The sequence below is a fragment of the Amaranthus tricolor genome, chromosome 4, assembly GCF_026212465.1.
Source record: "Amaranthus tricolor cultivar Red isolate AtriRed21 chromosome 4, ASM2621246v1, whole genome shotgun sequence".
NCBI classification, from domain to species: Eukaryota; Viridiplantae; Streptophyta; class Magnoliopsida; order Caryophyllales; family Amaranthaceae; genus Amaranthus; species Amaranthus tricolor.
Window position 1 is genome coordinate 9,483,520 of NC_080050.1, and position 137,336 is coordinate 9,620,855.

The following is a 137,336-nucleotide window of genomic DNA, read 5'->3' on the forward strand; positions in this document are numbered from 1 at the left end:
AATTGTTCTGCCTTAACTTCAGAAGACATCAATGCTGTAGCCCTGATCTCGGTTACATGTTTATATGCCTTCCATAAGAGGAAATATGTTACCAAAGAAACCCAATATAGAGCTCCCAAAAACGCCCACAACCTAGGACTTCTCTCCTGCAAATTCAAATCAGCTAGTTTAGAATTCAAAACCAAAAACAACATACCCAAGGCTACGCCTGAAAGGCGGAATCTAGAGGCAGAGAAGGTTTTGAGCATGTTTAACATATTTGACCGCACAGGGCCCTGAAAAATTTGCGGCCTTAATATTAAATTAAATTTTGTGGTATATGATATGTGTTTAAAGATACAAAGTTGTTAGAAAATATCATAATTTTTGAAATTGCACCGGACCTTCAAAGATTTATTGCTCTGCCCCTGCCTAGAGGTCACCAAGGAAATAGCACGGCTACAGGCCAGCCATAACGCTCATAAAGGCACCCGAAAGGCCAAAAAAAACCTACAACAAAAGGCCTAACACGATAAAGAAAAGGGCGAGCTAACACCTAAAGGAATTCTTAGACATAATAGTAGTTGTGAAATGCAAGACTTACTTCAATGTGTCCCATGGAGTATTTATCAAGCTCACTGAAAGTTCCGTTGCTTGTGGTGTTAGTTGAATGGACACTGTGATCAGTGACTGCAACAGGTAAAAGAGTTGGAAGAAGCACAATGCCAGAACAGACCAACATTGTCAAAGCTGGAAAAGAAATCATCATTAGTATGAACTCAAAAAGTTTTTAGCAATGTCACATAAAAGTATATAAACCAAGGAACTAAGGACACCCTTACGATGTCTCTTTGGGGCGAATCCAAAACATATGTATAAAGAGAGCCTAACACATGTCTCTACATGCGTATAAAACCAAACTCGACTATTATTTTATAGTGTTTTACATTTCACAACTCAGTATCAAAAGATTTTTGTGTGGACCAAGTCTATACAAAACTTTTTCACCTAATTTAGGTCAATGAATCTAAATTAAAGTTAAATCACAATCCCCCATGTGCTCCATAAATTTTGCCTATTTATTGTACACTTTTCTTTTATTTTGCTACCTTTTTAAATTTGACAAGGACATTCTCCAATCTTATCCACAAAATTAATATTTCACTTATCCTGTCGAGCCCTTTACTTTTTTAAAATCTTTTTTATTTAACATTACGTTTAGCCAAAAAATTTTAAAAAATAACTTACATGCCTTTTATTAGCAAATTCATACCTTCGTCCATATAGTACCACAAGTGCATAACAATAATCTTACCATTAAACCAATTACTACTTTGTTGTCAATCTTTTCAATAGTCAGCACTCTCTTTATTTTATCCACAAATTTATACTCTTTCTACATCTTAACCACTTATTTTTATCTTTTACTTATTTGTTGTCTTATTTTCCAACTCAATTTCCTTTTCACTAAGTTTCATCCAATTTACAATGGTCTAAAATGATAGAAATGGAGAAAATACTAATGAATAATACTCCTTTCGCTCCTTAAAAAAGTTCTTATTTGTCATTTTGGATGTTCCATTTATTGTTGCTATAAAAAATCATCATCATCATCATCTTACCCAATATATCCCGCTCATAGAAAAATTATGGACAGGGTCTGGGAAGAGAAGAACAGCGGCAACTCATACCCATAAAGGAGAGCACGGCCAAAGGCGTCCCCCAACTCAAGAAAGATAAAGAGATGTAACTACATAGGAAAGATAAATTAAATACCTATAAATAAAATAAATAAGTGGAACCAACTACAAAATAAAGAAAACAAAAAAACTAATAATAAAATAAAACGAGGGAAGCAAGAGGCAAGAACACCAAAAGGTAATCTAAGAGTACATCAGTAGTTTAAAACATAGATATGGCGCCTCCAACTACCCTTATCCCTAATCAGGTCCTCAGAGAGGTTGAACTCATGCAAGTCAACTTTTATTTGCTCATCCCAAGTTCTCCTGGGTCTTCCTCGACTCCACTTACCCTCTACTATAACGTTTTCTACCAAAGTCTTTCTCTGCACATGCCCAAACAACCTCAATTTATTTTCGTGTATTTTTCTAGAAATACCCCTAGTTTGTCCCAAATCTCTTGGATCCTAATTTGATTCATCAATGTGTGCCCACACATCCACCTCAACATACGCATTTCTGTAACTTCCATCTTATGTTCAAAAATCTTTTTTACAGGCCAACATTCGGTCCCATATAACAAAGCAGGTCTGATTGTTGCCCGGTAGAATTTTCCTTTTAACTTGCTTGGGAATTTCCTATCACATAGCACTGCGGTGGCTGCTCGCCACTTGAGCCAACCCGCATGTATACGATGATTTACATCTCCGTCAATCTCCCCATCCCTTTGAATGATCGATCCCAAATACTTGTATCTGGTCGTACTTTTCACAACTACTTCATTAATAGACAGTTTTTGTTCACCTACCGATGATGTCCCACTAAAAACACAGTACAAATACTCGGTTTTCGTACGATTAATGCGCAACCCTTTACATCTAAACCTTCCCTCCACTCATCCAATTTATTACTAACCTCCTCTCTAGCTTCTGCTACCAGCACTATGTTGTCAACGAATAGCATGCACCACGGTACCGTCTCCCAAAAAAATTTAGAAATCTCTTCCATAATAACAGTAAAACTGAAAGGGCTTAGAGCTGATCCCTGATGTAATCCAACTTTAACCGGAAAAGGCTCTGTTATCCCCACCGGTATTTGAAACTTAGTCGAAACTCTATCATACATATCCCGTATAGCCTCAATGTACACTGAAAAAATACCTCTAGCCTTGAGGCTATCCCAGATGACACATTGTAGTATGCTATCATACGCTTTCTCCAAGTCAATGAACACCATATGCAGATCCTTCTTTCGCGCCCTATATTTCTCCATTAATCTCCTCAAAAAATGAATTGCCTCCATGGTTGACCTTCTTAACATAAAATCGAATTGGTTCTCTCTGATCACCGTTTCCTGTCTAATTCTCCTCTCTATCACTCTTTCCCACAATTTCATTGTGTGGCTTAGAAGTTTGATACCTCTATAGTTCCCGCATACTTGCGCATCGCTTTTGTTTTTAAATAGAGGTATTAGTGTGCTATTCCTCCATTCTTTCTGGCATCTTATGTGTCCTCAAAATAATATTAAAGAGGTTAGTCAGCCAATGAATGCCCTCTTCTCCTAAACCTCTCCACACCTCAATCGAGATGTTATCTGGCCCGAATGCCTTTGTTCTCCCCATCTTATTGAGAGCTTCCTCTACTTCTTTTGTGGTAATATCACTCGTTGACTCATATTCCAGTGAATCTTTGGACGTCGAAAATTTGATTATTCGTCTCCTTTGGCTCCCTAAACTCATTGAGTAGCTGAGAGAAATACTAGAGCTATCTGGTTTTGATATCCTATTGTCTCAGGAGAACTCGTCCTCCCTCATCCTTGATGTATTTCACTGTCTCTAAGTCTTCTCGCTGCCTGGACCTAGTCCTTGCCAACTTAAAAATTTGCTTTTCCCCTCTTTAGTATCAAGCTTGATAGGGTTGTGACCATATCCTCTTTGAATCTTCCCCCACATGATCTTTCCCCTGAACTCAACCTTCTTCTCTACGATTTTCTTCTTCATCCTGCAAACCAATACTAAAAGTCTGTGTTGGGTGGGTATCTCTGTACCAACCACTTTACAATCCAAGCATGAGGCTCGATCTCCCTTGGGCATCTCTATTTTTATAAAGAATCTTTCTATTTATATCACTAACTATGGACAAAAATAACCTTGTGCATCCTCATTTTAATAATCTTTATGATTCCTTCATATTACCCACTAACTTTATTTTTAGTAATGTTTTTCGTTTCCATATTTCTTCCACTAACTTCATTTTAATATTTTTATAATCTTTGTGATTCCCACATATTGACCACTAACTTTATTTGTTGTGGTCCACGTAATTTTTGTCACTAACTTTCTTTTAATATTTTTCTTAATAGTTATGATCGTTACTTTTCATACATAAAATTTATTATTCGATAATTCACAACTTAAAAGATTCTATTTTTCTTTAATTCCCGTAAACATTTCTTTTGGGAACTTGATGGAGTACCGTAGTCCCTATTAGGGATGGCAATGGGTCAAACTCGACTCGGATTATACATACTCCGACTTTGCTCCGGATTTCAGTCGAATTTTTTTTATTTCACCTCCACTCGGAGTCGGATCATGCATACTCCAAGTTTGCCCCGACTCGGACTCTCGGACCTCCAACGGAGTCGGATTATTATCAAACTTTATCGTTGTGATATTGTAATAATGATTTAAAGCATACGAAGTTAACAAAATACACAATTTAACAAAAAAATATGTACTTTGAATTCAAGTAACATGAGAAATTTCCTAATACTACAATTTAACAAAATTTTCTCGCATTTTGATTTGGCGTATTTTATTTCTCTTAATCTGATTTGTCGTATTTTGATTGATTGATCTAAATAAAAATACCAAGTAGTTTTTCAAAATCAAAAATTACAATTAGTATGAGAAAGAGTTTGAATTAGTCACGTCTAGAATTTTATATTGGGTTAAAAGTCAATTTCAAAGTCAGATATCCTTCGGGATCGGAGTCGGGTCGGAGTGTCGGATTTTTAATAAGGTCCAACTCGGATTTGGATCGTGAAGTCGGAGTTGGAGTCGGATAACCTTTTCCTCGGACTCGAAACGGATTATTTTCTTCGGATCGAGTAGGACTAGGGTCGAATTCGGACTGAATTGTCATCCCTAGTCCCTATATTTGCCACATCCATTTTAGCTCTCAAACTCAACCTCCAAGAAGTTGGGAGGAACTCTAATGGGAAATAAAACGGAGGGAATAGCCTGTAAATTACCATCCATACAAAAGAAGTAATAGAAAAAGAAGAAAAAGAAAAATACCAGTGGAAAGAAAGACAAAATAAGCAGCAGAATCAACACCAGAAAGAGAGATAACATCATCTTCAGTAGAAGAAACAGCTTCCTTAATCCATGAAACCGGGTTACGGGTAGTCCTAGTATACGGATCCAGACCCTTAACAATCCTATTTGGGTAGTAAATGAATTCATTTCCTGGTTTCCTAGAAAGCCATGTGAATAACAGCATAAGAAGCACAAATATGATGAATGAAGTGCCTAAAGATGTTAAAAATGAACTGAAATCCATTCTTTCACTCTCCTTTTCTCACTACACTATAACTCCACAAGACTACAATTATACGGTTTTGTGTAGAAGGGGCTATGACCACTCTTTTAATGGGTAGTTACCAATTGTGGAAAGGAAAGGGATGCATTTATTATGTATATGTGTGTGCTCTCCTACGTGTTATTCTTTTATTGCATTACTCACTTATCTCTCTTAATTTATGATTAATTTGTAATCTATAAGATAAAACATAGTCAAGTGGGATCTTGTTTGATTCGTCTCGATACAAAGATTTTTAATATCAAATTTTGTGTAATTTTTTATTATACATAATTATAGATGTTAAGGATTGAATTAGTGCATTGGACCGCGTGAAAAAGTAAACGTAGCAAGTATTTTAGAATGGAAGAAGTATGTCATCTAATTTAGCACTAATTTTTTTAAAAAAATTAACATTCATAAATCAAAATAAATATTTTGCTCATCTGTTGTGAATAATTTTACTTTTGGATTATGTTCTAATAATTCAATTTTCTATTAGTTTGCTGACAGCAATACTTTATTATTATATAATATTAATATGTTGTGCGTAAAATATATGACAAATGTTAGATAATTAGAAATTAATCTAGAGATTATTTACAGTAGATCGCTAAAAGGTTAATTTCCTTTTAAAATATATTAGGTACTGATAAGAAAATAAGTGTTGATTTAATAGTAATTATGTAGATACTTGAATTTAATAAGAGTAATAGTAAGAAAATAAGTATTTGATTTGAATATAAAAAAATATTTAACTTTAATAAATAGATAAGGAAATTGTGTACAATTCCACTATTCGGATATTGGGACCCTTAGTGTCGGCAATGAACTAATTTTGAATTGCCACGTAGACGAATGTCTAATGTCAGTTTATACTTTCTCATATTTAACATATATATACTCATTTATAATTATAGTTTAGTCATTTAAAATGTTCTAATTTTAATTTTGACTGTTAATGTTATCAATTTATCATTAAAAGACTTATTTTATATTATACTTTTATTCATAATAACTTCACTTTATCCCTTAAAAATTTGTTTCCTCTTACCCGGTTTCATTTGGCTTCCTAAAATTTGTGTAAAGTTATATGACACATAATGATGAATACAATGAAGTATTATAATATATTGTTCGACTAAAATTGAATTAAAAAGAAATAGTGATTTTTTAAAAATATAATAACTTGTAATATTATATATTAAATGAAAAAAGAGAATAAATTATATAAATAATATTAATAGAAGTTTTAAATATGTAATTAAGATTAAAAAAATGATAAAGTCTATTTTTTAAATAAAATAAATAAAACAATCTAAAATAAAAATTGATAATTGAGTAAATGGGGGGAGTAGTCGATTGCTTTTTAGACTTGAAATATGAACTCCTAGATTTGAAATATGAACTCCTAGATTTTTTGAAGAACTGGGTGAACCCTCTGGATTTTGCTACGTTGAGTATTTTGTGGCCATATATCTCTCCACGTGCTTTTATTTTATTCGCCTAACTTTTAGTACTACTATTTACAAATAAATAAATAAATAAATAAATAAATATATATATATATATATATATATATATATATATATATATATATATATATATATATATATATATATATATATATATCCACCACCATCTAATTTAATTTTTAATACTTTTTAATGCTTATGGTCCGTACTTATTCTCTATTAAATTTAGGAAAAATTATCCTGAATAATCTCACATATTGCCTATTTGTTGTGAATAATCCTTACTATTGACTAGTAAACCGTTATATTTGACAGTCAATTGAAGGAAAACGTTAATTGGTACTCTTTGGAAAAGAAAAAATTGTGTTAGGTATTTTTTGACAAAATTTTTTTATTAGGTATTTTTTGGAAAAAAAATTGTTAGGTATTTCTTTACCCCTTTCCCTTTAATTTATGTAAATATTTCTTATGGAAACAACTTTAAGAAAAAAAATATTAATCATGGCTCAAAGTCGAGCTTATTCCCAGAATATTGCGTAAAAAAAAAATTCCCACTTTACATAATTTGGGAAAGTATTTCCCACAATACCGTCCACGTGGAAAAGTGTTTTTTTTTTTTTAATTTGTTCAGACAAAACCGCCACTTAAGATGGCGGTTTGCCTTAAGCAGAAAAACGCCACATGAAGTGGCGGTTTGGTCAAGGCAAACCGCCATCTCATGTGGCGGTTTGGTCCCTGGTAAACCGCCACTTCATGTGGCGGTTTACTTATGGCATTTTATTTTATTTTTTTTTCTTTCATTTTAAAATAGTGAACGTAACATGCATTAAAGTAGTTCAATACCATCTATTCCATAATAATCAATTACGAACCGGCTTGTTTTGGAAAAAATAATTATGAAAATAATACAAAGATATATTACAATTATGGAAACTCATACAAGAAGTTCAAGTCATATAAGAATATACAAAGTTTGTTAAACTACAACCCCCGGCCCCTTTTGTTTTGCGCACCGGTGGATGATGATGGTGTGAACTCGTCAACCTCCGCAATGACATTAAGAGCAGGAGCTCGTCGTTGACTAGCACGCTGATATGTGATAATCCTTTGCGGAGGCGATGGATGTGGCGGAGGAGTGTTGATGGAAGACGGGGGAACGAACGGCGACATAGTAGCGGATGTCGATGGCGATTTGGAAGACCGACCTCGAGTAGATGAACGCTGGCGGCCTCTTGTAGACCGAAAACTGGATCCTCCGGAAGAGCTACCTCGATGGGCTGAACTCCTTGGAGAAGGAGTGTGGAATGTGTCATCTACCTCGCCAATGACGGGTGGAGTCGGTATGAGGTACTCATAACCCGCCTGACTCAATGCATCGGTCAACGACGCGTTAATGGAGCCTAAGGTCTGAGAACATAGCCGATACCCCACGTCAACTGGCGATGTAGCGGCCCCTTGAATCGTGTCATTACATTGTATGAGTACCGATCGGATGCGCTCAGCCTGTTTGTTATCATTATATTGTTAAAAGAGTTACTTAAAACTATTACTATTTGTTATGAGTGTTGAAAGAAAACGTACCAGTAACGTAGATGTCGGATGGTAATGTGAACCTGGCTGCGCAAATGCGGTGTTCGTTAGGCGTAATATGGAGATGCGCCTGTACCAACTCATGTACATAGCATAGCTATGACCTGTGAAGTTATCTCCTCCAACCAATGTAGATGCTCGGTCGTTCCATGCATCTACATGCGATCTATGTCGTACGAGGTAGTTCTTGTCCCCAGTCCTCCGATCGATCGCATGTAGTTGAGGTTGGGTGTCACAGGCTTGCGGAATTACCTACTCCAAACCGAATTGACGCATGACACGATCCGAGAGATGTAGCTCGACGATGTCAAAGCAAATAAGAGGACAACGCGATCTCCAAATCTCGTGGCCCGATGTACATATGTGCGGTAGAGCTTCCATCTTAGCCGCTGTGTAAGGCTGCCATGTCATCTGTAATAGAAATCAATATGCTTAGTAATGTATACAGTTTATTCATAACTAATACAAATAGTAAATGTTACTAACCTGCTCGTCCCGTTGTCGATCTAGTGCGTCCCTATAGTAGACGAGAGTATGTGGGGAGTGGGATCTCGAAAGATATACGCGAAGCCAGCTGCAAACAAATAAACATTGATTAACATTTTCATCTATCATAAAATAGTGAAATTATGAATTTGAATAGTGAATTGAGTGTTGCTACCTTACTGTCAAAGGATCCATCCCGCGCCGATGCTGTGACCCTAATATCGGTTCAAAATCATCCGCGTCATCTTCCTGATCATGTTGCCCATCCGGTCGAACCGTCCGAATAATGGGCCTCCCTATATGAATGTGCTCCCATGACCATATCTGTAACAACATCAAGCATCCACCCATGTCCTTGGCACCCTTACGAGACGCTCGACATAAGTTACGATACAAATACGCTAGGGTAGCACTTCCCCAACTGTACTCATCTACGCGCTCCAAGTCTCCCAGTAGAGGGAGATAGATCAACTGTACCGAGTCGCCGCTCTTGTCCAGAAACAAGATGCATCCAAACAGGTACAAGATATAAGCTCGGGCATGTCTGTCAACCGTCACATCATCTGCATCATCCTCAAGCGCGCTAAAATGCTGTCGAAGCCAAGTCAGCTTCAATGACGATCCAATGATGATCTTCGGCTGTGAGGGGTCTTGAGGGTTTTTCGGCCAAACCCCTAGCAGCTCATGTACTAATGCTGGCCAATTTCCCTCCCCATGACCAATGACTGCTTGTCCTTCAACCGGCAGTCCCATGATAACTGCCACATCTTGCAACGTGATCGTTGCCTCGCCAACTGTGAGGTGGAAGGTATGTGTCTCCGGCCTCCACCTCTCCATCAATGCAGTGATAAGAGCTCGATCGGGCTCTAAGCCCCCGCCCAACAACCGGTGAATGTATCTGAAACCAGCTAGCTCGACTACGTCTAATACCCTGTCATCCACCTCCCACCGTAACGTACTCGCCTGGTAGTGCTGACGAGTAACCAATTGGGCAGTGGAGCCCTCCCACGCAGCTACGCTCCTGTGTGTCGTCTGAAGCGTAAGCACTGATGGATCAACTAGGCCCGGCATCGCCATGATCGCTGTTACGTGTTTTTCATCGCCATAAGTGTTATAAAAATCATAAAAATATCATGACTTCCCTCGCATTATCCAAATTTGCAACCAATTCAACATGTTTTTCAATGGGATAATGATCTTTCATGTGATATCTCCACCAATTTGCTACCAATTTGCAACCAATATCATGACTTCCTCACCCCAATACACTATAACGGGAAGTGTAAATTTGAATACAAGAATTTGTGATACTAAGGTATTAGAACACTTATTATAAGGTTCATTTCAAATATAAAAGCTAAAAATACCATGAATATATACTAAAACCATTAAACTAACCCTACAAAGTAATAAACTTTCATAGAAGCATTTCATCAAACACTTTATATGCATACAAAACAAATCCTAAAATTCAACTACAAATGTGTAAAACGTAAGCTTAAATCATGAAAACAATAGAATGTAACAAACAATTAACGTTTTTATAACTTCAATTCAAAACAATAATGAACAAAAAAAACAATTTGCATATTGAACAAAAATTAGGGTTTTATTCATACCTTCAATGTGGATGAAAATGAACTAGTACACAAGGAGAAGATGAGAATGTAGATGAATAGCTTAGTTGAATGAGAGCAATTGTAAATTTGAAGTAAATAAGAGTGAAGAATTTTTTTTTTTTTAGGAAAACCGGCAGCAAGGAGAATGAAGAGCAAAATGCAATGCAGTGAACACAACTCACGACATTCTGGTGTTTTGTACTACTACCAAACCGCCACTTCAAGTGGCGGTTTACTCCACTTTAATTTTTTTTTTAAAAAAAAAAAAAGAAAAAAAACACAAAACGCCATTTCAAGTAGCGGTTTAGTTAAGATCCCTAAACAAAACCGCCATTTCATGTAGCGGTTACATTAAAAAAAAAAAGAAATTTCTCAAAGCAATCCTACGTGGACGGTAAACTTGGAAATACTTTCCCATTTTAAGAAAAGTGAGAATTATTTTTAATTTTGGCTATATAATGGGAATAGACTCCTCAAAGTCATACATACCCAATAAATTTGGCAAATGACAAGAATATGGAAATAAAAGACAAACAATATACTCATTCCCTTCTAAAAATTACGAAAATAATTATTAATGTATAGAAAAAAAACAAAATGAAGTATTCTACAGTTCATCTCACGTGTCTCATTTATATAGGCATTGTATGTACTGTATCTAATTCACTTATTCAATCTTTAATATATCTAAGGAAAAATTATAAGAAACTACCTATTTTATAGGTCTATTTGCAAAAAACTATCTTATGTATTTTATTTATTTTTTTAGCAAAAAACTACCTAATGTGATATATTTCTTTGCAAATCACTACTACTTAACGAAAAATGTTAATTGACCGTCAAGTTTGAGGGTTTGACGAATTTGAGAGGTTAAGTTGTCTATGTGGCAGTATCTCATCGGTCCTCGTATTTTTAAATAATTTAAAATTAAAACACATAAATTAACAAAATAAATATAAAAAATATTTGACATCACTTTTACCTATCATAATGATTTTTTTTCAAAAAAAAGACGTCGCGATAATCCTTGTGGGGTAACTCTTTCAGAAATTCGGTCGAACAAGTACTTATGCGCCTATTTCCAGACGCGTTAACTGAAAATGATATATAACGTTTTTTTACCCATTATAATGATGATTTTTCAAAAAATGATTGTCGCAATTACCCTTATGGGAAAACTCTTTCGAAAATCCAGTCAGAACAAGTACTTATTAGCCTATTTTTCGATACGTAAACCGAAAAAGATATCCAGCGTCATTTTTACCCATCATTTTTCAAAAAACGGACGTCGCAATTATATGATAACTCTTTCAAAAATAAGTACTTGTTCCGACCGGATTTTCAAAAGAGACCTCATAAGAGTAATTGCGACGTTCTTTTTCAAAAATCATCGTTATAATGGGTAAAAATGACATTAAATATCTTTTTTGGTTTAAGTGTCGGAAAATAGGTGAATAAATACTTACTTCAACCGGATTTCTAAAAGAGTTACCCAATAAAGGTAATTGTGACGTTATTTTTTTAAAAATCATTATAATGGGTAAAAATGACGTCAAATATCTTTTATTTTTATTTTGTTAATTTATATTTTAATTTTAATTATTTTAAAATTAAAATACGAGTACCAATGAGATATTGCCACATAGATAACTTAACCTCTCAAATTGGTCAAACCCTTAAACTTAACGATCAAATTACGTTTCCCGCTAAATGGTAGTCATTTGCAGAGAAATATATCACATTAGGTAGGTTTTTGCAAAAAAAATACATAAGGTAGTTTTTCACAAATAAACCAGTAGATTAGGTAGTTTGTTATAATTTATTCTATATCTAATTATATATGATTAAAAATTATAAAAAGTTGATATTAATAACCTTTACATTAAAACGAATCAAATAAGATCTCAAATGACCATATTTTAACTTAGATAAATATTATCAAGTAAATAAGATTCTAGGATCTGTGTGATATCATAACCTCTATTTTTTTTTTATAGATATACTTCTCTTTTTATATGAAAGCTTTAAAGTGTAACTAATAAATTATTAAATAACATTTTTGTAATTTTTATTTTGGTTTATAACAAAAATTGAGAGTTGAAAAGTAAAAAGTCAAAATAATCTTTGTCTCACTAAAAATACACAATAATATTGAAAAAGTTGTCATGTAATTTTAATTTTACAAATTTAATGAGACACAAAACTATTGAGATGCACAATGCTACACCCTTAAGCAAGTCTCTAACCAGTCAAAAAAATTTTACCCACTTAATTTTTATTGTTTGCTAAACTAAAATACATGATTGAAAACATATCAATACTCTGCTTCTGCTTATATGCAAGAGATGCCATGAGTTACAGAGCAACCCCAGACTTGAGTTCAATTTGAATGTACATGTAAGTGATATAAGCCAATGTTAGAAAGTAAAGATTTAGACTGAATGGGACTCTGTATCAGCACTAGGGCCTAGCGAAATAGTACAAGTTGAGAATTGAATTGCTGTAGGTCTCTTGAGAGACGTCTCTTAATGTGGCTACTTACTGCATCCTTAATATAAACTTACTTCATCTTTAATGCCTACTTACTGCATCCTTAATGCCTACTTATTGTATTCTTAATACTTACAATATTCTTAATACCTATAAATAGTATTCTTAAATGCCTACTTATTTCATCCTTAATGTCTATTTATTTCATCCTTAATGTCTACTTAGTACTTTCCATATCCTTAATGCCAACTTATAATATTGTTAATTTCCACCGATTAAGCGTACAGTACTTTTGATATCTTACATGTCTACTTACAATAATCTTAATGTCCACCGAGACCCGAGTAACTTACTCTACATTTTCTTTTATGGGTCTGCCCAATTAAAGATGGTCTCTCAAAGAGACCATCTCTCACAAGAATTTGTGAATTTTAATACAACAATGAAAATATTGAATCGACTACATGAACTAATATATCAATTTTAATGGTCGTTCACATGGATTCTTCTTCTCCATTCATTTAAGCTTTTATCATCGTAATCTGTAAGCCTAAAACCTTCATATCATTTTACATTGTTTACTCTTTATTCATCTCCATGAGTCAGTTGAAACAATTTATTATAACTAGTTTTTGAACAAGGTATTCATAACACCAGGTTCAAAATCAAACCCATCTGATAAAATCAGCGGGTCATATCACTTACTTCAATCAGCTACCAACTACTAGCCAACCACCCCTAATCTGTATTATCAAATAAAATTGATGGTAGGATATGGAAATAGAATCGAATCAATGCTTGATTAAACTTTTAAAGGTAGTAAGGAGCCTTCCTAGAGAAGCTCATCTTTTGGACAGGTTTTCACAAGATTGAAGGCGATTAAAGTTTCAATGATAAACACTTTCACTAATAAAAACAAAGATTGCGCTACAAATCAATTGTGTGGATCATATCCCTTTCGTGTTCAAGGAATCAATTCTTAGTTTCTCACTCAAACCCTAAACTGTGTCGAACGATTCTACTGGAGATTGGAGCATAATATATACGTTCCATGATTAAGAGGTGGCCATTAACCTTCATTGTTTGTTGAGCTTTTGCAGCTTACTCTTAGCCAAATCAAGTTTTCCTGCAATATTTTCACAAAAGGCTTTACTGAAGGTAAAAATGAGAAAACCTAAAATCACGGGATTCAGCATGCCATGAAAACAAAAGCAATGCTCTTTTTCTTACTCTGTTCAGATGAGATTGCTTTTTGGGTAGTAGTGCGGAAGAATATGTTTCCATTCTTTACATAGACGGGCTGAAAAATAAAACAGGGTGGATTTAGAAGCTGAATAAATTCTGTTGTTGACGAATTGTAAATAAAATGTGTTGTTTGAAATCCTGAGAGAAAGAAACCTCAAAATCCGTACTTTGTGGGAAAATCATACCAGCCTATATAATCTCATATTCAGATCTCATAGCCTACATAATTGCATAAATTTACACGAAGCCGACGTAGCCTTCTAACAGAACTAGTTTTATAATTTTTCAAAAGACTAGCACCAAAAAGTATTCATTGCATACATGGAATGCAATAAAAGGTAGCAAGCTAGCAAACTGTCTAAAGCCCGTATGAGCATATCCAAATAAGAAGCGCACAAAGCTCAAATTATTGGGAATTCTTGATCTTACGTCACCATTTACGATCATCTCCAATATGTCATCATATTTAGTTAATCTAGAATCATATCCAATCAGAAACATTAAGTACGAAGTTCAAAGCTCCACTTGTTTCTTCTACTAGACACAATGAACAGCTAAAAACTATAAGTGAGCAACACCGGTGAGGGGAATGATTGGAAGGTAAAAAAAATTTTATTTAAAAAAATTTTATTAAGGTAAAAAGCATTGATACAAAGCAGGGGATGAGGAATCCCACTGCAACATCTAATTACAATAAAATCTTCCTATAGCCTTTACATAAATGAGTTATAGAAAAGTTCCCAAAGAAACTATTGGCCTTAACCCATACGGTTGCTAAGTAATTAGCCTTATCCCAAAAAACATTTCATCCAAGGAAATGATCCTTAAAAATGCGCTGATTCTTTGTCTTCAGTTCCCTCTTCTTTCCAAAGCCACAAAAACATCTACCAATGAAAACTGAATTGCCAAGAAGCACTATTTCACACTCCAGTTATTGCTTGCTATTTATTAAAGGTTTTACTTATACACCCTAAAATAGACTTAGTAAGAATGTAACAGAAACCTCAAATGCACAAAAGTTTCCTAAAACAGAAACACTCGCCTAAGATTTATACATACTGCTTGCTTTTTCTAATTGCTAAAAACCTAAACCAAGGACAGAAAACAAAACCCGGTATTGTCATCCATCACCCAATCATTCCACTACCATTCCAACCGATAACTAAGACTTTCTAAAACTAAACCCAGACACACAGTAAGCCCATAAACATAGCCAATTCCAACCATTTGGAAACTTGGGTGTGTGTATTTTCAACAAACATTCTAATAGACACAAATTTTCTGGGCAATAAGGTCATCAATCATCATTCATACGCAAAACTCGACTTTTGTAACATTAGACCAAAAACACAACAAGCCCACAAAGATAGTCTATTCCAACAATTCAGGCGATCGAATATGTGTATTTCCAATAAAAACAATGTACTAAACACAAATTTGATGGGCATTATAGTAATGAATCATACACAAACTCGGCATTCTAACCGTAGACTTAAAAATACAAGAAAATCCTAAAATAATGATTCCAACATGGGCATTTGGGTATTTCCAACAAAAACATTCTTATAAACACAAACTTGCAGGGAAGTTTGGCCATGATTTTAGTCATTCCAATACAACTTTTAACATATTAGGGCAATTCTTCAATAGTAAATTCAACAAAAAAATACAGCACTGATCCTAGTCAAAAAAATTCAATTGCTGGACGAAATAACTATCTAATCTAGAATTTTCGACATTCGTCATAATAAAAAAAAAAATAGGGTTTAGATAAAATGAAATGAATAAGCATGAAAATAAGTATCTAATGAGTAATGTCGAAATATGATTTTCGTCACAATTCAAAACTATTAACATTTTAGGGTTCAGATGGAATAAAATCATAAGCATGAAAATCAATGAAGAAACAAAATAGGAACCAAACTAACCCTGGACGAAGGTAGACTATCAAGCTCGGCAATTGCAACCTCGAGACGTCTAATCTACACAATTTAACGGATAATCAAAGAAATTAATCAGGATAGTTAACTGAGGTGAGAAGAGAAAAGTAGTTTACCTCTCTAGAAAGATCAAATTTGGGGTCTGGAGAAGGGGACGTTTGAGAAGATGATGTCGCAGCAGCTGCCATTGCCGTCTGTTAAGTGTTGCTTTCGCCTTCGTTATCTTTATATGGCAAAATTGTGAATATTTGAGTTTACCACCTTGCCCCATGTATACGATGATACTACGATTGTGTTCGTATGAAGTGTCCTATTTATTTTTGAAATACTATTTATCTATCAGTCTAATGTATTTTATTATTAATTCATAAGTTAAAATATAATCATGTGGGATTTTATTTGATTCGTTTTTATGTAAAGTTTATTAATATTAACTTTATATAACTTTTAATTAGATTGAATAAGTGCATTGGATAAAGTGCATAAAGTAAATATACACCTAAGATGAATAAGAGGGAGGATAATATAATATTAATATGATATTTGAATTTCAAAGTTAAACATTGATGAAATTTTGATAGATTTGTATTTTTAAAATATTAGTTTTTTATAATTTGTAAATTAATAAATAAATTTGTTTGTCTATTAAGTTTGAATTAAATTTGCATAAAAAAATAAATGGAAAAAACAAAAGAAAAAATTGAGTAATACTCATTTGTTCAAAAATTATAAACATTTTAAAAGCTAAAGGAATTAAAAAAAAAATCTACCAAAAGCATTTTATTAATTTTTTTTTTGATATGCAAAAACTTGGACGAGACGATCTCATTATGAAATCATTAATTTGGGTCGGCCCACTTCGCGCGTGTAATAACATTTTAAATTTTCGGACATTTATCAATTTTAACCTATACCTTTAAGATCAAAAAATTGATATCTTTAAGATTAAAATTGAAAATTGCCCAAAAAAACAAAAAAATGCCCAGGTTTTTACGCGTGTGAATTGGATAGGCCTAAATTGATAAGATCACCTCGTCCAAGACCAGCTGTTTATTTTAATATTTAAATTATTAATTTAATAGTCTAATAAACATACTATATTGTTGAAAAAGAGTGACTCGAACAAGTTGCCAAGCAGAGAGACCTCCGCGGGGCGCGGAGTTGCTTTTGATCTCAATCTGCGGCTCCCGTAGTTTTACACGGGTCGCGTAATTGAAGTTTCTTTTCACGGGAAACGTCTTTTGGGACGGTTACCTTTATTTGTGGTCGATTATTTGTGGTTACTTAGAGCACAAACCGTCTTTCAAGTTGGTTTAATCATAAATACCTCGCTTGTTAGCACTAGAGATGCGATGCAAAACACAAAGTGAGGAAAACTAAGAGAGAAAAGCTTGGAGAGCCATTGTTGTGGTTTCTCGTGTTCATCTTGTAATCTCCCGGTTTATAGTGAAAAGTTTATTCTCGGTGCCGGTGGATGTAGCTATCACGTTGATAGTGAACCACGTTAATTTCTCGGTGTGATTTTCTTTATTGTTTGTTTGAATCTTTATTGTTTCATTATTGTTTTTCGATCTTTGCTTCCGTTGTCGCACAACATAAATACTTATATTTATATCCGTCTTATACTCGTTATTGTCATCGCCTCATCCCCGCGTTCCCATACCCATAAAATTTTATCAAAAAAAAATTAACAATAACTATTACCATTGATCGACATAAATGTCTTTGAGAAATATTTGGGATTTGAGAGAGTTAAATCCCACCATAAATTATACAACTAAATTATAAAGAAATTGTAAATAAGAATCTAATACTTCCTTCATTTTCAAATGTTTTTTCCATTTACTTTTTGCACGATTTTCAAAGTAACTTTTGAGCCTTAATATCTATAAATACGCATCATAAAAAATATATAATAAAAAGGTATACATTAAGACGAATCTAACGAGATCTAATATGGATATATTTTATCATCTATATATGTCTTAAAAATCTTAATCAAACTTCTGTCTCTAAAATAAAACATTTTAAATGAGAAAAACATTATAAAACAAAAGAAGTATTTAAACTCTTGACCTTCTAATTATATAAAGGTTAACTTTGTCGCTAACCAACCTTTAGTATATATTGTTTTAAAGTGTTATCATGCATATAAAGCATTATATTAAGTTACTAAATAGATTTCCCATGTAAAATTCGGATACTATAAATATTTATCGATATGTATAGTGATATTATTTTATAAAATTAATTCATTTACAACATAACTTAATTATTAAATCTTTATATTTGTTATGATATTATCATTATCAAAGTGAATAAATAATTTATTATAGTACAGTAATATTAAAACATATGCTCATAGTAATTATTGATAATTAAGACAGATAAAATTTAAAAGTTTTCAACCATGATAATAGGAGGGAGGATTTAGTTGAAAAAATGGCCAAATTAGTTCGCTTATTTATGTAGGTTAAAATAAAGATTTTCATGTATATTCATTTTTTAGTTTATATAAGGAAATATAGTATTTCAATAGATCATCACATATAGTAATAGTCAATCAACAAATATTACATACATGTTTGTTTCCTTAAATATTAAGTCAAATGTCAAAAGTTTCCCTATTAATGATATAAAAAAGGCGGGAAAATCTTTAATGACAGTGTGACACGTGACTCAAGTCGTTTTTTCATTAGTACATATTATTGATTATTGATAATTGATTATTGATGTCAAAAGTTTCCCTATTAATGATAAAAAAGAGGCGGGAAAACCTTTAATGACAATGTGACACGTGATTCAAGTCGTTTTTTCATTAGTATATTTTATTGATGATTATTGAGTATTAATCGATTGATTGATTAAGGAAAAAAAAAATTTCCAGCCCTAATTATATTTTCCTCTGATTATTATTATAATTAATTTTGAACACCCATAGTCAAAATCCAAGATCCGCCACTGACCGAGCTACCACTTCGAAAAAATTGCACTTGTACACATTATCGTGAATCATTCGTACAAACCGCCACTGACCGAGCTACCACTTCGAAAAAATTACACTTGTACACATTATCGTGAATCATATGTACAAACCGCCACTGACCGAGCTACCACTTCGAAAAAATTGCACTTGTACACATTATCGTGAATCATTCGTACAAACCACCACTGACCGAGCTACCACTTCGAAAAAATTACACTTGTACACATTATCGTGAATCGTTCGTACAAACCTTATTTGTACGCCAACGAACTCATTACTTGCAATTGCACCATAAACACTTCAATAAAAGCACAGAATCCTATGATAGAGAGCAGAAACCGAAGGCCAAAGACTTGTGTACTATTCATGTCCACGATAGGTAGGCGTGATGAGTTAAACTATAAACAACGAGAAAGCATAATCGCATCGCTCTTTCATATTAATATGCAAACAATACGCGGTAATTTCTGTATATATCAGTTGAAAGGAAAACACTAAACAATCCAATCTGCAGTTTAAGGTTGAACATCAATTAATTATAGTTATGATCTATAGTTTCTGTATAACATGAAGTAACACGAGGATGAATTAAACGAAAACCTTTGATCATCAATATCCCAGGCTAGCGCTTTGGGCTGCAACAACGATAAGAGTAACGAGGGAAGCATATACCGAACTAGGCAACTTCTGCACCACTTTGCCCACGCCAGGAACGCCTTCTGTTGCTCTCTTTGTTGCTAAAGCAACTGATGGGGCTACCACTAGACTGATGATAAGTCCCTGACTAACTGTGCTAAATGTATCCTTAGTCAATTCCGTCATCAATTTCACAAATTCTTCGCGGTCGATTGCTCCATCGAGATTTACATCACATTGCTGCAAGGATAGCAAGAAACTCAATAATCCGAAATTGTAAGATCCTTTGATTTCTAAAAGATTGATAAGTAGTGAGAAGAGATACATAGACTTTAACTCAGCGGAAAAAATGAGCATATATAATATACGATTTACGAGATTCGATTCGATCAAAACCATATGTTGGTTTAATTCTCATTGTAATCTAAGTTATAAAGTTCAAGTTTAGCATGGTCTTGGTTTTCAGCTCATTGGAAAAAATAATAATAAAAATGAAAAAAAATAAATTAAATTACCTCTTATTTTGCACCATTCTCTTTTTTTACAATGGTTCCACTTTTTTTTTAATCTTATTCACAAACTTATAATCTCTCTTCATCTTAACCACACATTTCTACCTTCCACTTGTTTTTTATCTCATTCTCCAATTCAATTTCTCTTTCTACTAAATATCACCCAATTTTCACCCAATTTGCAACTGGTACAAAATGAGAGGGACGGAGGGAGTAGTAATCAACTTTCCCTGATTTGGTTTGGTAGGAAGTGACAAATAATATGTATTGATTGTAGAGCTCTTCATGGACAGGCTACCCGCCAGGCTTAATCCACCCAACTCGAAAAACAAGCGGACTTGGATAACAATTTTTTTAAAAAAAGTAATATTTGGGCGAGTACTACCCGCCCGCTAAGTTAAATGGCGGGTAGCAACACAAAAATAATCCCCACGTGTAAACCCGTCTGCTTGCTTATTTTTTTATAAATATATAATTTTTCCAAAATAATTATTTCTATGCTTTTGCTTCAGACTACAAGTAAGCATCTTTATTTTCATGTTTAGCACTACTTTTCTCTTAGGCGTGGCAAATGTTTAATCTTATCAATTGGCTATTCTTGATATAGCATAGAAGACAAAAGTCGTAATTTATGAACAAACAATATATCAGAACATAAAAATATGAAGTAGCTATTTACTTAATTATAAAATTCAAAAATCTTTTCTTCGCGGGTCCCGCCCGCTAAGAAAAGGGTGGGTAGCGGCAAATAAAGTACGCTCTCTAAAGCAGGTGGACTTTTGAAATTTTAGGCCCGCGGGTAGGCTTTTAGGGGCAAGTTCAGTCTGCTATCCGTCCAAACCCACACATGAACATCTCCATTTGATAGTCCTCTCTAGGAGTGAAAAGGTTTTCCTTACGCCCCATCCCTTTCGTCTTTATTATCACTAACAAGGATAAGATACATCGACCCCCTCAACCCCAACCTAGGTGAGAGCACTTTAATAAGATTGAGGTAATGAAATATTGTATACGATTTCCAAAGAAAGGAAAATGAAGTTTGATAACTGTTTCCCTCTGATAATAGACTTTCAATCAAAAATATAATTTAGTACGAGATGTTTTTCTCCAAACTACAAGCAGCTAAAAAGAAATATATGTTATAAATACTTCACATGTGAGGAATATCACACATCACTCTAATAGTGGGTTATGGACTTGTATATAATGCTTGGTGGTTAATTTTCCTATCACCATATGGTTTTAGGAAAGAGTAAACCTCATCAAGTGTGCAAGCAAGTCAACGCTCATTAATCGTGTGTTAGTGGGTCTAAGCCCACTGGTGCCCGATAGGTGTGTCTACACAAAGTGAGCCCATATGAAATATGATGAATTGTCACGGCCTAACAATATACACAGATACGCAAAAAAATAACAGTTTTACAAAAAAAGTACCTGCATCAAGGTTTTGACTTTGTCTTTTGACGGAGGATCGAAGTGTGGCCCAGGTAAATACTTATTGATATCACTGCAATAGCAAGCCAAATGTATCATATTACTAGAATGAGGTTCATAATCGATACCTATAACGGAAAGCACCACCTACTTGTAAACAATCAGGACCGCAATGTACAGTTCTTCAAATGACAGCGTAACATGTGTGGTATGACTTTGTATACGATCAAACACTTTGTCTGTTATCTTCCTAATCTGCTTCTTCCTCCATTCCTTACCTATGAAGGATGGAAAATATGATCCCATAGTCAAAGTTACATTGTAGTAATCAAGTAAATCGCCAAGATAAATCAATTTCAAGCAAGGACTGATTCGTTTGAGGGCATATGAATCAGTTATACTTCTATTAACTAAAATAGTATTTTAAACGATCCTTTGCTTTACTAAAGAGTAGAATCTATATCCTTTCGTACACCAAGTATTCTTGATATGTAAAATACATTAACTACTGCATATTTAACAAGATTTTCCAATCTTGCCTATCTTTTTCTTTTGTATTGCTACTTGAAAAGTTAATTTATCTAAAGAAATAGATCTATGTTGTGCCAAATAAGGAGGGAGCTTCGATTGTCGATTAGGTCAAGCAGTTTTGAGTGCAAAACCGAACGATAATGGGTGTGCACGGTGCTGTTTTAGAATGTTGATAGAAGGTTTTACCTTTCTGGACACAAAAATGGTTTAAGAGTAGTTTTCTCAATGGATTCATATACCCATTGGCCATTACCAATTACCAGTTACCATATCCCAAACGGCCCGTTTGATAGGTGGTAATAAATAGTGGTAATTGTAATGAAAAACTAGTATAGTTTTGGTTGAAAAATCTCTTGGTTACCATGATAGCCAAAATTTAGGCTGCATTGACGGTAAAATCATCTGAATTGGCTGGAAAAGCCGTTTCACGACCCTTACCGAAACCGTATTTTTGCACTATGATGTGCATAGCGTGTTGGAGAGCCTATGAGAGATTTAGCTCGATAGAGGCGTCCAATCATCCATGTTACCCTCAAAATACATAGAAGAGTAATTACTTCATATAATACACACTCCAACTATGATCATTGTTTGTTCTTTGAAATCACTCAAACAGTCCCCTAAAAACTTTTATTTCCATTAATGGGTGATAATAATTGTATATAAATGCAATTTTTGAACAAAAAATCTTTCTAAATATCCATGATAATGCATGCCACCAACACTAAACAACACTTTTTCTTTGTACAAATATTCACTACTAAATTTATAGTAATGCTCAACTACACATATCTAAAATTTCCAAATAAATCACTTCATATTTCCAAATAAAATTCATTTTACTCCATGGATACAAATTAACAGCATATAGCAAGCTTTTATCAATTATCAATCATGGGTCACAATATTAAATTAAAAAATGCTTAATAATTGCACATTCAACAGTGAAACCTGTGTGATTTATTTTTTTTGGGCTCAAAATATTCGGACCTGGGCGATAGCGTGATCTGCTCTTGCTAATCCAATGAAATATAAATAATCAATATGCAGGCAAAAAAAACTCAAAATTGAATACATAAATCCGAATAAAATCTAAAAAAAACATGATTAAAGAGAATAATAAGATCATTACCTTGAAGTTTATCAAGAATCTGACCCATAATTGATGGCAAAAATGTATGAATCTTTGAACTTCCAAGATCAGGGGGAGATACAGAGCAACCTACAAAATGATGATGGATTTAATGAATATTGAGGATTATGATATGTCAAATCTTTTTTGAATTTATTTTTCTGGGTGACATTTATTTTGATATTTTAATCAATATTGAAAGTGATTGTTTGGGTTTTTCAGATGTTGTAAGGTCCACTGTCTTCACAGATGGCATTTTTTTAGTAAGTTGTGGAGTATTATTTTATTTATAGAAACTTGGCCACCTTTGAATATATTACAGGATTATTCATTACAAATTCCACGATTTGATATTTATTTGTTTTATCTTGTAATTAATTTTAATTTTAATTCAACTTTAGAAATAGATATTTAATCATGTAAAACTAAAATGACACGAAATTCAAATTTAAATTAATCTGAAATAATAAATCTGAAATCAATCTAATAATTTGAATGAATAAATACCAATTATAGGATACAGTGAATATGGGACAATTAAAAAAAAATTGTGGGAGTAAATAGGACGTCATTGATTGAGAATGGATCCAAGAAAAACTTGTTCCATTAGAATACTCCATAGTAAGTACTACCATCAACTTTCAACACTAATTATAAAAGAGACAAAATTGAAAATTCAATCTTAGTAGACTCATAGTGTAAGTTTAGTATCACTAAATTTCTTTACTTGTAATATGATCAAATGAATCCATCTTTTTTATATAAAACGAATGAAAATGATATTCTCAAGTTTCAAGTGATAATCTTATCTCACCCAAGAGTTGAAGTCTATGATTTAAATTGAAAAAATTTATTAATTCTATCAATTAGAATATTATTATGCTGATATTGCAATTCAGATTTTGAGAATGTAAATTTTTTTTTTTTTTGATTTTGCTATTAAATTAAATTTATCTCCTAATATGATTCAGATATATATCATCTTTTTTGAAATACTATATAGTGATATTCTATTATATTGCATGTCTAATGTAATAGAAGTATATTCTATTTTTATTTGATAGCTAAACTTATGTTCAAAAGGACTCGCTAAAAGAGAGAAATACATATTATTTTGAACGAATATGCATGTTAGTTGAAATAATCAAAATCCATATATCCTCTGTTTTTCTCATTTATCATCATTTTTCATTTTAAATTGTCTCTCTTATTTTTGTATCATTTCTATTTTTAAACAATGAATTATTATATTTTTAATTTCATCTATATATTTTTTTTAACCCACTTTTTAATTTACCCTTTCAATTAAATTTCTCTCTTTATTTATTATTAAATATCCATTTTCTTTCTTAAAAAATACCATTTTTTTTTTTGCTACCAGATGAATGTGTTTTAAGATTTTATCCCTGCTGACTACGAGTACTCCTATTGAATGCAGTATGCAATTTGCAGTTGATTCAAGATTTTCCCTTTTTTACTACATATATTTAACATTTTTTTACGCTTTTTCTTAAGAAAAATTGTATAATTTAGAGATTATGATGAGGTTTGAGAACTCCTCGTGCTGTTATTTAGTTTAATTTTTCTAAAGATTAAATCTTTATTATGTAAGATTAAATTTGTGAATAAGAGATGGGTCATATATATGTAGGAAAATCTGGCACTCTGTTGCATACTTGCATTCATCATATTCATATCCTACCGTCTTTTCTGTGAATGACATTCTGTTGAGGTCATCAACAAGCCCCGATTTGTTCCAATGATCAACACGACTTTCGGTTTCTTAGAGAATTTTCTATAGAGACGTGAAGCATCCTAATAATAGTCTTGAAGAAGGTGTTCATAGCTTATGGCTGGGTATAATTCGTTTATCCTAATGATACGAAGAAATCTCACATCATTAGACATACCGATGCAAATGTAAGGTTGAGAGTAATTGGTTTTAGTCGCCATGTTATTGCTTTTGCTAAACTATCGTCTTATGCACTCGCCAAGTTCACCGATTCTATTCACATATGCAAGGTAAAGCGGTAAAACCAACGTGGTTAATGCTGAAATTAACTTGCTGATGCTTGTAAAGATTTTCGAAGACTTCTAGGTGGATAGTTCGGTTGTAACAATTAGAAAGCTTTCGGGATGAGGGAAGGGGTTCATAAAGCATGTGAGACTTATTTTCTTACCTTAGGAGTTAGTCTTGAGCCTTTCGAATGATCAGTATTCTGTTAGCTCATAACATACCAATTTCTTTCTTGAAACTAGCCAAAGGGGGCGTTTCGAAGGTAATCTAGATCCAACTTTTGATTCACTCGTGGGATCAGGGCGGTCCGGGGGGACCACTACGGCTTCTCTCTTCTCGAGAATCCATACATCCCAGTGTACGGACAGGTATCTCTTGAGCACAGGTTTAGGTTCGGCCTCAACGGATATGAAGCATCTAACAACGCATCTTCGCAGACCAAGAACCATGAGATCAATCTTTTCCTTTATTTTGGGGTTGACGTTTTTGTCGCCACAGATGTTTATAACAGTCAGATATGCATGAATGCAAAGCATCAACAGTCTGTAGATTGTAGACCCTCAATTTAGCTGCAATTCTAAATGATGGCATTAGGGAAATGCAATGGAGATTAGGACCAAGAGAAAGAGGACATAATTTCATCTGCTGAAGCGGGTTTATATGCTTGTGCTCAATTGCTATAATCAGCAAAGCTTCCTATAAGCTAATATCCTTAGAAAACAGCTAATTTTGGCCTAGAAGTTTAGAATGGAAATCTACCCTAGAAGTTCTTGTTATTTTAAGTTGTTATTCAAACTTTATAGGCTTTCCCTTAACACTAATTTCTCGCTGAGGTTGTCTTACCGTAAGACGGCCTCAATTGGATCAGCCAAAACTCTTTAGAAAAGAAAGTTGTTTCCTGTACAAATGTGAATTTAGATTTTATTACTTTTATTTATGTTTTTTTACCAATTGGCTGCTTGTATGAGCTCGTCTCACGGTAAGACGGACGGTCTCATACAAGACTTGATATTCCCTTAATCATCCTAGAGTATAAAGTTAATCTTGTGCTTTAAATAATTTCAATAGTATCTACTGTGGCAGGCAGCACCGCACATACAGCCCGGATGCTCATATAATGTCACGAGCCATTAACTCTTACAGCTACTCTTATGAGAGATCGTTATTTAAAGAAACGACCTCAAAGCAAAAAAATATTTTCTTATTTTCTCTTTAATTTACATTAATTAGGCTATTTAGCCCATATATGTAATACGTCTCTCGGAAAGACCGTCTCTCACAATATTTTGTGCAACTCTTATTGTTTTAAGTCCACCAAGCATGGCACGTCATGAAGTCAACCATGTGGCCACAAGGCCCACATCAGCACAACACGACACGAATTCCATGTTTAGTCCACATTGAACTTATGCACTCTTAAAAGGCTATGTATGACTAAAATCAGTCACCCAAGATCCCAACATCCAAAGAAATTCTATCTAAGTTATTATAGTCACCAAGACTAAAAATCTTGCACCAAGCAAAGCATCTAAGTATTTAAAAAAAATAAGCACCTACTTATACACTTATTGCATGTCCTAGCAGCACAAATAATCTAAGGATAAACACAATGTTCTAAAACAAATCATGAAGAACAATACAAGTCTAATATTGGTGGCCTAGAGTTAGTAGTTTGCTACAAACTATCAAGGCAACAAAATGCAAACAATGTTACAACAAGAGAAGCAAAAATTGATGTCAAAAAACAAAACTAACTCTTTTTTTAGCTACTCTTCTCACCTTCAACCTTCTTCTTGGCTTTCTGAGCAGCATTTGCCTGAGAATACAAGAAAGTTCCAAAAATGGCGATGGCAGAGCCTAAAGCATTGAGAGGTCTAACTGGGTTCCTAAAAACCAAAACTGTAGCCACAATAACCACAACTCTCTTCATAGTATTACCTACAGAAAATGTAAGTGGACTTATTTCATCCAATGCCTGGTAAGATGACTGATTATAGAGGTGATAAAACACCCCAGATAACATAACCCATATGTAAAATGTCATTGGTTTTCCAATTGATTCAATTGCTTTATGATACCCATGGATCCATTGAGACCCTTCAACAAAAACAGCAACTGGGAAAAGGTAAAACAATGAGATTATACTAATCCAACCATATAAATTCAATCCATTAACTTCTGTGAAGCTTTGTAAACTCTTTTTTGAGTAAATGTTTCTAAGAACAAAACCCACATTGCTGATCAAAGCCCCCCATAAACCCTGTAAATTGAATGAAACCTCAGTGACAGCAGCAAGTGAACACCCAAAAACAATGGGGAGGATTGAAAGCCATATCGAAATCGGGTATGATTCACCTAAGAATGTGGAGAAAAGGACAGAGAAAACAGGCTCAGATGACTTGATTACATGAGTGAATGAAACAGCTACCTTAGAGAAGGACACACAAGCAGAGATATGACCTATAGTATGAAACAATGCAGGACCAAGCAAAGCAATTATAAAGGGTTTGGTGACTTTAGGGGCAGGTTGAAGTTTAAATGACCAAAGAAATAACATCCAAATTGAACCAGCAAATAATTGGAAAGAAGCCAATAACCATGGAAATGGGAAAATGTTCAAAACTTTTTTGTTATAAATGTTAAAGACAATATTTTGGAAGTACCAAAGAGCAAAAACTAGAGCAAGTTTTAAACTTTTGGAGTTGGGGTTTAAAGGGGAAGATGTAGGTGAAGATTCAGAGTTCGTAGAAGATGAATTTGGGGTTGGAAAATGGGATCTGGGTTTGAAAAGTAATGGGGATTGATTGGATTTGGTAAAAGGGATTGGATGATTTGTTGGGTTAGATTGAAACCCATTTGGGGTTGAATTTGAAGAAGATGATCTAAGTTTAAGGGTTGAAATGGGGGGTAATAAAAATGGGTTTTTGAAGGGCTTTTTCGAGGTTAAAGGAGTGATTGAAGAAGGGGAAAGGAGATTTAAAGCAAGCATTTTGTGGGGTTCACTGTGAGAAGAAAGAAGAAGTGCTGTCTGAAAGAGAGAGATGATAAAAGTGAATGGTGGAAAGTGCAGATATTTAAAGTCAAGAAGGTTTATTAGGTTAAGAGCTAATGGGATGTTACTACTTTGGCTTATGTGGGCTGTTTATAAGAATTAAGACCATTTTTGTTCATGGACTAGTTTAGATTAAAAATTGATAGTTTTTCTCATAGTTGAAGCTTTTGATGTCTTTTTTTTTTAATAAACTTTAATTAAACAACTTTGAAAATCACTCTATCTCCTCTAAACAAAAAGTGTTTTTATCGGGAGAGGTTCTGATCATGTTTAATATGTTCGACTATACAGCCCACAGGATTTCGAAAATTAGGGGCATCAATATTAAATTACATAGTATATACTTAGTGTCTAATGATACAAAACCATCAATAAGTTTTCCCATTTTTGCTCCGCCCTTGATTTACATTCCCTAAACTATTTATTACTCCTAACTAATTTTGTCGTATTTATTTCTAAAAAAAAAAATAACTAATTTTTCATATTTTGATTCTTTTCTCTTTTATTCTTGTAATCAAAAATATCGAAGTTATAATCAACGCTAACAATGGTCTTAGGCCAGGCCTATAAAAATAAAGGATGAGTCTAATAGGTGACTTTCTTTTACATTTTCCTTTTATAACACAACATAACCATGAAAGGTAAAAGTGTACGATGGTGAAAAATTACAACACAACTACAATTTTACTATTTGTGAGGAGGGTCGCAATAGAGCGAATAAAATTCTAGCTAACAGTTGAGATCATATCAGCTCAATGCGACTAGTATGCATCTTTCTGACTTTAATTTTTTAATAGTTATTTTTTCGAATAATATTTTGGCTGGTTATAGAGTGACTTGCATGTAACAATCTTTTGATGTTTGGGGTCAAAGTACCCAAGTATTTTGATATAGCATTGTTATAAATAATATTTTCATAACAATGGTTGGATGCAAATTTTAATAGTAATGTGCTTTATGAACGTGTAATAAATAAATGAACAAGTTATATTTCCTCACGTGGAAGTAGGGCTGCACACGGTCCGGTCTGGTCTGGTTTGACAGAAAAATCAGACCAGATCAGAAATTCCGGTCTAGAAATTTTTCAGACCAGACCGGACCTGGTCTAGTCTACGGTTTTTTTATGTATTTTTTAATTGAGAATTTTAAGATAAATGATAATCTATAAAAAAATACATCACCAAATCCGAAACATTACAAATTTTCAATAATTAAGTGCATCACCAATTTTATAAATATAGAACATAAAGTAAATTCATAGTAGTCATTAGTCAACATTCAGCAATAGCAACTTCATCCATGAATAAGCATCATGCATTAAGGAACGTCGATAACTGAAGGAGCCAAATTGATCTTCGATAATTCTATACAATAAAAACAAACATCAAAAAATATTATTTTATAAAATAAACATAATACTAATCATGATATGAAAGATCACATACCGTTCTCTAGTTGTGCTATATCCTCCAAGCACTCCTCAACTTTTGGAGAAGAAGCACGAAGCCAATCTTGACAAGAAATAAGAGCTTCCGCCATCTTTGGACTTAATGAACTTCGAAATGAATCTAGAACTCGACCTCCAGTGCTAAATGCACTTTTCGATGCAAACTGTGGATATAGAAATGGCTAGCACATCACGAGTTACAAGAGAAAGGATGGGAAACCTTGAACTATTGTGTTTTCCACCAGGTCAAAATATCAAAGTCATCTCCATCTTCTTCCGTAACATCATCTAAATACTTTTTCACCTCTGTTTTAGTCAATTCCCTATCCTCACGAGACTCTTTGAGTTTTTTGAACTTAGATCTCATAAGTCTTTTTTTCGGAAGACCAGGTTCTACATCTTTGCTAGAACTTGAAACACCATCACTTTGGTTCATTGCTGCGTGTGTGGAATGAAAGTCTTTGTATTCATCATATAAATCATAAAAGGGCATTCTTTACCTGCATACAAACAACATAAGCATCATTATCTTTTTGTGTACATTTTTCTTATCCCAAATTTCACAGTTTCCCATTTATATCTAGGATCAAGTACAGCAGCAACATATAGCATAACATTAGTTTTTTAGGATCCCCCCAATACTTATCACACTTCTCTTTCATTCTCTTTGCTATTTCCTTAAACTCATAATCAGGGCTTTCACACCATTCTTTTAGCAAACAATCAATATCAGTTATATCATCAAAACAACCATCACAAGTAACATATTGTGAACCAGGCACACACAAAGTTAAATTATAAAACACTTCTAATAATTGAACTAAGTTCTTCACTTGGTCCCAATCATTAGTAGTAGGCTTTCCTAAACCATTCCCATAACCATGAGATCTAGAAGATGCTCATCAAAATTTAAATCTTCTCCATTGTACCTCTCAAATGCCAATATAAACTTCAAAGTAATGCTTAACATCAAATAAGTTGAGTTCCATTGTGTGACCACATCAAGAGCCAACATGTTTTTTAATGGAATCTTCTCATCCGAAACACAGTTATAAAACTTTACAATTCTAGATAGAGAAGATAAAATAAATCTAACAGCACCTCAAACTCGACAAACAACATCAGTAACTAATTTAAGACCATCATTAACCACTAAGTTCATGATATGAGAAATACATCTTACATGCAAATATTCTCCATTCAACACACTAGTTCCCCACGTTTTGACTCTTGTTTTTAAATAAGAAATTGCAGTGTCATTAGAACTAGCATTGTCAATATTAATGGTCATCACATTTTCAAGACCTCAAGCAAGCAAACATTTCTCAATTGCCTTTCTAATGGCCTGACCTTTATGACTTCATATTGGACAAAAGTTTAAGATTCTTTTATTTAACTTCCAATCATTATCAATAAAATGAGCAGTTAAATACATATAATTAATTTTTTGGATTGAAGTCCATGTGTCAGTAGTAAGACATACTCTCCTACAATTAGTTTTTAAAAAAGATTTTAGTTTCAACCTTTCATCCAAAAACATCTTGTAATCTCTAGCAACAGTCATTCTAGAAGGAACCACTTAATTTGCATCTGTGAGCAAAAGTACCTAAACCCCTGGGCTTCAACAAATCTAAAGGGAAGTTCATCAAAAATTATCATGAACGCTAAGTCTTTCCTACAAGCCTGATAGTTAAACATCCAACTCTTTATGTGAGCTTCTTGTTCCTCTTGTTCATTAACACTTGATTGAAAACTCAATTGTGTTTGAGTAGCATTTGATTTGTTATTGAGTGAAAATCTAGGACACTTACTTAAATGTGCTATATAAGTACTAGTCTCATTTACACTAGGATTGCACTTATATTCATGACCACAATAGTTGCACATACATTTGTTTTTCATATTTTTGTTTGTAAATTTGGTGAAGTGATCCCATATGTCGGATCTTGGTTTCACAAGCTTCCTCCTTTGTTTGCTCATAGCTTCCTCCTTTTTGGTTTCATTACCATCCTGATCATCCACTTTATTTTTATCCGAAATTATAAAAGGTTCATCCATCGACATCTACAATTGAATCACCAATACTTACAAGTTACAACTTGTCATTTCAAAGACTATTTCACATATATTCCAAATATTCTGTTTTCAATCAATATCAACAATCTATTTAGTCTATAATATCAACCAATATCAACAATATCAACAACATATCAACCAAACCTTAATTACTAAGAGGAAGCCAGTAAGTCAGTAACTATTTAGCCTACATAATACCAACCAAACAATATCAACAATCGACATAATTAAAGGAGTACTTTCTTGCATTTCAAAGACTATTTCTACCCAAAAATATCAACATTCAACATAATATCAAGTATCAACCAAATAATTTGTAAGCTATTTCATATATATTCCACCAAAAAATATCAAGTTTATCAACATAATATCAACCAAAAATCAAAAAAATCAAAACTTCAACTTATAAATATTCGAATTTATTCAAAAACTAAACAAAAAAACCCAAGAAAATAAAAAAATCAACCAACATACTTACATTACGAGATTCTACACTTGATTCCGTGGTGAAAATTAGCACTTGAGATTGGAGATTGGAGATTGGAGATTGGAGAATGGAGACTATAAATTAGAAAACAAGAAAGAAGTATGAAAGAAGCAAGTTGAGATGGAGAAGATTGATAGCTGAAGGAATGAAGGTAGCGCTGAAGATTTGGAAATTTCAGGCTGAAGGTTGAAGATTTGAAGCACAACTGTCGAAGGAGGGAGGAGGCGAGGAGCTGTTGGAGCCTGGAGCACAGAAGGTCGAAAATTCGAAATGTCGAGTGTGGAAGGAGGGAGGAGCTGCTGCCTGCTGGAGCGCGATTTTAACTTTTAAGCATAACATTTTAACTTGGGCTGTCAGACACAACCACACAATATTTAACTTGGGCCTTCTTATATATTAAAGCGGGTTCCGGTCTACGGTTTACGGTTTTCACCAGACCGGAATTTATTATGGTTTTCCGGTCCGGCCTAGTCTGAAAATTTTAAAACCTAGACCAGATTGGAAACCATTTTTTTAAAAAAGCAACTGGACCAGACCATTTAGACCGTAGACTGGACCAAATACTTTACGGTTTGGTCCGGTTTGATTTACGGTTTAGACCAAACTCTATTCAGCCCTACGTGGAACATTATAAAACGTTTGCTTGAATTAGCTAGGAAAAGGCTAGGAAAATTGGGGTAATAAAGAGGAAAGAACCTATGCATCAGCATGTCACCCACAACTGCAAAAACCCTCACATTCTCTACAAATTTTAAAAAACCAAAACCTTTGGGGGATATTAGGGAAGCCATGGAAATTAAATTAACCCAAGCAGAGGTATCGGGGGATAATGGTCTGAGAACATGAGCCACATGCCTTTATTTGACCGAGATGGTAAGGAACGTTTGTATAACTGCAAGAAATGCATAAGAAACCATCCAAGGAAGGATTGTAGGGGAAATTTGGTAGACTGCACTCTTTGGGGAAAAATGGGACATCGCATATATGAATGTTATGCCAACCTTGGCTGATTTTACACCTTTTTTTTTTACAATAATTATATTTTCAGCTGGTTTTGGACGAGACCGTCTCAATATGAGACAAATAGTCCAATCAGCCCAATTATAATTTTTCTCAGTATGTGTTTAATACTTGATTTATTTAATGTCATAATTGATACATTTAAGGTTAAAATTAAAATTTTTATAAGTTATAACTGATTATAATTAATCACTTTAAGGTCTGAATTGATCATTTTTAGATCAAAATTGAAAATTTTTTATAACAAAGAAGCCTTGAACTCTTGGTCATTTCCAAGAGCATTTATTGAATTAATTGGCAAACATAATTCGAAATTGAAACTTCCTCCACCTTCACATCCAGTGTAAGCAAACATTAGAGAAACTTTATTTCCAAGTTCATTATGAACATAAATTGTTAAGGAAAGAGTAATATCACTATTATTGATCGATGATTAAAGAGTACAAGTACTCTTATGTTTCATTAAAACCATCATCTATGCATCGAATAAGAGTGTTTGTATTGTGTAATGTTTTAACACTATTATTGATAGTTTTATTGACCATTAATTTGTTGTTTGAAATTCATCCATAGAATGATAGAGCAATACCATTTTATTAAACTTCGTTCTGAAATTGTGAAAATAGAACCATATTTAGGTAAAAATTGATCAGTTTAACGTCAAAATTGATCACTTACAGGTCCAAATTGAAGGTTTTTATTTAAATTGATCTATTTAAGTTTTATTTTACGTTGAAATTTATACCTTTAAGGTTAAAATTAATACATGCCCAGAAACTGGAAAAAAACGAGAGAAAGCGTGTGATGCTGTTACATGCGCGAATTGGGCCAACCCAAATTGACGGTCTCATAATAAGACTGTCTTGTCCAAGTTTTCGTGTTACATTTTTTTAATCTCGTTTAAAAATTCATACACTCTATATTTTATTTCATTCAATTCTGTCATTCACTTACTTTTTATTCTATTTAACATTAATTTTTCTATCATTAAATTTCACTTATATTTAAATCTGTGAAGTAGTTTGTTACAATTTTTTCCAAAATTTTCAATACCTTAAAATTTAGATAATGTGCTGCACTTTCAAAATTCACCATTTATATTTTTCCAAATTTAAAAAAGGAGTTTTTGTTTTTGGAAAAATTGACTTAATAACCCCCAAAAAAACCCGAAAAAAGAAAAAAAAAAATCAGTTCTCAGTTCTCAGTTCTTGTGCCTTCTTAGCAGAAAAGGGGAATAAAACGGCGAAGTCTCGCAGAGAGAGATAATGGATATGGAGTTGGAAGGAGGAAAAGTGAAGCCATTAACGTACAAAATCAAAGCTATGTCTCGAGAAACTTCTGCTCAGAAAGCCATCCATGTCCTTGACGCTGACCTTCGTAATTATTGGTCTACTGGTACTAATACTAAAGAGTGGATCTTACTTGAACTCAATGTATACTTATTACTCTATCCTTTTCTTCATCTTCTTTTTTTTCCTGTCAATTTTGCTTCAATTCTACTAGTTTTTTTGTTTGTATATATCTGAATTATGTTGCTACCTTTTAGTTGCGATAGTTGTTGATTAAGTGATAATTGTATTTGTACTTGTTAGGGTTTGTAGATGTTTCTGACTATAGTAATGATTTTTATGATTGAATTTGGTGTATTAAGATTAGTGTTAATGTATAATATTAGTTTTAATGTATTCAATTTATTGTTTTTCCTGTATTTTTTTAAAGAAAGATGAGTAACAGAGCGATAATGCCAGTTCGTTTTACCAGTGTACTGTAAGGTTGAATTTTAGAGGGAAGTGAAAGACTTCCTTGCTGAAAGTGAAAATCTTAATGTAAAATTATATGCTTGGATGTTTGTAGACATTTCACGGTAGAAAGACGTAGGTTGAACCCGCTGAAGGAGTTAAGTTCTAAATAGAGATGAAATTTATCATATTAGCTTTGATGAAATTGAGCTTGACATGACACATATCCATGACGCGCTACAACATTTATGGAATTTTCGTTGTGGAAGTGAGTTGAGGGATTTTATTGCCTATTGAAGATGGAGATAATCTAAAACCTAGCACTAGGAATATAAATTTGAAATTTTGAGTATAAATTCGAGGAAATCAGAAATTTTGTGAAAGGATCAACGTAAGCTATTGGTTTTTGATTTTTTTTTGGTTGAGTGACTAGTTGAAGATCTTTTACCTACCTTTGATTTTGTTTTGTACGATATTTCTCATGAATGAAAATGTTCCATCTTTTCGGAAGTTATTGTTTCAATTTCACCTGTTAAAAGGAGTTCATGGCCTAATGGAGATACTGATAACCTTTTCATGACATTTATTATGCACTAGGATTCATATGGAATTTTTATTGGGGGGAGGGAGGTAAGGCGAGTTTAATGCCAGTTAAAGAGAATAACTTTAAGTCCTAACATGCTAGAAAATTTATGGAATTTTCATATATGATGACAATTGGTGACAATTGAAGGACTGCATATTTGTTTATATACCCGACCTGATTATTTGGGATTAAGGCCCATTGTTGTTGTTGATGACAATCGAAGGAGTTTATCGTCAATTCGAGAAGACATGACACAAATGTTTTAACATGCTAGGAAATTTGGAATTTTCGTGGAGGAGGAATGAGGTAAGTCAAAAGATTTTATTTCCTAAAGAAGATGCTGAAGTCCTAAGACGAAATATATTATGTTCATGCTTTAGGAATATATATGCAAATTGGAAGAATGTGATGCAAAATTTTGCAACTTTATAAAGGGATAGTCAAAGGCTCAAAACTATTGGGTTTCAATTGCGTAGTGAGCTTTTGTGTTTGATTAATCATTTGAGGACAACTAAACATCATAATACCTCCATCTTTTCATCATGCAATCCACTTATGAAAAACCATATAAGCATCTAATTGCCAGTACTATTGTTAAATGTCAGACTCTCCAATTAATCACACTCAATATGAGACAAAGGGAGAAATTTGGAAGACAATGTAGTGTGTGGAATATGGTGAAACTATTAGGTTGCAGTTCAATTCTGGCTTTTAGCCACACAAGATTCTTTGCTTCAGGGAGGAGGTGCCAAGGAAGATAAAGCAATATGCATCTTTAGTGATTTTCTATTAATGTGATGTTAGGCTGGTACTATATACAATGTACTATAATTTTCCACATAATACAAACATGCTTTTCTATTCCTTTGTTTTAAACTAACCCCATTTATGGGAAAATAATTGGTCCATGGTGGTGTTTGTTTTGTCCCCTTTTTTTGTTTACAATTTGAATGACCTCTTGATTTAGTGTTTATTATTGTTTTTAAATTTAAAACCATTTGCATTTTGCGTGTTCACTGACCGACATGCAGTTTATTTATTTTTTTTTTGGTTTTTTATGTGCCTTAGTGTAAATAATTTTTCTGTACTACGAGCATGAATATTTCCATGCTTGTGTCTAGGTGGTGTAAGCTGCCTAGGTTCAAATCTCTTTATCAGGTTGTTATTCTATCAAGTTCATATCACCTATCCTTAACATTATTTTTAGGTGTTTAAAAATGTGTTGCTTTTCTTTTTGCAGGAACCATGCTTGTTATCTCATTTACGGATACACAATAAATCTGTTTTGGAGTGGGAAGTTTCTGCAGGCTTGCGTTATAAGGTTAACAACTTGAAGTAATTGATTATATTGTCTGAATAATATATATTTTTTTGACGCCATTGTAGACTTGGTGTTAAATGCCATATATACTTCGCTACTTATATACAAAGGTCAAAGAGTGCTAATCTAAATGATGCATGAAATGCATGAGGCAGTGAAGCAATCCATTGGAATGGACATGAGTCATGTTATGAAGACTACCCTGTAACTTGTGAGTCACCCATTTATGGGCCCTCTTATTTATTTTTGTGGAGGATGGAGTGAATTATAGAATCTTTTGTGCAAAGTGAAAGTATTAAAGGTGATTGACTAGCTGGGGAAAGATAAACTATTTGGTTTCTGCATTGACTTTTACACTTTGTTGGCATAATGTAAAGGACTATGAAAGCTATTTCTATAATTTTGTTGCCAAAAATGGCTAGGGCATTTTAAAGATAGAAATAAAGAACTTGTTGGCCCATCAACTTAATTTGTGGTTCTTAAAATCATTGTTATAAAGCCATTGCAAAAAACTGCTTCTAGGTTGAGTCAGGTAATAAGGATATTAATAGGCCATATTACGGAGTTAGGTTTTCAAATTGGACTTGGAAATTCACAACCAAATGTTGAGGACCTAATACAAGTACTTGTGTGATAATTTAGAGTTTGAGATGCATTGTTATCAACAAATTAGTTTGCAACTGAAATTGTCATCTTCAAAATTCAATAACACAACTCAACGTAGGATCAAGGGTAATCTTGATGTTGGTGTAGAATGTATCATTATTTTTTATGTTTTAGAAATTTAGTGAAAAGTTTGTTAACCAACCTTCTTGTTAGTTGATAAAGAGTGGCCATGTTCTTTACATTGCTTGCTTAAATATGATTGGGGCATCCTTGCTTAGTTTACTCTTGTTATTATGGAAAAACAATCTCAAGATTGGCCCGGACAGATGCTATTGTGGAGTTTGTATGATTATTTTTAACACTTGTTGAAGGTTTCTTTGTTCACTTTTTTTTATCTGGTGATGTTCAACTAGTCTACACCTTAGGGTAAAGCAGAGCTGATTATTAAAGTTTTCTTCCTACTTATGTTAAAGCTTATGCCTTTTAGGATTGATGAGTCTTACATTATGTATTTAGCTGTTGTCGACTTATCAAGTATGGGATGCATATGAAGACCATTTCGTTGAAATATGCTATTGTGGCAGAGTTTTTTGTAATGTAGTGTGATTTTAGATGACGAACTAATCTTTTTTACTTGCTTATTTGCAGCCAGAGACTTTTGTGAAAGTTCGTCCACGATGTGAAGCGCCTAGACGAGACATGATTTATCCCATGAATTATACTCCGTGTCGTTACGTTCGATTGTCTTGTCTAAGAGGAAGCCCAATTGCCATCTTCTTCATCCAGGTAGCCCTGTAACGCAGTGGGATGCCTAAAAAGCTCTTTTTCTTAAATGTAGCACCCCTACTTGAATTTATATGTTTTATTTTCAGTTGATGGGGATTTCAGTGCCTGGTCTTGAACCGGAGTTTCAAATTGCGGTTGATTATCTTCTACCCCAAATCGTGACCCATGAGCAAGATTCTAATGGCTTTCATCTTCAGGTAACATTGATTTCTCTTGTTCTCTGCCTTTTCCTTTTCTATAATGCACTTCTAACATCTGGTTGCTGATAGTTGCTTCAAGAGATAACTGATCGTTTGCGTTTATTCCTGCCTCAACTTGAGGTATGGTTTCAACCTTTGCATGGTTTCACACTTTGGTCTTATGATGGCAACATGTAATTCTGATGTTCATCCAATCTACTATTATGCAGTCAGAGCTTACAAAATTTTCTGATGATTCAGAGAGTAGCACACGTTTTCTTGCTATGCTTGCGGGCCCATTTTATCCAATTCTTCAAATTGTCGCCGAAAGGTTGGTTCTTTTTGTCATAGTTCTTATATAATAAGAGATACAATGGAGACTTTCTTGGTGAAAACAAGAATTCGTGAATCCTACTTTTAAACAGGGGCGGAGCAAATAATTTATGTGACTTACTTTTTATGCGACTCACTTTTTATGGAGTCACAGCTTACAAAATTTTCTGATGATTCAGAGAGTAACTCATGAAACTTATGCGACTCACTTTTTAAGTTATACCTAATGGCTAAGTAGATTTCAATGTCTTAACAGATTACTTAAGATTAGAATAGTTTTTATACGTATTCTTGGGATTTGTGTTGCATCAGAGAAGTTTCTCAAATTTGATCCAAGTGAATGTGTCGTATCAATAACTCATTAATTTTATGTGAAAAACTTTGTAAGCTATACCTAAAGGCTGAATAAATTTCAGTGTCAAACAGATTGCTTGAGATCACCATGTACCAGTAATTACACTTCTTTACTATGAGAAGGCCATTCTAAGAACATATTTCTCCATTCCAAATTATTTTTGATCACTTTGGAATTTAGGGATTAAGATGTTGGGTAATTAATTGTTAGTTTAATAGAATAATAAATGTGATCACAAATAGTAGGTTACTTTTTGTTTAATGAGAGAAAAAGTAGAGAGAATTGTTGGATTTAAAAGCTGGAGAAGGTATAGATGAATGGTGGGACATTGCTAAAATGCAAGTTTTCATAAAGGAAAAATTTTTGGACTGATATAGGACAAAGGGATTAGTGTATATGATGGTTTAGACTATTAATCTAGTTAAGTTAGTCGATTTAGTCCATCGTATTTCAAAATGTTGGATGGTGATTGGATCTTAGAATTTCGGGGAGATCATTTTCCATTTGCAAAATTTAAAATCTTTAGAGAGCTTTGAGTTATGCTTTTCGGATTCTTCTGATTAATCGAAGGGATGTATGATGCTGTATTTTTCCAGTCTTCGCTACACATTGACCTTGCAAGAGGCACAACTTTATGGAAACAAGTGGCTAAAGGGGAATTAATCAACCATATAGGGACATAATGGATATATCATTAAAGTTTTTTAGAGAATCAACTTTGAAAGCAAGGCATAGTGTTAGCTAGAGGAACAGAGTTCAACATTACAAGTATGGGGATAGTGAGGGAAGATAGGCATTAGATTAATTGTGTGCTTTGTATTGAGCTTTCTAAATCATTTTTGAAAGAACAAGCCTCCAGAAGCTTATACTTGTCATTACATTTTCTGTATTCCTCTGTGAAACTTCATTAATACATTCTTTACTTCATTTTATTAACAAATTACCATGTTAGATTGTAAAATTTCTCTCCTTGCGTCTTTTGTCTTTATCTCACCTTTCCTCTTTCAGTTCTACAATCTCTCGTGATTTGAGTTTGTGACCACTTGCTAGTTATGGTTGGATGAGGTATAAAGAAAACTGGTTTAGAGCAACCATCATGAAGTAGTTTGATGACTAATGAATTTTTTGAAGATCTCATTCAGGTAGTTTAATCTGAATTGGATATCCAATATTTGAAAACATCTATATTTGATATCATGAATCCATATATATAATTTTATAGTTTTTTTTTATATCTGATATACAATACCCCAATACCATTAAATGGCTTCCACCTAGGGTGGAGCTTGGGAGGGTCAGATGTACACAATCTTACTTTTGTTAATGTTAAAACTAACAAAAATGTTGTTTTTGACCATTGGTAGGAAACATCTTGTGCATCTTCACAAATAAAAAGTGCACATGACTTACAATATTTGAAAAAAAATGTAGCTAAGACTGGATACATGGTAATTAGCATCTGATATATAATATCTGATATACAATATCTTTCCCATTATTTGGTTCAAATAATGATTGGAAATTGATTTTAGATGATTAAATATGTCAAAGTTGTACTATATTCAGATTCTTTTTTGCATATTGGGAAAGTTATGCTCCACCCTAGAATCTAAATCTGGAAGCTCCAGTGATTATCATTTGGGACACCTCATAATTTTCTTTCATCTTCTCCATTGTCTATTGTTCATCTAATTCATTCATGCCTGATTATCATTATCAGACACACTATCTTGTTGCCTTAATGGAAAATCAAAAAATAGGAAGAAAATGAAAATTCAGGTTTAGATTCTGTAACTTGAGAGAGCATCAATTGATCAATTATGGGGGCTTAAGACATGTTCTCCTGGAATTAATTAAAGTTTAATATGCTCTAATAACAACAACAACAACAACAACAACAACAATGAGTGTGATGAAGTGGGTGAAAAAGAGAGCAGGTGCTTGGATGTGTTGTAGGAGCCCCTTTTCTGATGAAGTGGTAGGTGAAAAAGAGGTAGTTGGGCAAACTGAGGCTATGGTTACAGGAGAGGTAGTTGGAACACTTTTGATCCGTCTACAATGAGTCTGAAGTAGCTAAGTTGGTTAATGTGGAGCCTTAAGTTTGCTGTTGGGTGATGCTGAGGATCGGAAGCCAGACTACAGTCAAAAATCTGCCTTGCCAATCCTGGTTTACAATCACTTTAACTAATGGAACTTTGAAGTTTCACCTTAGATGCAGAATCGGGTAATTTAGTTGACCTTTTGGTTTCTTGGCACTTAACAAGGCTTGTAGACGTGAGAAATAAATGTTACGGAATTTTGAAGCAAATTCAAATTTTTATTCATCAATTACTTTTTCTCACATTTCCTTAAAGAAGTTATGGAACAATTAACATGAGCATGAGCTCTAAAAATTTATTTATACTTGTCTTGGATCCCTGGTTCTCAACTCTTCATGCTTTGTATTTGCTAAATGGAGAGGAATGAAACTCATGGAGCTACTGCTTGTTGTTCATATTAACATTTGATTGTGGGCTCTCCTTTTGGTAAATGTTTTTCATTTTATTATTATTATTATTATTATTATTATTATTATTATTATTCTTCTTCTTCTTCTTCTTCTTCTTCTTCTTCTTATTATTATTATTATTATTATTATTATTATTATTATTATTATTATTATTATTATTATTATTTGCTCACTGTTGCATTGGTTTTTCAGAGAAGCCGCAAAATGCTCAACAAACGGTGTGGACTCTGAGGTGTCTAGAACTAGTCAACCAGCACCAACTATAACAGTTTCCTCTAATTTTGAGGTAATTCAATATCTTTTTATCCTTTTCCTCTTATTAGTTCTTTGCTCGTTGTTTTCTTCTCTTTTGTTGTAAATTGGTCTTTCTGGTTGTTTGGATTTCCGATCCCTGGCCATGCAAATGAGGAAGCAAGAACAAAAATTTAGCTTCTAACATTGTTCAATATGCCTTTTGCAGTTCTCTGTCTTCAATTCATTAATTGTTGCTGTAACCCATTCATGTTTTTTTCTTTAAATACATTTTACTTTTCTTTCAATCTTTTAAACTAATATGTTGCTATTTCTAAAGCCAAGGAAATTACGCAGCATGCAACCTTTTCCTTTGCCAGCATCTCGATCAATTGTATTTCGGTCAGATGCAATCTTCATGTTGCTGAGGAAAGCTTTTGGAGATAATGATTTAGGAGCTGTATGCAAAGTGGTAATACATTTTGTCTTTTGTGTACTTGTTGCATTGCTGTCATTTATGGTGTCGGGAAGTGCTAGATTACTAGCATTCTAACCTCCCATCTTCTGTTTTTTCCTTTAATCTTTCGCGTCATCTTAATTACAGGTTTTGCGGAATCATGAGTTTAAAGCATATTGTTTCAGCCTCTTTAACTTATTTATTTACAGGCTTCAAAGATTCTACATTATCTTGGAGAGTCAACCTCAGTGCAAGAAACTTCTTTTTTCACCAAGGAGACATCATCTCTGCTCGAAGAAGCACCAGCGTCAAAATTGTGTGATCATGTTGCTTTATCAGATTATTCAGAGTTGTTTGGGGATCAGTTTGTGATTCCTGATGTTGACTGGATTCCTAGCTTTATAAATGTCCTTGATATTGGGGCAGTAGAGGAAGGAATTTTGCATGTTTTGTATGCTTGTGCATCGCAGGTGATTTGACTTCTAAAACACACCTACTCTTTATTCTTTTCTCGTGTATTTTGACTAAGTATATCAACAGACGATGCTTTGCAGCGAGCTGGCAAAGAGTGCTTCTTCCTTTTGGCTGGCATTACCTCTTATACAAGCTCTATTACCAGGTTAGATATCTTGTCACCTGTAGTCATTTTCTTGAAATCGTGCTCATGATGATGTCAGTCGACAATTATATGCTTTCTTTTTAAAGGATATCTTATTGGCAGTAGCAGACAAGATTTTTTAGGATACATACTGAGTTGCCTTATTGGGAAAATGCATTTTTTTTCCCTGGATAAAGAGATGCCTCTGTTTTTGTGCCTTCTCTTTTGGGTTCTAGGGTTGGTTGGTTTTTTTTTTTTTTTTTTTTTTTTTTTTTTTTTTTTTTTTTTTTTTTTAGGGTGGGGGGGGGGGGGGGGGGGGGTGGGGTTTATCTTGTTTCAATCTGTTTATCTAAATCTTGTTGGACCAGTGTTGGCCATGGTAATTTATATTAGATCATATAAGACTACAAATTATAACATGAGACCAGACTGAGCTAAGTTAGATTTACTTATATTCCAAAATTTATTGTTAGTTCTCAATTTCATAGGACGTTGCATCAGACTAAATCAGTCCAGATTAGAGAGTACCTACAGAAAAGAGAAAAACTAAATCAGATTAGAATATAATAGACGCGATTATGTCATAATTGTTTTTAGTTTACCGCTACCGAATCATCTGTTTTGCGACTGTTATCAAGACTTCTTCTAAAATCGTATTTTTACACTATGATGTAAACTAGGGCAAACTTTCAAAAATTTGACTAGATGGCTTAATTTAAGCAAATCATATATTGTATAAGTTGTACCTAAAACTTTTGATAGAAATGAGAACAATAATGCCCAAAACCTGAGGTGCATGAACCAATATATTAACTTGTATATTCTTCTCTTACATTTATTTCTATTGTATACCATATGAAGTGCCCCACATCTTTGTTTCCCTCTTCTTTTTTTTGATAAAGAAAATCATAAAATTTAATAAAAGGCTTGAAAAATGACAAATGTCACATTTCAAGATCGATTGCTAAATGGCTTATTTTTTTGAATAAATATTACAAACATGTCTTATCAATCAACAAAAGATTTGAATTGTTTGAAATTGATTTATTAAAAAACGAATTCAATAGATATAAAGTTATAAATATAAGTCCATGCGATTATTTTTCTTATAATTTTGATTCTCCTTATATCAATTTTTGTTATTTATTTCATATTTTCCATTAATTACTCTCAGATTTCTTTGTAAATAAGGAAAAAAACAATACAAAGTATATTAAATTAAATGTATTGATTTGTTTGTAGTAAATTAAATTATGTCAGAAATCATTTGTTTCAATAAAATCTAATATTGTTAATATGAATTTGATTAGATAAAATTTACGACTTTTAGATAAAAGTTGTTCATATTGTTAAGATTATGATATTTATTAAAATATAATGTCCTATTACATACCTTGTTAAACGATTTTCTACTGTTTACAAAAATAAATATTGTTATTATAAGATTTTTTGATCAAATGATGTTTAATCTTGGCACAATTGAATAGAAAATCTTTTGGGGTGGAAATTAATTTTTAGTTTGTTTAATTCATTTCAAATGAAATGGAGCCCAATTGCTAATTTCTCTTTGGTTACCAACTTTTGGATTGTTTTTGATTCTCGTTTTTTATGGAATAACACAAATCTGATTATTTCTCTTTAGTTTCCAATTAGGATTTTTTATGAATACCTATAAATACTTTTTACTCCAAATTGAATAAATAAATAATGCAATCTTTAATTAATCAATGATAATTTTTTAAAACGACTAAACTCATAAGCCCGATTAGATTTGTCGTACAAGTGGTTTTTGGCTCATGTCATTTTTGGTTTTGTCTCATTTCGAGATTGGTGCTGTCCGTTTATGGTTAATCTATCGAGTTAAACTTTTTAAAAACTTATACTCCCTCCTATTCACCACAAGTGTCCCATTTGCTTTTTGCACTCTATCAAATGCACTAATCTTTAATATCTTTAATTGTGTATAATTAAAAATTATGAAAAGTTGATGTGAATAATCCTTGCATTAAAACGAATCAAACAAGATCCCACTTGACTATGTTTTAACTTATAGATTAATAATAAAATACAAACTAAGAGTAAGAGATGAATAGTGTCCAAACAGTAAATGAGACACTTGTGATAAATAGGAGGGAGTATTATTAAATTTATGTAAAATAATATATCATATTTTTTGTTTTTTAGAAAATATTTGTAATTAAAAAGTACAAATATAGCAATTTAAAGGTTTGAACGAAGAAATGTTGACTCAAAATACAAAAATAGAAATGTTTGCAGGCTCCAATTAAAAATGATAAGATGTAATTGAAAAAGTTGACAAAAGTAGAAAAATGGTTCAAAATGATCAAGTTTAGATTATAGTTGAGTTTTATTTGATTTTTTTGTTATTTTGGGTCAAAAATTAATTCATTGTTGGACCCGTGTAAAACTAATCTCTTTTGAATTTCATGAAAAAAACTAATTATTTTTCAATTGCATGAAAAAATAAGTGAAAGCTCAATCTCCATCTAGGCTAATGGATTACCGCCATTTTTTGAATTCCATCAAACTAATTCCAACAAAATCCGAGTAATTGATGATGGGCTATTATGGTTGTTTGTATAATTTAATTTCTCTTTCTAGAAATCGGTTTTTATATAAACTTGGTTAAGTGGAATAATGTGTTTTGTAATGATGAAATAAGACTTAAGGACATTCACTATTCCATGTTGTGTTGTTCCTACGGTAACTTATTTTTAGTCATAGACGTTATCTCGCAATTTCTAGAGTGTGACTAACAGGGAAGGTTTGTGGAGTAGTCCAAGATTCTTTTTTGATGTGAAAGAGTTTACCCACAATCTTCTAGCATAATCACATTGAAGAAATAAATGATCATTGAATTTATGACTTTAACGACTCATGATACACTGATTTAGGTTGAGAGCCAATATGGGACGAGTCTGAAGATTTTGAAGGCTGAAATTCAATTTACACCATACCAAATATCATTAGAGTAATTATTTAGGTTATTAATAAGTGTTCTTTCAATCTTCTTGGTGTTCTAAACTTCCAATTATGAGCCTTCAGATCCTTGTCGATGACTCTAGTAGGTGTTGCTGCACAAATGCATGTGCACACTTTCAAATCATCCTAATTTGTTTTTCATCATCTTGTCCTCAATGTGTGCTCTCTCATTTCTCTTGTCGCTCGAGGTATGACTATATCTAGTTTAGCATTTAGCACACATTTTGGGCTTTCAATTATATTCATTGTGTGAGTATAATCCTTCTTACATGCCCAAAATTTGATTAGGCTAGTCTAATGGATGTATTGTTGAATTTTCCCTTTAATCTTAGGGCGACACCATGATTCGACAATATATAAGATGAAATGTTGCCTTTAAGAATCCCTAGATTACATATTGCTCTTGTTGATTCCCAAGTTCATTAAGGACATAAAGCGATAGCTCTACTTGGTTATGTAACTAGATTTAACATTGCGGCAACTCTCAAAAATGTTGCATTATGGACATTATATAACGTAAGTGAATGTGAGTCCATTAATTTATATTCCGATCAAGACTTTCGGCATAAAAGTATCGCAAGGGAAGGGAGATTGCGAAAATAAGTAGATAGTTGTGATTAAAGAGGGAGAACATTTACTTTTCTGAATTGTCTGGGGTATGACCTTTGTTTTCTATGAATAATATGGATATTACACCGGCCTACTTGACTTACCAAGCTACCATTACTTTTTCATTTTTAGTTTTCTTGTGTTTGTTACTCCATTCTCAAGCTTGATTAACCACCCTTGAATTCTACGCTTCACTTTTTAAATGACTTACCCTCCTTGTAATTTTAGTTGGTTTCGAGCAATTATAATAACAAGATTTTTGTTTTTTGTACTAGATTGGTAGTGTTTGGTACATTTATAACTATTCCCCGTATTGAATTAAATTCCAATCTATGTATCAGGGGTCCTTGCAAGACCCAAATTCTTTAGATATGGTCTTTGCAAGACGCCAAGCTATTTAAAGATTTATACATGAAAGATTTTGTTTTTTCTTTCATATTTGTTCATGTTCTCTTATATTTTAAAATGTTTTCTCAAACTTTCCCTCTAATGTTAATCAAATGTCCCATTTGTTTTTTTAGCACTATTCACCAATCAATCGTAGTTTGTTTTTTATTCTCAATCTATAAGTTTAAATATAGTCAAGTGAGATCTTTTTTTGATTCGTCTCAATATAAATTTTATTAAGATCTACTTCTTTTTTTATTTTCTAATTAAGAATACATTTAAGATATTTAGGATTAAAATTGTGCATCATCAAGTGTGTATAACCAAATGAGACATTTGATTAGAATAGTAGGGAATATTAATTTCTATTAAGTGCATGAAAATGTGTTTGTTTCATGGAATTTATGGAATGAAAGAGTGGATTTTTTTCTCATAGTTATATGCCTTTGAAATCTTGTAGCTCTTCGTCCAGTTAGTTCACTTAGCGTTGATGATACTTTCTCACAGTGGAGGCAACCTGTTGTACAACAAGCCTTATCCAAGGTTACATATTAATGTTTACTTATGTGGCTATAAATGTATGTGTGTTTTCCATCTTACCCTCTTCCTATTGGTTGAGGATAGAGGGGAGACTAGGGTCATTTCTCCCACTTACAAATGCTGTTGTTTTGCAGATTGTATCAACATTGTCATCACCGGCATATCATCCTCTTATCCATGGTTGTGCCGGATATTTGTCATCTTTTTCATCTACTCATGTGTGTATTCCTTGTTTCTACTTAATCTATCATCGTATAATTGTACTATATCTTGATTGTTTCAACATTTCTTTATGTCATGCAAAATAATGAATTCACCAATTAGACATGAAATAAACAATATTGCCCTTTGTTGGTTGATTTGAGTGTTTCCACTTTTTACTACAATACAAAACAAGTTAACGGTTCAGTGAATACTATTAAAGGACTATAAGGGAATTTTGCACAAAAACAAGTTACCAGTTTAGTAAATATTGCAATTTTTAAGCAATTGACCAAAAGGTAATATGTCGCAACGTTTAAATTGTTGAGGGAAATATGGAAAGGTAGTATGGTACTAGTTCCATTTCCATGTTCTTGATAATTCTAGGGAAGTGCTCAGGTTTTCCTTAACATTTGAGTTGTTTCGGTTCAGTAGCTCAGTTGATAACCTTTATTCTTTTTTTGGATAAGAATGAAGTATATTGGAAATTCATTATAAATTGAGCAAGGCGCACTTAAGTGCAAGGGGATGCACCTCTTCATGGTGTGTTTTTTGAGAAAAAGTGCATGACCAAACGCAATGTAATTGTTTGGACTTTTTTTTGCACTATTTTAATTTAAAGCCTTGTCCAAGTGTGCGTAATGTGCCCTCAGCCTGTTGCACCTCTTATTGCGCACTATGTGCCTTTTTGTGTTGTGCGTCGCTTGGACTTGGAATAAGTGCCTTTTTCTAAACCCCCGCTCTTGTTAAAACTATGAGTGAAAACACAGAGGTAATTGTTGCATAAAGGGCAAGGGACACCATAACCTTGCGCTATTGTGTTTAAATTTATCTATGAATTGAGAAACTTCAAGTATCATTGAAAGATTGAAGATTGGCTCAAGCTAGAAAGAAGCTTCAAGCAGAATAGGTTAACTTCTTGTCCCCCATATATATAAATGAAGGTGATGTATGAAAGTGGTTTAATAGTGTTTCTTCTTTTAGAGGGTGTTGGATTTACCTTATTTTTGGCGGATTCGTTGGTGGATGATCTTAAAAAAATGTATTTTGAAATTTATTGGTTCAGATTGTTTCTATTCAGGATTATATACTTTTTCTTGGGGTTAGACGTTAGAAGCCCATAAGAAGTGTATTCTCATTCAATCATGCTATGAAAATCCTTTTAGTTAGTCTAGAGTTTGGAGGGTGTTAATCAACTTAGGTTTAGAATAAACCTGGGTAGGTTTGGAGAGATAGGGTCATATTACTAGCTGAGAGTCAGATTTGTTTCGTATTTCTTTGGTGGAGGAAAAGAAAAAGGAAAGGGAAGAGGGAAAGGAGAGAGAGAGAAGTGAAATCATGTTTTTTCTTCAAATCGTCCTTGATCTAGAAAGCTTTGGTTCACCAAAACTGAGAGAAATTATTTTTAGAATCATTTATAAATTCTAGCCACGTGGTTAGCTTATTTATTAATTATAGCCGAAAAGTTTATTTTTTACAAGTTATAGCCACTATAAATCAAAAAGTGCATCTATTGTAACCATGTCACTGGAATCCGATGGCCGGACTTTATGAACGTTGATTCAACATAATTACTTTTGAGCTTACTTAAGTCACCCAAACTACCCTCCCACACCTTTCTTCTTCATCTCTGCTTAGCCACCATTCCTATTGCTCTCTTTGTTTCTTCTTTCTTTTCTCTTTCGCTCCATATCTGATGCATGACATATACAAATACATTGTCCGTCTAATATCCATTGTTGTTTCTTCCTTTATCCATGACTTGGTGGCTTACATTTTCTCTTTTTTCTTTCTCTGTCTTCAAAATTAGGGATTTCTGAGTTGGGTTTGGTTGAATTACAACCTGACCTCCGTACATTACATATTTGGTCAGAAACTTTCACATAAATGTTTTGACACTTCCATATTATTGCAGAGCTAACATATAAGCTGAATGTTCCCTTTGAAGACAAGATTCTGTGATAACTCGGGTCAAAGGGTCCAAGGGCATTATTGTCTTTTCACTATTATTAGTCTTTGTATTGTGTAAATAGATTAGTTATTTTTTTAGTTGTCTTTGGGGTTTAGGTGTTATATAGAGCCACCCTTGTAATAATTCATTTGCTTTTGGGACAATAATAATAAGGATTGGTCTTTGGACAGATTCGAAGTGTCCATACTATCTAGTTTCGGTGACAGGTCCGACTGATCTGTTACAAATTCACATAGTGTTTCACGTTTCACAATTAAAACCATTGAGCATAAATATTTTGGACATTTCCAAATCATTGCAGATGAATCTTCCTTCTGAAGTCAAGATTCACCCAATGTTTCATGTTTCATAACTAAAACTATTTGATGGGAAACTTTCCTACACGATCCAACTTCCTCCTTAGTTACAAGGCTCTTTGAACCCTCTCGGTCCTTTCATTCTAGATGGTAAATTGTAAAGGATGGTGTTCAACATCATAAGCAGGATCTTGTTCAGTACGTGGTAAAATGGCAACAAACATTCGTTGAGGATTCTACTTGGATTAATGTTGAGGAGTTTGATGTGTAGAGATGAAGAAGAGAGAAGGAGAGAGAGGTAAGGGAGGGTAGTTTGGATAACTTGGGTAAGCTCTAAGGTAATTAGTTTGAGTCAATGGTCATTAAATAAGTACAGTCATTGGACTTTGGTGATATGGTTAGATCACTTTTCAATTTTTAGTGGCTAAAATTTTTTGTCATTAATTAATAAATAATCTAAACTTTGTGGCTTAATTTAGAAATAGTGGATTTTTTTAGTTTTCTAGATTCATCTCGTTTTTTCCTCCCATCAGTTTGCTTTAATTTATAAATGAAGGCCAAAATACCTTTTAAAAAAGGTCTTCTACATCAGGATGTCACCTTGAGCAATTTGGGTCGCGTTTCATGGTGATTGGTGATGAACGTTCTAGGATCACAGACCGTGGCTATGTTGCACGTTCCATGTAACGTTAGTAATGAGGCTCTAGGGGTTGGTTGGAGTTAAAGTCATTCAGTATGAGAATCTATCGAAAAAACATCGTAACCATAAAACAATTGGATTCAACTATATTCCATCCATTTCAATACCCCAGTCAACTAATTAATAAAGGGGTTGTCTTCATAGTTCTTAGTGATATTGTGGTGCTTTGTGTGGGGATCTAGGTCGCTGAACACTATTGTTTAATTGATTCAATGTTCTTAATCTGGTTATCCTCTTCCTTTCTTTGATTAATATAGTGTGTAGTGGGATTTGTTTAGCTTCTTGTAAAAAGCCTGACATGGGGGAAACCATCTCAATTCTATTTCTTTGAGTTCAATGTCTCGTTTACTATATCCTGTCCCAAATTCTGTCTTTAGTTTAGCTTGTAAGAGAGATTGCTGTATATTTATGATGCTTTAATATCTGGAATATCCTCTTGACTGAGAAATGCTGCATCTTAGGCCTTAGGATGACCCTCGGATGCTGGGATTTCTGTTCTATTGTTCTGTTTCACATACTCCAGTATTATAGGGAAGGTGGGGGATTCTTCTGGTATCTTTTCTTGTGAGTTGTTGCTCTAGCATTTGCAGGTTTACCAAAATGACATTCTTTTCTCAAATTGGTTTGGTTTAATTCAAGTGTCTTTTTGTGTTCCACGGTTTATTAGGCCTGACATGCAGAAAATGATTTAGTTACTGGCTTATACAGGCAAAAACTGCTTGTGTCTTGATTGACTTGTGCAGCAGTTCACTTGTGCCATGGATGCCTCGTGTAATTGCCAAGGTTAGTTTCTGCTTTCTGTGGCTTCTCATTGTATGCCATCTACATATTTAATGACTTGGTATGGAGGAAAATTCTTAATTTTTTTGGCTCTATTTGTGCAGATAGACTTGGCTGTTGAGCTTCTTGAAGATCTTTTATGTGTTATTCAGGTACATTTATTGATTCCCTTCAACCGTGTTATTTTTTTTACAGAAAGCCATTTATTCTTGGATGAATTCTCCATTGATCTGGTGGAAGTTTGCATACTGTCCTGCTGGATGAATATACCACCAAAGTGTTACCTTTTATGTACTTGAGTTTGAAACTTGATGTTACGACAGGATGAACATTCTTTAGCTCAAGCTCGTGCTGCCCTTAAATACCTTTTGCTGGCTTTATCTGGTTACATGGATAATGTACTGGCTGAATTCAAGGTAACTAAAACCTTTAAAAATGCTTTTTATCTTACTTTCTTTTTGTGTCTGCACCCATCAGTCTGTATTCATGGCCTCTAATAGTTTTCTGCCGTCACTATTCTCTTTTTATCACTTCGACTTCTACCTTATGTTGCTTGGACATGAAAACTTGCGGCTAAGTCTGACATGACATGAGTATATGTCCAAGTTTCGAATCACTTATATGAAAATCCAATAATTTGGTGCTTAATAGTATTAAAATTACGCATGCCATAGTGTTGAGGATCCGACATGGTTACTAAGACCTTAAGAATAATGTAAGTATCAGCATGCATGTGCCTGAACTGTTTCATGTAGAGAGTGCCCTTGATGTGTTGCAGCCGTCTAATTTGGAGATGTTATGAGAAATTTTAAAATTCTTCACACCTTGACCTGAAAATACATTTTGGTGCTGGTTGCTGACACCCAACTCCCTAGTGATGATCACTTATTGAGTTTTATTATTTGAAATTGAAGTTTTACCATCATTTTTTCCTTCAACTTCATATATAGTGTAAGCTTTAAACCTATAGAACTTTTGGTGATAAAATTATAAGAGAAAAGTAATCTAATTTCAGTCTTATCTTTTGTTAGGAAGCAAAGCTTAAAGTCCTATTTCTTGTGGAGATGTTGGAGACTTCTCTAGAGCCTGCGTTTTTGGCCTCACAGAGCATGATAGTCTCTGCTGATGTTTCCTATACTTTCCAAAATGTTCACGAAGATACTTGTGCTATTGCTCTGGAAGTTATTCGTGCTGCTGTGAGGAAGCCTTCTGTTCTTCCCTCATTGGAGCAGGAATGGCGTCTTGGATCAGTACCTCCTAGGTAATTATCATTATATGATGCTGTAATGAACTGAAAGTTTCTTGGAGCAGTACCTCCTAGCTCATTATTGTTTATGATGTTGCACTGCGTAAAATCTTTAGTGTGATCTTTGCTTATAAACTATAATACCTTTGGCATCATTTTCCTAAAAAGTTCTCATCTTTGTGAGAAAAAATGCACTTTAAAAACTTCGGAAGCATATTGTTCTAGATATGGAGAGTTGGAGGAGTTCAACATGGGTAGGGTTTCTACGACAGAAACTTTTTTAACTTACTGCACTTTGAATAGAGATTTGTCTAAAATTTCTTTCCTGTTGGAATTGGTTATTTTTTGATTTATTTTGAATTTGGATCTGTATATGTCTTCTGTATCATATTTCTTGGAAACAAAGGAACTTCCACAATGTATTCTTGCAATTTCAGTGGACAAACAATGAACGTATTTTAGGTTGATCGGCGTAAGAAAGTGAAAAGTTCAAACCAACACCCAAAAAAGGCGAAAATGAAAGAAAGAAGGGTGATAGACCGATCAAGAAAAGAGAGTTGACCAGAAATGAGAAGGAAGTTTCCCTAGAAGGGCGCAATGTCATAAAGACAATGCAGTTGTGATAAATAATTGATGAAAAATGTAGGAAGAAAGAAGGTGAGATTCGTGGATAAAAGAAAGGCAACAAATGGAAAAATATGGAGCGAGTGCCACACTTGGGGATAGGAGTAAAAAAGGTAGGGGAAAATGAGTCAAATCACCTGATAAATTAGATTTCTTGAAACAAATTTTGTTAGTTGTCTTTTTTTCTAACAAAAAGGCCCATCAGAAAAAAATCTGTATGAGATGTATCAGAAATGCTATAGAAGTAATAGAGCAGAACAGTTATTGACATTTCAACTCATCAAAATATCTAAAAAGGGTACACATGCATCTGTAGAGCCGTTCAATTTGACATGAATCCAAAAATGACCTTCGCATAAAAGTCGAATTGAATTGACATGTTTCCTAGGCACTCACAAACCCAAAAATAATCCGTTTCAGAACAACATATCGTACATTATCATGCAAATATACATCTCTCCTAGTACAGTTCTGTTTACCGTTGCACTCCCCTTGCAGGGATGCCAAACTACTTGTGCCTTAACAGAAGACACTTGCATTGCATCTGAACCTGATCTTGCTTCTTGACCTTGTAATGCAGCAATTATGTTTGAACATCAACAAAATTCCATTACCCCAATGCTGTAGTGTCTGTGGCAGGGCTTTAAGGGTCGGATGTACGCAACCTTATCCCTTGTTAGTGATAACCAAGAGGTTTCTGATGGACTCTTGGTAGCAAACATCAATTTGCAACATTACATAAATATAAAGTGCATTATGGTTCATACGATAATTTAGTTTAAAGGAATTTCATTTTTGAATCATTTGGAATTAGTTGAAGCATATACCATTTATTGTTGTTGTATACCATTTATGTCAATCTCTCTCTCTCTCTCTCTCTCTCTCTTTTTCTCTCTCTCTTCTGCACACGTGCTCCATATTCTACTATTCTCTCTCTCTGTCCCTTTAACACGCAGGGCCCATTTTCTACTATTCTTTATTTCTGTCACAATGTGTTTCTTAATTCCACAACGTTTCTCAGCTATACATCTTACTCATCCTTAAATGACTTTTAAGTTTTAAATTGTCAGAAGCAAGAGTTTCTCAATGTTTTTGACTATGCAGAGCTGCAATACATTAACTGAAGCTAATTTTTGTGATTTTCTTCACCAAGTTAAACTCATAGAATTTTAGGTTTATAGTAGTGTATGATGCTATTCAAGATGAGAAATTGAAGCAAGGCTAACTAGTAACTGCTATTATCACGTAACTTTCTTTGAATTCAAATGGGATTTATTAATGATAAAATATTTTGTATGCCTGTGTTATTTTGGGCTGCCCAAGAAAATTTTTGATTTAGGCTTTATTCTTTCTTGATTGACCACGTAAACTATTGGTGCGATTTTTCAGAACCTGGCCTGCTTTTAATGTGCAAAGATCATATATACAACTTGCCAACCTGCCTGCAAAAGTTTTGAATACTATACTGGTCGAGATATATTTTATTCTCTGCATCATACCTGCTTTGATTTTCTGAAGACCACTTTTTGTTTAAAAAATGCAGTGTTCTCCTGTCTATTTTGGATCCGCACCTGGAATTGTTATCCGAGATCGACTTTTGCAAGCCTTCTTTCTCAAAGTCAGACAAAAAGATTTTGAACTGCTCCTCATCATCCGATGCACCCAGTGAAGCAAATTTTTTAAAGGCGACTAGTCCAGATGATTTGGTTGGAGTAGTCGATGTTCCCAGCAAAGATGTTTCAGAAGAATCCAGCCTTTATTTTGCTCCAGAGGGGTTAAGAAATCTAACACTTCTGAACTCTTTTGGGAATGCTACCTGTGGTGTGCAGTCTAGTAAGTTGAATCCCAACAATGATACGCAAGTTACACGAGAAGACTCAAGTATTGGAGTTCGCAAGTGTTTTTCATCAGATTCTGGATTGTCCATGAAGTATTTCAATCTGCATCTTGATCATACACAACTTCTAGACTACGAGACTTGCCAATCTCGGGCATCTGAGTTTCATCGTTTGGCTTTGGACTTGCATTCTCAGAAAAATATCAACCTTGAGGGTCACAATGCTGCTGTAGATGCCTTAATCTTGTCTGCAGAGTGCTATATCAATCCCTTCATGATTCCTGCTAAAGAGCGTTCTGTGGTTAATAATCAAGTGAAATTTCACGGGCAAAAATATCCTCGAGAGCAAGAGATTTTAGAGCTGAGGAAAGCCCTTGGAAAAGGTAATTGCAATCTACAAACAATAAATCATCTTGAGAGGAAGAGAGACAAAGTGTTTGTCCAGATCTTGCTTGAGGCAGGTGAGATGGACATGATGTATTACCAGAAAGTATCGGATGGAGTTCAATGCCCATATGGTGCTGGAAGTGATGAACGTGGAGGTGTATCTGAGATTGACATTACATCTGTTGATGCAATAACATTGGTTAGAAGAAACCAAGATTTATTGTGCAATTTCATAATCCTTCAACTTCAAAGAGAGCATCAGTCATTACATGAACCTCTCATGCAGTCTCTTGTGTTTCTGTTAAACTCTGCCACTGAGCTTGTCTGCTCCCCTGAAACTGTGATTGACATCATATTAGATTCTGCAGAGCACCTTAACAAGTTCTTGATATCCACTCTTCACCAGTATAAAGAAGGTACTTTACTTAGCTCAGAAAGAATATACAGAGTGCAAAGGCACTGGATGATTCTTCAAAGCTTGGTCGTTGCTTCAAGTGGAGGAATCGAAGGATCAAGCAATGTAGTTAATACGAGTAGTTTCCAGTATAGCAATTTGATTCCTCCATCCTCCTGGATATGCAGGATACCAACATTCTCTTCGTGTGCTTTTCCACTGGTTAGATATTTTGGTTGGATGGCGGTTTCAAGGATCTCTAAAATATACCTGACTCAGCGTCTTTTTCTTACATCAAATTTGTCTCAACTGTCAAATTTATTATTTATTTTTGCTGATGATCTGGCGGTGGTGGATCTTCGCGAGGACTGCAAGAAAGAGGTCCAGAATTCAGAAAAGTTGTCGGGGAAACAACGCGCCTATATGTCAGAAAAATTCTCTCAGCAGCAATACCAATATCTATCGTTTTCTGTGATGTACCCAGACCTGAGTATCCTCTTTCCTGACATGCAAAAAGAATTTATAACATTCGGAGAAACAATTTTGGAGGCTGTGGCTTTGCAGTTGAAATCGCTTGCGTCAACTGCAGTTCCAGATATATTGTGTTGGTTTTCTGATCTGTGTTTGTCTCCTTTCCTCGAAAAGACAGACAAGACTCGGAGTTTTCCTCCAGTCAAGGGCCATCATGCAAAAAACGCCAAGGCAATTATTCTGTATGTTCTTGAAACTATTATAAGTGAGCACATGGAAGCTATAATTCCGGAGATGCCAAGACTGGTACACATTATTGGGTCTTTGTGCCGGAGTTCGTATTGTGATACGCCATTTCTTCAGTCTGTGTTGCGTTTAGTGAAACCCATTATTTCATATTCTTTGAAGAAGAACTTCAATGAAGAAAAGCACCTAACTGGTGACTCATGTGTTGATTTTGAGAGTCTATGCTTTGATGAACTTTTTACATGCATTAGACAGGAACAGGGGAATCTTGATTCTTCTTCCGAAAGGGCTAAAGTGGCTCTTGTTATATTCGTTTTAGCTTATGTCTTCCATGATTTGTCGTTTGATCGTAAAAGAGAGGTTATACAATCATCTATCCAGTGTGTGGGATTTCCAATGTTAGAGCCAACAAGTATGCTCTATGACTACCTTTGCTCATTTCAACAACTTCTACAAAGTTGCAAAGATTTTTTAGTGGACAGCTTGAGAGCAAAGGGTCTTATACCTATGCCCAATCTGAATCTACAGTCAATTAGACTTAATGCTCCAAAAGCTGATGCATGGTTTCCTGATGATTTCTGTTATATCTGTGCAACAGAGGAGACTGACAAGTCCGAAAGCAATTACAACACCACTTCCGTTTGTAATGATTATCATTGTCTGTCTTTAGAAGAAATAGAAGGGTTCTCTGAGGACATAAATTGTCTCATTTCCATGCTTAGTACAACTATTGAGTCATCTTGGAATCTTCATCCTCAACTCTCCAGGAGTCTCTCTATCTGTTCTGCCCAATGCTTTATGTATTCCAGATGCTTATGTTCTCTTGTGCATAGGTCTTCTGCTCTGGATGCTTGTGAAAATGACGATGCAACAATATGTAGAACATTTGATGAGTTTTTTTCTCATTGGAAGCTTGGCTTGGAAGGACTTGCAGATAAGCTTACTCTGTTTCAAGAGAAGAGTTGCTGGGAAGTCTTGTCTACAATGGTTGATTGTCTACTCAAAGTGCCACCATTTTGTAGCCTGGATAATGTGGCTGCTACACTTTGCATTGTAATTGAAAATATCATGTTTAGTGCCCCAAGGATTTTTTGGCGCTTGCAAACTGATAGGTGGCTGTCTAATTTATTTTCACGAGGAATCCTTATGCATGAGAGTGGGACATGTCTTATTGGCTTACTTTCTAAAATGTTGAGCCATTCTGAACCAGAGCAGCGCTTTACTGCACTTCTGCATTTAGGTAGACTCTTTGGCTTAGATGTGAATGGAAGATGGATTGTGCTTACTTCTCCTTCTTTCGACAAATTAGTGTCCCAAGATGGTATTTGCATATCAGAATCTGTCTTTTCCCAGCTCGTTTTTAGCACTTGGGATCAAGTCACACTTACGGCTTCTGTAGATGTGTCACTGCACTTGAGAACTATTGCTAAGGCTCTTCTGGTTCACTATATTCCATTTGCTGATCATGCCAAATTGCAGTCTTTTCTTGGAACTGTTGACAGTATGTTCCTGGCAATGGGTAATTCTGCATATCCAATGGGTGAGGGCTTGTTTGCTCAACTTTCCTTGGCGCTATTGGCTGGCGCTTGCCTCTACTGTCCGGCTGAAGATATTCCGTTGGTTCCCCAAAGTGTTTGGAATTATGTAGAGGCTGTGGGTTGTTCAAAAACTGGTAAGTTATCTTTTATAATGGTTCATATTTATATTCCATCAATAGTTCATCGTTTTTAATTTTTTGATGCTTTGTGCTGGTGTAACTATTAATGCTGCCCTGCATTTACTTATGCATGAGCCTAGCTAGGTCGTTTTTCAAAGAGCTTATTGTGATGCTCTTGTTTCTTAGAAGATATATCCAAGATATTAAGTAGGTCAAAAAACGAGAATCAAGAAAACTTTGATATTCACTATTGTTAGCCTTAAAATTTGAAGAAACTTTCTGCGAATCCTATTCTTAGGATAGGTTAGTCTTATATGATGCAAAGTTTCAGTAATTTAAAACATTAATTTTCTTAGATTTTCTCAAAAAATTATAGATTACTTGATGTAGAAATAATAATACTTTACATTAAATATCTCATTGGACTTAGGAATTGGGAGTATGGAATCTTAGCTTTAAAAAAAAAAATAGAGGAATGAATTTAATACTTCTATGTCCATAACCTATTTTAAATATTAGTTTGACATAGGATATGTGTTATATTGTCACTCTTTCACACAATTAAAAGAAAATATAAACATTAGAAACTTAAAGTAAAATTTCTAATGGCATACAGAAAGAAAATAATGAAAAAAACATATGTACAAAGATGGAGCAAGAACTTGTGGTAATGCCACAAAATGTCATCTTTAGGTTAAGAATTTAGAAGTAACAACATAGCTTAAAGGATCGACTCATATAGGCCTCTAATTCATTTCAAATTAGAAAACAAACTAAAAACAGAAGTTACGGCCCTAACATCATCCTAATTTGTTATTCATTTTATTACTATTATAAAAGAAGCCAAATTTAAAGTGAGAGTATTTACTAGATATAGCTGAAATTTCATGCTCATTGTCAAATGTAAACCTACTTGGCAAGTTGGTTTTCCTAGACCTAGACTCTTGCTGAAATTGGTCCCATAAGCTGCCACTTAATTGAGAATGTATATTTTCGGACATGGTGAGCTTGTGGATTTATTCCTATACGCACAACGTAAGACATTGCCTTCTTGTATAAAAATTCTATGAATAGACGACTAGATGAGCAAAGTAAATAAAGAAAAGAGGTAATAGGTCTAGTCAACTCCATTGCTTCTCATAATACTTTAAAAAGGCTAATCACAACCGTTTTTCACTATACCATTGACCAGAAACCAAAAAAATCACTCAAATAATGAAGAGTTAACAAAAAATCATTTGATGGTAATAAACATAAAAAGGGGCAGACAGCGAAAAAATGTCAAGTTTCTGCAAATTCTGGAACAATACTCTTTGGACACACGAATGATCAAGAAAATTCAGTAAGTATTTTATCGCTTTCTAATCTCAAAACAAGAATACAAGAATGGGGTATATTCGAGTCTCCCAACTCCAAGCGAATGACCGCCTATGTACTTAAGAATTTCCTCCCCCCAGGCGTCCTAAATCCCCCAATATATATATGATTGGGGAATGAGAAAAATACACTTGGATAAAAGCTAACAAACCTCCTAAAAATTAGCAACTGATGTAACAACCTAAATAATAATTCTTACTAACTTTTATTTATTTATTTCCCTTTGAGACTCAATTCCTTACTCCTTGCCAATGCTATTACGACCCATATCGCTTCTTCCACGTCATCTATATATATATATATATATATATATATATATATATGTATATATATGGAGAAGTTCCAGTGAGAACCAATCTGCCTTACAAAAAAGTGTTAATTTTTACAAAAAAATGTTACTTTAAGGCAAAAAGGTGATACTGTTTTTTTATGATACTATTAGGCAAAAAAGTGTTACTTTAAGAAAAAAATTCTGAAAAAAACTCATAAAAGGTATTACTTTTTACATAAAAAGGTGTCACTTTTTGGAAAAAACGTGTTACTTTGTAATATGTTTGTTTTATTGAATTTTTTTTTTTTGAAAGTAACACTTTTTTTGCTAAAAAGTATCAGCTTTTTTAAAACAAAAGTAACATTTTTTTGTCTAAAAGTAACACATTTTTTGTTAAAAAGTAACACATTTATAAGGGAGATTGGTTCTCACGGGTTTCATATAAGCTTGGTTTTCACTAGAACTTGACCATATATATATATATATATATATATATATATATATATATATATATATATATATATATATATATATATATATATATAGAGGAAGAAGTTCCAGTGAGAACCAACTTTATATGAGAACCGTGAGAACCAATCTGGCTGACAAAAATATGTTACTTTTTTACTAAAAAGATGTTATTATTAGGCAAAAACGTGTCGCTTTTTTTTTTTAATAAAAAAGATGATATTTTTAGAAAAAAAGTGTTATTTTGAGAAAAAAATTCTGAAAATATTCATGAAAAGGTGCTACTTTTTTCATAAAAAGATGTTACTTTTCAGAAAAAACGTGTTTGTATTATATTTTTTTCTTTTTTGAATTTTTTTTTTTTCTGAAAGTAACAATTTTTTGCTAAAAAGTACCAGCTTTTTTGTAAAATGAAAGTAACATTTTTTGTCCAAAAGTTACACATTTTCTATAAAGAAGTAACACATTTATATTAGGCCGATTGGTTCTCGCGGTTCTTATATAGGCTTGGTTCTCACTGGAACTTGACCATATATATATATATATATATATATATATATATATATATATATATATATATTGTATGATTAAAAATACTCTTGGATAAAGGCTAACAACCTCCTAAAATATAGCAACTGATCCAACAACCTAAATAACAATTCCAATTAACTTTAATATATTTTTTTATTTTTTTATTTTTTTTTAGAATTAAGACTCAATTCTTTGCTTCTTGCCAATGCTATTACGACCCATGTCCCTTCTTCCTCGTCTGCTCTAGGTATATTTGGTGGTTGGTTTGTCTCGTGTTTCTTTATTTGTCACAAAACAGTGTATCTTATAAGGAAATAGAAGATGAATGGAATATAAAATAAAATGGGATGTGTTAAAGAAACATCACAATTAGTTGGTAGTCAATATCCAAAGAGAAGTTCCCATGAAAATCAAATTTGAAATTGAACAAGGGCGTGGAGAAAAACATTCGAGAGATAGAGAAATCAACAATAGAAGGAAGCCGAAAGACTCTAGTACTCTAGTTTAATGTCATACATATTTTGCATTGGAAAAGTAAATGTTCAAGGAGTATAGTACTCTACTATCCCTAAGGTTATTCCTTCGACTTTTGGGTATGAGAGCATTTCAAGGTTCGGGGCAATCTTGTAGGGACAACGGGAGTATCACGAATAGTGAATGAAAGAGCCCGTCGTGGGCAGTATTCAACAATAGTGTAGGACTGTAGGAGTAATGTTCTATAATCCTATGCAATAATAGTTAAAAATTGCAAAGTATAAAGGTAAATAGCTGTTATGGTCCATTGTAAGGTATGAGACTTGTCCCACATCGGTTGTAAAAATGCAATTGGTGTGAGGTTTATAGGCAAATGGGCTTTCTCACCTAATAGGCTTGGGTGAGCTCTACTGTTTGTCCTATAACAATAGCAATACGTGGGAAGAACCCAGATTCAAAAAATACCTCAAGCTTCCACGTGGATAGTGGGAAATTAATGAAAGGTAGTTTGCCTATAGAATTGTGATAGATGGGCATATACTACAGGCATGAAATAAGGAGGCGGGAAAAAACATAAGCATGCCTTGTGGACAAGTTTTAGGGGTCAAAGGTGTATTCTCTTATTGTATTAGTTGGTAGATCGGTTTCCAATCCTAAGTTCTTAGATCCTTAGGACCATTTTGAAAAAGGTTGTTTAGGTTAAAGCAAAGGATGGTTTAATTTTTGAGGAATGACTAATGCAAAGGGCTCAAGACTCAAGAGTCAAGCGTTAGTGGAGTTGAGGGGGATGTCCACCTCTCTAGTAGAGTGTGCAGCTGCCAGTTCCTCTAACATTAGGCAGATGGTTATGAAGTTGTGATGTCACCTATGAGAGGTCTTTTGAATCTCCTTGGTATTGAAACAGAAGAAACAAACTGGTATTTTGAATATAACCAAACCAGGTACAAAAGCCGTGGCTGAAGCTTCGCCAGCCCTCTTACGAGTCTTATTAGCTCTATGGTTGATATTCTTATATCATTGATGGATTTACTATACATAATGGTAAATTTAAAGTCTACATTGATGCTTTATCGGGATTAGAGCATATTAAATTGACCCCCTTTTCCCTTCTTTACACCCATTTTTCTTATGCTGTTTGGCAGGATGTTTTGAATAAGGATTTTTTCTCATGGCTCTGCTTAAGAGCTGTTTTAGTTGAAGTTGTGAATCATCTCTAAAAAAACTCCACCCCCATGCTCAAGTATCTTTGCAACTAAAGTGCTAGAATTGCTATATTCTTAAGATTTTTTATATGTTCTATGTTGGCAGGGAGAGTTGGGGAAATGGAGAAGAGAATCTGCCAAGCTTTGTGTAAAGTTAAACATCAAGAAGATGAAGCCAAAGAGGTTAGTTGTGAGATTAACATCTTACTAATTCTCTTCTTTTTGGTCGTTATGACTGGTACCTTGTTCCAGTGAGCTAGCATGCAAGGCCAAGGCCCAGCCTAAGCTGATAAACTGACACTCTTTGAATAACATGGGAATGACACCTCTATGTTTGGACCCTGATGATTCACGTGGGATTGTTTATTATGGCACTCAAACTCTCTTTCAGTGGGCTTAATTTGTTCCGTTTTGTTCAATTACTTTTTTCCTGCTCGCTCCTTATTGTTTAATTATACGATTAATTCATGCTTGGATTATTCTTCTCTTGTTCTGGAAGGCCTTGAAGGAAGCACTTTCCACTTGTCCATCAAAAGAACTTGACCCTGAGTTTGGGAATACTCGTGAATCTGTTCTTCAGGTAATAGATGGTTGTTTGTCTTCAGATATATGTTAAAAGTTGAAACTTCCAGAGCCTTGAAGGACTTCCAAATGTTCCTTTCTTGAAATGCTTATACTTGGCACTTACAAAATGATTACTTTTTCATATTTTGTCTACAGCTCAAATTGATTTTCTTTTTGTAGGTTCTTGCTAATTTAACCTCTGTACAGACATATTTTGATGTGTTTGCTGAAAAGATAGACCAAGAAGCTAGAGTAAGTCGCTACTGAATACTGAGGTATGGCATTTTACTTTATGCTTGCTGTTTTTGCTATATAACTCAATACACTTTGTAGGAGTTGGAAGAGGCTGAATTGGAGATGGACATTGTTCAGAAAGAAGTTCCGCGGCTAGAAGATACTGGTAATTGGAATGAAGTGTCTGGTAATGCCTTAAGCTGTATATTTTAATGTGATGAATGTGAACTTCGAAACATTGCTTAACAATTCTCAATGTTTCATGGGATTTTGTCTCTGCTTCATCTGTAGCTGATGCAAAGGACGGTAATCGCCTGCAGCAAATCAAAGATAGCATTCATTCACTGTATGACTTCTTTTTTACAAGTGTTATTGAATGATCTCTCTCTTTCTCTGGATTTTTGTTTGGGTGGTTGTCTTGGATCAAGATATTGAGGAGACATTGACAAAAGTTTCTGATTCTATGCTGCCATATATTTTCTTTCTACATTGAATGTTGAGTCAGTTATATAAATTACTATTTAAATTGTAAATATTTCTTTTCCATATAAAGTTACCAAAATGATTGCATATTTCTATTCTTGGTTCACTGCTGTTCTGTGCTAATGTGTTTTATTTTCTTTTCTACTGAAGTACTAGGTCTATATAGTGCAACTGCAATCTCCGTCAGTTCAGAAATTAGGTCTGCATTGTATTGACTATTGACCACTTTTTGTTTTCTAATTATTTCCAGGGAGAAATCTAGAATTAAGGAAGAGATAATACAGCGGCGGCAGAAGAAACTATTGCTGAGACATAGGCGCCATAAATATCTTGAAGAAGCTACCTTACGAGAAGCAGATCTTCTGAAAGAACTCGACAGGTTTGTATTTAGTTTTAACATTTTAGGATTAATATTTTGCTGGTACTGCATATACAGGGTATAAATGGTTTACGGATCTTTAGTCGTAGTAATACTTTACTTCTTAATTCAGACAAAGAACTTCCGAAACAGAAAAGGAGATTGAAAGGCAGACGTTGCTGGAGCTAGAACGTGCTAAAACTAATGAACTCCGATATAATCTTGATCTAGAGAAAGAAAAGCAAACACAGGTGAGAACAAATCTAGCAATCTTGTCGATCGCAAAAATGAATGTTTTCTCGTTTTTTCAATTTGAAATCCTTTATATGGAGAAAATTCGCGTGGGCTGTTAAGTATATCTTTTTGATTGCTTGTAGAGAGAACTCCAACGTGAATTGGAGCAAGTGGAGTCTGGAAGTAGGCCACCAAGACGAGAATTTTCTTCTTCCCATAGCAGGTAAACAATATGAACCATTTCTTCTTATTGTTGACTTACCTTTGATCTCTGATATTTTTGAGTCTTGTGTATCAACTATCAAGTCTAAAGCTGCAATCTGTTTATATTATATAATCCTTATAAGTACTTGGAATTACCAATAAAGTACTTCTCAATCTTCCTACTAAGATTTTCCTAAAAAGTCTTTCCATCACATTAACCTTTTTCATCTCATTCCAACAATATTTCTTGTTCTTTTTTTCCTCTCATACATCTCAAAATTTTTAAAATCGCCCTATGAACAACGTCTTCTAGGTTGTGTGCCTAAATCAAATTTGAAATTAGTGGAAAACATAGTCTTCAACAGATGGAGCTGTGCCAGTCAAGTAAAGCTGAAGGGTCAGCATAATCTTTGACACTCAAGATTAAAGATGGTCTCATGCTTTTGGAGGGAAAGGGGACAAAGATATTGGATACCCACTAGTCTACAACCATTGTTCTTAATGGCAAATTAGGAAGAATTCCAATTTTTAGGGAGTATCACCTTCTCATAGGAAGATCGGGACAAAATTTTCCCTTTATCTTCCACGTCTTTTTTGCTGTCCTAAAAGGACTAATAATATTGTTCTTTTCCTCAAGTCTTTGTTACAATTCACCTATGCTACCCGAAATTCTAAACCAAAATCAAATAGGAGCTCACTTTCTAAATTAACCCAACTTGCAAATGTGAAGACTTTATTATACTTGCCAACGAAAAAACTTAAGCACTTTTACAACAAAACTAAGCCTTTATTCAAAAAAACCAAATCAAGTTTTATTTTTTGACCAAACTTTTGCTACTGTGATTTTCAATTAATTTCGATGTAATAGTTTGGTTTCTAATTCGTTTACAATTCAGATATGTTTCTAGTTGAAATTTAATTATGAATTGAACCGCCAAGAGGGGTCCTCGTGCAATTCCAAGATCAAAGATAATATTTATGAGTAGGAAATACATAAAAATTGGTCTTAGGGTAAGTTCAGGTCAAACACAAGGACGTGTAACTTTCTAAGGTGAACTCAGTGAATGATAATGGAGGGTGGATAAAATTATTGATAATGATGGACTTAATACTAACTAAAAAAAGAATAACAATAAAAGATAATCTAGAGAGTAAAGGACTAACCAGGAAATCATATAATATCATAAATTGGATTGAGAAAAATATCATGCATCTTATTAATATTTAAGGATTTATTAATTATTCCATAATTGAATCATAACTTGGTTTATTTTATAATTAAATAAACTAATATGAGTAATCAAACACTAGACCTAAATTGGTGTACCAAAGAATCTAATGAACATATAATCTAAACACATTGCACTCTATGAAAAAATTAGTAGCAATTAATATAGTACAAGATAGATAATGATAAATCATATTAAATCTAGCAATTCATCATAAATTCTTAAGATTTTCACCTGTAAACCCTAGAATATGATTAAATCATATAAACAGTAAAGAACGTAATTAAAGTAGAACAATTAAAAAACTGTTAATAGAAATCCCTAAAGTTATTAGATTCCATAAAAAGTTTTAAGGAAAATAGAGTAACATAGTTTACAAAAAGATTGAATTAGGTTCAAAGAAACAAAACCTAAATCTAATAGAAAACGGATCTGGTTAGGTATCTCAATAACCGACCAAGTATTTACAAAATTGCGGACTTGATAGATTCAAAATAACTGGAATCATGACGTTATACTTGGGTATGTGAAAACTTGGTAGCAATACCGACCAGGTCTGAGCCTTTTCTAGCCTTTAAAATATGTCCAAATCCATATATTTTCCTACAAAACAAGTAGAGACAAATAAAACTCCAACCAAGTTTAAAATGCAATGGAAAGACAATAAAATAGCATGTAAATACACAATAAAGTATATGAATCAAGGTAAAAGAATGAAATATTTGGTGTTATCAAATTGTTTTAAGCCTAACCCTTGCTTATCCTCAAGCAAGAAACACAAGGAAGTTAATATTTGTTCTCAAACTACGAACATAGAAAGGAGATGGGAAAAATAAAACTCCAACCAAGTTTAAAATGCAATGGAAAGACAATAAAATAGCATGTAAATACACAATAAAGTATATGAATCAAGGTAAAAGAATGAAATATTTGGTGTTATCAAATTGTTTTAAGCCTAACCCTTGCTTATCCTCAAGCAAGAAACACAAGGAAGTTAATATTTGTTCTCAAACTACGAACATAGAAAGGAGATGGGAAAACTACTCTAAGGAAATAAGAACTAAACTAAGAAAGCCAGGAAATCATAATACTCACTTGTCTAGGAATCGCAGTCACACTTAGCACATATGACAAGCGCTGTAAATCTCTCGGGCGTAGGATGAGTAAGGTCCCAAGAGGGTTTTTAGTTGGAAATCCATAAATCCAATGCAAATGCAAGTTCAATCCCATCAATTTTTAACAATTCCTTAAAGAAGTAAATATTTAAATCTAAACACAAGGCTAGAATTTAACCTTCTAAGTCCAAGAAACTTTATTAAAATCTAGGAATTAAGGTTTGAGAGTGTTGTGGGAGAATGAAGTTTGAGTTGGGAGGGTTTTAATGGAAGTAAGGTTTGAGAATGAAAGGTGAATGAAGAAAGAAAAAGATGGGATCGGTGAGTGTTTTAGTGTAAAAACAAGGCCACATCGCATTGCTTCGGTCGCGTTGTAAAGGTTTCAAAAACAACGAACTGATATTTCCTGCGTTGTAATGGTGTAAAACAATCGCTTTATGGGTCGTATCGTATCAAGGGATATCTTATGGCCGTTACTGCATTTTGCACTATGGTTAGTGTTGAAAAACACGCGCCAAAAAATAACCGAGTACGATACCCAGTCGAGTATTGGACATACTCGATCGAGTATTACCCAATGAAACATTTCTGCCCCAATCTAACCTTCATACCCGACAAAACATTTTGCCTCCTACATAACACGATACCCGATCAAGTTTGGGTACCCAATTGAGAGGTATCGAATTCCTTTATTTGAGTGTTTTTGATTATACTGGCTAGTAGTGATGGCCACGGTCCGAGTTGGGTTGAATTTGATTCCGATTCCGCTAAATTGGAACCTAATTTTGATTGTTGGGGCACAATTTTGGTTCCAAGCAGCTTAGCTCGCAGGTTGGACCACCGACTCAACTTTTTCTTTTTTTGCTTCTAATATCAATATAAAAAACAACATAATATATTAAAATAATGCGTGACTTACCTTTGTTGAGTATTATTAAAATTCATTGCATATCAATTGTCATTGAATAATTCGTGGCATGCAATATTCATCGTCATCTTCTTTTTAGTTTGATGTCCCTGCCTCTTCTCCTGATGATGCAAATATATCTATCATCATCCATGGATCATCTTCGCCTTGATCATCATTGTTATCTACCTTGTCTTATATTAGCTTGACCCCAATTTTTCTTGCAAACACATATTTGTATAGTATATGGAGCAAGATGAGTTCTCTTTTCATCAAACACTCTTTTACCAATAGCAGAAGTTGGAATTGCATGGATATGCTTTGCAATTCTCGATAATATTTGAAATTTATGGATTTTTCTTTCCACCATTCTAAATTATTATCCATTTCTACATGTGAAGAGGATGAAGATGAAGAAATCATAAAACTATCATCTTGGCTACTGATTATGTTAGCTATGACAAAATGAAACCTAGTGGGACATATTGAGACGCTAGCACACCTAGATATGTCGCGTTTATATACAATTGCATAATAATCATAAAGATCTCCTAAAAAATTTCTTTAAGTTCCAACATTATTATCCACATGATTTTGTGAATGATCTATGCAATGACAGTAATAGCTATCAATTTGGTTATAGATTTTTTGTCTCAAGACCTGGTATTGAAATTGCCGCAATTCAATACATTTAAGGATAATCGATAAATATACTTTCCATTTATCCATTATTTTCTTGAGTATCGACTCTAGAATTCATTAATGTCGTCATTGTTGTGGTTAAACAAAAAAGTGTAAAGCGTTTACAATGAACTTAAGGAATAATTAGAGAAATAAAGAGACTAATTAAAGAAATAGACGATTTGAGTAATTAAGAGGGTGATTGTGTAATCAAAATGAGTAACTAGAGATATAATTAGTAGAAAGAGAAGTAGACAGAGTACAAAAAGGTGGAATGGATGAACAAATTCATCCATATTTATAGATGAAGGCTCCAACGGCTAAAAACAAGCTCCTACGGTCAAATTGGGTGGTTCCACGATTTCCGATTTGGGTCTTCCGTTCTGGTTCTGTTCATCCGGTTTGGCAGTCTATATTTCCAGTTCTGCCATAATTAAATTTCCAACCACACCCTGGCCCGTAGTTCTGACCGGTTCCAGGCGGGTTTTGTTTCTGGTAAGCCACCCCATGGCCATCTCTAGTCACCCCTACCAGTGTGCGTGCATCTTCATATGAAAGATTAGGCATAGGAAGTATTTACATCAGATAGAAAGAGAAAATGTGTTTTATACTGCGACTATCTCTCTGAAAGCTTCGTTCAGTAGTGCTGTCCATTTACGTGACGATTTTACCGTATATTTTACCCACTCTTGACTGCGTTTTTTTTTTCTACCTTAGCAGTCGGCCCCGAGATCGTTATCGCGACAGAGAGAATGGAAGGTCTGGTGCAGATGGCAGTTTGAGAATAAGTGGTACCAGTTTACCGCCTGATATGTCTGTCAATACACCGTCTCTTGCTACGACACCTACAGTCGTTCTCTCTGGTTCGAGAACATTCTCAGTCCAGCCTCCAACAATCCTTCAAGCCCGTGAACGCGTTGATGAGTGCAGCAACAGTTATGAGGAAAACTTTGATGGGAGCAAAGATTTAGGAGATACTGGTAGCACCGGAGAACCAGATCTAGGGTCTGGATTTGATGCTCTTGCTGGTGGGTTTGGTTCTCAAAGACATGGATCGAGGGGAGGCAAGTCCAGGCAAATTTTGGAGAGAAGAGAGCGCGAAGGGAGACGTGAAGGTAAGTGGGAGAGAAAACATTGATTATATACACTATAGGGTTCCAATAAACTTATAAATCGTACAAGCTAATTACAAGCAAAGAGTTGATCTCAAGCACAGCCGCATCATTATGAGGCTACAATGAGGAAAATAGCTGTATTGTAAACTGCTACATTGCTAATAGGAGTATGTAATAGGCGGCTCGACGCTGTTCCTTACATGGTTCACTTTCCCTCAGCGAGGAAAATTGTTATCACTCTTCAGGGGATCAGGATTAGTGATTGCAACAATGTTGTACTTTTATGATAGTTTCAGTGTAGAAAAAAAATTTGTTGGACCTAATTACTTTTTTGTGTGTTAAACGTCTCGACCATTCAATGCATAGTTACAAGTGGAGAGACTGGAACAATGTTGAGTTTGAGTCATTTTGGTTTTGATTAGGATCGATTTCTTTTTGGGTTAAAACTGGTTGACTCATAAACTTCAGGAATCGTTAAACTTGAGTCATTAACCTTGAACATAGATTAGTTTGATCAAATATGTGAGATAAGTGTCTATTAAGGGTTTGTGTTATGTGTCTCTTCAAAATTGTTAAGATGGTGAAAATGATGTTAATCATTTTTTTAATTTACGCGTTCAAAAAAGTTGATATATATTCATTGTGACTGAGTTTAGGAGATATGAGTCATTAAAATCAATGTGACACTCTTTAAAAAAGACGTTGCAATGTGTAAAAGTATCAATAATTATCTTCTCGATTTTCATGCCATCAATAGCCAAATATGTATTCGTAGAAACTTGGGATAGACTGCCTCAATGAGGCGGTACAATTAGGCCGACTTAAAATCAAAAAAATAAAAAATAAAAATAGCCTAAAATCAAAATATTAAAAAATGAAAATTCAATTTTGACATTAAAGGTATTAATTTTGACATTAAAGTAATTAGTTTTAACTTAAAGTAAACCTTAAATAGATTAATTAAAACAAAAAATTTTAATTTTGACTTCAAAGTAATCAATTTTGACATAAAAGTGATTAAGTTCTACTCAAAAGTTTACAGCTAGTCTCTTGAGAGATCATTCCTTTAAGAGACCGTCCTTTTGAGAAACGTATCTCAAGCCCAGTTCATCATATTCTTAATGTCTATTTACATTATCCTTAATGCTTACTTACTGTATGTTCATATTCTTAATGCCTACTTTTAATATCTCAACTGTCTATTTACATCATTTTTAATGCCTACTTATTAATATTTTAAAAAAAGTATAATGGGCCGCCCCAATTAGAGATGGTTTCTCAAAGAGATCGGCTCTCACAAGAATTTGTGCAAGTTTATAATCTTAAATGGATCAATTATTTTAAAGTCTTTAATTTCGACGTTAAAGTGATTAATTCAACCTTAGAGTGATCAATTATATATAAAGTGATCAATTAAATGATAGTTATAATTTTTAAAAGAAATCAATTGAAAAATTAATTTTTGACCTAAAAGTAAACAATTTTTATTTACAGGTTTATAACTTTAAATTAATCAATTATTTTAAAGTCTTCAATTTTGATGTTAAAGTGATCAATTTAGACCTAAAAGTGAGCAATTATATATAAAGTGATCAATTATAACTTATAAAAGAAATCAATCGTGACTTTTAACGTATCAATTATGATATTCAATTGATCAATTACTGATCGCGTACTGGAAAAAAATATAATTTGACCATCGGGCTATTGGTCTCAATATGAGACGGTCATTCCCAAGACTTTCTAATACGTATTTTGATGATTATGTTTTATACGAGTGATTTAACCCCATTAAAGGAACCGTACATACTACATAAATGTTTTGAACAAGAATCATTACAATAGTTAAAATATAATTAAATATCTTCGGAATTTGAGTGCTAGAAAATAGGCAAAAAAATATCTATATGGACAGATAAGCATTGCTTCATTTGTACAAGAGAGACATGGATCAAAAACTTGTACTGGCTAGAATTTTTAAAGTACATAATATGTAAAATGGTGCAACGTCATTTTACTGATCACTTACCTTTGTTTAAAAGTCCAAATTTAGAAATATAGAAACCAGAAAATCAAAAAGAAATGATGTTATGAATACATTACTTTACTTAGAGCAGTATGATCAAATTTCAATTTTGGTGAAGTGTTAGAAGTATGCATACTCCAAAGAGGATTTATTCACAAGCTTAAAATTGCAAAACGTGCTAGGTCCAAACTAAGGCTCAATATGTTCCTTGTAGTGTCATTATTAATATGCAAGTAATTTGGTTTAATTCAGTTGAAGAATGAAAAAAATATTATAAGTAGAAGATGGGTTGTGAAATTAAATTATAAAAAGGGCCAATATATCAAACAAATTAATATTTCACTTTTGAAAAGTTACACCAATTTCAAACAACTTTATATAATATCATTCCTATATCAATCATCTAAGCCACATACTTCGCAAGGCTAACTGGTGGGTCATGTTAATAGGATGTGGCAATAATTTTATTATTCTAACATGTGGTTTTAGTTAGTGGGCCTTATTGTTATGCTCGATTACTACGCTTTTATTGGGCTCTTAAAAAGATAGTTGGTTGGTGAAATTTTGAAATAAATGTGATTATTTATCTACTTTATTCCAAATATAAGATTCGGAAAACTTATGTCCCAAAATAAACTTCCGTACGTCCAAGCCTAGCCTCGGGTAAGTCGCTGTTACTAACAGCGAATAAGGGGAAATAAAATAAAAATTAAAAAGTTGAAAGTCGCTGTTACTAACAGCGACTATGAAGTTTTAAAAAAAAAAAAAAATTTCTAGATATTTTCCTGGGTCAAAACTCACATAACAACAAGCCCAAAGCCCATTTACTTTGACCTTCAAACAATTATCCTATAATAGATGAACTAACTATATAAACTTGTTATTGTTTGATTAATCTTCCGATGTGGGACTGTTTTCTAGAACACATCAAAATAAATGAAACCAAAAATTAGCTCACGAATAGAGCACCGATGTGGGACTGAGGTAGCCTTATCCTACTGTAACTGAAAGGATGTAGCCTGTTAACCTTGTTCGAATGTGCAAAGAGCATCTGATATAACCCAAATGAACCATTCACACCCAGCAATGTCTCATTTAACGGCTGCGAGCTTGCCCCTATACCAGTATAGGTTGCAATAGATGCACCTTCCATGGAGGCGTACACTTCACCTAGATTGGGGTCATTATCATAGAAAATGGTAGGATCAGAAGGATAGCCACTTTCTGAAGCAAAAATCCCTCCATTCAAACCATGCATCAATCTCATGGAATTAGAGTTCTGAGCAAGAAGTGTGTCAGCCATCATTGATAGTCTTGTCTGATCAATGGCATAGCAGCCAGCATTCTGTTGGACTGTAAAGAGATGCACAAATACAGTTAGCATGACTACTCAGTATGGTTTGTATAACCAAATTAAGCATCAAGATTACAAATAATAATCACAACAGACAAAAGATGTAAATAACAAGTCAGTGATCACAGATCATGCAAAAGGGGAGGACAAATCTAATCATAAATCAGTGATCCTACATAATCTCCAATTCAGAGTAATATATGATAACATCATATTCTAAATATTGAAATTCCGATCAACAATTAAAATAGAAATTGTCAGGATTTCAGAAACCATTAGAAACTATCAAAAAAAGCAGCAGCAAGCTCATTGCTGTCCGAGGTTGCTGCATATAAAGATAGTTAATACTTAGCTGGTATATTTATAAAGAAATTTTGGGGGTAAAAATTGTTCAACATGTCAAGTATGTATTACACTATTACACTATTACGTTACCTCTGGCTCTAGCGCACATTTCTTTTTGGAATATCTCAAAGAGCCTTAACTTGGTAAGCAGCAAGCACTTGCAGTTTTGAAATCAAATATAAAATACTTCACGTGATTCCATAAAACCATGAACTTACATTGTGCCTCGCATGATTCATTAGAAACTGGCATAGGAGTAACTCTAGTATTTTGGATCTTCTCCATATTTGCTTGCTGCTTCAACAATTCATTGAACTGCTGTATCTGCTCCTTTAATGCTAACCGAATGTGATAAACCTCAAAGAATTCCTGATTCTCTTCTTCAAGTCTCTGCCATACTACAGTGAGCTTCTCTTCACCACTCCCGGTGCTCTTCAGTACCTCAGTCCCACATCGGTGCTCTATTCGTGAGCTAATTTTTGGTTTCATTTATTTTGATGTGTTCCAGAAAACAGTCCCACATCGGAAGATTAATCAAACAATAACAAGTTTATATAGTTAGTTCATCTATTGTTAGATAATTGTTTAAATGTTAAAGTGAATGGGCTTTGGGGCTGTTATGTGAGTCCTGGCCCAGGAAATTCATAAGTTTTCTCAAATCTTATATTTGGAATTAAATTGTTTATTTATCTTATTTTTTTCAATCTTTCGTTGGTTGGTTGGACTTGGAAGGTAAAGTTAGCAACTGACCAATAATGTTGGGTCATTTTGCCTTTTTTCTTAGTCTAAGTACATAAGTATTGTATTTTTTTGACCCTAATCAAACCAATTCGTGTTTCCCGAATTATTCGAGTTCAGTCAAGTTTTGGATTTCGAGTTGATTTTCCAAATTAAAATTTTGCTCGATTTTCGAATTAATTTTCAGGTCGAATCAAAAAATCTCTATGCAATTGATGCTTTCAAGTTCCAAGCACACACAAAATAGTAGCTAGTAAGAGTCAAAGATAGAGTTCCATAATTTTATAAGCAAAGGGTTCACTAGTGTTAAATGACCCATTTCTCACACACTAGAATTAAGCTTACATGAAACATAAACACAACTACTCCTCTAAAACACAATACTACCTCCCTCCCAAAAATATGTTCCCTAAAATAATTGACTCATATAAATAAAATGTATAACATATCTTTGAGATAGAGGGAGTATTATTTTATTGACCCGAGTATATTAGAGGACAATAGCAAACTAATAAGTATTCTCACTTCCAACGCTTTCCAAACTTTCCATGATGACCAAACCCATTATACTTCCCATGCTTAAACTTTCCATGATGACCATACCCATGCATACCAATACCATGCCCATATCCATGCGAGAGATGGTGCGCGCCGCCATGCGAGAGATGGTGTGCGCCGCCATGCGAGATATGGTGTGCGCCATACGCAGCTGCAGCTGCTGCTGCACCTCCGGCTAGGAGTCCTCCATAACCTTCGGAATACAACAATATAATGTTGGATGAGTGATTTGATGATCCTGATCTTAGTAAACTAAATCATATAAGAATAATGTCAAGATTAAGGCACAAATTGAAGGGACATATATACCTGAATGATGATGGGAAGATGAAGGGTAGGGATAAGCACCAGGACCAGGAGGGTACCCTCCAGAGGGAGGGTATGCAGAAGGTGGGTATGATGGAGCATATCCTTGTGGAGGGTAGCCACCATGCCCATGACCATACTGTCCGTTATACATTATGCCTGAATATACACTTTTAATTTGTCAGTCTATTCAATTGTTGTATTTTACATTCTTTTTTCATTTCAGAGTCGTAAAATCTGTTTTGGGACAGAGTAAAAATATAAAATAATTTTTTTTCCTTGTTTATTTCACATTCTTTTATAATTTAAAGTCTTATAAACAGGTAAATAAGTAAGAGTTAGGTGATGTAAACTTAAAAATATAGAAAATACAAATTTATGTTAGAATAATGCTCAATTGAATTTATGAATAAAAGCGAATTTATGTTAGGATCTTAATAAACTTAAAAATATAAAAAATACAAATTTTAAAAAAGTGGGAATTTCTATAAAGCGTATATAGGACTTTAATAATCATGCATGTTCGACTTTGATAAATACACAATTATATCTAAATTATAAATTCCCATTGATCAATCAAATAATATGCTGCACTTTATTTTTTACCACAATTTAATTTTAATGGCAAGTAATTAAACAACCTTTAATATTGTGTTTGGATTGAAGGATTTAAAAGAAAAGAAAAGTACTAGAGAATTGAAAGGATGGATTTTCCTTTGTTTGGATGGCAATTTTAAAGGAAGAAGTATTTGGGAGGAAGGAATTTAAGGAGTTTTGAAGGGACTTAGTCTTTCATTTTTATTAATAGTTAGATCTTTTTAGTTTTGAAAAGATTTGAAAAGAAAAGGGTATATTAACTATCAAAATGATGAAAATAAATTTTATGATTTTTAATTTAGATGAAACTATCGAATTTTCTTTCAATGATTTTTGAGTATAAAAATTTTATCTTTTTCATTTTTTTTTCTCTTTTCTTTCATTTCTCTCAAATAAACAAATAAATTATCTCTATTTGTTTCTCTTCTATTCCTTTATTCTCCTTCACTTTTCTTTCTCTTTCTTTTCTTTCCATTCTGATGCTCTATTCGAACATAGAGTAATAATAGAACTATTAAGCTTTAATATATAATTTTTAATTTAAGTGTATTTAAAAATATATTTAATATAGACAAATCGTATGATCTCAAATCAACCCTTGTTTCTTGGAAATATTTTTAAAATATAATTATTTATTACAAACAACCAAAAAACATTTAGAAGCATAGTATTTTTTGTAGTGTTCAAATGCATAATTAATTGATCATGAACATATTTATCATCTATTTACAACTCTTCTAGTAGACGTAAAAATTAAATTCTAATGGAACTTTTTATTTCCTTGATAATTAAATTCCTACACTTTGTATTAGTTTCGGTGTTTGAGCTTTGAAGAAAAATTATACTTTTTATGTTTAGCCAAATTATGTCAACCAAACAACTATTAAACAAAATAACTCTTAGGAATTAGAAGTTTCAAGGGAATTAAGTTGCAATCAAGCAACCTTAATTATTTTATTCTCACGTAATCTTAGAAAAAAAACATATGAAATCAACAAAACAAGAAAATGAAAAGAATGAATAAATCATAAACTCATTTAAGGGTTGTATTAATTCATTGCTCTAAGGCATAAAAAAACAATTAAAAAAAATAAAGATTAAAAAAAGAAAAAGAAAATAAGAATAAATTACCACAAGAGTCAAACTATGTACCTCAAGCTTGTTCCTTGTTTTGGATGTTGCACTAAGTGAAGGCCGGGTGCATCCAAATGATTTCTTATATGAAAATTGGAAAATATTATTCGATTCTTAATATTGTGCGTTGCTAAGACGCATTATATATTCTTATCTCCTTGGCCCTTTCTTTTAAATTTATTAAATTGATAGAATAAATTTTTATTCTTTAGACTCATTTTGTTAAATTTTTTTGACGTACTACATCTTCTAATAAAAAAAATTTTAATGCTTTTTAAAATTCTTGTGCTTTTTATAGGGCGGTGTTCTATTATCATCTTCAATCCTATATAACTTCATGGTGCGGCTCATTATAAGCTAAATCATGAGTAATTTTGATAGTCATAATTCAAACACAAAGAAATATAAATTGAGTTGAATTGAAATTAATTTGTATCGTATTTGTTGCTGACTAGACGCATCTAAAAAACAATTTTTCATAGTAGATCATCTTGATATAATATTAATTTGAATCTCAAAATTAATTGTGTATTTTATTAGGCGGAATTCCAACATCATCTACCATAACTCCGTGGTATACCTCTTAAGTTAAACTATGTGTAGTTTGTGGTGGACCTTGTTGTAATTAGCGGCTTAGTTCATCCAACTCATGCTTAGTTTGGCATTTTTCAATTGTTTAATGTTAAAAATGTGTTGGAAGAGTTATTATTTCCCAAAGCTAAGTTTTAGCCAAATTGAGCTTAACTTTGGACATGATTTAGAGTAAATTTTATTTTCTCCTTTCATGGTTTACTTGCTCATTTGGTTAACTAATTAATAGGTTTTTCTGTCAAGTCATATTCGATTTTATTGTTATATTATTTAATGAAATCAATCATCATTACTTAGCCCTTAAATGTCAGATTTTATGTTTTATGATAAGCTAGGTTGTTGTGTCGTTTAGTTTTGCATATAGCTTGTATGGAAGTCACTAATAGCATATATAGCTGATAACTTTTGTTCGAACTTCAAACTCGATAAGCAAATAAATGGTTAGTTTTGTCAAATCGATTTATTCGCGTCTCGAGAATCCTTCCAAGCACACACAAAATAGTAATAAGATGTATTGTAGCTATGATTTTAAATACATACAAGGGTGCTTATTAGTGCTAAATGACCCAATTTTCTCACACCAGAAATAAGTATATACCTCCGTTTCATAATAGTTGTAACTAATAGTGATATTTTTCCACACAATACATCACAATCTATTGCTAGTATTTCAAAACGGAGTTAATACGAAATATGGAATATGAATATAAGCACAATCACTCTTCTAAAATACAGTATTATTAGATTGATCCAAGAGTTTCCAAGATGGTAGCAAACAAACAAGATGAGGTATTCACTTCCATTTCTTAAACTTGTGTCGCCCAAACACGCCTCCATGCTTCCAACGCTTTCCGAACTTGCCATGCTTGAACTTCCCATGATGACCAAACATACCATAATGATGGTGTCCATGTGAAAGATGGTGGGCCCCATATAGAGCTGCTGCTGCAGCTGCTCCTCCGGCTAACATTCCCATATTTGGTCTGAAACCTACAATCATCATCAATAATATATTCATTACAAATGATTTGTAAATAATAAAGAAAAATTTGTAAGTTTAGTTGAGCTTATAGGGAATGTCAGCATATTATCGGAAATATCCGAGGCAGTGGGAGTAAGGGCTCCTATCAGTGATGTGGGATAAACCATCCTAACACCCCACCCCCTCACATGCGAACACTTGTCAAGTTCGCATGTAAGAGTAATCAATTAGAGTAAAAACACCATTCTTTTCGGATCTATTATTTTAATTTTTTATCGAACCATCAGCTCGAACACCATATTAAGTTCAGTTGGGCTTATTGTCAATGCCAGCATATTATCGAGGAAACATGATACCATCCCAAAATCACATGACAATAGGAGGAATGGTTCCTATAACTTATAAAGTGTGCACACTATCTTTAATCATTCCAACAAAATATTAAGTTTAGATACTAAAGGGACGTTCACATACCTGAGTGATGGGAAGAGGAAGGGTAAGGATAAGCACCTGGAGGAGGGTATCCTCCAGGGGGTGGGTATGCAGAGGGAGGGTACCCTCCAGGGGGAGGGTATGCAGAAGGTGGATATCCACCAGGAGGCGGGTATGGTGGTGGATAGCTTTGTGGAGGGTATCCATTAGGCGGATATCCATGAGGTGGATATCCATGATGAGGGTATGCACCATGGCCATGATGACCATGGTGATATTGTCCTGCAGCATATCCCATTAGACCTGAAAACAGACCTTTATCAGTGGAATCATTATTGTTGTCTTTATTGTCCATGTTCTTCAGGAATGAGGGTGATTAAAACACTGCAACAACAACATGATTTTAAATTGTTATTCAGGAAATTTTAAATATACTCGATAATAAATTCAAAAGACCAGGCATCGGAATTGCAATTCAAATCTATATTTAAAGTTGCATTAAATTTTTCTAATAAATAACATAAATTGTTGTATGGGGCAATCTGACTATAAAATGCATCTTCTATTTAGATTAAATTGTCCAACTAATAATATATTTGTATTGAGAGTTAATATTTAAGGTTGAAAGTCGGTATAAGAAATAATTTAAAAAGGGAGATGAAGGATAATGAATATAATGACGTGAGAAAGATAAATGAAAAAGAAGATCAACCTTATTTTGGACGAAAATATTTCCTCTCCATCCCACTAGGGTAAATTTATCCAAAAATGAGGGGACTAAAAACTTTTTCACCATCATTTTACAACTTTTTCTTATCTTTGACAACAACAATATTTTTAAAAAATTTATTCTATGATCTCATTTCTTAGTTTGACTTTCATTTTCTCATTTTACACCCAATATAAGTATATAGACTCTTTGTTATAAGGATGTCTCACTGTAAGACGGTATCTTATAAAAATAGCCGAAAATATAAACCTTATTAATCCATATTCGCGTTGGAGTATCAAGAATTCCACACAAGTATTTGAATTGCATAAAAGTTTACAAAAACATAGATTAATGCTATAAAATCAAGTGATTTGCTAAGTAGCATTAAGATTAGGTTAATTATTAAACTAAATGCATTATGATTTCCTACAATAATCCCATCTATTTGCATTTGCCTATAGTAAATCCAATAACCGGATAACTTACCACAACAAGTTTTATTTTAAAAAAAAGTAAATTAAAAGAAAATGTTGAAAAAAATGTAAAAAGAATGTTAATTTTTTTTCTTATTTTTTTTATCATTTAGAATTTTTTATCTAATTTTACAATAATTTTCAATTTACTTTTTTGGTAAATTATCTAATGTAACAGATAGTCAATCACCTAAGGTTACTTTAGGAAACTCTGAAATTGAGATTATTTTTTGTTAATCAATAGATGAAATTATTCGAAAAAATTATAAAAATGTTGGATTCTTCTATGTTATTTTTTCTAAAAAGAAAGATTTAAAAACGATTTTAGGAAATTAGTGAAAATTAGTCAACATATTTCCTTTTTTTAAAAAAATGAGCCATTTTTTAAACCTGTCTCATGGTATGACAGTCTCATATAACAAATTTCAAGAAACAAAACCATCAATAATGCTGTCAAAATTATTGAAATTAATGAAGATGATGATTAATTTTTTAAAAAAATTATATTAAACCTTGTTTTTCTTTTCCTTTAAAATATGCTCCATATTGTTATAGCCTTATAGGAGTATGTTTTTTCAAATAACAATAAATTGAATACAAACATAGCTAATGCACAAAATTTCCTTTAATTCAAATAAAAATAGTGCTTTAAATGATATTTACTAGGAAAATGCTTGATGCAAGCAATCCTAAATAATTACAATTAATAAGCAATATCTATAATCTATAATTCTTAATAACTAATTTTTGCTTTTTTTTCTTTTCAAATAAATTTTTTAAATTTTAAAGTCCAACTTTGACTTCATGCAGATTTCATAGATTCGTTTTAACTATAATTTCTAAATAATAATTTTTTATATAGTTTTAAGAATTTCACCTTTAAAGTTGTTTGATTTTAAATAGATTTCCATTAGGATTGCAAAATAAATGAAATAAACTAAGAAAACAAAGAGAATAATATTTAAAAGGTATTTAATGATTATAAATTAAAATAGCTCCTCGAGACAAAATCTTATCATCTCAACCATTATTATTTAAAACTAACCAAAAATTATTAAAATCAAAATTAATCACGAATATATTCATCATCGTTAGAAGCAAATAAGCATATATTCTCATATAATCAATGGCTTAAATTAGGGGTTTTTCTAATTCAAATTACTTCACAAAAGAAAATTTGATAAATAAAACAAAAAAAAAAAGATAAATGGATGAAATATGAAAAAATAAAACTACCTCAAGAGTGTTCAGATTTTGATCCTTAAGCAGCTTCTTTTTTTTTTTTTTTTTGGTAATGAATTCTGTTAGAAATTTTTAATTTTTTTTGAAGTTGGGAGACTAATGAATTTTTGATGAATGTTTCGCTGCAAATAAAAGGAGTTGGTTGGAAACTTAAAGAAAATCTTACAGATTTTATTATTTATTCGACTGTTAATATTACGCGTTACTTGGACGCGTTATCTATTCTTGTCACTTTCTTTTTGTAGAACACTATTAATGTATTTGTATATGTAAAATATTAGTCAGAAGTAATTCTGGCAGAAAATTATCTGGGAGGATTAAATTAGCGTTAATCTAGAGAAATTAATGAGATTAGAAGGAGATCTGACAACATTTTTATATGGGAAGATTGAAGAAGTTTTGAACGTGCATTAAGAGTATTAGTGCATTGGAAGATCACGTGCGATTGGAAAACACTTGTCCATTTTTTAAGATTATTTACAAGCTAGTGGGACACGGGTTAATAGAAGAAGCAAGGAGTGTCATATAAAATAAAGGAAAAATAACCAAAGTAAAGGAGAACTTGACACGTTAAGAACAACAATAGTGGCATGCAAGAGAATTGGGGATTGATAAAATAACAGAAAGAATGTTCTAAATGTACAATGATGGGCTATAAATACCTTTCAAGGAGTACATAAATGAGATATAACTAATTTCTACTATAGGGAGAGAGATAAAAAAACTCTAAGTAATTTATTGCTAAAGAGTTATTACAATTAAATTTCAAGACCCACATTTATCTTCAGAAGAACATTGATAGCACAATCATAAACCTAAGAGAGTAGTTACAATTAAGTTTCAAAAGACCATTTGTCAAATTATCATAAAGACCTCACGTCTAAATAAGTCCTAAGTAGTAATCCACCTTATAGCCACTGTGCTTCCGGAAGGATCTATTAGGCAATTTGTCTCAGATTGATACTGACTTGAGCGTCGGAGTGGGTCCCCGGAAGTTTTTCGTGCAACTGCTAACCCCTTGTTGCATTTTACAGACATAGCCATCTTCTTAAGTGATCTTACTGTATAACTTGGCAAGATAGTAAAGAAAGGCTTCCACCAGCAATTAACTCTTGATTAATCATAGATCTGGGGACCCAATTTTTAGTTAATTGTCCTGCAAAGGCAAATAGGAACAATTTAGCGCTAGAAGGAGGGCCAAGTTTTTCTTTCTTAGCCAGAATTTACATTAAGAATTTTCAATAAGAGAATGTGCCGAGCAATTCACAAAATCAAAGCCAGAACACCAACCATTCCAAGGGGAGTAGACCTTACAGAAGCAGATCACAAAGAAGGAGATCTGTTGAAAATGATAATATGATACAAAGAAGGGTTGATGAAAGGCAGTCTTTAAGGCAGTCACAAAGCTCTTAGAGAGAGCAACAAGTTGTGTCGACCTCCCAAACACCTGAAGCAACACTGGAGACACAACAAATTGGAGCAGTGTAGCCTCAGTTCACTTTAACTGTAGATGCGCTAGTCCAACTGACAACTACACTGGCTAATGCAATCAAGACTGGAAGGGAAGATGCTACTCCATCGTGTTGATGGGTATGAGATAGATGAAGAGAATGTTGATGAGGATGTGGATTGTGTTGATGAGATGATGGAGGGAGTCGAGGATGAGTTAGGAAAACGTCCTCGTGTTTTTGACTTGTTGACAGAGGCTTCTCAAACTAACAACAGTGTTGACAATTTTCAACATTAAGTCAAAGTTCAATTGGAGTGATGCTAGTTTCACAATGTTATTAGAAGCGTTAGGTGAGATGTTTTCCGAGGGAAATGAACTTCCAAAGTCACCATATTATGCCAAAAAGCTCATGTGTCCTTTCGTCTTAGAGTACCAGAAGAATCATGCGTGTCCAAATGATTGTGTATTGTATCGGAATGAAAACGAGAACTTAGAAGAGTGTTCCAGGTGTGGGTTATCGCGCTACAAGCATAAAGGGGCTCGAGATGCTAAAGGGCCCCCGGCTAAGGTATTTTGGTATCTTCCAATAATACCTAGATTCAAGCGCTTGTTTTCTATAAAGAAAGATGTGTTAAATTTGAGGTGGCATGCATATAGGGTGAAGAAAGGCCACTTGCTCATACATCCATCTGATTCTCCGGAGTGGAAGAGTATTGATAGGTTGCATAAGACTTTTGGGGATGAAGTTCATAATTTAAGGCTCGGACTGTGTACGAATGGAATGAACCCATTCGGCAATCTTAGTTCTCAACATAGTACTTGGCCGGTACCGTTAGTGATTTATAATTTGCCACCTTGGTTATGTATGAAGCATAAGTACTTCATGCTTTCGCTTCTTATCTCGAGTCCTAAACAACCTGGCAATGACATAGATGTATATCTTGCACCTCTCGTTGAGGATTTAAGAAAGATGTGGGATGAAGGCGTTTCCGTGTTTGATGCATATGCTAATGAGGAGTTCACCTTACGTGCAATACTTTTATGCACCGTTAATGATTTTCCGGCATATGGCAACTTATCGGGGTATAAGAACAAAGGGAAGAAAGCATGCCCAATATGTATCGAGGACATGGAATCCATGTGGATTCCTAAGTGCAAACACGTATTCATGCACCATCGAAAGTTCCTCCCACGAGATCACCAATATCGTAAGAAGAAGAAGATGTTCAACGGGGAGATTGAGGACCGTGTAGCTCGTCGACCGTTGACCGGTTTTGAGGTTTATGAACAGGTGAAAGGAGTTGAGACTGTATTTGGTAAAACAGGGCAAGTGCAAGGGGGTGAAGACCTATTATGGAAAAAGGAATCAATCTTTTAGAAGCTTCCATACTGGAGAGATCTACAGGTTAGGCATTGTCTTGACGTTATGCATATAGAGAAAAATGTATGCGATGCCATACTCGGGACTCTCATGAACATTTTGGGTAAGACAAAGGATGTTAAGGCCGTGCGAGATTGGTTTGAATGTAAGGGTGTTCGTCCGGAGTTGTGGGCACATGTTAAGGTGATGTTAAGGATGAGGAAGAATATGAAGCTTTTGAATACTCCCCGCCCTTTATCAATCCAAAATCAGTGGATCAAGAATTCAAGATAATGTAGATGTTGGTTAGATGCGTGCAGATCACACGGAAGGAATACATTTGAATTAAGTGATTCAAAAGATATGAATTTTAAGGTTTTTAAAGCTTTTTTGGCACTTTCGCGCATAAAGTAGCCCAAACTTGGTTTGTTTTATATGAAACTTTGCACACAACACTATTTGTTATATATTATTGTGTTGAAGTGGTTAGAATTGTAAATCATAGTCATATTCTTAAAGTTACTTGGTAAGTTTCGATTTTAAGGTTTTTTAAGCTTTTTTGCGCATAAAATAGCTCAAACTGGGTTTGTTTTGCATGAAACTTTGCACACAACACTATTTGGTATATATTATTGTGTTGAAGTGGTTAGAATTGAATCTACGTTCCTATGTTCTAATATATTTCTATTCATACTCATTCAGGTACTCATATACAATGCATCTTTTCAGAGACGAAATAGTCCCCGAGATTGAGACCTCGGATAATGAGCATCATAGTTATGAAACTGAAGAGGACCAAATTGTTAGATACGAACATATGGCTAAAGACACTCCACCACTTAACAATGATTATGACACTGAAGACGCCCCACCAACGGATGCTCCCACTAACACTAAGAAAAGAAAAGGGCGAGGTCCTACGAAAAACCTCAAAGTCACAGAACCCATGCATTTGGAATACAATGCATTGGGTCAACCCTGTGGAAAATGGCGTAGGAAATATGGAAAACAAGTGGGCCTTTGTATCTGCAAGATTTCGATATTGTACGCATGGAACGAGGTTCCAAAGGGTTTGAAGAACTCCCTATGGGATGATACTGTGGTAAGCAATAACTTTACTATTTTTATTCATTTAGTTTCATTTTAAAATTAATTTAATTAACACTAATAAATATAATTTTTCTTTTGTAGAATCTTTTTCACATCTAGAACGACGAGGAGAAGAAGAATGTGTTTCTTTCAGCTGTTACTGAAAGATTCAGAGATTTCAATTCCAAACTAGTAACTGGCTGGATCACCAAGAAGCGTGCCCGTAAGACCAAAAAGGTCAAAATGGGAAACGAAGGTGGAGAGCAATCACCTTCATAGATGCCCTATGAAATATGAGGTCACATATCAAAGAATGAATGAGAGGCTTTTGTTGCCAAAAGAACAACTCCCATTGTAGTTGTAAGTATTTAATATTATATTATAGCTTTTGATATAAATTTACTTCTTTTGATTCAATCATTAAACTAATATATGACATTTGATTTCAATTGATTAATTAGGAAAAGCGTGGTAAAGCTTCTGAATCAGCAAGCAAAAGGAGGTTTTACCATCGCTTGGGCCCAAAAACGTACGATGAGACTCGAAAAGAGTGGGTGGATGCGGGTTTATACCCCAATCAAAGTCCGGCCATGACCTCATCTACAACTACCTCCGCATCCGTGAATACTTCTTCTGAAGATCGGGTGCGAGATTGATATTGCGGACTTCATTCCCGAGATGCAAGTGGTAAATTTACCATTAATGATCAGGGAAAGAAGAAGGTTGCTGATCCTGTGGTGAGTTTTGAAATTATTAAGTATATTCTTGATTTGTTTTGTATTTTTTTGCTTTGATTTACTTTTTATTTGAACAGATGGGCTGGAAGGAAAAAGAAGCTACGGGGGAGTTCACCCCAAGAGGCAATGTTGATGCATCGCATATGGTCTTAGGTTGACTCAGATACCAACTGTAACACCTCGGCCCCTCGGACAGCCGATGACTACTCATGGAGATTGTAGATTGGCCTCATAGACCAACACAAGTCTTTTCAGCGCACTTTGGCCTCACTCGTGCGCGCCTGGGAAAACTTCCCAGAAAGTCACCCATCCTAAGTTTGCTCCCCATCAAGCACGCTTGAATGTGGATTTCTTAGCAAATGAGCTCCCATGAAAAGAAGATGCACCTTGTTGATATGAGTATCTATCAATCCCTTTTCAAGCTAAATCTGGGGTATCACATTAAGTTTGGGAAATTTTTAGGCTATTTAGTTAGCCAGAAAGGAATTGATGCAAATACAGAGAAGGTTCAAGCAGTAATTGATCTGGCAGATAGACATGAAATGATGAAGCTAATTAGAAGAATGACATCCCTTTTCAGATTCAACTCCAAGTCAACTGAGAGAATAATGTCGTTCTTCAAAGTTTTGAAAGGAAACAAAAATTTTGAATGGGGTGAAGAGCAGAGTCAAGCTTTCAGGCAATTAAAGGAACACTTACATAGTCTGACAACTCTGGCAAGACCGGTAACAGGTGAAACGTCATACTTGTATATATAAACAACCCAGCTAACAGTAAGTGCAGCATTGATTAGGGAGGAAAATAAAATTCAACTCCCAATATACTTTGTAAGTAAATTGTTACTGGATGCTGAAGCCAGATACTCAATGTTAGAGAAAGCAGCTTATGCTGTGATTGTTGCTGCCAGAAAGTTGAGACCTTACTTTGATGCTCATCAAGTAGTGGTCTTAACAAATATCCCTTTGGAGAAGAGTTTAGAGAAGATTGAAAGATCTGGAAGACTGGCAAAGTGGTTGTGGAACTAAGTAGTATGGGAGTCAAATATCAACCCAGAAAAGCAATAAAGGGGCAAGCATTAGCTGATACTTTACGGAATGGAGAACCCAAGATGAAATTGAAGAACCAATCTGGCTATTGTTAACTGACGGGTCATCAAGACTTGTTGGTGCAAGAGCTGGATTGGTGCTGATAACACTAAAAGGGAAGGTCATCGAGTATGCTTTGAAATTCCAGTTCAAGGCTACTAATAATGAAGCTGAATATGAGGTGGTTATTGCTGGGTTCCAGTTATACAAAGCTTTGGAAGCAAGGAGAATCAGTTTAAAAACTGACTCCTATTTGGTGGTCAACCAGATTCTGGGAGAATATAAAGTCAGAGATGCTAACATGTAGAAATATTTACAGAAAACAAAAGTGCTGATCTCAGAATTTGAGGCAGTACATGTTGAAAGGCTACCCAGATCCCAGAATGAGCAGGCTGATGTGCTATCCAAACTAGGAAGTTCAAGCATGCATAATCTTTAGAGATCAGTCCTAGTGGAGGTAAAACCTTTGAGTGCAATTCATGAGGATGCAACATCTGTCTTTAATGTGGGCAACAAAGACATTCCAGATTGGATGAGAGACATCATCCAGTATAAAGAAACAAGAGATTTCTCAGCAGACCCGATTCATGCCAAAAAGTTGAAATTAAAATCATTACAGTTTTGCATGGTAGTCAGAGAACTATACAAGAAGGCCAAAAATGGACCGTTACTAAAAGGTTTGACACCATCTGAGGCTGATTACATTCTAAGAGAAGTTTATGAATGGTGTTGCAGCCATCATCTGGGAGCCAGAGCTCTGGCACATAAAGCCATCCGAATTGGTTATTACTGGCCAACAGCAACTGAAGATGCCAAATATCTAGTCCAGAATTGTGAGAAGTACCAGAATTTGCACCAAACATCATTCAGCCAACATTTGAATTAAAACACATCCACAACCCAATCCCATTTGCTCATTGGGGATTGGATCTTCTGGGACCATTTAAGCTGGCACCAGGCTGAAAAAAGTTCTTGATTGTTGTAATTGATTATTTCACAAAATGGGTAGAAGTTGAATCACTTGCAACAATCACTTCCAGAAAGGTGGAAAAATTCATCTGGCAGAACATTATCACTAGATTTGGGCTACCAAGGGTCCTTACTGTTGATAATGGAACTCAGTTTGATTGTGCAACATTGAGGAATTATTTGGAGGATTTTAAAATTGCAGTAGCATACTCGTCAGTTTGCAATCCACAGTACAACGAACAAGCTGAAGCTGCAAACAAGCAGATCTTAAATGGCCTACAGAAAAAACTGGAAGATGCAAAAGCCAGATGGGTGGACGAAATTTATGATGTATTGTGGTCATTAAGAACCACAGTAAAAAAAGCAACTGGTCAGACACCATTCAGATTGGTTTATGGATCAAAAGCACTCCTACTAGTCGAAACCAGGGTGCAAACCATAAGAGTCAAGCATTTGAGTCAGGGAGAAAACTAGGAATCTAGACTTCTAGATCTGGAATTAATAGATGAAGTAAGAAAATGCAGCATGGAAGATGACAGCCTTCCAAACCAGGATTGCCAGATTATACAATAGAAAGGTCAAATATAGATCTTTCCAAGTGGGAGATTTAGTTCTCAAAAGGGAAAAGGCCACCCAGAAAAATGAGCATGGAAAGTTGTTAGAAAAATGAGAGGGCCCTTACATAATTTTAGAAGATTGTGGCAATGGGATATACAAGCTGCAGACGTCTAATGGAGAACCATTAAGACATAAATGGAATATTAAAATGTTGAAAAGATACTATGTATAGAAGTAAAATTTATTTATAATCATTCATTTGTAAATAGAATAGAGAAATTCAATATACACAAGCATTTTTCAATTAATTATGTAAAAATTTATGTAATAATTTACGCCATGTAAAGTGAATTAATAGTGGAAAGATGAAAAGGAATTAGTGGGAAAGCTCTGGCTTTGATAGTTAAGGAGTCCAGCTGAGTTCATAGGGAAGTCCTGGTTTTATGACTAAGGAACCCAAAAAAAGTCTAAAGAAGATATCAGACAGAAGAGAAGGCGCAAGTATTCATAATGCCCCAGAAAATAAAATCTTCTAAGTATTTTTTTTCATTTATGAAAATCCTTAAAAGTTGAGGGGGTAAGAGACACAGATAACAGATAAAGAAAAGTTCTTGATAAGGTTTAGGAAACATATGTGAGAATTTGACAGGGTTCAAGAAACATGTGGAGATTTGACAGAGTTCAAGAAACATATGTGGGAATTTGATAGAGATCAGGAAACATATTGCTGCTTCATTCATGTGATTTATTTGTTTAGATACCTCTTCAAGTCATGGGAGTTAATATTCAGAAATATCATCAACTTATGTGAAATGCATAAAGAAAAAACATTGTCACAATAGTCAGAAACATCATTTCATTGATCAGGGAAATATAGTTACAAACAACTGGAAGTCCTCATTATACAACAAAATTTTCGAAGACTACCAAATAATAAAAAAAATATTAAATTATAAATTCATGATTTGCTGGGTGGAGGAGTCGTTGAAGCAGAAGGAGTAGAGCTATTAGTTCCCTAGCCAGATGATGATTTGTATTAGGCCCTAAGGGTTGGAATGGTTGGAGCTATCGGAGTTTCTGGAGCCAAGAAAGGTACAATCTTCGACCTTTCCAAGTCAGGATAAACAATATAAACTGCATTCATTGTGTGCTATAGTGTACCCTCCTTGGTCCTTACCCTATCAGCAGCTAGATGAGTTTGAAACTAGGATTGGAAGTATTCAGTTGCTTTCTTCCTCTCCTGGGCTTTAAGGTGTTTCTTTTCCATCTCCAGTTTTAAAATGTTAGCTTCCAAAGTTGATATCTGCTCCCTAAGTCTTTTCTTATCACTCTCTGCAACATTAATTAGTCCCCTTTGATTCATTGTCAGATACTTGGATTATGAAAGCTGGGATTTGAGACGCGATATTTCCTCATCCTTCTTGGCAGAAGATTGCTCAATGGAAGCCAGAGTATCTTGAACCTTCTTCAAATCTCTTTGAAGTCGGCCAGATTCCTCGACACCTTTGAAAATAGTCGCTTGTTGCTCCAAAATATAGTTGGACTGGGATATAAGCACAACCTGCAGGTCCTTATATTTGGCGTTAAGCTCACTTAGGTCCTTGTTAGCCTTTGTAAGCCTAATGTCCAGAACCAAAATTCTAGCCTCCTTAGCAGTCTCCAATTCAAGTTGAGTAATGAGTTCAATATCCAAAAATTGGGTAGGTCTTGCCCTTCCAATTATTTACGTCGTTTTGATGAGAAAGCAACTCAGACTCCAAGATTTGGTTTTTCTCTTTTAAGCCTTCTAACTCAGATGCAAGAGAGGATGAATTAGACTCCAGTGCCAGATTCCTTGCTCTGAGACCCTCCACTTCAACCTGAAGAGTGTTGATCTCAGTCTCTTGAGTTTGAGTCTTCTGGCGAAGGTTTTGAAGATCAAAGTGGTATTTCCTCTTCCCCAGAGAGCCCAACTCTGAGAATCTGGAGTTAATCAATTGTATGCAAAGTAATAACAATAAGTAAATTGAAGACAGAAGAGCCAAATATGAAGATAAAATATGAAGAACATCCTGATTACCTCATCAAAATCATGATGTGGGCCTTCCAGGAACCTGTCAACACTGGCCATGATGTCAATGGACCCAGACTGTTGAGAAGTGATAACCTCATCCATTCTTTGCCTGGAGGAAGGTGGTTCATTTGGATGGGAGCCTTCAGCAGCCCGTTTATTTACATTTGTGTGTGTGTGTGTGTGTGTGTAAAACAAACAAAATATAGATAAAAGATGATGAAAAATGAAAAAAGAGAGGAGAATACCTTCAGCAGGAACCATTTCAGTGATTTTGGGATCCCTACCTACCAGATTCCTGATATGTGAAGTAGGGTGGACTTTCCCAGTTTCAGCTTCACTTTTCATGACTTGCTGGAAGTCATGGGAAGGGCTCTCATCAATAATCTCCTCAGCATCAGTAGCTGGGAGATTGAATTGTTCAGCTTGGATCCCAGCATCAGCTACTGGGACATAAATTTCTTCAACAACATCCTTTACCAGAGAGGTAGGGATGTGTAACACCCCGATATTTTCCCGATATATTAAATGATTTGCTAGTAATATTATTATTTTTATTATTATTATTCTTTTTAGAAAAAAATATATTTCTTTTTATTATTTATTTTGTTAGTAGGTTAAATCATGAGACTTCAACTTTTAAGGCAATTAAAATCATTTTAAGTCCAAATCTTTTCCTAATCTATCTTTAATTTCAAAAAAAAAAAAAATAAATAAAAATAAGGGAATATGAATGGTGGCCGGCCATGGGAAGTATTTTGGAAGATTGTAACTTCCATTTTTGGGTTAATGAATGATTATGGTAATAATCATCAATAAAATCTCATAAATTCCTTAATTTATTCTTTCTTTATTCTTTTTCCTTATTCCTTTTCCTTACTCCTTTTCATTTTCAAATTCCTTTGCAAGTAAAGAAAAATACTCTCAAAATCCCTCATATTCTCATGCCTAAGCCTTCTTGATTCATCAATTTGGTTCTTAAAATTTTGGTGTGTTCTTGAGCAATTGTAAGTAATTCTTAACCTAGTTTTATTTTTAAGTTTTAATTTAAATTTCTATGTTTTTTTTATGTGTGTGATTTTATAGTTTATGATTTTGTTCATGAATTAAAAATTTATGTGTAGATGTATGATGTTTTTCTATTTAAATTTAATATATGGTTTTAGGGTTTTAGATGTATGATGTTTTTCTATTTAAATTTAATGTATGGTTTTAGGGTTTTAGATTTGTGCACATGTGTGTGAAGAATTGTTTGATGAATGATTGAATTATATATATAAATATATATATACAAAAAAAAATGGTTGTTCATATAAAAAAAAAATGTGTGTGTATGTGGTGATGGAAATTTATTTTTATTGATTAATAAAAGAGAAGTATAATGTTGGTAGAAGAAAAATGCATGTATATATATATGTGATGTGTTTGTGTGTGTACATTGGAGTAAAAAGAATTATTTTTTTTTTGAGAAAAATATAAATAATTAATTAAAATTTATTTTTGGATGTAATCATGGAAATTATGTAAATTTTATTGTTTAGATTTATTAGGGAATAAAGCATTGAAATTTATATTTTTGTGATAAAAAAAAAATGAAATCCCGTAGGTTTTGAAAATAGTGGAAAAATTGTGTTTTTGGAGCATTTTTGGCTTTGAAATTAAGTTAAAAATATTTATACTATGTTATAAATTATGAAAATTGGTAACCGGGGGTTTTGACGCCTTCCGGACGCATCGGTGAAGTCGGATTTTCAGTTTGACAGTCTTAAGATGAGTTTCTGGACAGATTGTATAGGCTGTCCAGTTTTATGTTTATACCATGTTATAGTATGTGATGGATGTTCATGTTGTGTGTAGTATTCTAGGTATGGATGTGATTGTATATGTGTGTTATGGATGATTTGAGGAAAATGTGTATGTGTGCTTATTTCCCGAATACGATTGAACCTTGTAGGAAGTCGATTCGTGACCGGGAATTGATTAAGACGCTTGCGAGTTGGTTATCTTGCTTAAGGTATGTACACGCAGCGTGGTTCGCATTAATCCGATGTATTATGTATTAATGATACCCAAAAGTAAGGCATGGGTATACATAACGAATAATGTTATCGTTCGAATCAATAATTTTATTCATTTATATGATAAGTAGAGGTAGTATGTCCTCACTAACTTAAAAGTGGACGTAGTATGACGTCAATCTTTATATATTGTTTTGATAAGTAGAGGTAGTATGACCTCACTAACTTAAAAGTGGACGTAGTATGTCGTCAATTGGTGGAAGAGAATTACTCGCGGCATATGAGGGCTTTATGGGCCACCGCGGGGGTATGCATACTTAACTATAGACACCGAAGTAAGGCGAGTGTCTATGGTAGAGGCTTGCTTAGGGGTTAGCTCCCCCTAATGTATTGTCTCACTTATGGAGTTTGGAGTGTACCGGCAGTATGGCTGGATAGTACTGGCAGTATGGCCGGATAGTACAGCAGTATGGCTGACTAACTTTTACAAGAAAATAAATATTCTTAATAAGCATGATCAAGCGTACGGTTCTGTGATTTGTTAACTAATTGATTAAACTTTCTCGTATGTTATTATTTATTGGTATGCGACGTTCGCTGACGTGTGCTTTTGGTCTTAACGACCCTGCGATGATGTTGTGTCCTATTTGGGCAATGACTAGCAGTAAGTCAAGTTGCAGGTCTGGGGAGTGAGGATTGTCCCTTGAAGAAATAAATTATTAGGGTAGAGAGTCTTAATAAGGACTTCAAAATTTAGTTTAAAAAGCATTTGGTTTTGTGAGGCGACTCTCGCTCTCAAGTTGTAATAAGTAGATTCAACTTTTCGTTTCTTATCCGCTGCTAAGTTTTTCTTATCATCCAGTAGTTCTTAATAACGCTAATAGAACTCGATCCGCACGTTTTTCCTTAACTTCAAAACCGTTTTAAACTGTTTCTAACATCCCGGTTTGACTCGGATTACAGTTTGTTCCGTTTTTAAAAGATCATTTTCTCTTCTCGTACGACCCGAGTTATTCCGAGATGTTACAGGATGGAAGAAGGTTCCACAGTCTCATCTGCTGAGACCATTATCACCTCAATTGCCAGAACAGAGGGTTCAGCAACAGTAGCTTCATAACCCTCTGTCTGGGTGACTTCATTGGTGACATCAGAGGAAGCTGGTTGATCAACAGTTATGAAAGATTAAATTTGGTTAGTAAAGATATGGGAAAATGACAAATTGATCAATGAAAGCTGAAAGTAAAAATCAATGAAGATACCTGTACCAGCCCCCTAGAAGAATTTATCCACAGCATCATCAATTGGAAAGGAGAATATGTTTGAGTATCCAGGAGAAGCGGATGGAGATGGAGAGTTCACATCCTCAACAGCATCTTAAGTCCCAGATGGAGACTCAAGAATGGTTTCAAATTCCTCAATTACCTCCTCCTAGATAGGCTCAACAGGGGCAACTTCAACAGCAACAGCAACGACAATTGCTGCAAAATAAATGACAAGTCAGATATCAGGAAAAGTGTTAATGCAATTGATGAAATTTTATTTGACAAGAAAGCAATAATGCAATTGATGAAATTTTATTTAACAAGAAAGCAACCACCTAAGTCTTAACCTGGGAGCAACACAACAATTTATGAATACCCATGTGGCAGGTAGGGATTGCAACAGGTCGGATCTGGATCGGGTCCAAGTAGACCCGGATTCAGATTCATTTTCAAGAACAGGATCCAGATTCGGACCCGGATCCGCGTGTCTAATTTTGCAAGACCTAGATCCGGATCCGTGGATATTGCGGATCCAGTACCGGATCCGGGTCCAAAACGGGTTCGACTCTTTTTTGCTTTTTTTTGTATTTGTTGAAATTGCAATAAAGCTATATTTATATATTAATGATAATAATATGTATAATTTCACAATCGATCACCCAAAAAAACATTATACAACTTAAAATTGTCTTGAAAATATCCAACGAACACATTAAAGTTGTTTGTTACATAAATAAACATAGCCGATACATAATCTTTCATTCAAAATAACTTAATATAATTAACAAAATTTCATAGTCATCCAATCTTCCGAATTTGTCAAAATTCTTCAACACTAACATCATCAAGATCCTACAAACCAAAAAAAACTCATTAATAAATGCAATTTTAAAAAATTTAAGTATAAGATTATAAATTTATAACGCAAAATAAATACCTTATCAAAAATGTCCATTGTTTCCACATCCTCACCATCTTCGTTGATAGTTGAACAAGCATAAGTTCTTTCAAAATTAACTTCAATAACGAAAAATAGAATTACATTAGTTAGTAAAAAAAATAGATTAAATGTGCAATTTTGCGAGCACATCAAAGCCTCCACTATTTGAGAATGAAGCCTAGAACGGTGAGCACTAACTACCCTTCCACCCGTGCTAAATGCACTTTTCGAAGCAATCGATGAGACAGGAATTGCAAGAATGTCTTCGGAAACTTTTTTAAAAGTTGGGTAGCTTTGGTCTCTCTTCTACCATGCAAGTACACTAAAATCATTATCCTCTGGCAAAGCTCGACTCTCTAAGTATTGATCAATTTCTCTTTTAATGGGCACATAATCAATTTTTTGTCTCTTAGTCTTAGCAAAATCATCCTCATCACCAAGATCCTCAAATTGTGTTTCCACAGGTGAACTTTCATTCACATTACATTTACTTTTATACTCATCAAAAAGATTATAAAGAGTATTTCTTACTCTTTTCGCTTTAGCATTGGCTTCATCTCCATAAAATTTCTTAAAATAATGCACCACACAATCCATCTTATTTCTCGGATCTAAAATGCCCGCAATGGCCAAAACCTCATTAATATGATCCCAACATTTGTCAAACTTTTCAACCATTTTCTCAGCCATTTTTCTAATAATCTCACTATTTTCATTTTGCCTCCACTTAGTTAATGCAAGTTTAATCTCACAAACATTACGAAAATACAAATTTGAAGTTGGATGCTTTCTACCAGAAAAAACCTTAGTTGTCTTATAGAATATTTCCAACTTTTGACAAACAAGAGTAGCCATTTGCCAATCATGATCACTAGGCACATCAAAATTCAACCTTCTATGTAGACGTTTCAACTTATTAAAAACTTCTTTAAAAGGCAAATAAGTGTCAAGAAAATCAAATGTGGATTTCCACCTTGTTTTACAATCAAGACTCACCCTTTTAGGTTTAGTCACATTCAAAAGGCGACAAGCTTCCTCAAACTTTTCAATTCTTTTAGGAGTAGACATCCAAAATGCAACCTAATCTCGAACTTTGCAAATAGCAAAATCAATGACATCTAAAGCATCTTTCACAATCAAGTTAAGAATGTGAGCACTACACCTCATATGCAAAAAATCTCCACCCAATATTAAAGAACTAGTTTCTAATTTAAGACATTCATCATTGCATCATTTGTGGAAGCATTATCAACAACAATAGAAGAGATTTTATTTTCCAAGGTGAATTGAGAAAAACAATCTAATAATATCTTGACAAGAACCCCTTTGTTATGTGGATTTAGAACATAACAAAACCTAAACAAAATTCACACACCAGCATGGATTCAAGTTTAAATAAAATTCACATAAATATTTAAAAATTCAATAGCAATGAAATTTAAATGAAAGGAAAAGAAATTACCTTAGTGTTCTATTATGTAAAACCCATTCTTCATCGATGAAATGTGACATCACAGCCATATACCCCTTTTTTTTAGTAGAGGCAGTCCACATGTCAGTTGTTATTGCAATTCTACCCAAGTTATGCTCCAGCAAGACTTTAAGAGAGCTCCTCTCGGTGTTGTACGTTTTTATCACATCATTTTTTAATGTGTTTCTCGAAATCATCTTAAAGTTGTCAATTAAACTCCTCACAAAGTTTCTAAAACCAATGTGGTCAACCATTGATAAAGGATACTCATGCATTACCACCACTTTCATCAATTCTTTCCTTGATACTTCTTGAACAAAAATCACTTTCTTTGGCTTTTCATTAACTGCTAAGTAAGTAGATCCATCGATTTCTCTTTTCACTTTTAATTGTGATAGATTAGCTACAAGGTTTAAATGTCTACTTGAACATGTTTTTTTAGCATTTTTAAGAAGATGTGAAGTTCCACTACTCCCTTTGTAGGAAAGTGTTTTCTTACAAGTTTTACATCTTGCCATTTGTACACCATTTACATATACAAGGTCAAAATAAGTTCATGCTTCTAAAGTTGATTCTTACTTTTAGCACTACTTTGTTCTGTAAATTCATTCTCAATCTCAACATCAACATTACGCTCAAATTCCCCATATGATTCATGAATATGATCTGTTAGACCTCTTGAGTTTTGATGATGACTACACTTTATTTAAACAAATATGTTTTTAGAGATTGTGTGCAGGTCGATATCCGGTCGTGATTATGATCGTTGATGTTACCTATGACTTGGTTCATGAAAATGTACATGTCAAAAGGATCCAAAAGATGTTAGAAGAAATATATCACTTAGGATGTAAAATGGAGACAGAAGGTATATTGTTCCCAAGTTGGATGTTCTAACAAAACTGAAAATTGGAGACAGCGCACTGTTCCTGAAATGGAGTCAGCTTACGTTCACTGAAAATTCTGATTATTATTTTTTAGTTATTATTTTTAGTTGATGTATTTATTAAAGTTAATTTGCTGCATTTATAAATTATTAAAGTTAATTGGCAAAGTATTTTCCAAAATGATTTTTTGTTTTTACTAAGCTTTATTTTAGGAGTTATATTTAGTGAATAATTGAATTTCCTAAATATAGGAACAACAGCTGAGTCTTAGATGTTATTAGAATAACCAATCCTAAATTTAGTGTATAGGTAACTGTTCCTAATATTAGTAAATAACAACTGTCCCAATTATTAGCAAACCTTAACCGTATCTATATTTAGCTTAAAGTACCCGTGGTTATTATTGGAAAAAAGGAACTGCAGCTAATTTTAGTATATGGGAACTGCTGCTAAAGAGAACAGTATCTATTATTAGTATCTGGGAACAGCGGTTATTATTAAATAACCGTGGGCTTGAATTTGTAAAGTTTAATACCTATTTTAGAGACTAACCGTAGGATGATCTTGGATATTAAGATCCACATTATTTTCCTTATTATTTGGGATAAGGGAGTAATGGTTGGTTTCTTCCATTTTATTAGGGAATTTAATTCTATAAATTGAGATTTATTCGGCTGTTCCTAAACATATCCAACGTATGAGCTCTTTCATTCATGCGATTATTTTTGGAAATTTACAAGAAATATTTTGTTTTAAAATTGCCAATCAACTTACAATATTTTCTTATGCAACTTATTGATTTTATTTTAGAGAATTTTTATCCTTTTTATAAGGGTTTTTGAGTGATATTTGTAATTAGACTTGGGTGAATCTAAGGGGGATTAGAAAGCTTTGAGTGAAGCTTGTGAAGAGTTTAGCTTTTAGTGAAGCTAAGTTTGTTGCTTTGAGTGAAGCAATAGTAAAGAGAGTTTGGCCTAGTTGATGCGCTTCGAGTGAAGCAAGGTGTTTAATGTAATTGTAACGAGTTGCCTTAAACATAGTAGAGAATTTAGAAATCCCGTGGGGTCGTGGTTTTTCCTTCTAATTAGGCCTAGAAGGTTTCCACGTAAAAATCGTGTTGTCTCTTTCATTATTTCGCTCTAAATTTAAGCTTTATTTATTTTAATTAATTCCGCAAAAACAGGGCAAAAACGCTTAAACTCGTAACAACAACAATTCACCCCCCCCCCCTCTTGTTGCTGTTCCCGTTTCTGTCTAAGTCTACAGTTGGTATCAGAGCCCTGTTCCCATTTGATCAGGAAACCCTGTGGGCAAAAATTCTGGTGTTCCCAAGATGTCAATTATGAACGAGCGAATGGAAGAAGGGTACTCTACTCAAAGACCACCCATGTTTGATGGAAAATTCTACACTTATTGGAAGAAAGATCTTCATCAAAGCGGAAAACTATTAAGTTTTGAGAGTTATCGAGATTGGAGACTTTGAGGTAACCACTACTAACTCCAATAATGAAATTGTTCCCAAACCCATAACCGAATTTGAAAAAGAAGATTTTCAGAAGATGGAAATAAATACTCTTGCCATAAAATTACTTCACTGTGGTCTTAGACCAAATGAACACAATCGAATAATGGGTTGCAAATTTGCCAAGCAGATTTGGGACTTGCTGGCTGTTACCCATGAGGGAACAAGTAAAGCTAAACGTTCCAAGATTGATTTGTTGATGTCTAAATATGAAAGATTTGTTACGGAACTAAGAGAAAGCATCCAAGAGATGTTCACAAGGTTCATCAACATCACAAAGGAACTTGTCTCTCTTGGAAGAATAATTCCCACCGATGAACAAGTAAGGAAGATCCTTAGGAGTCTTCCTCAAGATGAGCGCTGGAGGGTCAAGGTTACTGCCATACATGAGTCCAAAGATTTTACAAAGTTTAATCTAGAGGAGTTGGTTGGTTCCCTAATGACACTTGAATTACATTTGGGAACAGCAGACAGTTCCAGGAACAAGGGACTGGCCCTGGCAGCAGCGGAACAGGACGAATCAGAATGTGATGAGGAAGAGGCTGCCTTACTGGTACGTAAATTCAAGAAGTTCTTCAGGAACAGTAGGCATTCAAATCAAAGAAACAACAAAGAAAGAAGAACAAAATCCAATCTTGAATGCCACAAATGTGGAAGTACCGAGCAATTCATCAAGGATTGCCCAATGTGGAAAAATGAAATGGGCAAGGGAAAGGCTAGGGATTCAAGAAGACTGTTAAGCAAAGAAAATTTTAACAAGACCGACTTTCGCAAGGCCATGATCGCTGCGTGGGGAGAATCTGAAAGTGATGATGAAACTGAAAATCCCGAAGAGGAAGAGACATCAAACTTATGTCTCATGGCGACGCACGAAAGCATAGGAAAGCAGGTAAATACTACAAACTCATTTTCATTGCTATTGGAGACACAAGTTAAACTAGAAAATTGTAATAATAAGTGTCTCCAATTGGAAAAGGAGCTCAAAGTAAGTAAAGACCATGTCTCCTATATAAACACCTTTAGATCCGATGTCCAAAACAGATTTTTCGGTTTGTTGGACCAAAATATAATTCTAAAGGAAATATAGAGAGAATTAAAAAGGAAAATGTTATTCTTAATATTAAGTTAATGCAATACAAATTGTTAGGTTTGAATAAGGAATTGAACGACGCATCAATTAAGAATCCGTGCACAGATTTTCAGAATCTGGACAGTAGCTTGGCATCCAACCGTATCAACAATGATAAAAATGAGCTTGAATTGAATTCAAGAGAAAAAGGGAAAATCAAAATTACTCCCAAATGGATACAGGATGCCAAAAATAAAAAGGGTCTAAAATACTTTAAGAATAACAAGAATAAAAAGGTTTACGTTGATCTCCCTAGTGACAGGATCTGTTCCTTCTGTGGAAAAACTAGTCATCTGAAGGACCAGTGTACCAAAAGGGAACAGTACACTGTCTCCAACAGAAACTATGTCAATAACATATGGATTAAGAAAAATGATTCATGCAAAATCGACAAGGAACCCAAGAAATTCTGGGTTCCTGTTACTAACAATTAATTTTTTTTCCAGGTCCAAGTGAGGGGGAACAACTTATGGTATCTCGACAGTGGGTGTTCCAAGCACATGACGGGTGGCAAATCTAAATTTCTCTCACTTGAAGCCTATGATGGGGGAACTATAACCTTCGGTGACAATATGAAGGGTGAAATAATCGCCAAAGGAAAAGTTGGAAGGTCCAGTTTCCATGCAATCGATAATGTATTTTTAGTCGAGAATTTGAAACATAACTTACTTAGCATTTCTCAGTTCTGCGATAAAGGTAACTTTGTAAACTTTATTTCTGAAAAGTGCATTATTTCTAGGAATGACACAGGAGACACTGTTTTAGAAGGAACAAGAAAAGGGAACACTTATGTTGTGGACCTGGACACTGTTCCCAAAACCAGTCTAAGTGTTACAGAAGACCCACTTCTTTGGCATAAGTGTCTAGGTCATGCTAGCTATACTTTAATTAATACTTTAAGATCTAAAGACCTAGTAAGAGGATTACCGGCTATAAAATTCCTAAAGGATGAAATTTGTGATCCTTGTGCCAAAGGAAAACAAATAAGGTCATCTTTTAAGCCAAAGAATGTAGTGACCACCTCTAAGCTGCTTGAATTAATACATATGGATCTGTGTAGACCTATGAGAATACAAAGCCGAAGTGGCAAAAGATATGTGTTTGTTATCGTTGATGATTATAGTAGATTTACATGGACTTTATTTTTAGTTAGTAAAGATGAAGCTTTTAATGAGTTTGTTTCTTTCGCTAACAAAATACAAAAATCTACCAATAATCAAATTATTCACATAAGGTCAGATCAGGGCAAAGAATTCGAAAATTCAAGCTTTATAAATTACTGCAATGAACATGGAATAAGTCATAATTTTTCCACACCAAGAACACCACAACAAAATGGTGTGGTAGAAAGAAAAAATAGAACTTCAGAAGAAATGGCTAGAACCATGTTAATTGCTAGTGGTCTACCTAGAAATTTTTGGGCCGAGGCTGTCAATACTGCATTGTTATATATTAAATTGTGTATTAATAAGACCCATCACCTCAAATACACCCTATGAATTGCTTAAAGGTGTAAAATCAAATATTTCCTATTTTCGTGTGTTTGGATGCAAATGTTGTTCATGTTAATGGAAAACGAAATATAGGAAAGTTTGATGAAAGAAGTGATGAAGCAGTATTTCTTGGCTATTCATCACATAGTAAAGCCTAAAGAGTATACAATAAAAGAACAATGAGCGTAGAAGAATCCGTTCACATAATTTTTGATGAAACTAACTTTTTGACAAGTGAATAGGATATAAATAATTTTAAAATAGGTCTTGCAAATCTAGAGGACGATGATGAAGAAATGAAAGTGCAAGATCAAGGAACAGCAGGTGAACAACCGATTCCAGAAGAAGCAAAAAGGTCTGATCATGATCAGGAACTGCCAGTACATTAGGATCAACAGACTGTTCCAAATCCAGCTGTTCCCACAGATGAACAAGTTGATGCAGTAGCTGAACAGAAAGATAATCAAACGAATGATCCAGAACATGATACTGTTCCCACAAGAGAATTCGTGCCCAAACCTTGGAAATATCAAAAATGTCATCCTCTTGATTTGATTGTAAGTGATTTGAATAAGAGAACAGAAACCAGATCCCAAATGAGAAACTTTTGTGCACACTTTGCGTTCCTATCATCACTTGAACCCAAAAATCACGAAGAAGCTCTAAAGGATTCCGAATTGATCGTTGCCATGCAAGATGAATTGAACGAATTTGAAAGAAATAAAGTATGGCATTTAGAACCCAAATCAAAGCACAAAAAGGTGATTGGATTAAAATGGGTATTTCAGAACAAATTATATGAGCATGGGATTATTGTATGAAACAAAGCAAGGCTCGTGGTTAAAGGGTACAATCAACAAGAAGGAATTAATTATACCGAGACATTTGCTTCGGTAGCAAGGTTAGAAGCTATTAGAATTTTAATTTCTTTTGCTGCATTCATGAACTTTAAATTATATCAAATGGATGTGAAATGTGCTTTCTTGAATGGTTTTCTTGATGAAGAAGTTTTTGTTGAACAACCCCCAGGCTTTGAAAATACCTCTTGTCTTGATCATGTCTACAAGCTTGATAAAGCTCTTTATGGCTTGAAACAAGCTCCTAGGCAATGGTATGAAAGACTATCAAAGTTCTTGATTCAAAATGACTTTGTTAGAGGTAAAATTGACAAAACCTTATTCTTTAAGAATAAAGGTTCTGATATTTTAGTTGTTCAAATATATGTTGATGATATTATTTTTGGAGCCACCAATGAATTGCTGTGTAAAGAATTTGCTAACCTAATGAGTAATGAATTTGAAATGAGTATGATGGGAGAACTAAACTTCTTCCTTGGGTTGCAAATTAAACAAACAGCCAATGGTATTTTTATTCACCAACAAAAATATATAAAAGAACTTCTCAAGAAATATGGCTTGAATAATGCTAAAACCAACCATACACCTATGGCTACTAATGTTAGATTAGATGAAGACCCAAATGGAACAAATATTGATCAAACTATGTATCGAGGCATGATTGGCTCTTTATTATATCTAACTGCAAGTAGACCCGATATTGCATTTAGTGTTGGTTTATGTGCTAAATTTCAGTCTAATCCTAAAGAATCACATCTCACAGCAGTAAAACGAATCTTAAGATATTTAAAGGGAACAGATGACTTGTCCCTATTTTACCCAAAAAGTGATGTCTATGACTTGAAAGGTTTTAGTGACGCAGATTATGTAGGAGATCTTGTGAACAGAAAAAGTACTTCAGGTATGGTACAATTTCTTGGCTCATGTTTAGTATCATGGTGTTCCAAGAAACAAAACACCGTTGCATTATCCACTGCCGAAGCTGAATATGTAGCAGCAGCAGCTTGCTGTTCCCAAATTCTTTGGATAAAACAACAGCTAAGAGATTTTTGTATTAAATTTGAATGTGTTCCTATTTATTGCGATAATACCAGTGCCATTTGCATATCAAAAGATCCAGTGCATCACTCAAGAGTAAAACACATCCACATTAGACATCATTTTCTTAAGGACAATGTTGAAAACAAAAATATTATTGTCAAGCATGTAAACACTAACGAGCAAATAGCTGATATCATGACAAAACCACTTCCAAGGGAACAACACGAAAAAATGAGATTAGAACTTGGCATGATTAAGCTGCATTGAAGTAAGTGACAAGCATGATCCTTAGAGGCAAAATGAAAATTGAAAAGGTCAATCAACCACAAAAATCTTGATTGAAAAATCAATTATCGAAAGGATCAGGTACGCATTATTTAAAAGTAAATACTGTGAATGCTCTCATATTTGCATGTTTAAATTGATCAGACTAAAGTAGCATAAAATTTCTATTTTATTTTATATTCACATAAAATTATTTCATATTCTTCAAATTATATTTTTTTCCATATCCCAGCATTTTTTCGTTAATGCAATTTAATTAAAAAGTGGGAGTCGGATCATTTCTTCACTAAATCCGTCAATTTCCTTTTCATACACTGTGTCCACATGCATAAAATAAATGAAGCATAATGAAATACCTAAGTACACGTCCCCTCACATTTAATATAAACACCCTCTCACGTCAAACCCTAAATTACAAAATCAGAAAACCCAAATTGCAGTAACCAAAAAACCCTCTCATTTGCTACTGATTCTTCTTCATCAACTCACAAAATCACAATGACAACCACAAAATCATCATCTGGTAAAAGATCCAACTGAACACCCAAAATGAAACAGCCTAAACCACTAAAAATAGTTCATCCCTTACCTCAAATTACTGCACCAGAGTCATCTTCACGAGAACAGCAGAGAACCCCTGTTGCCTCTGGAATGCATGCAAGCAATAAGAGACAGAGAGACTCTACATTGAACAAATCGTCTTCAACTTCCGCCAAAAAGGCGAAAATTGTTGTTCCCATCAACGCTGAAGAATTATCAAAGAAATGATAGTTGGATTTGGTCATGACAAGCAATGGTATGAATCCACCTTTTTTCCTCAATTACACGCAATCTTACAAAATAAATTCTGGGAATCTTTGATGGCAGAATACTGTTGCAATCCAATGTACCCAGAATTGATGCGCGAGTTCGTTTCAAACTTTTCTATTGACAATGGTGTCTGTACGAGTACTATTAAGGAGGTCAAAATTGAGTTTAATAGTCTGATGTTAGGAGAATGGCTAGGAGTGCCTGCCACTGGATTTAATGTATGGGTCAAAAATAGTTTTTTCTTGGATTGATGAGAAGAATGTCTGGAAGTTTTTGGGCATAAATGAAAAACGAGGAAAGGTTAGCCACAATGTACTATCTCCTATGCACAAACTGTTATATAACATAGCACGTAGATTCATTTTACCGCGAAATTCCAAACGTAGTGAAGTTAATCTGCGAGATGTAACTCTAATTTACTGTATGATGCAACTCTAATTTACTTTATGGCTAATAACAACAAAATTAACTTTCCTTCATTAATGATTTCTCACTTGAGTGACTGTATTTCAAAAAGATGTGTGATAGGATATGGTGGTTTGTTGACTTGGGTCTTTAGGAAGCTAGGTGTTCCTCTTGAAGGTCAAAACTTTCCCATGGGTCCAAATAACAAAATAGGTGCTAACTGTCTGAGTAACTTGCACCTTAAATTGAATGAAAATGGGACTCTTGAGAATGTTTGTGAACAATCTGATGTGATTTCTGACAACAAGGAGGGCACCAATGAAGTAGAAAAAGTTGATGAGGAGGAATTAAATAATAAGGAGAAACAGGAGCTTGTTCCCTCTGCCACTAAGAAGGCAGAAGGGCATTCTGATAGGGAACAGGAGGAAATTTCATGTAAGGGGGAAGCTGAGAAGGAAACTGTGAAGGAAGCTGTGGAGGAAGACAAAGAGGAAAATGAGGAGGAATCTGTGCCTAACAAGCAACAATCTGGTTCAACCCCTAGGAAGATTCGCAGGCTAGCTTCCAAAGGCAAAAGACCTGTTGTTATTCTTGACGATGACTCAACCTCATACACAACAGCTGAACCGAGCCATCCTTCCTCACCTAAGCCAACCACACCTTCATCCCATCACTTTCCTTCACCACCACAGTCACCTATACCACCTTCACCACCACCAGTACACACCTCACTAAACCAAGGCTTAGGTGACACTACAGTTCCTACAACCCCTTTATTCTCCATTCTCCTGAAACTTAACGAATTACAGTCCAACTTTCTTGATTTTAAAGATGAAATTTGTGTCTCTCTAGCCTCGCTGTTTGCTCAAATGGACCAGATGGAAGCACGTCTGGGGGCCAAACTCGACACAGTAGAGGTGGAGACAGAATATGTGGATGATGAAGCTCCTGCATCTTAATTCCTCCTGCTGCTTTTTAATATCTTTTCAATTGTTGCAACCATCTCTTTTATCAAACAATCTTTATATGTTTTTCATTGTACCAGCTGGGGTACAGTTCCTGTAATTCATACTTTGTTGAACTACGTTTCCTTTATGCTACTAACTGTTTGTGAAGTTTAATCCCTACTCATCATGCTTGCATTTATTAGTACTTGCTTTTGATCATTGCATCTTGATTCAATCTTTGGCTATATGTTTAGTGTTGTGGCTTGATTATCCTACTTCTTTTTGAATGATGTCAAAAGGGGGAATATTTGGCACAAACTTAAATGATGCTTGAGTATGCTTGGTTTTTATCAGTATCTATTTCGTTGTTGCACATTAGGATTGTGGTTATGTTCTATAATCTGAATGCTATGCTATATTAATTCATACGTGCTTTGATGCTCTGCTATATAATATAATTGAGATGAATTGGATTATATGCTCTGCTATATGTGTTGATTTATATGAATTAAACTCTGATCAGTAATAAGTTTAGCAAGTTTAGCTCTGATTAATTACGACTACTCTGATCTATATGATTATATGCTCAGATATAATTAAGATAAGTTTAGCTGTGGTTAATTTTAACTAAACTGATTGTTTTTAGCTCTGATCATCAAATCAGTAAATTATTTGTTATTTGCTCTGATATTACTATGATTACTTATGATCTATGCTCTAATTTTTACTTGAATGCTATGATAAAATTCTTACATTGCTTAGAATCTTGGTAAGTTTTGTTTTGTTGCTATAAACTACTTCCGATGCCTTGATTATGCTTAAGTTATTTTAAGTAATTCTAATTAATAGAGTAATTTGTTTTTAATGTATGCTTGGTAAATTATATTGTAACGAGTTAATTTACTAAGTTATGTAGAGTTGTTTTAATCTCTGGCATGCTCTACAATATTGATTTTACTCTATTTTATTTAAGTTTGTTTAAAAGTTTGTCATCATCAAAAAGGGGGAATTTGTTGGACCTCTTGAGTTTTGATGATGACTACACTTTATTTAAACAAACATGTTTTTAGAGATTGTGTGCAGCTCGATATCCGGTCGTGATTATGATCGTTGATGGTACCTATGACTTGGTTCATGGAAATGTACGTGTCAAAAGGATCCAAAAGATGTTAGAAGAAATATATCGCTTAGGATGTAAAATGGAGACAGAAGGTCTACTGTTCCCAAGTTGGATGTTCTAACAAAAATGGAAATTGGAGACAGCGCACTGTTCCTGAACTGGAGTCAGCTTACGTCCATTGAAAATTCTGATTATTATTTTTTAGTTATTATTTTTAGTTGATGTATTTATTAAAGTTAATTTGCTGCATTTATAAATTATTAAAGTTAATTGGCAAAGTATTTTCCAAAATGATTTTTCGTTTTTACTAAGCTTTATTTTAGGAGTTATATTTAGTGAATAATTGAATTTACTAAATATAGGAACAGCAGCTGAGTCTTAGATGTTATTAGAATAACCGATCCTAAATTTAGTGTATAGGTAACTGTTCCTAATATTAGTAAATAACAACTATCCCTATTATTAGCAAACCTTAACCGTATCTATATTTAGCTTAAAGTACCCGTGGTTATTATTGGAAAAAAGGAACTGCAGCTAATTTTAGTATATGGGAACTGCTGCTAAAGAGAACAGTATCTATTATTAGTATCTGGGAACAGTGGTTATTATTAAATAACCGTGGGCTTGAATTTGTCAAGTTTAATACCTATTTTAGAGACTAACCGTAGGATGATCTTGGATATTAAGATCCACATTATTTTCCTTATTATTTGGGATAAGGGAGTAATGGTTGGTTTCTTCCATTTTATTAGGGAATTTAATTCTATAAATTGAGATTTATTCGGTTGTTCCTAAACATATCCAACGTATGAGCTCTTTCATTCATGCGATTATTTTTGGAAATTTACAAGAAATATTTTGTTTTAAAATTGCCAATCAACTTACAATATTTTCTTATGCAACTTATTGATTTTATTTTAGAGAATTTTTATCCTTTTTGTAAGGGTTTTTGAGTGATATTTGTAATTAGACTTGGGTGAATCTAAGGGGGATTAGAAAGCTTTGAGTGAAGCTTGTGAAGAGTTTAGCTTTTAGTGAAGCTAAGTTTGTTGCTTTGAGTGAAGCAATAGTAAAGAGAGTTTGGCCTAGTTGATGCGCTTCGAGTGAAGCAAGGTGTTTAATGTAATTGTAACGAGTTGCCTTAAACATAGTAGAGAATTTAGAAATCCCGTGGGGTCGTGGTTTTTCCTTCTAATTAGGCCTAGAAGGTTTCCACGTAAAAATCGTGTTGTCTCTTTCATTATTTCGCTCTAAGTTTAAGCTTTATTTATTTTAATTAATTCCGCAAAAACAGGGCAAAAACGCTTAAACTCGTAACAACAACAATTCACCCCCCCCCCCCCCCCCCCCCCCTGTTGTTGTTCCCGTTTCTGTCTAAGTCTACATGATCCTTAGTTGGTTGACTAGAACCACCATCATTTTGATTATCCATTTACTCAACAGTACACTGTGATAAATTTACTAATTACTAATCATCAATTGGAATATTGGATTTAATGTAATAAAAACAAAATAAATCAACAACTCAACATAAATCAAAAATCTACCACTAAACTAAAATAAATCAAAATATACTTAACATAAAAAATAACTCAATCAAAACAACCAAACTCTACATAAATCAAAACAACTAAATTCAACACAAATCTACCACTAAACTCAAATTAATCAAAAAATACTCAACATAAAAAATGACTCAATCAAAACAACCAAACTCTACATAAATCAAAACAACTAAACTCAAATTAATCAAAAAATACTAATGATAAAAAATAACTCAATCAAAACAACCAAACTCTACATAAATCAAAACAGCTAAACTCAAATAATCAAAAAATACTCAACATAAAAAATAACTCAATCAAAATAACTAAACTCAACATAAATCAAAAGAATTGTAGAAAAAAAAAATCAAAATTAAGGTTTATTACCCTCAAATCCACCGGCCGCCTGTGAGGAGAGGGGAGAAGACCGTTTCGGGAACCCGCAGTGGCTGTGAGGAGGGAGGAGCTGTGCTCGACGTGGGAGTTGGGAATGGGATTTGGGGATTAGGGTTTGTGTGAGAGTAGGAGGCAGGCCGCAGGTGCACTTGAATTTTCCTTTGAACGTGGGCTGGGAGTACTGGGAGAGAAAATGGGATATGGGATTATGGGAAGATAGAATTAGAAAATTATATTATTACATATATTTAATAAAATTAATATATACAAAAATAAAACGGGTCCTCTAGATCCGCGGGTCCAAGTCTGGGTATTTTTCTCAGATCCGGATCTAGACCCGTGAAATTTACACGGATTCGGATCCGACCCGGATTCACCGGGTTTATTTTTTAAGGATCCAGATCCGTGAAAACGGATACGGATCCATGGATTCAGGTCGGGTCCAATTCCCATTGTCATCCCTAGTGGCAGGTAAGCACAAAGGGTAACCAGGGAGATCATCACCTTCCCAAGACTGGAAAGAAGAAATGTCAGCTCTTTTTTCTTCTTCTTCAGGCTCCTCTTCTTTTTGACTAGACCCTTAGTTGAAGGGCTTGCTTTATCAGCAGCAGCAGCAGCAGCAGACCCCCCAATTTTATTCTTCTTGGATCCACTCCCGATGAAGGGCTTTGAGGCTTGAAAAATGTTTGGATGGGGATCAACCCAAGCCTCAAGGTCCCCGTATTCTTTTTTGGCAGAATGAAGAGGACATTACCCTGCTCTGATGTAATATGCAGTGTTGTTTGGGCAGATGTCATTCCTCCTCTATCTGGGAGCTTCTACTGAACCCAGAGGGTTAAGATATAATGCAGCGATTCTGCGCTGCTTATAATTTTTGATGGGGACAGGGGGACAACTAACGCACATCCGGTAAAGATGTTTGTTAGCTGTGTTGTCAGCCCAAGGGGACCAAGGAAGAGACCGGTAATACTTCCCATGAGGGGAAATACCCGGAGTCTTCCAGGGAACCATATCACCTACCTGTTCTGGAGAAATAAACAAAAAAGGCACATGTTAGTATACGCCAAAAAAAAGGAGGTGGAAGCCAATATTGTACCAAGAGTCAGGCAGGAAGATATTCCAACCATGGACAAGCAGATTACCGCTGGAATATGGCAGCGTGAGGAATCCGCCCACAAGGCAGATTTTTATCTTTTGATTTAACAAAATATAAAAGGCGTGTCTTTCTCTTCGAGAAAGATGCAGAATTTTATCTAAACCCAAAGTCTCTCTGGCGTTGAATTTGCTCCAGAAGACTGGGGGCATGTACTTGAACGGGTGACCAGGGGTCTTTGGCACCCTAACCCAAATGATTTAATCTTTATACTCCTTCAGGTCGTTAAGTACTGGGTAGACGACCATGGCCCCATTTATTGAAGAAAAAGTAATAAAGATTAAGAGTCAGGGAAAGCTTTATGTATTCACAAGTGCATATGAAGGACATTATCTTCCTGGTAGCTTGTGGAAGATGTTGGTTGAGGGAAAGATGAAAATGGTATAAAATTTGAGAGAAGAAAGGGTGAAGAGGGAAACGTAAACCAAAAGCAAAATGGTATATACATACAGGGATGAAAATGTCTTCTTTGTTGGTCTCAGAGACAATGTACTCGTAAGCCATCATCCCTTCTTCACCAATCCTACACCAATATCCCTTCTCTCGTAGGATATGACAATAATCCTCTAACAAAAATTGGGCCCTACCCTCCACAATCAGGTTGAAAGTTTGAGAAGTAAGCTCAGTATTCAGTAATATTTTCACCGTATCAAAAGAACCCTCCAGATCAAAAGGTGTGAAATGAATACCTTCAAGACCCTCCAAAGACCAGGCATCAGGAATTGCAATTCAAATACTTGTTATACTAATTATTGATATTTTTAATGAAGAATCCACTAACATTTGTTAGCAAGATCGTATTTATATTGAAATAAATTTTTTGTTCAAACCACTAAGAATACATGCAAAATTAGGATTACCTAGAATATATATTCAAAGGTGAAGGCATTTTTTAGTAAAAAATTCATGTTAAAAAGCTCCATATAAAAACTTGAAGCGTAGTATTTATTGTAAAATTTAAAGCCCCTTTAATTTAATCAACATTAGAAAAGAATCATGAGTTAACCTAATTGTTGAAGACTTTTCTTCTATTTGTGACTGGAGAACTATTCCCTTCACAGACAAAAAAATTATTTTAATTTTCCCTTCTTATCTATAGAGGATTCTCCTGCATTACCAAAATATTTTTAAAAAGCAAATTTATATATATATATATATATATATATATATATATATATGAAGAGATCGGATAATTGTATCTTTATTCGTAAGCTAGTCATCAGGAAATTAACAATTGCTATCAATGATGACTAAACTAAGACACGCTATTACCAAACATCCCCATAAATACTCCATAGAGACGTAAGAATCCCTTGCTCATCCTTGGAATGCAGTTATTGTCTTCAAATATAGTAGTTGAACATTTGGTGATTTGGTTGGTTTTTTTTGTTTAATATTAGATAAATAATAGGAGTAATATTTTTAGTTGTATTATCAAACTTATCTTATTCTTGGCCACAAGTATACTAGATGAGACTGAGATCAGAGATGGTAGACTAAAAATCATGTACACCACCTGCGGCACCAACCAAAAATTTGGGTTTAAATCTCGTTTTTTACACTGCCATATATTCTATAAGGTAAGATCATGAGGGTATTTGATAAATAGTTGATAGTTGGTAGTTGGTAGCTAATTAGATTGACTGATTTGACCAGTTAATTTAATTGACTAATTTGACCAGTTAATTTAATTGGCTAATTTGACTAGCTGATTTTGAACTCGTTGCCATGAACAACTTGTTTAAAAACAACTTATTCATAATAAGCTGTTTCAACCAGCTATTAGCAAGCACTAGCATTTGATAGTTTGATCACCTAACCCTCTTTGTATTTAAATAAGTTAAAATTGAATAATAAACTAATTTGTCAAACACCCACATCAATTCTCATGTGATTAATAAAACAATGGCAAGAATGTTATAGCCTTAATCCCAAAATTATTGAAATCTATTCCATGAATTAATATATCAATTTCAATTATCGTCCACGTGGATTCTCTTTCTCCTTTCCTTACGACTTTCTATCTTCTCAACTCCAAACCTAATTTTTCATCATTTTTCACTCCAACCCTGAAATAATGGACACCCTACAATCTATATGGCTATATCTATACAAGTTTCTCAAGCATATCATACAAGTTTGGTTGAAAGAATATGCAAAGAACATGAACACCTTATTTCTATACATGATTAAATAACAAAATTTTACCAGCTATTTTTTCATATAATATCATTCATTTGACAATATCAAAATTAGCACTCTTGCTGCCTGTCATACAAACAGAAAACAATTGTGTTAGTTCAGCAAGAAATCTCCAGGATGTACAAGACAAAGAACAAACTGAATAATCTCAAGTGAGGAAAGTGTGGGAAGTAGAAAAAAGTGAGAGTTTAACCTGAACCCAGTTTCTAACTAGTGAAAATTCTACATCTAGCAATCTTTTCGGCCTCGGCTAAGCTCAAATGCCTAATCTCATTATGTTTCATCCACTCCTCTCCTTGAACAAAAAGATCTTGAAGGTGTTTTTCCTGCATTTTCAGCAACTTGAGGCCTTCACTAATACGAGGAAAATACCCTTCCGGTCTTACACACCAACTCCTAAACACGCCAAATAAAACATTCATGTCGCCTCCAAATCTCGCAACACCACAATTATAGAACTTGGCATTGCTCATAAGAATAGTATTAAATATCAAACGATCAATTCCACCCGATAAGCTTCTCCATACTGCAGTAAAGTCCATGCCGTTTAAACCTTCTTCCAACCAAGACATCTTCGCCTGCAGATATTCTAAAGCCACCACAAACGATTTTGTTACTGTCCAGCTTCCTTCATCAATCTTCTCCTGCCATTGTTTTTTATTCTTCACGTAATCGTGGACTTTAAAATCAAATCCTCTTAAAACAACATTTGTCAATTTATCAACCCACTCCTTTCTAAACTCTTCCAATTTTGTGATTTCCTCGTCCAAAACCCCATTTCCATCTCCGTCAGTGACAGCCGTTGAAAGACTATACTCTTCCTGAATTCCAATTTCAACTAAGATAACATCACACCAAGATATTAAGACCGACTTGACATGGTGTACAGAATTAACTGAAGTCATAACTTTAGCCAGAGCTTCATCATCTGCCAAGGCTGTGAGTCCTTCAGCTTCTAAACATTTGGTATGCAAACAATTCAGAAAGGTTTGAATAATCGGTGCACCTACTAAGCTGATAAACTGAGATCTCAAAATAACAGTAGGCAGTGATCTACAGCGGTCAATAAAAGATGACACATGTTCGAGAAGTATTGATGAAACCACAGGAGATTTATAATCTTCAGACCCAGGAAAACAAACTGCTCCCCGAGGTTTAACCATCCAATTTCTGTCGTCCTCCATTTCAGATTTCAACTTTTTTATTGTGTTGTCAATTTCTATTTGGGACCATAAAGCAATCCAGTCAGGCCGGTCACAGAAGACAGAGAGAGAAGACATCCTCTGCAAGAGACTGTCTTCCTCAATGGAACCAAAGATCCCAGATTGAGTAACCAGTGCTTGAATTTTTTTATCAAATGCTATCATCAAATCAATTAAATGAAGCCATGACACACTAGCTTGCAGCCTAACCTCAACCGCACTCTCCTCACCTAGCCGAGAAACATATGTGGGGAATATCTCTTTTGCCAAGTATGTTGACAGGGAGGTCACCATAGCCGAAATCCATTCCTCTCTACAACTGTACCCTGTTAACATTGCTTCATCCACCAGGGGTTGCAACAACTCATCCACTGAATCAATATAGTCCCTAGTATTCTTGTAGACTAGAGTAAAGATAAATTCAGGCTTATCTACCCACTTCTCGAAATGAGGAAGGGACGCAAGAGAGAGAGGATTTACAAGTTCTTCAATACCCCAGAGTGTCTGATGCAAAGAAAGATGATGGTTATATCCCCCAATATGCCGTGACTTCCTTCTCCGTTGCAACTCCTGAAGACTGCATAAAGCAAGAAAATTTTTGCAATATTTCTGTTTAAGCTCTCCTTGCATTGCCTTGAAAGGATTAGTCACTTCAGAAGTTCTCCTTCCATCAATATTTGAAGAATGCAAAGGTGGTGGCCATCCAAGCGAAGCAAGCAGGGCACGGTGATCAGCAATGGCCTGGAGTCTCAAGATAGCCAAAGCTCGATCAACTCGATGATCCGCAGCTGACACGAGTCGAACCCACCGAGGGTGTGCCCTTGTCACTGAAGCTAATACATCCTCTATCGATTTGAGTGAAGTGATAGCATTGAATAGTATTTCCTGCAATAAGATGTAATAAAGTAGCTAAGTAAGACCATCATCCCTTGGCGTATGATTTCAGATAAGAAACCTTCAGGTGACAATTGTTTTCAGGAACAACCTCTGAGTATTGTTGAATTGAATGTCTCTTCAAATTTCTGTTCATCACAGAAGTTACAGCATCTTCAATGTCACCAACCAAACTATCAAGTTTCAATGCTGTCTCTGAAATTTAAAAGAAAAAGAATACGGATCCATATTTCAGGGTACCTCTGAAAATAAAAAATAAAAAAATAAAAAATAAAACAGGCTGCACAACATTCACAGTCCAGGAAACACAATCTTGCAAATTTTGCAATTTAAAGCAATACAGGACATCTGCTTGCCGTGTCTAGAATACGTTGGTTCTTTTTATAGCATGTAGAGGCAGCATCTGTAACTTTCTAGCAATATTTGACCATCCAATTGTTTCAGTAGCTTTCTTACAAACTTTGGTCATCCTCATATCACAAGAAACAAGGGAAGTCCATCTTCATTTTAAAATACTCAAACAATCTACCACAATTTGCAGATTTGACCTCCAACACTAGAGGCCTCTAGTGTTTCTAAGTCTAAGACTCTAGTCTCTAAGTACTAAACAGACTTATATTTTGATTAAGATCTCATAATTCAGCATTACAAAGATCCCTCTTTTCCTACTATTTTCAGAAAGTGAAGGTGGCCTTAAAAGCCAATCAGAGGATCCTAGATCAGATATTTCGACAACTTTGAAATTGTTATGATGTCACATTTACACATCCTAAAGTTGTTACCAACAATATCTCAAGTGATATATTTTGATCAAGATAGACCCAATATGTTAGGGTTAAGGCTTTTGTATTGTTGTGGTACACATATCCTAAAACAAAATGAAACAATTAAAGAACAATGCCAAAGACTTAATCCCAACAACCCGTGATCAGCAAGGCAAGGCAACACTAATAGAAGATTGAAAGAATCAAGATACATATATATTTTTCAAACCTTCTTGTATCAAGTTCAATGCAGTTCAGTTAGGTTCCATACATGTTTACATTGCCCCATTCTCACATTTTCCCCAGTAAATAAGCTTTCTGATAAGTTTCTTACAAATATCCAAATCTACCAAACCTCTCACCAATAAACTCATGATTGTTAAATGGCAGACTTCTAAAATCCACAAGAAACTTACATTTTGTCTTCTCCAAGTAATCATTTCACTAAAATTTTGTTGTATTAACACATTCCACAACTAAAAAAGCACATTGTTCTGCTTTTAGATTGAAGTTCAATAACTCATAATCACACCGAAACTAAAGTAATCATGTATTCTGATCAACAAATAACACAACAAAATTTAACACTTGAAAGTACACAATTCGATAAAAATACAAGCATAAGAACTACGAGTGATCAAATTGAAATCCACTAACCAGCGTAATTTCGCACCATCTCAACTCTCGCAACCTCTTTAGCGAGTGCGGGAAGTTCATCTACCGCCATTTCCTCAGTTTTTCCATCTACAAAAAAAAACCAAAAAAAAAAAATAAATTCTTAACAAATTGAAGTAATTGAATTCAATTTGATATCTCAAAAATATAATCAATTAGTATTAGAGGCAGAACAAAAAAAACCTGATGTGGACGAAAAGGAGGAGGAATTGGATTTGAGATCTTGAAGTTCACGATGAACATGGTGAAAAGCATCGTCAATACGATCAGAAAAAGAAGCGTAAGAGAGAAGAATGGAGTCCAGACGGTGAGTTAGGTCGGTGATATTGTGAGTCAACTCAGAGCAGCGAGTGTCCAACTCGATGACCAGGTGAGGGGAATCGTAGAGGTTGAGATCGTGTTGGTTAGGATGGAATGTGGAATTAAGGAAGGAGATAACTGACGGTGAGAGAGATGAAATTTCTGGAAGATTTTCCGGCGATGATTCCATCGGGAAACTCATCAGATATTTGGTTTTTCTCGTAGGAGTATTTCGTTCCTAGTTATTTTACCGTTGTGGGGAAACGAAGTTGTGGTTTTTTGGTAATGGAGAAATCATTGATAACAATAATCTACTTATTTTTTAATGGATTAAATATTGTGAATAATATGAATACATATAAATATTGATCAAAAGTATATATGTGTGTAATATTATTATGATATACTACACATTTGTGCAAATATTATCAACTATACTTATAACTTTTTTGAGTGGTTGCCACTTAAATTGATTTTAGAAGAGTTAAATGTCGGTATATTATCTTTATTAATAATAAAACTAATAAAAATATTATTTCTAACTGATTATTGGTAGCAATGTCATGTGCAACTTCACAAAATTACACATAATTTGATAACTTATTTTTCTTATTCCATATAATCTGAGAATAAACAATAACTATTAATCTTTAACCCCATTAAAATAATAGACAAAAGACATTAGAATTTGTGTTGCTCAAAATAAAAGGAAGAATTTATCAATTGATTCCGAAGTCCACATTTTTGAATAATTATTTTAAAAAAGAGATTTACATAGACTAGTTTCATTGATAATCTTGTTAATGGAGTTTTTCCGTTGACAATCATGATAGCTAAATCTAGTCTCAGATTTGATAGTGAAAATAAAATAAGGCTATGTGACAAAATAGTTTATTGGGCAATTTTAGCTTAGATACAAATAGAAAATTTGATAGTCAAACCATGCAACGTTAATGTTTGATAAATTAGTTGATTGAAACAGTTTATTATCATGAATAAGCAATTTTTGAACAAGCTATTTATAATAGCGGGTTCAAAATTAACTGGTCCAACCAATTAATAAAACCAGCTGATCAAATCAACCATTATAATCAGCTACCAGCTATCAATGGGCGAAAACAAAATTGGTGGTGCAATGGGCGTCAGTGCGTCCATAGTCAACTACTAGCTCAAGTGTATCGAAGATAAGTCTCAAACCCTAATAGGGGAAAGGGCATTCTTCCAAAAGCTGTAATGTTAACATACTCTAGATGAGTGATCCATAAAGAGCTCTGGTGTGATGTTCATTGTTCAGCACATAGTACTACAAAATGCACAAGAATGCTCTACCATTTCCAATCACCAAACAAATTAACCCACCAATTAAGCATTCAAAAATGTATTCCATAATGTGTGTGGATGGCAATGGTTATGTCAGCATTAATAAATCTCTCAGCCTATACTATGCCCTAATGAAGTAGTACTTTATAGATAATAATACACGAGATCGTCCTACATATGGCACAAAATCATCTACATATCGTTCAATTACAAAAGGACCCTTCGATCTCCAATCCACTATTGGAATTTTAAGAGGTAGAAGATAACAAAATATGATGAAGAATGTGACATTGTATGTTGCCTTAATTAGGATTATATCGCAGATGTTGTTCGTAGAAATTGATCAACTGTAACACAATAAAAAAAGTGAGATAGTATGCTCCCTAAAAGATCATTTTGTGAGAAGTAAAACATGAAATTGATAGAAAAATACCAATTGAGGGTTGTTTGCCTTGAGAAACTTGTTATCCACCATAACCTCCTTTCCATCAGACCTAAAAGATGGTAACGATTCATATAAAGAATATGTTATACAAAACACGGAAGAAAAAATTTACTAAAAAATCAGAACCAAATTGGAGTATTGTCAGGCTACCTTGCCTAAGCATAAAAGTTAATTCTGAATAAGCTTATACTAAGAGCAAATAGGACTCACTACTCCGAAATAGTATTTGGTACGTTTCATGTTTCTTATAGGCTGAGAGATTACCTAATAATCAAATAAATAACCAGATACGAAGTACTATCTAAGCATATTACCTAATTAAACAACCGAAACAAAACTAGCGTGACTCAACTAAGATACGACACTAGAAAAACAGAGTGTATCACTAGAAAACTTCTCATGCCAGCAATCGCAATTTGAATAATAAAACAAGACTCGATCTGTAAACCATTACAAAGAATCCAAAAATCCACATTAGCCCAGAAACTAAGGAGAAAGACCACGGAGGACCATACAGTAGTAAAATTCCAGGTGATAAAAGTATAAAATTTCTATCATCTATAAGAGCAACTTAAAACCTTTTAGGAATGTATACGTTCAAAACACGTAACCTATCACTAAACATATCAAATAACAAAGGCATCAAACATAAAGAAAGTCGGCTACATTCTAGACATTAACTTTAGCATATGGCAAGTGTAGGATTTCTCGTGAATAACGATATGGAATTGTGATAAGTTCAAGCCAATCCACAAATGCACAATACTTTTTGTACCATGATCAGTCAAGATACGACGAATAAGTCTTCTTTCTTGACTTAAGTTCATAAGCTAAAATCAGCTCTATACAAGTGCGCCAAATAGTCAGAACAGCTTGTACATATTAGACCGAAAATAATTTACAAGCAGCTGCTTTAATTTTCCAGTTTTATTTTCTAAGCTAGCTGGCTTGTAGCACAAAATCAAGCAATCTAAGTCACGCGCCAATGATCTCCAAGGCTGCCAATGAGAAAGTAAATTAGAATGTGAATGAACCCCACCCCCCCCCCCCCCCCAACAAAAAAAAAAAAAGGGTTCTTATCCTCCAATATAAGTGCTTCTTATAAGCTATCATCCTTACAACTTTGAGCTTGTCTTAAAGTAGTTAGATTAGGGATAAAGACCCTAGCATTCTTCAGTTAGTCAGATGCTAGAAAAGAGGGTTACTTCTTTTATGCCAAAATGACAAATCAAATTTCGTTGTTCACCAATCCAACACAAAACAATGCTAAAACATTAATCCTTTTATCTATTGTCCTCGATCGAGAATGGACAAAAAATAACACTGATCCAAAACTATGAAATCTAATGATCAAAACAATTGTCCTCTATTCTTTTTTATCTATTGTCTTAAACTCATATATTCCAACAATCACAAAATCTCCATGTTAATCTTCACTCTTGTTATCTATGTCATCTACATCCTTCCTCTCCTACGTTCTTCAAAGTGTAAAGCTTTCATTTTTCTAAATGATGATGCAATTTCTAAATTTTCTTTGAAGTTTGCACATGCCAAACCAACGATTTTTCCTCTTTTTTTTCAAAAGTTGCGACTTCATGACTCTTTTGATATGTCTTCTACACGAATCTTATTTTTTATGATATGTTCACTTAAGCATCTTAAAATATACATCTTAGGTACCCCATCTTACTACAATGATCTTATCTAAATGCCTAAAATTCTTACTCATATAGTAATGTTAGTCTAAAAGCAATCAGACATACTTTTTCTTGAATCTTAGTGGCATACCTCAGTTGATTAATATTTCGATGGTTGTTCTCCATTTGAATGACCCACGATGTATCCTATGCTTTATCCTTTTGATCACCAAAAGATCCTCAAAAATATACAAATTCAAATTTATGTAAAATCTTTATATTTGAGCTATTGGGTGCCTTTGTGCCTGTATCAATCATGTAGACATTTGACAAAATAAAGATGATTCAAACGACTTACCTAGCAACTACAAAAGTGACCTTCAAGTTTCACTTAATTTACTAACTAAAAATAATTTGTTATGTGCACACTAAGCACCAACATAATGATATTGTCAAAATTAAACTGAAGGCATCACAAGGCAACTATTGATTCCAAACAAATTGATTTGATCTTATAGGTTTTGGATGGACAAGCGCTCCAACTACAAAGACTCAATTTCCCTCATTCTAGAGACAAAACATATAACCCAAACTATAAGATAGATAACCCTTCGCTAACTTGACACATGTGATGAGTCCATACTGCAATGGAAAAGGTTTGATTAAGATTCTACCAAGCATATACTCTTTGATTACATATCCTAAACATTATACTAGCAAACCACCTTTCTCCTTGGAAACAAACAAGTAATTCAATAACGAATAAGATAAAATGTATGGACTAAGGGTAATGGTAATGTAATTACATTTTCCACCTTCTAAAGCCCGCACATCATACACAATATAAATCTTAATACATGAGAAAAGAGTATATACCCAGGTTTATTTAAAAGTCAAAATTCGGAGTTTTCACTTTTATCTTTCACAGCCGAGAATGTAGTATAAGCTCAACAAAAAAGCCCAAGACAAATAACACTAAATGCCAACAAAAAAAGTAAGTGAAGCATTTAAAATAAAAAGATAGAAGTTCTCCCGATAACTACCACCAAAGCAAGCCCCCAATCTAAGCTATTTGGGAAGAGTAAATTTATCTCTGTATACACATTGACTTCTCTAGTATTTGGCGTTGAAAAGATATGGTCCAACATTTTCACAAGTGTGGGTCAATAACCGGATTAAAAAGTTAACATAGCAAGTTTTAAAACTAAATATTATCATATCAATCATCATATAGTACTAAACCTACAATCCTAAGATTACAAATATAGAACTGCTAATATAGAACTCCCATGAACCATTTCCCATCATCTTCATCACTTTCACACTTGTCTTCTTACAACATTCTACAAACCTCGTCAAACAACTAATGATAGGAAGCTCCTTCAAAGTTATCACACTTAATAAGTCAACCCCTAAAAGCCACTTCCTAGTACCAACATGCCATGACTTGAGAAATAGATAAATTCTTTGACAGCAAAGTTGAAATACATATATTATTAACCCATAATTACCCAATATATAAATTAAAAAGATGATCACCTCAGAAATAACAACTTTATTACTTGTAGTCTATGTTTTGAAATTCCTAAGTTTTCATAATGTACAGCCCTCAGTAACATCTAAATGTTGACTCCAAGGAACTACATTTTTTCACCACACAATTTACTAACAATGGATCTCAAAATTCCAATTATACTACCCTGGAAAACAAAAGCAAACTAAACTAAGCTAAACACATTTCCAATTTTTATTCAATTTACATGTCAAATATAAAGGCAAGTACTCAGAATTGTAAAAGAACAAGCAATAAACAATATTCCGCCTTGGAAAACTATAACTGTTAATGACAATCTAAAAGTCGTTGGCCCCTCAAATAACCAGTTAAGCTTCAGGAACTACAATAGAGAAGTTTGTAGTAATATCTGCCTATAGACAGACACAACCATCAAGAACTTCAGACACGACATAATCCAAAGCACACAATGTTCTTTGCACAAGGATAGTTATTAGGAAGAAGGTTTGACATACCTCATTGCCACAAAGGTTACGGAAACATCCTGGACATTATTTGTCACTGATGCAGAATAACTTATAGGTTTGATGAGCCTGGTTATAACAGAGGAACTCCTTGAGCTGTCAAATTTCTTCCGGTAAGCATCAGGGCTCACTAACATAAGGTCTTCAACTCTATCACAAGAGCTAATATTCAAGGGTGCTGTGTTAGCAAAGTAATCAAAGTCAACTGATGTCACATCCTGTGTGAACCTTCGAACACAACCAGATTTCCTTCGCTTTGCACCTCGACGATTGATTGGACCTGCATCCATACAGTTTGCATCGGATTGGCAATTCGCAGGGCCATCTGCTTCTGTAGTCATGGGCTGCTGAAAATGTATGTCCAAATTCTTCTCACTTGTATTTTGACCAAAGAACTGATCACTACTCTCTTTCTCTTTGCCGGCAGCATGTGGAGATATAGTCTCAGAGACCTTTCCATCAATGTTTTTAGATGTTCTTCGTCTCTTGATTATCTTTTCATGCTCTACAATAACGTCAATTAACCACTAGAATGAGCTAGAGTTTCTAAAGCAGCAAAGCATTGATGTTCATTGCAAGTGACAACTTAATAAGTGTTAACTCACTCTTTGAGACACCATAAGAATATTGCATTTTCTTCTTTGGTTGGGTAAATTTGCGTTTTCGCTTCCTAGAACTTTTTTTTTTCGCACACTGCAAGCTTCAGACAGCAGAAAATTGCTTTAAACATCAATAGTCACAATAACAGCAAATGAATCCAAAATCTAGATATAGCTCAAAAGTTAAAGAATAAGATAATAACATAGCAGAGAGAAAGTATGAAACCTCTCTTCAAAAGCCTCCACTACATCAGGACATGTTTGAAGATGATCAACGGGCTCCCAAGTGTTTGCACTCTCTGGCCAACCACGCCTAAATCAGACACAAATTTAACCAAGAAAAATATTCAGCTGATTTTCAATGAACTATTAATTGCAAGTAACTATCCCAGTTCCCTCACACCTATATCAACTAGGTTATTCACATCTATTATCATCGTAGCCAATTGCATCAAAATGATTCTTAAATTTTCTAAATTAATGAGTAACGGGTAAGAATATACAAGGGGCAAATGGTTAAACAAAGAAGGAAAGATTTGGACTCCCTACCTCACAAGTCATCATAAAATTACTAGTTTAAATATTCTACAAGTATCTTTGTAATTATAACAAAAATCACACCCTTCCGGTTCAGTATTGATAGCTTAGATTAAATCATGTTACCCTCTAATGATCACAGATGTTCAGACAAATATTAAACAAAATCAAACTGGTATTGTGAAAATAATTTGTGAATAAATCTAACTAGGTTACTTGATAAATCAATTCAAAATTAGTCAATGGAGGTCAAAACATGGTGGGCTTTGATTACATTCATTACCATCATTTATAACAAAGTAACAAATAAGACCAAATTTATTCACCAAATAGTATGTTTCCTTTACAAAGCTCCAAAAACAAAAAAAAGACAACATTATCATACAAGAAGTGCTGTAATGCATTGCTTATAAGCATTTCAGGAAGGGGAGATTATTTTTTTGACACATTTCATCCAATAACAAATTGAATAAACCTCCTCTTAACCCACTTCCAAGAAAAATGTAGCTCCATAGTAACTATAAAATAGAAATTATGCAGACATTGTACCCCTCTTAGGTTCACAATCAATGGTACCTCATGGAAAAAAACACAAGCTATAAAATTGAATAAACCTCCTCTCAACCCAATTCCAAATAAAAGCGTCACTCCACAATAGCTACAAAAATTGAATTTATTCGCATCAAAAAATAATTGAAACTATGCAGCCATTGCACCCCTCTTAGATTCACAATCAATACCTCGTGGATAAAACACTAGCTATAAAATGGTATGAAATCCCATGCATTTCGGTTTCAAAAACGTAGCCATACGACGTACAAAAAGTTCACGTCCTTCCCTATCTTTAAAAATAGGGTGTCTCAATTACCCAATAGTTATTCCATTGTCCTTATTGTTATAATGAAAACAAATACAAGAAAGAAAAAACACAAAGATTTAACGTGGTCCATTAACAATGTGTTAGCTACCTCCACCAAGACAAAGAGAATAGATATTATTAATGTTAAGAGAGAAAAACAGGTACAGAATAATAAGGATTGATGGGTCATAAATAATACCCAGAAAAAACATAAATTCCTAATATGACTAAACCTAAACTGATTAGGTTTAGACTTATTCTAAGCCCACTCAATTACAAACAAAGCTCCAAATTTTCGGGGATGGGAGAACCGTGAAGCGGGAGTAAGAAGATTTAGCTCATATTATCACACTTATCCATCAAGCCATGCTTTGAATAATCCTCCTTTTGCTGGAATATAGCCAATGTAAACCTAAAAATCAATTTTTTGGGATTTTTTATACCTAGCTTTTAATAATTTTGATTTTCAGCTTGTCCAGAAGCTGTACAATATACTGGACGACTATTGCTCTCATTCTATAAACAAAACACAATACACTTCAAACTCAAAATACCTATAATCTGTCAAAACCCGCTGTAATTCTATGCACAAATAATCGCCAACATTTGATATGAAAAATTGAAAACCAATCAAACAGTACATGAGGAAAAAGGGAAAAAACGTACCATTTAATCAAATATTGACGCTCGCCCTAATCAGAAAAACAAAATGAATTTAGATACACAAACCAACAAAAGCCCTAAAAATGAAAACAATGACAAATTACGAAATTACCTTACAAATCCTCTTTTTACGAATAGATTCAACTTCAAAAAATCCATCAGCAAGCTTCTTTCTTTCCGCCGGAGTCTTAACATCTTCAAAAACATCATTTCCTTTCTCCTCTGGTTCGATTTCTTCTTCTTCAACTTCTTCTTCAACTTCTTCATCATCATCTTCTTCATCTTCTTCATCATCTTCATCTTCATCTTCATCTTCTTCTTCTTCTTCTTCTTCATTATCTTCATATTCATCTTCTTCTTCGTAGTCAATTACTTCTCTAACATCACCATCTTCTTCTTTGCCAATAAAACGCATCGTATCGGCAGTAGGAATAGGAGGAAAATCCTTAAACTCGTCGTTTTTATCGGGAGTAAGCGAGTCAGACTCGGATTGAAGGTGAGTCACATTTGCTCCTACTCCACTGGTTTTCATCTTCTTCATTGCGAGTTTTCCCTCGCTTTGGATTTGATTTATTTTCAGACAATACAAATACAATGGTCTGGTTTTCAGTAGTAGTTTTAAGTAACAGAGCTGGGAATATTTAATACGGCTTTTCTTTCTTTTCTTTTCCAATAAATTGGAATGTTTAATCCAATGGATATTAATATTTAATCACTATCTACTTCTATAACTCAATTTACCTATCTTTTTTTTTAAATTGTTTTTTATTTTTATTTTATTTTTATTTTTAATTTATAAGTTAAAATGTGAAGTTGTTAAATTGTATTTTATTTGGTTTGTATCCATAGGCAGATTCAAGGGAGCTCACTCGCCCGCACTTGAGGCCACTCTCCCGATTTTCAAAAATTATAATTAGCAATTAGGATTGATCCGACAACCTAACCTCAAACAATTATCGCGTGCATCTTACCAACTGAGCTAAACAGTATCATTGATATGTATTCTCTTAGTTATGACTAATTGTATCAATAACCAAACGCATGCTGGATTAATAAGATTAATGAGACTCGAATTATAGTTAATTGATATATATATATATATATATATATATATATATATATATATATATATATATATATATATATATATACATATATATATATATACATATATACATATATATATATATACATATATATATATATATATATACATATATATATACATATATATATATATACATATATATATATATATACATATATATATATATATACATATATATATATATATATATATATATATATATATATATATATATATATATATATATATTCTTTGAGAAGAGGTCCATGTGTATTTTTCAAAGACTATAAATTTATTATAAAATTATATGGCAACTTTGTAATTAATAATTTTGATGGAATTTTTTTGAAAAAAATTAGATTAAGATGGAGCAACTCGACAATGTTAATACTATCATTTTAAATGTTTATAACGAGATTGAAGACAAAGTTACACAATATAATGGGAGAACAATTGAATAGGATTTCTTGGTAATGTTTATTGAAAAAATAGGGTTTTTTAAACCGGATACTCGATCGATCCGAATCTAAAAATCCGAAATCTGAATTTTCAAATAGTAAACTCACTATCCGAAAAAATTGGATATCTGGAATTTGAATATCGGATATCTGGTTTTCAAATTCTTTTTATTTTTTTTGCTTTTTTTTAAACAATTTTATGGATTTTTACACATAAATGTTTAAACTCACTTCGCATTCTTTCTTTAATCAAGCTTATTTTTTAACCTTGAATACAAATTATTTTGGAAATACGGTTAGATTTTCAAAAGTCTAAATTAATTAACAATAAATTAGTTATGCAACTTAGTTATAGTTGAGAATATACATATTAGTAAATTTAACAACCTAAGATAAAATTTTATTAATAAATATTTATATATTTAAAAAAAATTTAGTAAACCGGATTATTTATTTGGTTTTTAAAAGCGGATATTCTGAATCAGATATTTCTAAACACCCCTATTAATAAGGATGTATTTTGTAGTTCCCAATAATTTTATAACTTGTTGGTTTCAATTATGAGAAATTGTCAAAATAATTTATAGAATATTTTAAGGGTTGAATCTAAAACATTATTATTTTTATAAATCTTTAATTTAGGTATTTTCAATATATTTTAAATGGATTACTTCTATACCGATTGTGTTCTTACAGGAGTTAAATTTTGGATCCGCCATTGTTTATGTCAATATAAATTTTGCTAATAATGATTTTATATAATTTTTAATTATTTAATATTTGAAATATTTAAAATTAAGTTAGTATATTCACAAATGTGCAAAATAAAATGGAACAATTAAATTGAGTTTGAGGGAGAGAGGGAATATCACACATTTATTCTATGTGCAATGCGAAGCTTTTTTTAAATGTGCTTAGGTAGGTAGTTCTTAGTGGTTTTTTTTTTTTTTTTGAAAACAGTTCTTAGTGGTTTAATACTTTAAATTATTTAATATATTTGAAAATATAATAGTTAATTGTTTGGCAAGAGTTGGGTTTAAAATAGCATTTTTAGTGATTTTTCCTAACTTACAAATTTAAGTGTTTCAAAAAGCAACATTTCTTAACAATTTATATTTCAATAGCTTTCATATAATATGTATTTTCACCAAACCATATTGATTTTATAATTTATCTTTGGATGTGATCAAGCTTGAATTGAAACTTTAGAACATAGAATGTAACACCAATGTTTTGATGATATTTTATAGAAATAGATCGTAGAATTTGATGTTGTGAGTGAGATTTGTGACAAATTTAATTTTATGTAGTTTTAATATAAATTGAATTTGAATAATTAATTGTAAATACGAGATTGACATTTTCTTTAACAGTGTAAAATTCTTTATCAACAAATTAACTTTTACCATAAAACTAAACTCTGACATTAAAAGACACATAAATCCAATATATGAATATAAATAACTCAATAAATGAGTACAATAACCCTCCAATAGAATGAATAAATGAAAAAATTAAAAAGCTTATCATCAATCAAAAAGTTTACGATAGCCTTAAGTATCAATAATAAAAATTAATGTTTAAAAGAAAATGAAAAGATGGAAGAAAAGAGATGGCTAGGTTCTTGCCCTCTATATAAAATATGATTTGAAAAGTTTAAACTTATTAAGATTTGTACACATTAAAATGTAAATCCCATTTCAATTTATTTTCTTCATTTGAACTTGCTTTTAACAAGACATATATAACTATGGGTCAATATATCAGGACATGATGTTTACACCAGCTGTTAAGCCAATTATTAAGGAAATATTTGGTAAAAAAATTATTTGTTAGATATTATTCCAGTTGTTTATTAGAAAAAAGGTAAGTTCAAAGTAAAATCAATGAAAACTTTTTTGCCTTTTCGTTTTTTGTTTAAACACTAGTTTTTTAGCGGACTTGCAAGTTATTTATCATATATATTTTTAGTTGTTTGACAATCAAAAAATTAAAAATCAAAAACCAACTTGAAAAGCAATAATTTTTTTTTTGAAAGAAAGCAATAAAAAAAGTTAATTGTCAATAATCCTAAGGCCCTGTATAAACTTCATTAGTTCATTTCCTATAATATGTTGCACTAAACAATTTTAATATTTCCTCATATTCCTTGAAAATGGAACATTTATTTTTGGCGCTATTCACTTATTACTTTTAATTGTGTTTTATTCTTAATCTATAAATCAAAATATAGTCAAGTGAGATCTTGTTTGATTCACCTCAATTCAAAGATTATTAATATCCTCTTTTTATAATGTTTCAATATGTATAATCAATGGCGAATATATAATTCAAAATCTTAGGTAGCACCAACGTGTAAATGATAATAAAAAAATTCGGCAAAGCTATATTTGAAAAATGAACCCAAAATTTTTCATTGCTTCAAATGACTTGCACAAGAAAAATATATCACAATAAAATAAAAAATAGCGATAAATATCATCTATACCGTTTGACAAATGGATAGGGAAAGGGAGAGGAAAGTTGGTAAATGGAGAGAGTTAGAGGTAATGAAAGAGAGAGCAAAGTTGGTAAATGGAGAATTATGATAAAAAAAAAATGACAAAATTAAAGTATAAAGTACTTATTTATTTTTCTATAAAAAGGAGTATTAATATTTTTTAAAAATTTGGTAGCCAATGCTACATGGTGGATCCGTTTATCTAGATATTAAGCATCAAATAAATACATCGGAATACCTCATTTTCCGTAGATAGGAGGGGTCATAAAAATTAAAAAGTAAGAAAAAGTAAGTAAAAACTGAAATTTTTTGGTGAGATGTTAAAAGTTACATTTGCTCATGGGAGTCTCATCACTTATCAGTAATAAGTACCGCTTTTGGTGGGAAACTCATACAGTCATACTGCGATGTGCTTTGACATTTGTTCATGACATAGGAGTACCTTTTTTCTTACTTTAAGTTTTAAACCTAAGATGTCGTTGTTTAGATGTTGGCTTTTATATTGATTTTTGGGTTAATTTTTGGTTTATTCGTTGGTCAAATAGTTATAAAAATTATTTGATAAATGATTTTTAATAAATGATTTTTATGGTAACTGAAAAGATAGTTTTTAAGCCAAAATCAAAAAGCTTCAGTTAACTTTTCTCGTTGGCTTTCGACTTGTTGATCCACTTTTCTCTAATAAACAAGCAATAGCTAATATCTAAATTTACCAAATATCTCCATAAACAATTGGTTTTTTCAGCTAGCTTAAAAGTCAACAAATAAAACAACAATCAACATTTCCGACTGATCAAATCAAACAAGCCAACTAAAACGTGAATAGCAAACAACCAACAATTGGAGGACCATTTTAAAAAAGAAAACAAAACCTCTATTAACAACATTTAGGGGTCTTGTCAAATGACTTGATTTATAATTTTTTTTCTTGTTTAACTAGTCGATTTTTTAAAATTTTTTATTATTTCTTAAGTTAGCTAGATAGAAAGATTTTTGGTAAAAGTATAATTTGTTAGTTGTTAATTAGAGAAAAGCTAAGCCAACAATTCAAAAATCAATAAAAAAACTAACAAAAATTATCCTTTTTATATAGGCTAAAAATTAGTTTTTTAGCCAAATAAAAATTTATTTACTAAAAACTACTATTGACTTTTTTGAGCAAACAAAAATTAAAAATTAACCAAATAGTTAACTAAAACGCCATATACCAAACAAAAACTTTTTCACGATCAAACTTTCATTACTTGGGAATAACATGATATACATATTATAAATCTTTTCATTACAAATCGTTTTTATTACCACTAATTAATATCGATAACTAAACAGAACAATCTCAATTAAATTGCTTCCTTACCTTCATCTCATTGAGCTTGCTACTATTTCTCGAAACCTATTTGAAATAAATATACAAACTCAATAATGGATAGTCAAAAAGAGTATCCCAATTCCCATGCAGAAATTAAAATTGATATAAATTTTACTACTATTAAATTTTACAAATTTAATGTACAAACCTCAAAATATTATATAATCCAATAAATAATTACCATAGGCAAAGTGTTACTTGTATCATTCCCCAGTTATTTCTCTATCAAATATATATGCTACTAGTACACTTTAACAATGGGGGCAGAAAATGACCTTTTGTACCAATATATGAACTTAATACTTCCCCAAAATGCCACATTTTCCCCTTACCCTCACCCAAGTAGAAAAAATAGTAACAGAAAAGGAGGGATTCCTAAATCAAATGATCCTAAACGAGATCGTTTCGAGCCTTCAAGCAAGAATAGAGTCTTATGAGTACAAGTATTGTTGCAAATGTTTGGTTCTTTTCTTTTGCTGCAACTTCCTAAATGCCAATGACTCGATTTGCCTGATCCTTTCTCGGCTAACACCCATCAACTCGCCAATCTCTTGTAGTGTTTTCATTCTTCCGTCTTCTAGTCCAAATCTCCATTGTATAACTTGCTTCTCTCTTGGACTCAACGTATCCAAAACTTTATCGAGATCTTGCTTCATGAATTGCTTCGTTAATATATCCTCGGATGTTTCTGCTTCAGGGTCGGCAATTACTTCCTAGGGAAAAACACGAAAAATCGTGACTTTAAGAAAGAGATTGGATTGCTCGAATTAAATGACGGTGACACAAGATGCTTACCGAAGGTTTTAGATTCATATTGTCTCCGACTTTCTGATCTAAAGACCTCGGAGCCTTAGGGGTCATTAACACGGCAGTTAACCTCTTCATTGATAACCCGGTAGCCTCTGCGACTTCCTCGTTATCAGGTTGTCTCCCGTTTTCACTATACAACTGTTTTCTAGCCTCTTTTACTCTGTAAGTTGCCTCAACCATGTGAAACTGCATTAACATTCAAAGTGACAAGCTTAACTCTGGTGTGTAAACAAACTATACAATGAAAGTCCAGCAGGCAGACGTATCAAGCGAGTAATACACGTCCTTTATTTCGATAGGAACAAAGATTTATAATTCTTTTCTTTTGAATTATAGTGGAATATATCATAATGACTTATTAAATTATGTGCATCTTTTTATTTATATGACGTTGCAGATAAAATATTTTACCAAGGATCAAATGGAAACAACTTCTTTATTACTAACTAGAGTAAGGTTGCTTACATCTGAATCCTGCCCCCCAAAACCCACTTACTTGGGAGTAGAGGTGTTCAACGGGCCAGGTCGACCCAACGGGTTAAGGGTCGGATCACATTTGAACAGGTCATTAGCGGGTCGTGTCAATAACGAAGCGGTCATTAACGGGCTTTGGTGTAAAGGGTCGGGTCGGATGATTATAGGAATTGGTTGTGAAAAAAATTTACCACTTTTTTTAAGTATATTTCTATATGATATGATTATATACATAAGTGGGTCGACCCAACGAGCCATAAAGTAGAATAAAAAATTATTTTGTGAACTTTTATATTAACCTTTTATGATTTTGTAGATGTACATAATTCAATATATAAATGATCAGAATAACACATTGGATTGCGTAAAACCTCAACAGTAGCAAGTATAATGTTAAAAACAATAGTCACATTGATTTTCAGGTCAGGTCAATTTTGACAGGTCAAGTAGTTTCTGGTTCAGGTCAGTTAAGTATTTTCCAAGTCTGAGTCATTCGGAAAACTCACTGGAAGACGGATCGTTCTGGACTGATCAGAAAGAGATTTTCGAACTGCCTGTTTTATCCACCAGTGAGCATATGTTGAGAACTTGAAACCTCTGGAAGCATCAAACTTTTCAGCACCTCTTACAAGGCCTCGGCATCCTTCCTGCAAATTAATATAAATATGCAAGGAATTGGAGAAATGTTCGTCCAAATTTCGATTCAAAGCAGGTCGAGACGAGAACATACCTGAACGAGATCCTGAAGATTCATTCCAGCACCCTGATAGTTTTTGGCAATAGATATGACTAGCCTTATGTTGCTTTTGATCATTTTATCTTTGCATAAAACGCCATGGTTTAGACGCTTCCTTAAAGTCCTCTGATCAATACCAGCGGCAGCAGCCCATTGAGCAAAGGACGGCTCATCCCCAAATTTTTCGTGCAGCTCATCGTGAAGTCTTTCTAGTTTGAGCAAGTCCTGAAATAATTGGACTTCCGATATGAGTTTATACATTGAAACATGAGTCAAGAAACATCTTGCACTCTTAAAACCCACACAATTGAGTTTGACCACATATTGAAATAAAATTTACTCCTCTATCCCAATCAATTTGCATATATGCATATATGCAAATTGAGTCAAGAAACATCTAGTTTTTAAGAAAAGGTGGGAATCTGGTAATAAATGAAGAGAGAGATTAAGTTGTGTGGATGATATTAAAAGGAAATGAAATGTATGGATGAGATTAAAAGAATATGAGTCCATTTCCAAATAAGGAAATGATGCGAAATGAGTGGGACATCCGACATCCCAAAATGAAAATGATGCAAATTGAGAGGGACGGAGGGAGTATACACTGAATAATCATGAACAAAGGAATTTTCTCTGGCAATTTGAAGGGAAAAAGAAAGTTCAACATTGAAGTACACCCAAAGCCATCCAATTCCTGAAAAAAATTAGGATAAAAAACTAACATAAATATTAAAAAGCTGTTTGGTAGTCAGTAAAATGATCAACTTAAATGTATTTTTGCGATGAAATTCTCAATAAGCGTTTATCGTAAAGGAAATTATCCCCATATGCTTCCAAGGGTCAAGTATAGCATAATTCAAGAAAAAAAATATAATTACTACTCGTTACCACGTCGAAAGGTCAAGTATAGCACCATGCTCAACACCAGAAATGCTTCATCATAGGATGCATATATAAGATCCTATAAGAACCATTGTAACATAATTCACTTTAGATTCGCTTTCTAAATTCACGATTTACTAAAAATGACCGAAACATAGCCTAAAACCGACCATAATTCACTTATTATGATTCACGATTTACGAAAACATTCGCAAATCATGTGACAAAAGTACTTAAGTTCTCTCTCACCTGATGTTCAAACAAAATTAATTTAGGGCTAATAAGTTCGGATAAATTATAATGAGCTTTGCCCAAGTTCAATTATCAACTACAATAAGATAATGATAAGTTAATATAAGAAGTAAAAAATGTTCTCTCATTACCAGAAAATTTATCATACCACATTTAGAACACAAAATAACATGCAAACGTACCTGGATTCCTGCTGACAACTCCAGTTCTTCGTTAGCTGTAAGAAGCCTAGAAGAGCTGGTGGTCCCCCTCAAGTAACGCAATGGATCGGAATAATCCACTTCTTGCACAGACGTGCGTTTTCTGCGGCTATTAGACCCTATTTTAAGAGTAACAACATTAGATGCAGCCTTTTCCGAAGCCCTTGCTCTTCTCGCCTTTCTCTCTCCTTGACGTGTCGACCTAACAGTTATGCTCTCTGCAAGTTCTGCTTCCAGGCGTTGAAGCTCCTCATTTGTTGGCTCCATGTCATCAGGTTCGGGAACTGGGTCCTCGGTTAGATTGCCTTCTCTTTTAGAAGTACCAGCACTCTCAAAGTTTTTCATGGTCCCTAAATGTTCACCCACTAAATCTTTAGCACCATTTAAATGAACAGATTGAGCAGAACTAGACGCTGATTTCGTAGGCTGACTACTGACAGCCATAAGTGCAGCATCCTTTGCAAGCTTGGCTGCCGCTCTTGCCAAGGCAAGTGCTTCAGCAGCTGCAGCGGCAATAACAGCTTCTTCATCTTCGATAAGTAATCTAGCTGCCAACGCAGTATCGAACTTGGCCTGAGGAAGAATAAACAAAACTGTACACTGGTTAAAGAAGTATTCAGCCGCGTCTTCACGTATACCCAAGGAAAAAAGAAAGCCCTCGAAAAGCTAGGGACTTTTTGATTTACGGCAGACTGCATAATTTCAAACTCTTTCCATAATCAATTGAAACAACTAAACTTACCACAAAAGGAAACCTTTTTTTAGACGCTCCCTACACAACAAGGCCAGAATACATTGTACTGTGTCATAAACCATTCTCAGCTATTCTAGTGCTGGCATAGTTGTATGCAGATACTTTCCAATAGAAAGTATCCATGCCAGATCCTTGAGCACTCGGATATAATCAATGACTCTAAAGGCCCCGTTTAATTGTTCACATTATACTTCCTCTCAAAAAGATATTGCATCGGGAATGAATTTTGTGAAGAAAATAAGATATTTAAAGTATGACAAGCATGACCACTCAACTAGACAAAAGACTTACCGACCAAAATTACACTAGTTTTTCATCACCATTCCCATCAGTTATACTTAATACCCACAAGCAAACGGGTCATTAATTCTCCAGAGGTATCAAGAGTCAAATAGTTGGGTACCAACCTACCCTTGGGTCATAAACACTAGTTTACTGAAACAATCTACCAAAAATAGGTACTCACAATGTTCTAAACTTCACGATACAATATACCGCCTTCCATCATTCACAATTATTTCCTATTCTCGTGAAGATATTATCAAATAATCCCAATAATATAAGAGGTGAAGGCAATAAACAAAGACAAAGATGGAAACATAATTTGATGTAGACTAGTCTAGCCAACGAAAGAAGAATCTCAAACTCAATTTCATTTAAACATAATTAAAAGATTGCAACAACATGATCTACAGTCTGTTTAGATAACAATTACAATGAAAGAAGAACATGTTATAACTTATAAGCATGGCTTTCAAGTTCCATCAAAACTTTTACTTGTTTACAAGATTAAATTGCTATACATTGAAGCAAAATTAATTAACAGCTCCTTCCCTTCTTTTCTTTGATCAATATGATAACATAAGGGAAAATGGATTACTTACATACTCCCATCACTTTCCATCCAACCCCCTCATCCAAACATACTATTAGTGTCAAGATCAAACGTCAACGATTCACTATCTTCTCGTAAATCGCGAATTGAAAATAATAAGTTATGAACTGTTTTGAGCTATTTTAGGTCATTATGAGCTAATCACAAATTTAAAGAGCAAATTACCAGACCAAATATGTTACACTAGTCAAGATGAACAATTACCTCAGTTGGAGAACTCAAATTGCTCAAATAATTCGAAGGCGCGTAAGCAGGAAGTGAACTGGAATTAGATTCAATATAAGGCAAGCGCAGCTTCTCTAATATGGAAGTATCAGATGTTGTTGTTGGTGGTGGAGGAGTAGACACAGCACATTGAGGGCGAAAACTAACCAAATCTCTATTTCTGACTGTGAAAATTCAGATAAAAACGATCATGAACATATAAATTCAACCCAAAAAGTCCCTTTTCTACAATTTCAGCAATAACAAAATGTGAAAATTAGAAGGCACATGTTGGAAAATACTTAGGTTTCATATCACTAAAATAGTAAGTTGTAGACTTGCATATTAAGGGGGTAATCCTCCTAATTAGGAAAAGACTCAACCTCATCAAGTGTGTATACAAGTCAATGCTCATTACTCGTGATCGTGGTGAGGCCAAGCCCACGGATGCCCCATGGGGGTGTGTCCACACGAGTGGGACACGGGTGATTAAGTGAGGAATTACTATGGCCTAAGAGCATAATCATCCACCACAAAAAGATGAGAAAATTGAAACTTTAAACTTCTAGTATCAACAACGGAAAAATGGTCATAATGGGTACAAGCATTTCTGATAGATTCTAACTCAATGTAATCAAGTTCAGATAATTGGATGATAAAATACTGAAAAGTACATTAATCAGCAGAAATATGTAAATAAGAAGATACAATTTTCAATTTAAATTTTCAAACTTTTAGGCATAAAAATTGTATACATTCTTGATCTATTTCTACCCAGTAATGAATACTAGCATATGTAATACAAAGTCAATAAAATTCACACATATTAAATACTAGAACAATGGTAAAAAGTTACATTAATCAGCACAAAAAGATTACATGAATTCATACAACTAATAATAAGAAGATATAAGCAAAAAAGATTCAAACTTTAATTGAAATGGGCAATCAAGAATGAACCTTTTTCACCCAAAAGTGAGATCATAAAAGGGAAAAACAAAGAAAACATACATAAGGAAGTTGCAGAAGAAGCAGGAGGATGAAGAATGGAAGAAATGGAAAAAGTGTCTGGTTGACATTTGAACTGTGGCAATAAACATGTCATCTTCCTTAATCTGTAATTCAATGGTAGAAGATTGCATAGATGCCCACAAGTTTTAGTAGGAAGGAGAGAGAAGAGGAAGGCAGAATGCACCAATGGATAAGGGTAATGGGGGAGAAGAGATGAGGGATTGCTACTTGCTAGGAGGAACCACAAGTGACAAGAAAAAAAAAAAGAAATTCAAAATCTAAACCTTATTTTTTCATTTCACTTTTTTATTTGACCTATTTTTTTGTCATATATACTTCATATTTCTTTTAATAGGGAGGAAGTCTTTAATAACGGTAATTTATAAAGTTAACAAATTATTTTTATATGGTAGAATTTGATAGGGTGAGAGTTTTGTTGTTTTAATTTACCTTTTTGATTTTGTATATTTAATTATTATTTTTTCGTTTTTAACAAATCACGGTTATTAATTAGGAATTATTAATAAGGATAACAAATCGGTTAAAGTAATCTCCCGCCACAGGGTCAACAGATCTATTTACTGTGAATGGATGTTACAAAAAGTACAAAAATTAAAAAAAAGTTATTTGCAATAAAAATTTCAAAAAGTAATCACCGAAACAAAATAATTTTTAAAATAAACGTTTTTCACATGAACGTGAAAAAATAAATTATTAGTTATTAGTAACAACGAAAATTACCGAGTTAAGTCAATCAAATCAATAATCGACCGATTCTTGTATATGAGTCGATATTCATAAAAAATTCTTTATTTCATTTAATGATGTTATCATCAATTAAACTTACAAAACAATGTCATCTACTTTTGTAACATTGTTGACTTCACTAAGGTATCTTAAATGTTTTTGTTTTAAAAATAATATACTTTGTACCAAGTATAACTATGACAAAAATTGGCAGCGACCCCTTATTTGTATACCCATTTAAAATTGTGTACCCACCTACTGAAATTTTCATACAGTAAAATGGGTATGAAAATTTATTTTTTGAAATTGTTGAGTGAAAAAAAAAATTAATTAAATAAATGAACTTTTAAAAAAATCTCAAAAGTAAGCGTCCAAACCCCAAAGCTGTGCTTTGGAGCTGTTCGTAGTTACTAACTGCGAACAGAACATAAGACAAACTAGCTGTTCGCAGTTACTAACTGCGAACAACTTTTTTGTCTTTTAAAGCTGTTCGCAGTTAGTAACTGCGAACAGCTAATTAATTTTTTTTCCTTTATTTTTGAGTTGTTGTTTGTTGTAATTGCACTAGAGACATTAGAATAGATAATTACAAGTCGATGTATCTTTAAGGCGGCATGATTCATCGCCAAAACTCCGATCATTCATAAGTCAAAGTTTGGGGCTATGATAAAGTAATTAAACATGTATATACAACAAAATATATACAAATGTGTGAAATATACAAGTCAATTTAAATATATATATATGTACATAGTCGATCCAAATACACAAAAGGTAATCGTTAACGCTCACGAACCCTCATCAACCTTATCCAACTGAGTTGGTCTCCTTCGCCTCCTATGAT

At 33.7% G+C, this 137,336-nt stretch overlaps 13 protein-coding genes across 20 annotated transcripts in view; 2 read left to right on the forward strand and 11 right to left on the reverse strand.

The window, feature by feature from the left end:
• LOC130809765 (CSC1-like protein ERD4) overlaps positions 1 to 5,346 on the reverse strand; it is an 8,551-nt gene extending 3,205 nt beyond the window's left edge. The window contains exons 1-3 of the mRNA XM_057675556.1: positions 4,957 to 5,346; positions 584 to 729; positions 1 to 146 (exon numbers count right to left, since the gene is read on the reverse strand). The exon at positions 1 to 146 is cut by the window's left edge and continues 130 nt beyond it. Of these exons, the coding sequence (XP_057531539.1) occupies positions 1 to 146; positions 584 to 729; positions 4,957 to 5,221 (557 nt within the window). The 5' untranslated portion in view covers positions 5,222 to 5,346. The remainder of the gene's footprint in view (positions 147 to 583; positions 730 to 4,956) is intronic.
• Positions 5,347 to 7,573: 2,227 nt separating this feature from the next.
• On the reverse strand, positions 7,574 to 8,425 carry LOC130809768 (uncharacterized). The gene is made up of 2 exons (XM_057675558.1): positions 8,296 to 8,425; positions 7,574 to 8,217 (listed from the first exon to the last, which is right to left on the reverse strand). Exons 1-2 carry the CDS (start codon positions 8,392 to 8,394, stop codon positions 7,696 to 7,698), a joined length of 621 nt encoding a protein of 206 aa, XP_057531541.1. The 5' UTR covers positions 8,395 to 8,425; the 3' UTR covers positions 7,574 to 7,695.
• Positions 8,426 to 8,556: 131 nt separating this feature from the next.
• On the reverse strand, positions 8,557 to 10,398 carry LOC130809767 (serine/threonine-protein phosphatase 7 long form homolog). The gene is made up of 3 exons (XM_057675557.1): positions 8,966 to 10,398; positions 8,791 to 8,878; positions 8,557 to 8,715 (listed from the first exon to the last, which is right to left on the reverse strand). Exons 1-3 carry the CDS (start codon positions 9,865 to 9,867, stop codon positions 8,557 to 8,559), a joined length of 1,149 nt encoding a protein of 382 aa, XP_057531540.1. The 5' UTR covers positions 9,868 to 10,398.
• Positions 10,399 to 13,674: 3,276 nt separating this feature from the next.
• Positions 13,675 to 16,390, reverse strand: LOC130809769 (uncharacterized). Of its 2 annotated transcripts, none has more exons than XM_057675559.1 (4): positions 16,201 to 16,390; positions 16,073 to 16,121; positions 14,130 to 14,199; positions 13,675 to 14,025 (listed from the first exon to the last, which is right to left on the reverse strand). In XM_057675559.1, the coding sequence occupies exons 1-4, from the start codon at positions 16,353 to 16,355 to the stop codon at positions 13,976 to 13,978; spliced, it is 324 nt and encodes a 107-aa protein (XP_057531542.1). In that variant the 5' UTR covers positions 16,356 to 16,390; the 3' UTR covers positions 13,675 to 13,975. The 2 variants fall into 2 exon arrangements, with proteins under 2 accessions (XP_057531542.1, XP_057531544.1); XM_057675561.1 differs by having other exon boundaries at positions 13,769 to 14,025; positions 16,073 to 16,126; positions 16,201 to 16,361.
• Positions 16,391 to 19,482: 3,092 nt separating this feature from the next.
• LOC130809770 (xylulose 5-phosphate/phosphate translocator, chloroplastic) lies at positions 19,483 to 28,378 on the reverse strand. The gene is made up of 5 exons (XM_057675562.1): positions 27,112 to 28,378; positions 23,316 to 23,405; positions 21,804 to 21,930; positions 21,653 to 21,725; positions 19,483 to 19,946 (listed from the first exon to the last, which is right to left on the reverse strand). The coding sequence occupies exons 1-5, from the start codon at positions 28,319 to 28,321 to the stop codon at positions 19,680 to 19,682; spliced, it is 1,767 nt and encodes a 588-aa protein (XP_057531545.1). The 5' UTR covers positions 28,322 to 28,378; the 3' UTR covers positions 19,483 to 19,679.
• Positions 28,379 to 34,574: 6,196 nt separating this feature from the next.
• Positions 34,575 to 70,751, forward strand: LOC130809771 (uncharacterized). 4 transcript variants are annotated; one of them, XM_057675565.1, is made up of 27 exons: positions 34,637 to 34,847; positions 36,861 to 36,897; positions 36,980 to 37,060; positions 38,315 to 38,452; positions 38,539 to 38,649; positions 38,722 to 38,772; positions 38,862 to 38,962; positions 42,021 to 42,114; positions 42,400 to 42,531; positions 42,726 to 42,986; positions 43,057 to 43,135; positions 47,574 to 47,656; positions 47,788 to 47,871; positions 51,531 to 51,605; positions 51,707 to 51,754; positions 51,926 to 52,018; positions 52,634 to 52,863; positions 55,016 to 58,479; positions 62,894 to 62,970; positions 63,287 to 63,367; positions 63,532 to 63,603; positions 63,685 to 63,772; positions 63,877 to 63,931; positions 64,319 to 64,447; positions 64,560 to 64,677; positions 64,804 to 64,883; positions 69,514 to 70,751. In XM_057675565.1, the coding sequence occupies exons 1-27, from the start codon at positions 34,771 to 34,773 to the stop codon at positions 69,932 to 69,934; spliced, it is 6,360 nt and encodes a 2,119-aa protein (XP_057531548.1). In that variant the 5' UTR covers positions 34,637 to 34,770; the 3' UTR covers positions 69,935 to 70,751. The 4 variants fall into 4 exon arrangements, with proteins under 4 accessions (XP_057531546.1, XP_057531547.1, XP_057531548.1 ...); XM_057675563.1 differs by lacking the exon at positions 36,861 to 36,897 and having other exon boundaries at positions 34,575 to 34,847; positions 69,514 to 70,750; XM_057675564.1 differs by lacking the exon at positions 36,861 to 36,897 and having other exon boundaries at positions 34,575 to 34,847; positions 69,517 to 70,750.
• Positions 70,752 to 71,962: 1,211 nt separating this feature from the next.
• LOC130809772 (uncharacterized) lies at positions 71,963 to 77,137 on the reverse strand. 2 transcript variants are annotated; one of them, XM_057675568.1, is made up of 4 exons: positions 76,988 to 77,137; positions 75,242 to 75,397; positions 73,855 to 75,125; positions 71,963 to 73,290 (listed from the first exon to the last, which is right to left on the reverse strand). In XM_057675568.1, the coding sequence occupies exons 3-4, from the start codon at positions 74,123 to 74,125 to the stop codon at positions 72,887 to 72,889; spliced, it is 675 nt and encodes a 224-aa protein (XP_057531551.1). In that variant the 5' UTR covers positions 74,126 to 75,125; positions 75,242 to 75,397; positions 76,988 to 77,137; the 3' UTR covers positions 71,963 to 72,886. The 2 variants fall into 2 exon arrangements, with proteins under 2 accessions (XP_057531551.1, XP_057531550.1); XM_057675567.1 differs by having other exon boundaries at positions 76,967 to 77,111.
• LOC130810717 (glycine-rich protein A3-like) lies at positions 74,896 to 75,392 on the reverse strand. Its single transcript, XM_057676852.1, has 2 exons — positions 75,242 to 75,392; positions 74,896 to 75,170 (listed from the first exon to the last, which is right to left on the reverse strand). The coding sequence occupies exons 1-2, from the start codon at positions 75,390 to 75,392 to the stop codon at positions 74,896 to 74,898; spliced, it is 426 nt and encodes a 141-aa protein (XP_057532835.1).
• Positions 77,138 to 78,046: 909 nt separating the features above from the next.
• On the reverse strand, positions 78,047 to 81,555 carry LOC130809773 (cysteine-rich and transmembrane domain-containing protein WIH2-like). Of its 2 annotated transcripts, none has more exons than XM_057675570.1 (3): positions 81,396 to 81,555; positions 79,017 to 79,358; positions 78,047 to 78,550 (listed from the first exon to the last, which is right to left on the reverse strand). In XM_057675570.1, the coding sequence occupies exons 2-3, from the start codon at positions 79,327 to 79,329 to the stop codon at positions 78,354 to 78,356; spliced, it is 510 nt and encodes a 169-aa protein (XP_057531553.1). In that variant the 5' UTR covers positions 79,330 to 79,358; positions 81,396 to 81,555; the 3' UTR covers positions 78,047 to 78,353. The 2 variants fall into 2 exon arrangements, with proteins under 2 accessions (XP_057531553.1, XP_057531554.1); XM_057675571.1 differs by having other exon boundaries at positions 79,017 to 79,277; positions 81,396 to 81,552.
• A 2,649-nt stretch (positions 81,556 to 84,204) lies between these two features.
• Positions 84,205 to 88,565, forward strand: LOC130810718 (uncharacterized). Its single transcript, XM_057676853.1, has 6 exons — positions 84,205 to 84,256; positions 86,500 to 86,785; positions 86,897 to 87,046; positions 87,138 to 87,408; positions 87,562 to 87,962; positions 88,163 to 88,565. The coding sequence occupies exons 1-6, from the start codon at positions 84,205 to 84,207 to the stop codon at positions 88,563 to 88,565; spliced, it is 1,563 nt and encodes a 520-aa protein (XP_057532836.1).
• Positions 88,566 to 111,274: 22,709 nt separating this feature from the next.
• Positions 111,275 to 116,395, reverse strand: LOC130809775 (RINT1-like protein MAG2). 2 transcript variants are annotated; one of them, XM_057675573.1, is made up of 5 exons: positions 115,900 to 116,395; positions 115,699 to 115,785; positions 114,369 to 114,472; positions 112,375 to 114,268; positions 111,278 to 112,247 (listed from the first exon to the last, which is right to left on the reverse strand). In XM_057675573.1, exons 1-4 carry the CDS (start codon positions 116,216 to 116,218, stop codon positions 112,388 to 112,390), a joined length of 2,391 nt encoding a protein of 796 aa, XP_057531556.1. In that variant the 5' UTR covers positions 116,219 to 116,395; the 3' UTR covers positions 111,278 to 112,247; positions 112,375 to 112,387. The 2 variants fall into 2 exon arrangements, with proteins under 2 accessions (XP_057531555.1, XP_057531556.1); XM_057675572.1 differs by having other exon boundaries at positions 111,275 to 114,268.
• A 108-nt stretch (positions 116,396 to 116,503) lies between these two features.
• LOC130809776 (chromo domain protein LHP1) lies at positions 116,504 to 124,777 on the reverse strand. Its single transcript, XM_057675574.1, is given in 8 exon segments — positions 116,504 to 117,683; positions 117,770 to 117,830; positions 121,447 to 121,981; positions 121,984 to 122,031; positions 122,034 to 122,155; positions 122,281 to 122,367; positions 124,117 to 124,142; positions 124,226 to 124,777. Coding segments are annotated over 8 exon segments (1,353 nt in total). The 5' UTR covers positions 124,655 to 124,777; the 3' UTR covers positions 116,504 to 117,638.
• Positions 124,778 to 129,614: 4,837 nt separating this feature from the next.
• LOC130809777 (RNA polymerase sigma factor sigB) lies at positions 129,615 to 136,047 on the reverse strand. Its single transcript, XM_057675575.1, has 7 exons — positions 135,746 to 136,047; positions 134,735 to 134,919; positions 132,864 to 133,454; positions 131,542 to 131,772; positions 131,318 to 131,458; positions 130,323 to 130,523; positions 129,615 to 130,240 (listed from the first exon to the last, which is right to left on the reverse strand). The coding sequence occupies exons 1-7, from the start codon at positions 135,837 to 135,839 to the stop codon at positions 129,959 to 129,961; spliced, it is 1,725 nt and encodes a 574-aa protein (XP_057531558.1). The 5' UTR covers positions 135,840 to 136,047; the 3' UTR covers positions 129,615 to 129,958.
• Between the last annotated feature and the right edge of the window lie 1,289 nt (positions 136,048 to 137,336).

Excerpts from the sequence above, each read along its gene's own strand:
- LOC130809772 (XM_057675568.1), bottom strand. The coding sequence starts at position 74,125 with ATGAAACCAAAAATTAGCTCACGAATAGAGCACCGATGTGGGACTGAG. Across the intron at positions 73,291-73,854 it reads TGAATCATGCGAGGCACAAT|TCCAACAGAATGCTGGCTGC; the intron begins GTAAGTTCATGG and ends ATCTCTTTACAG.
- LOC130809771 (XM_057675563.1), top strand. The coding sequence starts at position 34,680 with ATGGATATGGAGTTGGAAGGAGGAAAAGTGAAGCCATTAACGTACAAA. Across the intron at positions 43,136-47,573 it reads TATACAAGCTCTATTACCAG|CTCTTCGTCCAGTTAGTTCA; the intron begins GTTAGATATCTT and ends GAAATCTTGTAG. Across the intron at positions 64,884-69,513 it reads TTTTCTTCTTCCCATAGCAG|CAGTCGGCCCCGAGATCGTT; the intron begins GTAAACAATATG and ends TTTCTACCTTAG.
- LOC130809769 (XM_057675559.1), bottom strand. The coding sequence starts at position 16,355 with ATGGGGCAAGGTGGTAAACTCAAATATTCACAATTTTGCCATATAAAG. Across the intron at positions 16,122-16,200 it reads AATTTGATCTTTCTAGAGAG|ACGTCTCGAGGTTGCAATTG; the intron begins GTAAACTACTTT and ends TGTGTAGATTAG. Across the intron at positions 14,200-16,072 it reads ATAGTCTACCTTCGTCCAGG|CCCGTCTATGTAAAGAATGG; the intron begins GTTAGTTTGGTT and ends TTTATTTTTCAG.
- LOC130809767 (XM_057675557.1), bottom strand. The coding sequence starts at position 9,867 with ATGGCGATGCCGGGCCTAGTTGATCCATCAGTGCTTACGCTTCAGACG. Across the intron at positions 8,879-8,965 it reads ATGGATCCTTTGACAGTAAG|CTGGCTTCGCGTATATCTTT; the intron begins GTAGCAACACTC and ends ATTTGTTTGCAG. Across the intron at positions 8,716-8,790 it reads ATCGACAACGGGACGAGCAG|ATGACATGGCAGCCTTACAC; the intron begins GTTAGTAACATT and ends TTTCTATTACAG.
- LOC130809777 (XM_057675575.1), bottom strand. The coding sequence starts at position 135,839 with ATGACATGTTTATTGCCACAGTTCAAATGTCAACCAGACACTTTTTCC. Across the intron at positions 133,455-134,734 it reads ATTTGAGTTCTCCAACTGAG|GCCAAGTTCGATACTGCGTT; the intron begins GTAATTGTTCAT and ends ATTCTTCCTCAG. Across the intron at positions 130,241-130,322 it reads ATATGAATCTAAAACCTTCG|GAAGTAATTGCCGACCCTGA; the intron begins GTAAGCATCTTG and ends GTTTTTCCCTAG.
- LOC130809775 (XM_057675572.1), bottom strand. The coding sequence starts at position 116,218 with ATGAGTTTCCCGATGGAATCATCGCCGGAAAATCTTCCAGAAATTTCA. Across the intron at positions 115,786-115,899 it reads CTCCTTTTCGTCCACATCAG|ATGGAAAAACTGAGGAAATG; the intron begins GTTTTTTTTGTT and ends TTTTTTTTGTAG. Across the intron at positions 114,473-115,698 it reads GATGGTGCGAAATTACGCTG|AGACAGCATTGAAACTTGAT; the intron begins GTTAGTGGATTT and ends TTTAAATTTCAG.
- LOC130810717 (XM_057676852.1), bottom strand. The coding sequence starts at position 75,392 with ATGTATAACGGACAGTATGGTCATGGGCATGGTGGCTACCCTCCACAA. Across the intron at positions 75,171-75,241 it reads ATCTTCCCATCATCATTCAG|GATCATCAAATCACTCATCC; the intron begins GTATATATGTCC and ends TACTAAGATCAG.
- LOC130810718 (XM_057676853.1), top strand. The coding sequence starts at position 84,205 with ATGGAAAAAGGAATCAATCTTTTAGAAGCTTCCATACTGGAGAGATCT. Across the intron at positions 86,786-86,896 it reads ACAGGTGAAACGTCATACTT|ATACTCAATGTTAGAGAAAG; the intron begins GTATATATAAAC and ends TGCTGAAGCCAG. Across the intron at positions 87,047-87,137 it reads AGATCTGGAAGACTGGCAAA|AACCCAAGATGAAATTGAAG; the intron begins GTGGTTGTGGAA and ends TACGGAATGGAG.
- LOC130809768 (XM_057675558.1), bottom strand. The coding sequence starts at position 8,394 with ATGTACATGAGTTGGTACAGGCGCATCTCCATATTACGCCTAACGAAC. Across the intron at positions 8,218-8,295 it reads ATCCGACATCTACGTTACTG|GCTGAGCGCATCCGATCGGT; the intron begins GTACGTTTTCTT and ends GATAACAAACAG.
- LOC130809773 (XM_057675570.1), bottom strand. The coding sequence starts at position 79,329 with ATGGACAATAAAGACAACAATAATGATTCCACTGATAAAGGTCTGTTT. Across the intron at positions 78,551-79,016 it reads TTCCTCTTCCCATCACTCAG|GTTTCAGACCAAATATGGGA; the intron begins GTATGTGAACGT and ends TGATGATTGTAG.
- LOC130809770 (XM_057675562.1), bottom strand. The coding sequence starts at position 28,321 with ATGCTTGCTTTAAATCTCCTTTCCCCTTCTTCAATCACTCCTTTAACC. Across the intron at positions 21,726-21,803 it reads GCGGTCCTGATTGTTTACAA|TGATATCAATAAGTATTTAC; the intron begins GTAGGTGGTGCT and ends TTGCTATTGCAG. Across the intron at positions 19,947-21,652 it reads AAGTCAAAACCTTGATGCAG|CAATGTGATGTAAATCTCGA; the intron begins GTACTTTTTTTG and ends CTATCCTTGCAG.